Consider the following 116,529-nt stretch of genomic DNA (forward strand, 5'->3'; position numbering starts at 1 on the left):
TCTGGGTTTAATTGAAAACACCCTCATCGAAGCGTCGTAACGGTCGTTTATTAGCCCAACGTAATAGGGAAAAAAATCAAACACCCCAAAAATGGACGATGAAAAGAAACTGCTCACAAAAAAACGTTTCGGTGTGACCACAAAAATAGAAAGAGATAACAAAAAATAGCGCATTTTGAGATATGGAATGTGGAGAAAACATCGTCCATTTTCGCTGTTGTGATTTCCAGAAATAACATCACATGAGACGAAATAAATCTCCGTCCCTAAAATGAGACACACAGAGCTAAAGAAAAACTTGAAGAAACGCAGAGACCAAATAATAGAGAAGAACGAAAGAGAAAGTTCCAACCTTTACGTGAGGAGAGACTTCCTTTGAAAACAATACAGAGAACGATTTTACACAGCTAAAAACCGGGAATTATGAAGGAGAGAGTTTTAGTTTAGACACAAACAAGCCTTCATAACAGAGGATACACTGCTACTAGACTAGGAGGAGAACTTTTTTTTTTTTTTTAAAGCAGAGTACTTGACGAACTTGAAAGTTGAAATTAAACAGAGAGAGAGGCGCGTGGTTTAAGACACGTTAAAGGAGCACGTGACTAGTGTCAGTGTTTTTCTCTCTTCCCTGGAAAAAGTGTATGTGAGAAACTGAGAATTGGGTTTGCGTCAGATTTGAGACCAAAACTATGACCAACTTTACTTAATATGAAAGTTGCATTAAATTTTAAATGGGGTTTTTATTACCTGATTATTACTACTGTTATTATGGAAGTTTATCCGTATTTCTTAATAGTTAATACTTGATATTTAATCATACTAATAATTATGGTTTTGAAATATCACCGATTGACCTTTGGTTTATTTTCGCTCTTTGAGCAGTTTCTTGGTGTTGAAAAGACCGTAGACTTCTCCAATTTTGCAATCAGTTTCGCTACAATTTTAGCTAATTGTACATTTTCTAAGTGTGATTTTTATGTAATGTATGGTCTTGATTAAAGGCATATCGATCAAAGAAACAAATAGTACTATCATTGGCCTTAGACAAATTTTTGTGTTTTAAAATTAATGTATTATAATTTTATGGTCAAACTTATCAAACATATATTTGTCGAGCTCTTAAAAAGCTGCACCTATAACTTATGTTAATACCTTTCAACTTTTAGGAAAAACTGTTTGCCTTTAATTTGAACTTTTTGCAGCCTCACTTTATTTTGAAATTTGAACTTAAACTGACTTGGTTTATTTTGTTACTTTAATATTTTATATTAAACTAGGAGGTAAATCTAATTATTTTGTTTTTTAAATAATCAGTTAAGTTAATATAGTATTTTTTCGTTATACTTATGAGCACGTAATATTTCATTTAAAGCAATGTCAAGATGAATTAATAAAACAGTTACGCTATGACAAAACAAAATATCTAACACAAATTTAAACCTACACTTATATTATTTTTTAGGAAAAAAATACCCCTCCAAACAATATTCTTATGTTTTTTTGTCGCTCTAATTCTCTCAGTTCTCATTCTAGCGACGATCCCCGACGAACAGGCGCAAAATTAAATTTTTAAGCAACAACGAATTTTTTAGTCGATATTGCAAAAATTCCAATTTATTTGCAATTAAATTCAATATTTGAGATGGTTTGTGATGATTTGCTACTATTTGCAATGAAATTCAATATTTTCTTATATGAAAATTATTTATGGGGTATTTTTGTTTTAAAAATGTAACAAAAGTCCAATTTTAAATAGAATTCCCATGACGAGACTAATATCTTCTTATTTTGCCAGTAATTTGGTCTACAAAGTGAAAGAGAAATTTCATATTATAGATCTAATATTTAATAAAATATCAAGAATGGTCTATTAGTTGATAAAGACATATATATAAGGACTTATATGATAAAGAACCTTCTTAGGTCCTTGCTCTATATCATCATCTATTTATTTGTTATGAAAATAGGAAAAATGATATATATATATATATATATATGTATATAAAGGATAGTCTGACATCGACTGGGTATTACGATCATGGGCTCTTTATAAGGCTTGTGGGTTACTCATCTAATTATCAAGCTTGGTTTTAGATGGAACCCTACACCTTTAAGATGGTATCAGAGCGGGGTCCATTTTCGGTTGTGGGCTACCTGATCGGGCATATACTTCACGCTTCCAGTGCCTGTGCCGATGTGTGCCCGTGCCTGTGCGCGTGAATGGGTGTATCAAGGATAGTCTCACATCGACTGGGTATTACGATCCTGGGCTCTTTATAAGGCTTGTGTGTTACTCCTCTAATTACCAAACTTGGTTTTAGATGGAACCCCACACCATATATATATATATATATATATATATATATATATATATATATATATATATATATACACATATATATATTATGAATTTAAGTGGAATGTCACGTTCAGCCTTTGATTTTCATAAATAAAAATTATACTAAATAGTCGAATGACTACCATTGATTAAAATTATAAATAAATGATTATAATAATAATAAAATAGTTAACCTCACTTTATCTTAATTTGAGCTATTTTTAATTAATTAAATAATTAGACTCAAATTTTAACACACCGAGTCTAACGTGGTCATATATCCCCCTTTCAGAAACATTGCATTTGTACCATGCGTTTAGCAAATATAATGAATTTATACCATGGAATTCATAAATGTTCTTTATACATTCATTAAATTGAAAAATAACAAATATTTATCTCACTTCTCTCCTTGCTATCTTTTAGAACTTATCACCATTAAAAGAGAAGGTAGATGTTCCTAGGCCTTCACGCGCCGTGGGAGGCACGTTGTTGACAAGGGTGTCAGAACACGACGTGGTGGTGGGGGTGTTGGACACGGGGATATGACCTGAGAGAGCGAGCATCAGAGATGTTGGGATGAGAAATCAATCATAAAAACTTAAGTAGAATTAAAGATTGTAAAAAAAAACAACAGATTTATTTTCAAGTCATTGAATCACAACATGAATTACAACTACAATCAAGTAGAAAATACGTACGTCTTCATTAATAAAACGAAGAGTCCCTCCAGCACCGCCTACATGCCATAATCGATGGCGAACACCAGCAAGATCTTGGCCTCATTCATTCGTCAATGGCAAAGCCCTTTACGAACATGATTTCTACACTTTCTCCGAGAATGGCCTCATTGAGCTCGGCTCCACAGAAGTCCTCTTGACCATCCTTTATCCAACGAACAAGGTCCAATCCTTTTCAAATTGGATTCTTCAAATATAACGAGGTAAAGAGAGATTTGTCAACATCGACCTAGTGATGATCTTGATTTGACTTGTCAAATGTACACCTTAACAATTAGTGTTTTTTTTAGGCTTTTTGGTAAATTTGAATAGTGATAAATAAGATTTATAGGCACTTTTTCTCTACTAAGATTTATTCATTTGAGTTTGCTTATGGGAGGTTTTTTTATTTTTTTTTATTTTAGAAGTGTCACTATTGACCAAAATTACATAATATATTAGAAGTGCAAGCGCAAGTGACATTATTGACAAAGATTACATGATTTATGATAATTCTTAAAAGGGCATGAATTTCTACAGCCATGAGCCTGAACTCAGGACCTCTCAGACGAGCTATGTGTGAGATAACCGCTAAACTAGCTAGTTACCACTGCTTATGGGAGTTTTAACGATACATTTTTCAATAACTTCTTGTTCATTATCTAAGATTTTATTTTAGCCCCTAAACCATTTTTATTCCAGGCATCATTTGTTCCGGTGGATCAGAATTCCGGTTGAAGTACATTTTGTTTTGTACACAATCAAAATTATCATTCAGTCTAATTTATATTCCAACCGAACGTTCGTGTTTGATCATAATACTTTGAACGGCTTAGCCTTACTTTGCTTGTCTTTAATCTAAAAAAAAAAATTAAAGACTTGGAGCGGTAAGTAGCGTTAAAAGAAAAAAAAATCGTATTCAAACGAATCAATCTTTTTTTTTCATAGAAAATATCAAAAGGATCTGTCTGGCTTGCTTGCAATTACAGCTACATTAACCTTTTCAAGCCTTGTAAAATAAATAAATATAACCTTTTTCAAACCTTGTGAAGTATCCTAGAATACAAATAAAAGTGTCAAACAAAAGAAATTCTTGTTGAAGAAGTTAGGATCCAAAGAAAAAAAAAAGTGATTAGTTAAGCTTTGCTTTCAGATATTTATGACTCCTCATTTACAAAACACTGGCTCTCTTTTTCACTCTTTAAAAACTATGGCCTCTTCAAAAGCCTCAATGTGCAATGCTCAAAGGCAAATCGTATAATAGGAGGACCACAAAATCTTGAGAAATCTTTATGCTTATCTGTGACTGAGTTTAACGTGAAACACAAGATTAGGCTAATCCCCTTAATGTCTCAAATTGATGGTATTTTATACACTTGCCAAGTCTAATTGCCTTCATTGACGTTGAAGTTAGTCTCCCATTAATGTGGGTGGTCATAGTGACCTATCTTAAAGCTATCTTATTTACTTTGACCTGAGGTATACTTTTGCACATTTTGGTATATCTTCACGGCTATTTCTGCAATGTGCAAAATCGAATTATTTGAAGCAAAATATATTTCTATATATAATCATCTTGTGCACCTAACCCATAAAATATCACTCGCTGGTAGTAGTAGTACTACTAGCAATGTTTTTTCTACGTCATTTATCTATATTTTAATCCTTTGCTTTTAAAATGGTTTAAAAGTCACAAATGGGTTTCAGACTTTCAGTTCGAATGAGTTTTTTTTTTTTTTTTTTTTTACACATTCAGTTCAAATGATGAAAGGGCATATTGTGAACCCGATTTAACTTACTAAAAATGAAATTAGATTATTTGAATTATAGATAATAAATAAATAACTTAAAATGGAGAATGGATTTACAAAAGTGTTAGTGAATATTTAGTCCTAGTAACACTGAAAACTAGCAGTCCCCATTGGAAAAGTTAGATAATCAGTTGGTTTTAATGATTGCCAACTTGCTAAAACAATATCCAACGGAAAATTTTATTTTTACACTATTGCTTTAAACTGAACTCTATTCTAATTTCAATGGAAATATTTTGTGTATATATATTCACTTTTATCTCTTATTTATGCTCAAACTCTCAATATTTATTTTATTTTTCATTACATCACTTGTAGTTATTTCATAAGAGAAACTGTATGAAATAGAAACATAATTACTCTTAATTATAATTATAGCAAAATTCTTCACATATCAAAGAAATAACCTAGTTTATACATAATTCTCCATAATATGACTCATGCGTCTTACTTTTCTTACTTTTATTTGAGCTATTTATTTAAATTTTAGATAATTCGACTAAAACTTTATCGTACGTAATTTACATAAGCTATGTCTAACTCTATGCATAGACCATCGCAATGTTTTGTTTCAATTAAACGATCGGATTCCGCTTGTCCATACAGTTTTGAGCTTACTGTTCGATGCCCGGGAAGGCCCTCGAGCCGTTCTCAATTTCGCCCGCGAGTGGCACGCAGCTACCCTTTTTTTTATATATTTTAATATATTTTGTCTTATCAAGTATTTAAAATAATTAATGTTAATAAATCAAACCTATAAAATAAACTAACATCTAAAATTCAAACCAATAATTTATAAACAAGTTAAATATTTTTGAGCTCGTGAATTAGGAATGTCACGTTGAAAAGAGACGGGAACTAAATAAGAAGAATTTATAAAGGTCTCTTGATATTTGTGAAATATTAAATTTTGGATCCTTGAAAAATAACGCCTACCATCAATTAAGGAATTTATCTTGTTACAAATGCATGCACACAATAATACAGACACTGTAACTATATATATATATATATATGTATATATATATATATATATAGATAGAGAGAGAGAGAGATTGATTCCTCAATATATACCTTAAAGGAATTTTCATTATTGGGATAATATAATAAGTATCAAATGTAATATTGGTGAATGTGTTGACAAAATCAGTGCATTGATAAGAATGAGGGACTACATGTTAGCCATGTGGAATAATTCGGGATATAAGCGAGGATTCTCTTTGTATTTTGCGTTGAATCAAAAGTATTGATGGCTTGTAGTTTGAGTTATTAAAAAATAAAAATAAATAAATAATCAGATGAAATTTCTATATATGGATATATAAAAAACTTGATTGGTTGAAGTGTGGAACATTAAATAAATGTACAGTGGGGTAAGCAAATAGCTGATGCCTTTAAAACCTTGGACCCTCACTTGATAATGACTAAACAATAGGGACTAATCTGCCAAAAAAAAAAAAAAAAGGGAATGACAGAAGAACGAGAAGAAGAAAAAAAAAAACTTGGCATAATTTGATTTTGAAGGCCTTTCCAGGGTGGTACAGCGATTAGGAGAGGACTATGCATGATGAACTTGAAAAAGGACAAGAAGCAAAAACAAGTAATTTGTTGGAAAGTGTTTGCATTCATGAGTATCTACATTACTAGTTCAGGCTTGTCTATAAGACATATATTAAAGAGTAAGAGTGTAAGACTAACATTTTTAATGTTTCGTTTGAAACAATGCATCTTCTTGTCAACGAGTCTAATCACCAGTTGAAGCCGAACACAGTGAGTTCACAAGATGGAGATGATCAACTTTGCACTGTTGACAAATAATTAGACAACCTCAAAAGAAAACTATATTTTAAATTCAGTTTATTTCGCTGTGGAATAGATTCATAACAATGGTGGAGCCCCAAAAATAATTTTAGCAGGACTAATAATACACTATTAACCAGCTTCAATTCCCTTCCTGTGCTTTTACCCTTTTTATTTGCAAAGAAACAGTGAACTCTCAATTCGATTGGAGTAATGGTTAATAACGTTTCAAATATCAACTTCCTTGGTCTAGTGGTAATGGTGATTCTTGAGAACTTGTTACTCTACAATTTGATTCCCCTTAAACACTGATTAGGGACACTACTTAAACAATGATTAGGGACAATGAGGTAGACCGGTAGTTACATAAAAAAAATAAAAAATAAAAAAAACCCTCCCATTTCATGCGCCTGAGGCGCACTACAAATTATATTTACAGCCACCTCTCTATCGAATAATACTTTAGAAAGCGACAAAACATCAATATATGGATATTTGCATAACTCAATCCTACAGGGCCACAGAATAAAAGTACTAATAAATTGCATCTGCAAAATTCTCTAATGACCTGAGAAATTGGCTTATAATATGCTCATTATTATTACATTTCTCAACTCTTAATCGATTGATAATCATTATTTCCACTTCGTACAAAAGAATGAATAAGAGTGGATATATTCCTTGTACTCCTTTTGTTGGATTTTCTCCTAAGAAATTTGGAAAGTATCCTATTAGATCAATAAATACATAAAACAATATCGTAGTTAAATTTTAAAATTGGAAAACTCCTTTGTTTTAAAACATCAAAAGTAATTGCTAAATTGTAACGACTTAGTTTGAATTGTATTTTGTATATATTTACTTTTAAGGGTCCATATTAGGAAAATAGCCAGTTTAAACATTTGATATTACTAAATAGCTGACGTTTAGTAAATTTCAAGTAAATAACTATTTTCATGTATTTACAGACGTAAATCTTAGATAAATAGCCACTTTCATATATTAGGCCACGTCATTATTTACGGTTATTTACTTAAAATTTACCGAACTTTAGTTATTTAGCAATATCAAACGTTTAAATTGATTATTTTCTTAATTTTTTATACTTTTAAATTATAAGCAATTCACACGTAAAATGTTAACTAAACATGTAATTTTCTTATTTTGAAAAGAAAATTAAACTCAAGTAATTTTCTGAATACTTAATAAAATAGATAGTGAATCTAATCTATCATATTTTTTCATCAACTGGGAACCTGATTACCAGATTTTTAACCCCTTCAAAAGGAGGGAAATTTAAATTTTATAAATAAATTAAATTTGTTTAGTACAACATTATGATCAAAGAGCATTATGATGTGTTGGATTATAGGCATGCTTGATAGCATCCTTTTATTTATCAATATAAGTGAAATCTATTTGAGAAAATTACATAACTAATTTTTACTAGTAAGTCACTTCTCATATCTCACTCATGGTTTTAAAACATATTGGCAGTAATCGTATTTTTATTTTTTCTCGGACAAAAATATCATTATGTTCCAAATATGGTCAATTGTTATTGGAATCTACTTAACAGGTTATGAAATCTTATTAACAGCCATTGAAATCTAGTTGACAGATATTGACATCTAGTTCAAAATATTGGTATATTGTAATATTGTAATCTGATCAACAATTATTGAAACCTGGTTAACAGTTATTAAGTGCAAAATGGACACTTCAGAAATTAAAACAATTATTTATAAAAAATAAATGGTTCAACGGCTACTATTAAAAAACATTACGAAAAACGGTTATTGAAGGCTATTTTCACTTTAAAAAATAGTCAAATTTTTATTTTACTAAGGAAATAGCTCACCAAGTCGAAGTAAATTAAATTAACTGTTTTAGATAATTTAATTTACTTCGGCATGATAGGTTATTATATTAATAAAATGAAATTTTGGTTAGAATTTTAAAAGAAGTTAAGAGATTGGCTAGTTCTAACAAATTCTTTCTATAATATATTTAATCTAAAATAAAATAGGTAAGCTATTGGGCTACTGACATAGTGGATATTTGAATGAGAGTCACCAACTGAAACTGAAATTGCACCAAAATCCCCCGCCTATATTGTGTTGCAAAAGACGCACTTTTACCAAGATAATCACAAAGAACAAATTTGCAACACAAAATAGGCGGGTGACTTAGGTGCAATTTCAGTGTCAATAGTGATTCTCATGCAAATATCCCTTGTGTGTTTGAAGGTGATATTTTCAAATTTTAGTTTTAAAAAATAATAATAATAATAATAAATGAATAAGTAAACTAACTAACTGTCTTTTAATAAAATGTCTTATATAAAGAAAATAGAGAGAACCAGACCTAGATATTTTACCAAATTGCTTTACATAGAAACTTGGTAGTCAGATGATTTCCCACACAATTGGCATCACTTGATGCAATACTTGGAGCTCAAGTTATCTAGCGCCTCAGAGTACTCTATTGGAGTTGCCCCGTTGCAAAACGTCTCATTCCATATCTTGACAATATCTGCCAAAAGTTACGGTAAAAATCCGGAAAAGTCTCTTAAAAACGCAACTAAAGGGTTAATTTGCAATGCGAGGCAGATTTGAGAGTTGTCTACCATCGCATGTCTATCCTATTTCAGCCTTCTGTTTATTTGGTCCCATTAGGATTATTTTGTGTGTTGTGTGTGTTTTTCATGCCAATGTCGCATGGCTCTGAGCAAAACCAGCATGGTTATGCCCAATTATTTCGAGTGATCTAGGATTTCTGCCGTCGAATAATCTCTATATTTCCGTTAATTTTATTATAGGGAAAATAACATACTATGGGTTATATCAGAATTCATTTTTGTCCAAACGTGTTCAAAGACAAACGTATTGCCCTAAATTTATCAAATTGATTCATACATTTCCTGTTTTTCATATTTTATTAGCTACCTAAAGCCCAAAAACCTATAATGGAACAACTAGATTTAGTGAACAAGTGGTTCACCTGTCCACAACATCGACATGATCAGATTCACATGGTTTCATGGTTGAGTTATGAATTTCTCAATGCTAAGAATTTATAATATAAAAACATTGTTTGTAAGATGTATTTTTTTTTATCAATTTGATAAAGTCCTGCTATACGTTTAAGTTTTTTTAAAAAATGGAAGGAAAAACATGGATTTTGGCCTCAGTCCACGAAAAATGTTTGTCACTTTCCCATTATTTTATGGTTTCATAAATCTGTTTTCACTTCGATTATTAAAGAATTCCTCTTGTGGGATAGTCTTCCTGCCATCAAACTATATTGGTTTAAAGACATCAGGGGTTTATATTTGTTCGTTAAACGACCATTGCGCTCATCAATTAGCAATATTATCAAAATGGTGAGTTGGTATTCTCAGTGATATTTGTTCACAGATGAAGAATATCAATGCTAAGGAAAAAGCATTACCTTCTTTGTCTGAGGCTGTGATACACATGACAAGGATGTCAAACCTCGGGACCTTTGTTAAATTCTCCAGAAAGCTTACAGCTAAATCGATTTCTTCACTGCCAATCCAGATGGAACCATGAGTAACTAAACTATATCAGGCTTTGAGACAGAAAAGTATTTGCCCAATAATACACATAACAAACCTAGAAAAGGTACTGATGCACTTGACAATGTCAACCAGAATCGGCACCGTTAGAGCATTCTTGAATATCCGAGGTAAATCTCCAGGAGATATAGCCTAGCAACGAAATGACAGGAACTAGTGATGATCGTTACCACCACAATGAGCATATGTTTTTCTTTCCTTCCATTTGGTTTGGCGTTTTGGACAAAAAAAGGAAGGGCTTCTCGTGATTGTGATAGAACACAAGCTGAGTGCGTCTACGACTTAACACACACGAAACAGTCTAAAACAAATTTCGGCGATACCTTTAAGAGAGCAGCTTGTGAAGCGAGATCACCAGAGAGTCCGCGCCAAGAAGTCTCGAACTCATAAGCTGAATTTGGCGTCGAAACATTTTTTGTGGTCCCTTTCGTGGCTAAGGAAGCGGCTCGAGCGGAGAGCTCTTGTAGTGACACAATCGCATCTTGCTTTTTGGCAACGTGTGTTATCTGCCCATACACAAACAAGATATGAAATTATAATAAACCGGCCTTTGCAATGTGAAGAAGCACTCAACAGACAGCAATAGTTTATATACAGAAGCACGCAATACACGATAACAGTTTATATACTTACATACCTTGGTAATAGTTTGATTTGTAGGGGCTTTTGTCTCGCGAGTACCACTTTCGATGGGCTGGATTGAATGAGCATTCAATGAGGTGTTTGTCTTTTCTGTTTTCTTCTTCATTTTCTCTACGGTATTTTCCAGAGCTACCGAGGTCTTCTTAAGGACTAGCTGATGAAAAATGGATGGGCAAAATGACAATTCCATACATATAGATATATATAGACTACTATTATACAAAGTGAATTGTTTAAAAAAAAAAAAAACAAAGTGAAGAACAAGCATTATTGTTTTCTTATCATACATGTTAGTCGAACCGAATCAAATGGCAAAGAGTTAGGAACTCAAATCACATCTCAAATGCCCGTGAAATTTAATCAAAGATGAGCAACAACGCATCACGCAACAATCCCGAATTTTTTTATTTATTATTTTTTTCACACACTACACTCCAAGTTATAAAATCTACGTTAACTTACTTTCTCGCACAGAGATTTGGCCTCGGTGTATTGCTTCTTGATCTCTTCGTTCTGAGGCTCCAACCGCAAGGCAAACTCCGCATCTGCACTTCAACCACACTCCAAAAATCAATATCAAAGTAACATTTAAAGAATCAATTGAAAACCAAAAAAAAAAAAAAAAAGTCCAAGTAAACTCATATCATATCAAATCACAAACCCTCAACACATTCTCTGAGTTTCCCAAGCTCTTTCCTAGCTGTGGCTCGCCGCGAATACGCTTTGATGTACCGGTCGTCCATGTTCAACGCCTCCGTGCAATCCTCCTCAGCCTCTTGGTACCTAATCAACACAACACATACATCAATACATACATATTAATATGATTAAACTTGAACTTGAAACTTGCCTTCGAAGCTTGAGATACGCCATTGCTCGGTTGGCATAGGCGACGGAAGTGGGAGACAAAGCGATGCTTCTCGAGTAACAATCAATGGCTTCGTTGAACTTCTTTTGCTTAAAATACTCGTTGCCCTTAGAAAGTCAAAATCCCCAATAAAAAAATTATGAGCTCTACATCGACAATCAAACACTGAGCGGTTAAAAAAAATAAAATAAATGAAGAGGCTTACCGAGTCCTTCTCTGAAGCTGCGTCGGCGAAATAATTGGGAGTAGACATTTTGTCGAGCGAATTGTAACCGTAAGGCATTGAGCGAAGTGACGAGAAAAATCTCTGTTGGTCGTAAAACCTTCAGTCAGGCTTTATTTATTTATTTATTTTTTTAAGTAACTATGCGTTGTGAATGTAGTTTTCAGGTGTTCCATTTTACTCTGGTTCTAATCTATAAGCCCATTTAGGTTCGTCTTTGGACCCAGCTTGTCCGAAGAGAGCAGTATCTTCCGATTTACGACATCAAAGTTCGATCACATCGATACACGAAAACGACATTTTAAGTTTGAGGAAATGAAGGGAAACCATATGAAAATCTAACTTAATTATTCCATCTATAATTAGTTGAAATTAAGACAAAATGCATATATATTAAGAGAGAGAGAGCTAGAAATGAGTTTGACATAATTTTTATATTTGACAAGGGCTAAAATCTCGCGCGAGATGGGGGTATCTCGCGCGAGATCTCGCAAAAATGAAAGTTGCGAGAAGGATATGAGTTTATCTCGCGAGTTGTTGCATTTCTCGCGAAATCTCGCGCTATTTCTCGCATTTCTCTCAATCTCGCGAGATATCTTCATTTTTCGTCCGTCATATGTTCATTTTTGCTCAAATCTCGCCATTTTCCGCAATTTTCCGCGGGATAAGTGTTCGGGTGTTATTTTAATGTTTTTTAGTTGATTTTTGAATGGATTTTCCACCCGATTTAGACTTTAGATGTTGATTTTTGAATGGTTTTTAATGAAATTATGATGTACGAAGAAGAAGACATAGATTTGATATTTGAGTATTAGTTCACTTGATTTTATATGGATTTTTTTATAATCCGAATTTAGGTAGTTATTTGAATAATTACATGATATTGTTAATGTTGATGTTGTTTTAAAATGAGTTTTTTTATCCAAAATTTAATTATTTATTTTGTTGATTTAGATGTAATTTGTAATTAATTTGATCTAAATGTGTATTGATTTGTACTCTATTAAAATTGTATACGTGAAATGTTGAAAATTTTATTTTAAAATTTAATTTTTTGTGTGTCCTAAATATAAATAAAATTTAATTAAAAAGTTGTTTAAATACCCCGCGAGATACTCTTTTTTAGATGGTATATCCCGCGGAATGTAGTTTACCACACGGTACGAGATACCCCGAACGTTCATCAAATACCACGGAATACCACGGTACGAGACGAGATACCCCCAAAATTAAAAGTGCGGTACGACCGCGAGATGCGAGATTTTAATCCATGATTTGAATAATTAAACTATAATTTTAATATAGTGTAACGATTTTGGATATTAAGACCCACTTGTTTTTAGGAACTCGAAAAAATGTAGCTATATTATCTATGTATATTTTTTTTACACATTCATAACACGTTTTTTAGTTAAAAAAAATGTAAATTATCTTCTTTTATGTATTTTAAAATATGTTTCTGAATAGACATTCTTTTATGTATTAGTCAAACTTATAATATTTTTTTACAAATATTTAGCAATATAAGCCATAAAAATATAATCATTTGTATTTTAGTCAACGTTTTGTAAATTTTTTCGTAAATAGCCATAAATAGTTCGTAAATAACCAAAAATATGACATAACCAACGTTATTTACACATATTTACTATAAATTTACTCTGCGTAAATAGATTTACATGATTATTTACCAAAAATTAATAAAACGTTGGCTATTTAGAAATTTTTTACGTTTCATATGGCTGGATAGCCACTGGACCCTATTTTTTAATATAGCGTTAAAAAAATACTATACGTATCTCTTTTATTTTATAAAATATTGCCGAATTCTGTATTAAAATAAGCATGCGGCATTATGCCATATTTATAGTTTGCATAGTTCAATTATTGATCCCCAAAATTTCATATGCGCATGAGAGAGAGAGAGAGAGAGAGCTCATCTTGGGCACGCGAACCGTGGTTAAAGGTATCCATCACTTCCGAACACGCGTTTAATATCCGTTGGCTACCGCTAAGCCATTTTTTCGCTAGCGGAAATACAACTTCCGTGTGTCAGACGGGTGGGACATGGGGCACATGGGATAAGAGTACCGTTTGGTACCGTTGTGATGTTAAAATTTATGTTTTTTTATTCTTTACATTCAATCTCAGTCATTGGTTTTTTTACCGTTTGAGCAATAAATGGTTGAAAAAATGGCTTCTTTTTTTTTTACCGTTTTAGCTCGAAAATATATATTTTTTTACACTTTCATCCATCTTCAATCTAATACTATAAATACACACCATTTTAATTTAACTGTCAAAAACATTCTCAATCTATTCTCTCTACAATTTTCACTACAAAAAAAAATCTATTCTCTATATAAAATCTATATATTATATACTTAAGTTCTTATCAAATTTATATTATTTATTTTTTATTTATAAAAATATATTATATACTTAAGTTTTTATAAACTTTATATTATATAGTTTTAATTTACAAAAATATATTATATACTTCTGTTTTTAAAATTTATATTATATAGCATGTATGACTCATCATCGACTCGCGGAAGTTCTCGGTCAGGTTCATGTCAAAGTTTTAGTCGCACTCTCACACCATCACAATCACAAGAAGAAGATGAGCAACATCAAGAAGTTCAACAACCAAACTCCATCTCCCCCCGTCCAATATGCACAAAATTGATTAAATACTTTTCTCAATTACAAAAACACAGAATATCAACTCGTCCCAAATCCAACATCTTCATATCAACTTCCAAGTATCCCTCAAGAATTATCCCACCTTGCGCCGATCTCCTCTTATGTTCCACAACAACCACAATATCTTACACAACAACCTCCACCACCTCAACCTCAACCACAATATAGCTCACAACAACATTCATACGAAGATGCTTTCATGGTATATCAAGAACAACTTCGTAGAAGTCACCTCATCCACCACCTCCACCCCATCAACACGAGTCACCTCTTCCACCACCTCCACCTCATGATCCACCAAATCCACATGACTAAGAAAACCTACCTAATCCCCAAGACTAAGAAAACCCACCTAATCCCCAACCTCCACAGCCAAAGAAAAAAGAAAACCACGTTCCGAAATATGTGAAATTATTTCACGGCGATCAACGATGGCGATATCCGAAGAGGTCAATGCAACAAATATGGGAAGATCCTCAACGCCGAAAATAGAGTTTAAGGGACTTCCTCGTTACACTACCACTGCAAGATGTGCGTGACGGCCGGATCTTCTTCATCTTAAGTAAGTATATACGATCCGAAGAATTTAGAAAAGAACTTGTTAAATATATAGTTTCTACTGACCAATCGTTTTCACATGTAAAAAGTGTAGGCTTTGGTAGATTTATACATTATTTAGTTCCTGGCATTCAAATGATTTCTAGAGGAACGCTACATAGGGAAATTATCAAAAAAATTCACATAGACAAAGAGACACTTAAAGCCCCTTTCATGTCTGCTAGGTTTAATGTAGCGTTGACGTCTGATATTTGGTCTGGAAATGCAAAAATGGACTACATGAGTATTGTAGTTCATAACATAGATGAGTCTTGGAACTTAAACAAGCAGATCATAGCCTTTAAGATAATAGATGGTAGTCACACTGCATATGTTATTTTAGGAATCCTTCTAGAAATTGTAGATGAATGGAACATTCGTGAGAGAATGATTTCCATAACCCTTGACAATGCCACAAACAACTACTTCATGATTAGAGCTTTATGACTTAGGATACATCGTGTAGAATCCATTTTACACCAAAGATGTGCTTCACATATCATTAACCTTATAGTGAAAGTCGGGTTTGTACCATTTCTTTTCTCACCTGAGTACGAATGGTTCTCGAAGGCAAAATGGGCTTCTAAATTTGGACACCACGACGAAAAAAACGGCTTTAGGGTTTGGGATCCTCATCACAAATTAAAAAGAGAAAGTAAATCTCTTGTGAGGAAATGTGTATTTGTCTTCAAATAATAATAATAATAATAATAATAATAATAATAATAATAATAATAATAATAAATAATTATATATATGTATAATTAAGTCAATAAATAAGTACAAACATACGTGTATGACATATTTCTACATTTGTATTGATATATAAATGTATATACATAAGGATAGCAAATAAACAAACCAAATAGAATACATTCAACGGTAAAGCAAAGCTCAAGGCCTGCCACTCATGAAACGGCTGAAATTCCAAAGAGGATCGCCAAGGGTCAACCGAAAAGAAGCGCTAGAAATTTCCCGCACGATCAAATCGACGCAAAATTGGGGAGTTAATGTTACGACGTCATTTTTCCCAATACAAAATTGGCGGCCAATCGAAAAAATAATCTCGCAAGACATTAGACGGTCCATCCAATAACGAGGCTCATCGGTCTGTCCCGTCCAATTACGTTGACAAAATATGTTGAAATGAAATCTAAGTCAACGCCTCACCGGAAGCCCATTGCCTGAATCGAGTAGACGAGGACCGTGAGGTGAATTTCGGGTAAAATCTTGAGACCAAAGACTTGACAAAATCCCGAGATGCTTCAAACGAGTTAAAATGGATCATCAGAGAGGTGCACAAAGAAAGCTCATAAGCAAAACCCCTCAAGACGAATTATCAAATACAATATCTAGACCAAGTACTCGGTCGCCAAGGAAAATGACAAACCACTCGGCCGCCAAAGAAAGTGACCAACCACTCGACCCCCAGAGAAAGTGACCAACCACTCGGCCGCCAAAGAAAGTGATCAACCAATCGACTGCCAAGGAAAATGACCACCCATTCGGCCGCCAAGAAAAGTCACCACCCACTCGGCCGTCAAGGAAAGTGGCCAACCACTCGGCCGTCAAGTACTCGGCTACCAAAGAAAGTGACCAACCACTCGGCCGCCAAGGAATGTGACCAACCACTCGGTCGTCGAAGAAAGTGACCAACCACTCGGTTGGGAGAGAGAAATGGTCACTCGGCCACGGCATAAAGACCACCCAGTCGCGTGGGCGCTCCGACCACTCGGCCAAAAAAGAGAGCAGTCGGCCACCAACTCCAAATCACCTAGAGACTACTCCAACCAATCGATCAAGAGAGAAAGTGATCTCTCGGCATCGACCTCCACCACTCAGCCTCGTCAACGAAATTCCAACACCCCCAAGACCATTCAATCCTCCGCATCCTTGAAGGGTCTCCTATAAATACCCTACCTCCCAAGAACTCAAGGTAAGTGATTCTAACTTAGAAAAAGGCTGCCAATTCACTATTCATTTTTTCTCTCTAAAATCCTTAGAAACGGGTTTGATATCACTCATCTCAACACCACGATCAGACTAATGTTGAGTGCCGAAGCGCATGTCGAGGGAAAACCTTGCGCGTCCCTTTAAATTTACGTTTTTTTATTTCTCAAGTGAAGGGTTCGACGAACCTGAAGGAGCCAAAGTAACCGAAGAGCTTGAAAGAACCGAAGAACGCGAAGATCCCGAAGGATAAAGCGAATCCGAAAACCACTTCCAACGAAACAATATAAGAAGCGATCGACTTCACCATCTCACAATCCACATGCGATAATAAGATCTGATCCTAGATCGAGCCACGTGTGATTCTAAGTGTATATAATTTTGCTTCATTTACAAGCATATTATTTTTCCTCTTCCTCTATTGTCGCCAGAAACACATTTTTTTAAGAGAATTCAAAAGCTTATAATAAGAATATAATAGAAAACGTACAACAAAAACATGATATTGCTATAATAAGAATGAGAACTAAGATGTTATGAGAATTCTTTTTGAAAAAATAGATAATCTTGACAATTTTCACTTCATTGTATGAACCCATTTTATAAGGGAATACTACTAAAACAATTGTTTTGCAGTGCCACATTTCCAAAATAAAACGGTATTAGAGGAGGGAGAGTCCCCTATATAATTTCATCCAAACCATCTTCTTATCATCTCTCTACTTACCTGTCTATTTACCTCAAGTTATTTTAACTCTAGTGTCAAATATCGAAAACATAGGATAGCTTAGCTTTTTAGCAATAGTATAAGTATAACCAAGGTTTGAAATCCCGGGGTTTCCGTCCGAGAACCGGATTTCGGCGGGTCCCCGGCACGGTTCAATACAAAATCGTCGTTTTCCCTTAGAACCGGTGGGAACCGGATAGGACGCGACTCAAATCCCGATTCACAAAAACCGGCGTGGTTCAGTAGAATTTTTTATAAAAACCGGAGTGTAAAAACGAGATGCGTCCTCGATTTGCTCAGTTACGCCAAAAATAAAGGGAAAATTTCCCGTCGCCCAAGTGAAGGATCTTCACGCCGAACCGTCTTTTCTCGCGGAGTTCGTCCACTTTTTGACAGCTCGACGTTGAAATCTTCCTGCCTCCCGACGAATTAGCCTGAAATCGCAAAAAAAAAAAAAAAATTAAAGCTTCAATATCAATGGTGGTCTGGTTTAATGGCGGAATGAGGGAGAGAGAGAGAGAGAGTAAGTTTGTAATAGGAAAAAGACGAATAGAATGAATGAGAGAGTAAGTTTTGTAAATGACCCACTTCTGATCGGACTTACTTTTTATCAGTAGTCATAGTACAATATACTCATACAACTTACAAGTAATCCCTAATAATAATAACAATATTATATTAGATAGTAGACTCGATAGTCAGTAAATGCACGATGTCTATAGCTGACCTAATGTCTAATGTACTTTTATATTTTGTTATATATAAGTAATTATATATTTCCTACCTCTTGTGATTGGTATTTTCATATATATTATTTCCTATTAGTAATAATAATTAATAACTAGTATAATATATCATATATTAATAAATACTAACGTTAATTATATTATGAGTGATTATATTTTTTTAAATATATATAATTAATTTTTTATGAATATTTGTTCACTGGATATCTCCGAGTACGGTATTTGCCGGTAAACGACATCGGTAACGGTAAGTTTACCGGTACGGTTTATCATTACTTTCACTGTATATGCCGGTAAACCAAGGGTATCTTCCGGTAACCCAGCAAAATCCGAGTTCCGGTATGACATCGATAACGGTATTTCAATAATTGAGTATAATCACTTATATTTTAATGTTTTTTTAAGAAATAGAATAAAAGTTGTAGAAAACGACGATTAAAAAAAACACATCGACATCAAATGAAGGTTAAAGTGAACCGTAGATGGAAAATGAGAATCTGATTGACTTGTCGTAGACGTACCACTGTTGTGACGTAGTCGCTGACGTCATCCACAGACTTCGACACGACTTGTGACGTCTCTCCAAGTAAAGACCTGTCCCGTCATTCAAACGGCAATCAGTCGCCTGTCGTTTCTTTAACGATGACGTGGCTTTCTCTCCCGCGTATTTCCCGGGCTATAATATATTGACTGTGACTGTGACTGTGACTGTGACTGTGAGTTAGTAGTGGACCCCACAGCCTTGAATCTTAAAAGCCCCCTGAAATCTCTCTCTGTCTCTTCTAGCCTGGCTGTATATGCGTTGTGAAATCTCTATCAACGTCTACAGTTTTTTATTATTATTTTATTTTATTATTTTTACCCAATTGCTTTGGTCCTTTGTTTTATTCAATTTTTTTAGGAAGGCACACAACAAAGAAAAGAGAGAGCGGGTTAAAACTTGAAGAACAAAAATGGTAGATAATGTTAATGTATGGTAAATAAATTGGAAGACTCACACCAACGGTAAAAAGAACAGAGCAGAAGGAGATAAATTAAGATACTCAATAGTTGAGTTTTAACCTCTTTCATGTTCTTTTAGTTTCATTGAGAACTGTTGAATTTTCTTTTCTTCTAGTTCTAAATAGTAAGGTATTCAATAGTTGACGTGCTTTTTCATAAACCAATATTGATATGATATGACAATATAAGTTGTAATTTAACAAAAATAAAAATAAGAAGAGAAAGATTTTGGTCAAGTGAAAGTTAAAACCATTTATTATAGTGATGTGATTATATTGCCATATTGTACACGGCATAATTAAAGCAGTTGAGCCTTTTTCAAAAAAAAAAAAACAGTGGAGCCGTGTTTAATTGTAAGTGTGTATGCATATATTGATTTGTTTTCAGTGGGCATTATATTTGTATTTTTTTTTATTTCAGGGTGTAAGTTTAAATTAAATATTAACTACAAAAAATCTCTAAAGAAGTTGAACTAGAGTTGCACATTTTGTTAAACACGAACACAGTAAGCAAGTATTATTGATAAAATGTTTCACATTCTAGGAGAGCATTGGCATACCATTAATAGACAGGCAGACAGACAAATCGTTTATTGATGAAAATGTTTTTTTTATTCTAAGTCTAGATAATGATGATGATAATAGGTTCAGTCAAATAATAAGACAGGATAAATAAATCCTTAATTGATTCTATATGTAATATATCCAACAAGACAAATTTACACTCTACTTTTTAGATGTTCAATAATGATTACAAGGAATTTAAATTAATGTCATCAAATGATTAGGACTTCACATTCAATTCAACTATTTAATAGCTAACACACATTATATAATAACAGCAAAAAAAAAGTGCATGAAAGCTCATATTTATACTCTCTACAAGCCTGAAGTTGGATCATACCATTATCACACAAAATGAGTTTCTTCTCAAGGAAAAATGAGCACAAAGCACAAGAAGGAAAAAAAAAACATATAATATATTATACTAAAATCCCAAAATTTACAAAAATTAAACAAAGAGAAAAAGAGAGCAAAAAAAAAAAAAAATAGAAATCTCCATTAATGCTGGCTGCTTCCGGGGCCTCCTAGAGTTAAGACCACGCCTTGAAGATCGGTTCTGAGGCGAGGCGTAGGACTCGATCGAACGGCCGATAATGGCCGAGCCGACACAGCCGTGTGATGATGAGCTTGCGAGAAGCTATGAACCGGCCGTGGATCAACACTCTTCACTGGCTGATGGAAAAGCCTGACTCGTTGCTCGACGTGGCTCGGGAATGGCTGTGCCATCGCAGGGTTTTGAGCTAGAATCGGTCCTCTCGGGATGGGTCCGAGTCCCTGCTCGACAATAATTCAAGTTTGGTTATAAAGTTTAATGCTTTATTAAATTTTTTTTTTTTTTTTTTTAGTTTTTTTTTTATATTTTCTCACCGGAGAAAACAAGACACCTCTGAAGACCTTCCCGTTGACAGTCGCGGTCATGAGATATCCCGAGTCAAACGCTCCGTCGACTTTGCCTCGAACATCGGCGCCAATCTATTGGGAAATAAAAGAAATTTTTTTTTTCATAATTCACAGCTAGAAAATATTTTGAAAGTAGAGAGCACACAAATTTACACTTACCACGTTGTGGACGGGCCCGGCGTCCACGAGCTTCTGTTCCACGGCCGAGAATTGCATGCCGTTTCGGACCATGTGAACGCTCGGACTTCTTTGAGAGACATCCACGTTGTTCATGGAATCTTTCCGAGTAAACGGTGAATCGTCGCTTAGTTTCTTGAATAGGTTGAATCCTTGAGAGGCCGAGGGTGAATTGGAGGCTCTCCGAGTTGTGGTCGGTTCTTGATCAGACAGCGATGGAGATGAACTCTGAGAGAGCGAAAGAGAGTGCTCTTCTTGCTCTGATTCAACGTCCCATGCTTTCGCACTCGTGCTTGTTCTCCGTCTCTTCGGGTGCAAAGTATCTGAAAATAATAAAATCAAATGTCACAAACATGTGTTGGAGTGAAAAATAACCGATCCTATAGAAGCGGTCGAAATATATATATATATATCGAACAAACCCGAGCCAAGAGTCATCGACCGCCTTATTTCTGATTCCGGTTCCCCGGCTCTCTCGGCGTTGACCTGTTTTCAACAGACGAATCAACATGAATGAAAACAATTTTTTTTTTTAACCAATTTTGTTTTTTCTTACCATATTATCATTATTTCTTTCTTTAGAGGGCATTCTCTTATCTTTTTTATTCCAATGCTTCCCAAAAGTCTTGCACATGGAAATGTTGTATCGACCATTGCGGTGCTCGGCCCCGAGTTGCAGCACCAACAGCTCGTTCAGAGGCCGCTCATCCTCGCCGCACCTAAAGAAACATCATTCCAAAAAAAACCAACCCTTAAATGGTTGCTTGGAACGCAAGTTACTCGTTAAAACCACAAAAAAAATAAAAATCAAAGCTTACCCGCCGTAGATGGCAATGTCGAGGTCGGTGACAACGGCAGAGTGAGAGAAACGGCCTTGTGGGTGTTGACCGCCGACATCGAGGCGAGTCCACGAGCAAGTGGTCACATCTAGGACCCACACGTCGTTGTAGTATTGTTTATCTCCGACTCCTCCGATCACGTACACCTAAAATATATAATATATTAACTATGAGAGTGACATTTTTATCCCCTTAAAAAAAAAAACCAACATTTTTATCATAATTTTCCGAAGCAAAATGGTCTTCAATACTATCGATTGTGTAATATTTTAATTTAATTTTTTCTATAGCCTAGCTAAAACATAACGAAAAAAAGTTATTCTATCAAGTTATGCATATGTGAAATTTCATTTGAAAAACTACTACATTTTCGGACTAATTTGTTCATATTTAGAGACCAAAAAACATAACCCTATTAAACTATATAATCTCTCTCTCTCTCTCTCTCTCTCTCTATATATATATACACACACACACACACACACACATATATATATATATATATATATATATTATACATAGATATTTGTTTGAAACAAGACTTGCCTTAGTCCCAAAACTCACGGCGGCGTGGCCGGCACGTACCCCCGGCGACGATCCCTGAACACACAACTGCCGAACACAGCAATCAAACAGAAACGACATATAAGAAAAAGGGACAAATAAATAATGAATTAATCCCGAGTATATCTATATATATATATATATAGACCGTACCTTTGACCAAGTCAACGTATCCATATCAAGCACATCAACGTCCCCATTGTAGCGATCCCCGCAATCGCCGCCGTAAACGAAGACCCGGTTCCCGATGGAGACCGCGCTGTGGCTGTCCCTCGGGACCGGAACCTCGCCGGCGACCTCAGGGGAGGTCCACGTCATCGTGTCGAGGTCGAGGACGTGGAGGTCGTTCAGGTAATTTCCGTCCCCCTCGCCGCTGCCGCCGAACACGACGAGCCGCGAGCCGCCGCCGACGAGCGTGGCCGTGTGGCTCTCGCGCGGCAGCGGAGCCGAGCCCTTGCACTCGGGCCGAGTCCACGCCTTGGTCCGGAGGTCGAGGACGTGGAGGCCGTTGACTTTCTGGGAGCCGTTGGTGCCGCCGAAGACTATCATGGTGTTGTTGTGGGCCACCGTCACGGCGGCGTGGCTGTCTCTTGGCCCGGGCTTCTCGCCGCTCGTTGCGACGGCGGTCCAGCTCATCGTGTCCAGGTTTAGCCGGAGAACGTCGCCGAAGTTAGACCCTCCGCAACATCCCTGTCAATTAATCAAGTTTAATGTTTTATGATAGTTATATTATGGTAACTATTACAAAAACAAGAAGAAAAAAAAAACCGAAAATCTCACAAGAAGCAAAATTATTAAAGACAAAAGCTCATTCTCGTGCATGGGTTGAGCGGGAAAAAATAAAACGGAAACATGGCAGTGAAAGAAAAAAAATAAAAGTGAAAGAAGAGAGACAGAAAATGAGGAAGTAGCAGCAAAAAGCCAGTGAAGAAATTAGTGTGGTGTTGCATTTATCTAAAATCTAAATATAACTAATAACTCCATTAGGCCTTGATTTGTAGTTTTGTGCTATGGTTATATGTGTTTAAAAAATAAAAAAACATCTAAAGAGAAAGACGAACTACATATTTGTGCATGATAAAAACTTTTTTCATGTTTGTAAAGAAAGAGAAAAAAAAAATACCCCAAAAACATAGAGAAAGCCCTGAGAGTAACAAACACTGTGACCCCATCTCTCTGAAGGATTGAATCCCATGACCTTTGGGTAGAGCCACATTGCCTTCTTCTTCTCACTCCCTCCTTCAACACCATCGCCCAAAGAACCCATCTTTTGCTTTTGCTTTTGCTTTTCTTTCTTATTCCTCTCTCTCTCTCTCTCTCTCTCTCTCTCTCTCTGAAATGGAATCGAAGAAGCTATATATTGTTGCCTTGGCTTGGACAGAGTGTTTTGACAATTAAAGATGAGAATGATAGGAAGAAGAAGGACTAGCTAGGCCTAGTAGGAGTAGTAAAGGAGATATAGAGAGAAAATAGTGAAGGAAGGAGGGTCAAAAGAGGAGAGCAAGTGATGTATCAACTATCAGATCAGTGTCAATAGACATGAAAAGATGGGAGCTTTCAACTTCAACGCACTGTGGCAACCACAAACACAGAACCCCTTACTTACTTACTCGTGGAGTTAAAATATTAATACTTTAATTTTAATTTTAGTTTTGACCTATTATATTGTTGTTTTATGTTTAATATTCTACTTATTATTCTTTCACTTTCGTTATTCTTTCTATTATTTTTTAATATTCACTTATCACCTGTCAATAGTAGTGTAGTGTCACGCGTGTGTATGATTTAAAATTGAACATAGAAAAAGAGGTTTTGATGAATCATTTGGATATTTGGATGATAAGAATAAGCATATATAGTTGAGTTGAGTCATACTCTCATACTCAATAAATAGTACATGAAATAATTATAAGGATAACCATAAAGTTTGAAGAGGAGACTATCATCGCCAAGTGATGTAAAATCATGGGAAGTGACTGATATATATATATATATATATATATATATATATATATATATATATGTTAAAATCACAACTTTGCCTCTCGCTCTTTATATATATGTTAACTTTTTTGAAAAAATCCAATTAATTTCTTATTGTTAATTTGTACTCCTTTGTTCCCTTTTTCTCATATTTGTCCAACTGAAAATGATGGAGAAAGGAGGCAATGGGTTGTGGGAAATGATGGGGAAAGTGTTTTTGGATTTGAGAGGTTTTGTTGTTGGATAAATTGGTGTGGTGTTTTATATAGAATCCTCTTTTAATTTTCTTTGATATATATCCAACACTCACATGCTCTTTTAATTATTTCCCCCTACAATTATTGTGTGCATAGTATTGTTTATAAATTATATCAAATTGATTGGGATTGATGGGAGTGAAAGAGTTTATATCTTGCTTTCTTTCATTATTTATTTCTTTCCTTCACACCCAAATTTCAAGGTGGGTTATTGTTGTTGTGGATCTAGAAATGTCTCTTCTCAAGGGTCTTTGGGGCAAGTGTGGGACTTTGTGATGTGCAAATTCTTTTTTTAGTTTTGGGAAATGGAATTTTTGGGATAGTGTTGGTTTACCTCAAAAGCTAGGGTGTTTTCTTGGGAAAGCTGGTCTTACCTATTTTTAATTTCTCAATTTTGATTTTAATTTTGAATTTATTTCCTTCATGAAAAACCGGTTTGGGCACTAAATCGCCATTGATTTTACATAAATAAGTTCAACAAATGAACCAACTCCAGCTTGATTCTTGAAGTGCAATAGCAATCATAATTCTTCAAAAGCAAGATATATTTATATATGTCAACATCCAATGAGTAATTGTCACAATTAAAACGTAGGGGTGAAATATCGTTTATGAGATAAATAGAAAAATAGGACATCTATTTTGTGTTTAGAAATTATATAAAAATTTAGAAATATTTTATAAAAATTAGTGCAATGAAATCCCCTCAATCTCAAGCCACACAATAAATCGTTGATTTAGCATGCCAAAGCGACGTTGAGAGATGGCGTGGAACACACGCGACCAAGGCAAAATACGGAACTGTATTTGACTGTGGTGGCGGTAGTAAGAGAGAGAAGAGAAGTGACTGCCATTTTCTTTCACGTGACTCTCTCTCCCACATTGTAACTTGTAGTCTTTCCATTTTCATTAAATTTTGTTTTAATAAAATTTCACATCACAACCTAGCTAGTAGCTATGCTATACTTCGTATCTTTTCGTTTTAATTCTCCCGTTTTCTTAAATGAATAAATTGATAGAAGAAATAATTTGATATGAAAGACATCTGTCTTTTCCGAGGACTGGAGAACAGTTTTCATTTTTGAAAGAAAAATAAATGTTTTTAAGGTTTTATGAATTTCAAATTTCATATCCAATTCCAACTACTCTAGTCTCTCTGATACATATATTATATATGTTTACGTGTTTGATAATATATTAGTACAGATTTATTTTTAGTTGAGTTAAGGATGACCTTACCAAGAATAACTAAAAAGAAAAAAAAAATCTGAAAAAGCTTTATTGGGAACGGGTCTGCACCGTGACGGATACGTGCAGTTGATTGACTGGAAAACCCAACGTACGATGTGGAAGGACATTTGTTGAATACTTGAATTTATTAATGTTTATTTTATGTATATTTGTGTATTTTTAAAACATTATAAAAAAGTGCACGCATAATGTCGAAGTTGTTTTCATTACCAAAGGGAATAATAAGATTACAAAACCGAGTTAGATTTATAATAATGTCCCAGCATCAATTTCCCACAACAGTTTTGTCGGTAAAGTAAAAGATTGAGCGAACCTTTGAACCATTCTGAACTCTTATCTAAGAAATAATTTTCCTCAATATCGGATGAATTTTAGGTCTCTGTCTTCTTTTCCGTGAGCCATTTAAATGTAATAACAAGGGTTCGTGTTAATCAGAGATTTCAGACCATTTTCAACACAAAACTCAACAAATAAAAATATAATTTATATCAAACAGTATTTCATCTTATTCATTAATGTATTTTTCCACGCGTGATTTATAAATGCGTTTGCACTTGACTTAATAATGTATTATGCTTAGCAATTTATATTTTTAGGGTTTTAATTTGTATATCCACTATGTAATCGAATGACTACTTTTGATCGATGTTCATACAAAATTAAAATAACATAAAAAGATTTAAATATGATTAAAATCTCACTCCAAAATAGAGTGGAATATATAGTTAAAACTGTAGTTTTTGTATTCATCCGCTCCATAATAGATTTGGAAATGAGATTTGATTAGAACATATCCAAACTCAAATTGTCACTTCTCACTCCACTGTGCAGTGGGCTGGATATGGTCTTACAGATTTTAGTCTACATACACTCCATTAACAAAATATACATATAAATCGCTTTCGTCCTTTTCTAAAATAAATTATATGAAATAAAATTATAGAAACATTTTTCAAGCTACATTTACTAAGTTTATTAATTTATAAGCTTAATTTTATTAAATGTATCACCGAAATTTAAAATTATAATTTTTAGTTTTGAAAACGACATATCACTTCTAATATTTTGCCACACTTTTAGAAGCGACATGTCGCATCTAACGTCTCTTAAAATTTTGTAAAATCTTAAGCAGTTCAAATTTGCTCCATTTTTAAATGTAAGTGACGTTGGACACAACATGTGCTTCTAAGTCAGGTCAAAATCTCTCTCTCTCTCTCTCTCTCTCTCCAATAGCCACGGTCCACCACCACCACGATATTCACATTTTCTCTCTTTCTCCACTGCTCGCTCGCTCTCTCTCTCTCTCTCTCTCTCTCTCTGTCTGTCTGTCGCTCATTCTCTCACTTTCCGCTCGCTCGTTCTTTCACTCTCTGCCACCACTGAGGTAACTTTTACTGCCTCTCTTTTCCTCCATATCTCTCTTCACATTCACCCCTTGCACCACCACCTCTTCCCAATCACCGCCGCCACCATTCCTTCACCGACCATCCCTCTCTACTCGCACCACATCCCACCTAGAACCCACGTGACCAAGCTCCAATCCACCCCCAAACCGACATATGGTGAGAAAAGACATAGCAACGGACGTTCGATTCTAAAGTGTCGCTTCTAGTTTTTAGGGGCGTCATTTGTTCTTCCTAATGTGCTTCTAAAGAACTTTTAGAATAAACTTTGAAGTCTTTAGAAGCGATTTTTGATGATGCTAAATGCCCAATTTATGTTAATAAAGATCTTCGTATTTTAAAGTAGGTTTGATGAGAGTGTTGAAAGGGAAAAACGCAATTAAAAATAATAATGATAAAGCTCGAGGATGACCAAAGAAATGAAGACTTGTCGAGTTATCCGAAAACCGTGAAAAATGATGTAAGAGTACTGCTATAATTTAAAAATACGAGTCTTTTTCTGCTTTATTTCTCATACAAATAAATACTTTGATTATTATAATTGAGAGCTTTCTTTCATTTTGTACAACAAAATTGTAACAATTATTGAGAAAATATGTAGAACTAATATTGTTCTATTCACATAATATCTTATTCTCTTAAATAATTCAAAGATAATAAAAGAATATTGAGTAAGAGTACTATACAAAACTATCTATCAGTGCAATATAATAGAAGAAATATAAACATTACTTAAAGGAGAGGTTCATGATGGGAATTTTTGGGATTTCATATTTTTATGATATATGTGCCATTTTCCCTGATAAAAACTATGTACTTTTTTCATTAGTAATTTTTTTTTTTTTTTTTTTTGCTGGAATTTAAAAATTATCATTCACCACATCTTTTATATGGACGATATTAATAAATATATATATATATATATATATATATATATGTATATATATATGTATATATATTATAGACGTTAGTGGGAGCTGTTAATACTTGATTGGCATGTGATTAACCATGTTACTGTGACAGCACTCAAATCTCATAAATGTCATACGGCCATTCTGAGAGTAAATCATAATAAATGAAGTACATTGTTAAATTCCAAGTTGGACTTTGTTACGCGTTGAAAAGTTAAACCAAAATAAGAAAAAAAATGAGATTTATTTAGGTTTCTGTCATTATCCAAATTCCTAACCTATATCATTTATCAGGAGTTTAAATCTTGGTTTACTTGAATAGCATTCACACTGTTATGTTAACTTGTCATATCAACCATTTTTTTTCCACCATGATATTAACTCACAATCTGTAACGGGTACCAAATAATTTGAAGATCAACACATATTTTCAAGCGAGAACTCCGTGATCTTCACAAAGTCCAGCTGAATATTAAGTCCTTCGGACAAAATAAAACTAAACTTATCAAGAAACTGCTATTTTAATTCCTGTTTCCTTGCTGTCATGTCAGATGAGAGAACTCCAAAGAAAAAAGTCTTCATCACAAAAGTATTTTCGGTGTGTATCTAATGTAGAGTCCAAGGGTCCAACAACTTGGTTCTACTGATTAAAAATAAATGGTTCTCTGAGTTTTTAAAAAATATTTTTTTTCTTTGCTGAATTGATCTGAAGCTTTACAAATGGTTGAAATGTTTGTACAAGAAGGCCTATAATTAGATGCTTGGCATCTCTCTAACAAAGGCATGTTACTAAATGTATAAACAATTTACTCTATAGATATATCACCAAGGAATGTGGGTACCTTAATACCGAAGTATAAATATAGCGACCCATCTGCAATTAATCAGAGAAGATTAAATGTGGCTCCGAAGAACAATAATATAATCAATCTCGAATCACCAACAATTTTTGAAAGAGGGAAAGGAATGACTTACGAATGATGAGTAGAATTAGGACCAGGGATCAAAAGAGAAGAGACTCTTTTGTTCATCTGTTGGGTTGTAGAGCCATCTGCAATACATGAGCGCTGAGCCCACAACTGAGAGGAGTGAGAGAATGGCGAGATATCCGAAATGGGAAACATCATTGGCAATAATGGCAACTCCAAGCATTGCAGATTCTGCCAAACTAGCCACTGCGACCTCTGTGGTGCCTATAAGATTGGCTTTGGATGATGGTATTCCAGTTTGGAGAATCTGGGCAGCCACAACATCGTAGGACATGTGTCCCAGTCTTGATAGAACCTAAAGCAAAATAAAAACCATGTGATGATAAAGAATATCTGACAAAAGGCACAAAACAAATTATGTTAGGCTAGATAGATAGCAGAACATCAGTATTTTCATACACCAAAGAAAAAGGTTGTACGTAATAATTGAATGCATGACATTGGTAATGCTTTTTCATTACCAAATACCCTTTTGAAGTACATGTTTCTACAGAGAGAGCATGTGCTTTTTAAAATTACATCTCATGTACGGAAGTCATTTTATGACGTGGGAAATCCCACTTAGTGCACACACTACAGTGATAGCTATTCTAATCAAATTTTGTCATCTATTGCACCTATACGAGGTTCTTCTAAGCTACGAATTTTACTGTCTTTGGCCTAATGGGTTTGTTTTGTTATGTTATTATCATTTTGATGTAATGAAAAGTAAGACGAAAACAATACTCACAATCATACACAAGAAAAACAGAACAGGGTTTTGCTGGGAGAGCGATCCACTCCAATATACAGCCACGGCTATTGTGAGCAGCGAAGCTTGACATATCAATCCCGTTGCTCCAGCCTGGACATTTGTTTTAAGAGACTTTTTCAGAACTCAAACCATCAAACTAAGTACAGTAAACTGGAATACAAGAGAGATTAGAACCTTTAGTATGCCAAGTTTGCTGATCAGACTTGCAGACAAAAATGTTGCTGCAACGCCCATAAACGCACATAATCCACTGAAACCCCCAATGATTGTGGGATTTAGACCTGCCAACGAATGTTAATTAAATCAAATCAGAAAGCTTTTATACAAAAGGCATTACGGGAAATAAATTGATGGTTTATACAAGGAAGCATATTGGCAAAAGCACCCTTTCACAGTTCACACCGGCAACTAAGAATTCTCCAAATAAATCAAAGGGAAGAAAAACTCTTCTCCACTGATTCTTTTCTAGCCGAGCCTCCCTGCCTAGGAAAATTCAGTTATGCCTCGTAAAGTCAATCTTATATCCCCACTAACTAGAAACATGGTACGCATAGATAGATGCAGTATATGAGCACATCTTTTGTTGAGCAAAAACAATAATCTCTACACTGATTAGACCTCCTCCAACCGAACTCTAAAAGGCTTTTTAGAGTAAGGTACCCGAACCCTAAAATAGCATTTTGAGGGGTTGGTGAGATTTTTTTTTTCAAGAAAGGTGTTGATGAGCAGTGTCGTGCTAAATGTAGCGTGACACTGTTCATTATTGCATTTTTTTGTGTATTTACATTTTGGTCCTTTAAAACGTTTCCAAATTACATAATTAACCACAAAGTTATTTAATTTGCTTAAACTTTATTTCTGAAATTTTATATGCTAATTTATTTTATGTGTTAGATTTATTTACACTAATTCTTTTGAAAATTCAAAAGACAACAATATATTAAAAAGACAATTAAAAGAAAATAACTATGAGAGAGATAATTGAAAATAATATAAATACGAGTATTTGAGCATAAATAAGAAGAAAAAAAAAAATACACGCATAAGAGTTCGGTTGGAGATGAATTACTACTTGAATTGAAATTTACTCTAAAATGGTGTAAAAAAATAGGTTTTTCGATTGGCGATGCTAATATATTCTATCCTGACAATTAAATCACAAGTTCAACTATCAGTATTTGACAGATGGGAATGGGATTATCCGTCTTCTTCAGCTTGGTAGGACAAGTTATTCTAGCCACTGACTAGCTGATGGTTCAAATACTTCCACATATGACTAAACATTATAATCTAAGAGCGATCCCCAATAAGGTGTATTCAAAACATTGTTAACAGCAAGCAAGTTCAAGAGAAAACGATGCACATCTGCGAAAGAGTGTGACAATACCTCGCTGTGTCAAGAAAGCTGTCATCAGACTTCCCGGCGTTAGAACAATATTGAAATAAAGAAGCACATAGGCAAGACTTGCAGGAAGAACAGGCTGGTGCATGTATTCCTTCCACCCCAACTTGATAGTTTCCGCACTTTTAGACACTGGTATTCCAAGGATTGACTTGTGATATACAAACAAAGCACTCTCTTAACTTCATTAGAGGAAAAACTAGAAACAACATTGTACCTATACTTTGTGCTTCAGGCACTGTTCCATCAGTGGATGTTCTGCAACAAGCTTGTAAGCATTTGGGCCGGTCAAGAACTCCAGCAGAGAGCTTGTTGGTTAACCACGTAAGGATCATCTGAGAGTTGAAAAGACAGTTCAATACTTGCAATGAGGGAAGAATGGAAGGAAAGTGAAACAATAAAAGCTGGACAAAAGAACAATTACCGCAATTGGCAATGACCACATCATTAATTTACTAGCAAACTTCAAACACGTAACAGGATCATACTTGGAGAGAAGAATGCCAAATAGTGATGCTCCGGCTATCTGTTATGGTACAACGTCATAATATCAAGCTTCTGGACTTTGAGGTAAATAATCGATACATTGGTCCATAAAATCTCTCTACTTATTTCTAAATTGTACAACATTCTTAACATTATCTGGACCTACATACGTAAAAGAGTGAAACAACCATACCTCACACAAGAGATCAATTCGACTTAGAACTGCATTTGCGTGTGCAAGTGCAATAGGTCTATTCAATCCCGCCAACTGAAATGAAGAGAACGTTAGATAGGGCTGGTTCATTTTGATTTAGAAAAGTCTATAGCATTATATGTTCTAAACAACGTAGGAAAAGTAAATATTAAAAATAAAAAAAGGACAGGACAGTTCAGAGTGTCTTTACCATCACAACCCAATCACGTTCCATTGCAACCCCAAGGGCTACTCCAGAGAGCCTCTCAACAGCCCCAGCTACCACAAGTACAATGAACCAAGGACGGAAAAGAAGGGACGATGTAGTAGAAGAAACAGGGACAGAATGGGCGTGAATAATCATGGCTGCGGATATTAACTGTGTAGCTGTCTGAAATCGACAACAATAATTGATGGCCTTTTAGGAGACAAAAAAAAAAGATTGATAAAGTGCTGCTTTTAAATTTAATTTAACCAGGACAAGTTCTGGGAGAATGAAACTAGGTACCTGGACAACATTCAAACAATTGTATGCAGGGACTCTAGGAAAATGATCTAGGAGCTTGCCAACCAAAGGTCCTCCAACAATAATTATGATCTGTTAAACAGACGCTGAATGTTATAATATATTTTTCTCAGCTCTACGGATCTATACAATTACAATTCACTGTTACAAGATTGCAACCTTGGTAAAAAAACCCATGACTGCCACTGGTAGAAGACTCGGATGTATCATTGCAATGGAAGAAGGCCAAGCGAAATTCCAAAGCTGTTCCACTAAATTTCCAGCCATACAAGAAGCATACAAAGCTGAAAAAAAATACGTCGCTCTAGTCAGAAAATGCCCGCGAGAACGTACTTCGTGGTGTCTCAAGACGAAAGGAAAAGGCAAAGTTGACACGTAAAGAAAAAAAGATCGGTGAAAACTTATGCGGGTACTATTACAACAAAAACGGAATGCCCAGTTAAAACCCGTTTCATTCATGCTTCAGTTGAAATTGATTGTATAGAGTCTTACCATATAACCCTCGAGGGTGCGCCGGGGTCGCAGAAAGGGCATGTTGCTCCTCTTCTGATAAAACCTGAGTAAACAAGAAAAGCCAGTAGAACTATAAAAAAAAGAGCAACAGAAAAATAGCGAGGTCGAGAAAGAACAGAGAAGAAGAAACGTACGGGTAGCGTTGTCAGTAGAGAATCCACATAAGTGTCTTCCGTAAGTAAACTTAGAGGCTCGACATCAAGAATGTCGGAATTGAGATTAAGGATCGGGACTGAACAAGAACAATCCGGTTCAAGTTCAACGACTGCTAATTCGTCAGTGGTGTCTTCCTCAGTAGCCACGTGGGCACACTGTGTATCGGTGTTGGTAATTGAACACGTCGAGATAAAAGGATCAAATCTGAAATCCGGGAATATGAAATTCAAATTTGATTAGCTACACAAAGTGATAGACTTTTACTAATCCTCCAAGTTAGTCCATTATTAAGACTTTTACTTCAACACTTGAAGAACCGGGCTCAATACACCCAATGCCTCATGAAAGCAGTCATCATTACAATGAAAGTATACCAAACCTAGTTTATGTCGAATCCTAAAAGTTAATGAATAGACTCAGAATCGTAGTGTCTCCGATAAAAAATCATCATTTCCAAATCAGATTATTTTCTTCGTATCTAGCAAGTTTGTTATCACCCAAAAATAATCAGTTCAAGAGCTTGCAATTCACCATCCTGAAATATACGATTCAATTGAATACTATTAATTTTCTGTTAATCATCCAATCTCATCGCGGCATGTACAGATTCTTATATCTTTCTCTCAGTTTCTCAACAGCCAAACAAAGAAGAGAATATCCAAAAGAAAGCTGACCTATTACGAGAATAAGCGACAGACAAACTAGAGGGACTCAACCATCGGCGAGCAGCGAAGCGGCGGCGAATTCGACAAGAACTCCCCGCCGGCGAAAGAAGCGACGCTTTCGAGGCGGAGGAGCGGAAAGAAATGAAAGAGGATACCGTACATCCACAGCCCGTAGCCATTGTTTCTTCTTCTTCTTCTTCAAGCTTCCGGACTTGAAGGACTCGTGACGCTTCACCAACCTACTCATGCAGAGTTGCAGACTCGAAACGCTTCGACCTAGTCGTCTTTTCCGAGCTTCCGAGTCACCTCAATCGACTCGGCGCTCATTACAGATAACAGAATGACGACGAAGTTCAATGATCTTTCTTATTGATATGGATATGAATATATCTTGACGATCAAATAAATAAATGAATGAATAAAAAGAATTCAAGGAAAAAAAAATGAAGGTTATCTGTATGGTTGAAGGAAAAAAAAATGGTTAGTTGCGTGGGACTACAGAAATGGGATGACAATTTGCCATTTGGGCCAGTTCTTGTGGCTGTGATCTTCGGTGACGTGGATATTTAGGACCCAATTTGCTGGTTCATTATTTTTGTTCTTTTTTTTTTTTTGAAAATCAAATGGGCCGCCTAAAACCCCCACCGTCCCCTACATAGGTGCGGCGTTGGGGGAAAGCGCACCCCTTTCCTCATTAGAACCGGCCTCAGCCAACAATCTATCCCGCACAAGGGGCGGGATTTCCCTTTCGTTACAAAAACCAGAGAAATCTGCAACTCTAGCCCATTGACAAAGATCATGCGCCAAAAAATTTGCAGTTCTCGAAATCCAGGAAAACTTAATATCGTCAAAGGAACTAGCAGCGTTAATAATCAATTCGTAAAGAGGGGTAAGAGGCCAATAAGGACAGTGCTTCTCAGCGTTGAGAGCGTCCATTAGTGCCTTGTTATCTCCCTCTAAAATAATACGATGCTGATTCCTGAATTTCGCGAGTTGCAGCCCGAGGAGAAGAGAGATCATTTCAGCTTCAGTAGCCGACTCAGCAGTAGTGTTACTAGCCCACATCCATTTTTGTTCTCCTGTGTAGCCTCTAGCAATCACCCCGGCCGTCGTTCTACCATCTTTGAAGCCCGCGTCACAGTTAATCTTGCACCAGTCCACTTCCGATTTTTGCCACTCCGCCTCTCTATTATTGACTGGGGTCGTTGACATATTAGCTCCACTCTTCCAACTCTTCTCATACTTTGCAACTCTCTTGAGGATTTTTTCAACGACAGTAGAGACGTTACTGCTTCCGCCGTTGAAGAGCCTGTCGTTTCGCTGGAACCATAATTCTTCTAGGATCGTGGCAGCCAAACGAAGATACTGATCCTTTTCGCCAGCCGCGAGGTTGAGGTCACTATTAGTTTTCAGGATCTCCATCAGATACTTCTTAGTTAGGCGACCTAATTTGCTAATCCACATACATGAGGTGACCTCCTTTCAAGTTGAAAATCTTCCATGTTGAAATTGGAAAGTTATTCTATTAAGTTTACGTTTAAATCTCTTATGCAATGGAGTAAATATGTATAACAATAGGATATGATAATGAATAATAACTATATAACAAATTAATCAAAATATCAAACTACATAGAATGTCACTATTATTAACTGTATTTGGCGAGAGTTTGTTTTAGTGTCCTCAATTCGAAGATACGCAATTAATCATGTCTAACTGTTGCATCTATTTTCTTTTAAGCACAGACATTCAGACCCGATTTGTGCCGTGTCAGGAATCGCGTCTATTTGGAAAACAAATGCATTTAGAGGATTTAGATGCAACAAAATTCGCGTTTAAAGCTCTTTTTTGTCTTAGTGTATACATCTTTCAAATTTTGGAGGGTCCTTTGCTATTAATATATTATGATCGATCTGTTCCACATGAAAATAATATTTTGCCCAAATTTAGTTTATACACTATTTTTTAACGATTAGAAAATTTTAATAAATCAATCACAAATTAATATATACTAATTTAGCTAGTCTTAAACTAATTTAATAAATAATTAATTAATTTAAATTTAGATATAAAAATGAAACTAAAACAAGTATTCGATGCAAATGTGACGACAACTGGGACTATAGTGACGGTGGGACCACGTGTACAATGGTGGAACCTGAGAAACAAAGGGTTATGTCTTGGGGTATTAAGGGTGTAACAATGATATTAGATAAATAGATGGTCAAATATAAAATACAGAATATTAGAAAGTTAGTTAGCCCATAAATAAAAGAGATTAAGAGGAAAAAGGCCTACAAGGAATCTCTTCTATAAGGAAGAAACTCTTAGTTGGAGAGCACGGAGCTCTCGATTGTCTGATATAATCTTGTATTTCATTTTCAATCAATATAAATCATAGTGCGTATAGAAAAGACACAAGGGAAAATAACACATGTATACCATGTGTTTTAGTGAAATTTCGACTTTAACCTTTAGTTTTCTAAAATATCGAGATCATACCTTCTGTTTAACGAAAATGATGAAAATATTCCCTGAAATGGATAATAGTGTCACAAATCTCCATTTCATTGATATTAACTCTTATATAAGAAAAACATAATCAAATCCAAAACAGTATCCTAACTTTCATAATTCCAATTTTGAAATAAAAATAGCCTTAAATTGAAATTAGATAATACAATTCATATCTCCCAAGAGATTACTTCATTCTGTAATCGAATTGCAACTCTGAATCATGGGTTCTCTGTTCGAATCTGTAATTTTGATTACTATCAACTGTCGATTTTTACCATTTTGCCTCTTTTTGCGTTCTTCACGATTAAGAGATTGTTGTTTATTTTTTGATTTTTTAAATAAATTACATATATGACGCGAATGAATAAAGATAATTGGTGTTTACATATAAATATTAGTCAACGTCAATGAAAAGTCAATAAAAAAAAATTTGTGGCACTCTTGTCTATTTCAGGGTATAATTTTGTCATTTTAGTTAAACAGAGGGTATGATCTCGACATTTTTGAAAACCAAAGGTTAAACTCGATATTTCACTAAAACACAAGGTATATATGTGTCATTTTCCCAAGATACAATTAATTAGTTCGAGTTGAGTGGGGACAAAGGGTCACGATTGCAGTGCTAGAGAGGATTTTTGGAGGAGTGGTAGGTTACATATGCAAGAGAGACCTGAAAATGGCAGTATGACCAAACTCTTGCGAATTTCGACGGGTACATAGAAGAGTAAAAAGAGAGAAATTGATTCGCAATGCTATCATAAGGTTAGAAGAATTTTTTACAACGATTGAACTAGGTTAAATTGAATTTTCAACAATTGTTTTTTCCAAAACCATAAAAACATAGAGAATTATCGTCATATTTTTTAAAAAATCCTCAGCCAAACCATTGACATTGTTGTTGCAAAATTGGCGATTTAATTTTGGCAAAATAATATATATTGTGAAGACATAAATCGGATTTTATTGGATTTTATCTGATGCGATTTCATATCATTCTAGAAGCGTTACACACGCGGTCGCGACTTTCTTGGTGACAGTTTTGGTCAACTTATTATGTTGACTTTCCAAATCCGATTCTGCAAAGATTTTTAGCAAGATTTAAGCTGAAGTCGACTTTGAAGACCTTATTCTCAGCCTATATAAATAGGTCTTCTCTTCACAATTTTCTTTACGCGTTCACAAAGTTTAATCGGGAGTTTTTATTTTATATTTTTGAGCGCTTATTTTATTTTTGTTTGAGAGCTTTGAACGTGTTTGTTCAAGCTTTCTTGCTATGTACATTCTCTAGCTTGGGTGCTCTTATACGGGTGCCTTGTGCGTATAAGAAGCAGATAATTTGTTCGTACTTTGGTAAAACGGGAAACACGTGTTTAGAAATCTCAGGAGATATATTATGTGGGAGTCGAGGGGATCTCGAGCTGGGGGAGCCTAAGTTGCAATCAAAGAAGGTAGACGTAAGTTTGGTAGCTAGCGAGAGAATCGTTGAGTGAAATCTTTGTTATACCACGATATCGTAATAAATTTACTTTCCACTGGACAAAAACCCCCCAGACGTAGGCGTGACTTATCGAACTGGGTCACCAATATGCATGTTCTATTTACTTTCTACATATGTCGTATTAACTGTTGCAACAGTTCTTGAGACAGATGCACATATTTAGTAATTTCAGACGGAGACGGGATATGCCAAAACATGTAATCTATAATGGAATGAATAATCTTTGATGAGAATTCTCGTCGATTATTTGTGACGTGATTTCTCGTCGATTATTTTTTTCTACAATATTATGCCACTATTTAGTCGTAAAAGATGGACTTTTAATTCACTACTTTATTAGTGATCAACCTTGTCATCAATGAAATCAGATCATCAACGGCATTGTCGTTGAATGTATTTGCGTACCTACTTCTATGATTTATTGTAGTGATAAACTAATTTTTTTTTATTAATTAATTAGTTTCCGATGCGGCCAAGACAAATTTTGGCGTCTGGTTTTTTAGGGTTGGAATGTACAAATAAAAGCGTTGGCTAATTAGATTTGTCTTATCATTCGTAGTTAGTTCGAAGACTTGAAGTGAAAGAAAATTGTTCTTGAGAAAATACAAGTCCATCTCTCTGTCCATTGATATACAGCACCAATTTTTCCATGATGGAGACACTGTAACGATAATATCAATGATGATCTTTATCTATGAAATGTGTAACACATTATTGAAGTCTTTTTATGTGGTTCAAGTACATTACAGCTAGATATAATATATATATATATATATATATATATATATTTGTAATAGTTTAATAATATAGAATGAATAGAACAACAGGGCTACACTGATTTCTCCGGTGGTGTTCTTATTTGGAAATTTTGATAGGGAGTGTTGAAATCCAGTTATCTTGATCGATGAAAGCGGATCTCGAATACGTTCTTGAAATATCATTCAAATTCAATTTTGTTTCCCATGGAACGCGTCCTGCAGTGTTCGATCCTCGTCCGCTGCACTCCGCCTCACCGTAAATAAAGTTTTTCCTATAAAAAAAAAGTAACAAAATATTAATTATGTACAATATTGAATATCATATGTCATGAGATATGAATTTGGTTCATTGATACAAATTATTTATTGTGATAGGTCTATAATAAAATAAATTCAGAAAATGTAATAATTTGTTGTTTTTTCTTTAAATAATAAATTATGGATGCAACCGACACGTTTTTATATTTTATTTTATAACTAGAGTGGTTTTATCCAGCTTGAACATTATATAAATGTCTTATGATATATAAATAAAATAAACTCCCAAATAATAAACTAATTAATTTTAAACAAAAAGGTTAGACATTATATCCAAAGGATAACTAGTAGTGTTACAATGCGAGATTTAGCAATATCCCTAATGATTATGTTGCTTAATTTATTAAAAACAAAGGGTATAAGTAAAAAAGAAGTTATATTTATTTTTAGTGATAAATTTTTATAATAAAAAAATGGTCCAATGACTATATCTAGACATATGTAACGTTATAAATTTCTAAATAACCAAAGTTTCGGTAATTTTTTATAAATAGACACGTAAATCTATTAACGTATAGTAAATTTTTAGTAAATATGTGTAAATAAAGTTGGTTACGTCATATTTTTTTATTATTATTACGAAATATTACAAAATGTTGGCTAAAATACAAATGCTTATATTTTTGTGAATTATATCGATAAATATTTGAAAAAAAATTAGCAATACACACTGATATTAATTACTAAATACACATTAATAATTAGTTATAGGTTTTGAAACATGCAATTTTTAGTTGAAAATACAGGGGCTAAAAATCCGCAACTTAAAACGTCATTACAAAAAAAAAAAAATGATTACAAGCAAAAAGAAAAAAGAAACTTAATATATACTTACTCTGAGCCTTGATAATCCCAAGCATCCCATCCTTGAGGTGCGATGACATCCCCCAATTTGGTGGCATCAAATATGACTCTGGAATAGCCTCCGTAAGCTCTCCCCAAAAGCGTTTTTCCGGTCCCAAAAACAGCACCGCCGTTGAACACAAACCCGCTTGTGTCATCGACCGAGCTCCTTCCCTGAGCTGTGATGTATCCCAATGTGTTATCTTTTAGTGTCCCAATCGTCACGTTTATCAATGGGTTCTGCACATTTGAACACATTGGTAAGTTATTGGTTGTTGTGTGGTATTATTTTATTCTAAATATTTTGAAAATGTAGAAAACTAAATACAAAAGACTCTTCTTGTCATGGGAATTAGGGTTTGTCTTTTGGTTTTTTTTAGTTTTAATCTAAATAATTAGTACACGTCGGCTTGGGTTTTTTTTTTTTTTTTTTTTTAAGTTACTGCGAAAAATCACTTGTGTAATTATTTTACATAGAATATGGTTGGTGTGTTCGTTCATTCGTTGAAATGTCATTTTACCCACATTCAATAGTTTTGCATACTTGCTCATTGTTTTCAGTTTGATTTTTGTATATACAGTATTAAAAATGTACACGATCTCATAATCATGTGTTCATGCACATTTTACTAAAGCATTCTATGTAATATATATTTTGAGGAACGTACTTAATTATATATTGATTACATATATACTGAAAAACTATAATCTTAAATTTGAAAAACAACATTTTTCGATATGTTTTAAAGTTCAAAGCCTTTATAGATTAAAAATGCTTTATCATGGAAAAATATTCATGATACATTTTAAATAATAATATCAAGACCGTTTTATCTGACATATATACTATATTTCAAATTAACCACTTATTTAATTATTTTGCATGTTATGCATTTTATTTTCAAAAAATTAGGTAAATAGTCAATTAAAACGTTTGAAATTACTATATAACGTTTCGTAAATCTTAACTAAATAGTCATAAAGATGATATGTCATAATAAATGAAAGTTGCTATTTACCTAAGATTTAGTTCTGTAAATATATGAAAATGACTATTTATCTAAGATTTACGAAACGTTGACTATTTAACAATATTAAACTGTAAAAAAAACTGTAAATGTGGTTATTTACCTAATAGAACCTTTTATTTTTATCCATAAAATCATGATATATATCATATACCTCATAGAAAGATTGGCCGGAACCAAAAATGAAATCCACACCGCCTTCGATGTAGCAGTTCTTGAAATAATGACGACCGCTTGCATCCCAAAGCGTGTCTTGAAACCCTACGAAGCCACATCCGATAAACGCCGATTTATCACCATAAATTCTTGCCGAAAGGGCTTGTCTTATGTCCGAAGAAGAGGAAGAAAGGTGATAGTTCATCGCACGGTTATACGAATTCTGCACCATAATAATTTAAATGTGTAAAAAAAAAAAACAAAATCAGGACTCCTATGTTATATTATATCAAAGATTACCTTGAATGTAATGCCTTGGACAAGAACGTAATCTGGGTGGGACGAGAACGTAGCACTTGTATCAGTTTGTGCATGGTCGTCAAATGTTACAACTGTTTTCTGACGACCTTGTCCTTTCAGATAAACGTATGATTTCCCTTTAGGTATAGTCACCTTTTCACTGTTTATATATAAACGATTCAAAATCCAAATGATATATTATATAGGATATATATATATATATATATATATATATATATATATATATACATACGTGGAAACAATAGTCACAAAAGGCATAGAAAAAAAAATGATCGGGTGTTTTTTTTTTTTTTAAATATGCTAGTATAAAAAATCTTTGTGTAAAACACGTGGGGTAGGGTAATTTTTTCGCTACTGAATTTATTTGTAAAAAGACCGATCGAAAAAAATACCACACACACTTTGAACTTCTATCGCTGGGATTTAAATTCGTTATATATAAATTAAATTGCTAGTTGTTATCTTCTTCCCAGCCTATCTAGCTAGGCGTTAGGACATAACAAATCACTAGAACAATAATAAATAAATAAATGCATTAATTGGTGTAGCAGAATATAATGACTATATACATACGTATATATGCCTGGAGCAATTTGGATTTGAACCCAATTGATGTTGCCGAAGGGAATCGAATCTATGGCTGCCTGAATAGTATTGAAATTTCCTTGGCCGTTCGGGTTGACAATAATGGTGGACGCTATTTTTACCCATTTTTTATGATTTGGCTCACGACGAATTCCCGTCACAACCGTTGAGAAAACTAATATGAGGAAAAATAGACTACGTGGATGTATAAATTGCATATTGTGTCTATACGTGTCTGTGTGTGTTTTTTTATTATTTTCTGCGTTTGAGTATGATATAATATGTTACGTATTTGCGCTATATTAATTGAATGGTTAGTTAGTTTTGGTGGAGATATTTATAGTGGAGTTTTAGAACTGTAGTTTTTAAGTATGGACACTATAATCCTGGATTTTCAAGGAAAATGATAATTCAGATTTTTCTAGATTTTGTAGTTTTGTGCTACTAATTCAGAGTAAAAATCTAGTTTATTTTATTATTTTTAAGAGGAAATCATGTTCGGGTGGTTATTAGGTGAGGCATAACAAATTTTTTCACCGTGATCACGATTAATTTTTATTTATTTGATTTGGGCAGTTTTGTGTCTGCAAACAAGGCGATGATCGTGATACTTTTCTAGTTATGTAAATGTCCGTAAAAAATTCTTTATCCAAGAAAGAAAATCTTGAACTGCTTTACTATTGAAGTAAATAAAGAGTAATTATGATCGGAGATGTCTGCAAATAGGGCTGGTAATAATTTTATCCTCATTTAAAAGATATTCCTAACATTTCATCAATAACGTTAATGAATTATAATTTTTTTTAGAGAAAGAAACAAGATTATTATTGATTGTCCTTTCACTTTGCGAATTTGCGATAAAAAATAAATAAAAAATAAAAAATTATACATTTTCCTTGAAAAGGCAAGTTATCTGCCGTACTGTATGATCATTAGAGAAATATACTTTTTTGAAGCATAGGAACTTTACGGTATGATAATGTATTTGTATTGATTATGGTCTATATTTATCTATACATATGTATCATATGTACATACAAATTGTATTTTAGAATATAATACTCCAAGTAATTAAATTGTTAAATACACTCATTTGCAACACGTAGATGACAAAATATTTTTCTTCGGAGTCTTTCCTCTACTTAGATCAAACTTATAAAAACTCGTCGAATTTAGTTGGAAATTTTGATATTTTCAAATATTTTTGTGCTTTTCTCTATTAAGACCAATATTCTTAAATAATATATATATATATATATATATATATATATTTCATTTTTCATAAATTTTCTCTTCGGTTTGCCATGAACCACATAAAAACAACATTTAAATCTTGATTGGAAGTAGCTAAATAATACAAAGACTGCATACTTCCATTAATTGGTCAATAGACTTTATTTTATTTTATTTTATAAAAGATCTCTCAAAAAAATATTTAAATAAACGTCAAAGGCTTAGATTACAAAAAATAGTGTAAAAAAAATTTAAAAACTTAATTATACATGAAGAAGATGAAAATAGACCACAAACAATCATAATTACAACAAAATAATCTGTTGGTTATCCGTCTACTGCATATTGCGATGTTAGGAGTCTTACCCGATTGAGATCCATGCCCAAAGAAGACCATATCTTAGATCTGAGAATCAGATCTGAAAAAATACTAAAAAAAACCTCTGATTAAAGATCGGGCGGTACAAAAACCCGATCTAATAAGTTTGTATTATTGAAACATAACATAAAAAGCACAACGTGAAAAAGAATATAAATATAAAAAAGTATTGTTGATGTCGGATTCGGTCCCTCAATAATCACGAAACTATAGATTATATTTAGGGTGTCATTTTATTTGTATTTTGGTGGATCTTAAGAATTCGTCGTATAAAAATTGAATAAATCTGAAATATAACAAAAATAATAGAGAAGAAATGAATAGAAATAAATAATAATTAAGAGAGTATGCTTTTGTTGAATATTGATCGAACGAGTATAACTAGGGTCGAGCTCGAAGCATTGAAAGATGACGAGGTCAACTAAGATTTCACGTACAAATTCGACAATAACAATGATAATAGTAAAGTAGAAACTGATCTCATTTCTTGACTAGATCTAGTCTATTTATAGCCAAAGTCGCTCCATCTTGATCGTCTATCTGAAGGACAAGCGGTCGCACTGGAGGTCGTCGAGGAGGCATTATGCGCTTTGACCTGAGCTGGTGAGAACGAAATAATCGGATGGAGACCGTTTCTTCCGAGTTGACGATGTGAAAATCAGGTTCCAGTCTCGAACGAGCTGGGCTTGGGCCGCGCTGAAGTCATTATCCCCAGGTCCGCACTAGGGCTTAGGCCCAACTGATTATTATTGTGGGGAGGTCAAATCCTACATTCACAAGTACCTTCCTTTAAGTCAAGAGTTCTCTATTGGTCGAGATCATCGGAGTTTCTTTATCTCAGGAGTGGCGACGGCACCGAAGATTAAATGTGCAAGTCTTGATTTTTTTTTTGGAGAGAGAACATGATGGCTTAGAATTTGGGAGGTTTGTCTTCAACCTAATTTTTTAATTTCACTAAAACGTATTGGTTCCTTCGGTCAATAGACTTTCTTCTACCATAAATTAGTACCTTTTTTTTATAATTATAATTATTTCATTTTGACGAAACAATTATCTAGCTAGCGATGAAACGTTTTATTTTGTATATATGTTTTCTTATTGTCTTGATTTGTTTTCTTCTTAATTTCTGGAGTGATAATGTATAGACAAGTATATATTTACCTAAAAGGTGAAGGGAAAAATTATACAAGACTCTAAAACACTCATATATATGTGTGCGTACGTATTCTTTTGCACTACGAGTAAAAATGTGTAAAATCACTACTACAAAATACCCTTTTAGAGTCGCTCAAAAAGCGACGCGTTATATTTTGGGCGTCGCTTTTTTAGCGACGCATATGCTAGTGACACCCAAAGGTTTGGCGTCGCTTATGATCGAGCGACGCTCCACGTAAGCGCCACGTTAGATTGACGGGTTTTTTAATTGGGCGTCGCTCTTTTTATTAGTGTCGCTTAATAACCTGGAGTCGCTCAATTTTTGAGCGACGCCAGCTTGGAGTCGCTCAAAAATTGAGCAACGCCAGCCTGGAGTCGTTCAGAAATTGAGCGACGCCACCGCTCAAAAATTGAGCGACTCCAAAAATCTTTTTTTTTTTAATATTTAAAAAATACGTTTACCCACTATAATTTTCCCAATAATCATGAAAATAATCTCAGAATCTCTATATCATATTCAAAATTAAGAACCCCCAATTTCAAACATTCATAAACCCTAAATTTAAAATCTCGTCCAAAATTCATGAGAAACTCAAACAAATGCTTTCAATTCACAATTTCGAGCGCAAATCAATACTATTCAGTTACTAATCCATATCAAATCCACTTCAATTTTACAAATCCCAACCAGAAATCAAAATTCCCAATCTAAGAGCAAAACCCTAGATTTCCAAAAATCCAACTCGGGTTTGATTTTCTCACCAAATCTCTGTGAGATTCCGACTCCCCGGTGTGTGTTCTCTCTCTCCCGGTGATTCTTTCTCGAGCCGGCACCTTGATGGCTCGCGGCGTTCTTGCTTCTCGGAATAACATGATGAAGAAGATCAAAATGGACGGCGGTAAATAACAACAAATGTACATCCTTCACACCGAAATCAATAAAAAAAAACCTAAGAATCTTTACTCATAACATCATGAAATAAAAAAAATAGAAAAAAAAACCTAAAAAAACCCTAAAACTAATCTCTTACCCGTGCGTCACAACTGAAAACGTTCACCAAAACCACGACGCCGGCCGGAGTAAAGTGCTAAAGATGTGTAATGGTGGTGGAGGTGGTCGGTGGAGATGTGTAATGGTGGTGGAGATGGGTTTCAATGGAGGATTTTGGGGTTTTTGGAGAGAAAATGTCGAAGAAGAAGATGAAGTGATAACTGTTGTGCGAAATCTCGAGACTTATGCATTTTTAAAAAAAAAAAAAAAGGGGGGGGGGGGGGGGGGGGGGGGGGGACGACGCCACGTCACGTGTATCTGGCGTCGCTCAATTTTTGAGCGACTCCAGGTTGGCGTCGCTCAAAAATTGAGCGACTCCAGGCTGGCGTCGCTTTTTATTTGAGCGACGCCAGAAATCTTTTTTTTTTTAATATTTAAAAAATACGCCAGGCCACGTGGCATGGGGCGTCGCTCGCTTTTTGAGTGACGCCACGTCGCTCAGATACCTGGCGTCGCTCAAAAAGCGAGCGACGCCCCACGTCGCTTGCTTTTTGAGCGACGCCAGGCTACGCGGCCCAATCAAATTAAAATGCATTAATTTCAATCTTTTCCACGTCAAACGAGCTCCAAAAAATAAGGTTATGCGTCGCTCAAAAATGTACCCGACGCAAATATAGCGACTTCTAATAGGTATTTTGTAGTAGTGAATGTTTAGATTTGAGACGTTAAAAAGATTCAAATTGATATCTTATAATTACATATGTTCATTTTCAAGTTGGTGCGTATAGCGAAGAGAAATACATTAGGTAAATAACCATATTTACAGTTTGATATGGCTAAATAGTCAACGTTTTGTAAATCTTAGATAAATAGTCACTTTCATATATTTACAGATGTAAATCTTAGGTAAATAATCACTTTCATTTATTAGGCCCGTCATCGTAATGACTATTTTTCTAAGATCTATGAAACGTTGGCTATATAACAATTCCATACGTTTTAGTTAGCTATTTACCTAATTTTTTGTTTTTGCATATTATTCTTTAATTTTTTTACGAAGCTGTCCGTGAATTTTAAAATATTAAAATACGTGACCATTTTACATATATATTATAAATTTTAAGATGAAATTTAAAGCAAGAGACTCCCGTGGCTCTATTTATAAGGGTGACATTGTAGTTTGTGTTATTTTATATGCTCAAATCCGGCATTTTTCCAATAATATATGCTACTCAATGCTCTCTATAGTGTTCTGCCAACTTTTTTTTTTTTTTTGAAGAAACGGATTTTCCATTAAAATTGGGTAAAAAACCCATTCATACAGGGGAATAACACCTTAGTACAAGGAACACCAAGACCTAAGTCGAAGCGAATCTAACACTAAGATCCGGTAAAAGTACATAATGTGCATACTTCCGACAACGAGAAGGATTACAAGCACCAATAGAGCACACAAGAGGCTCGTTCAAAAACCCAAAGATTGGCGGTGGAAAAATCCACCCAACCTTGGTCCGATGACCACGAAGAAGATGACTCTTCCACCTGCATAGATCAAAACCTAACAAGAAATCCATTACGGATAAGGAGACTACGGCTAATCCGGCTCCTAAACAAGTCAAAAAAACCAAAGCACAACAATAAAAATAAAGATTCACTACAGTACCAGCATGAACTAATACTAAGAAATCAAAACACAAAACTAAAGTAATATTATCTTCGTCTTGCTCATGCTCAAAGGAAAAGAAAAAGCTCTCAAAGACCTCCCACCCCACAAGGACCGCGACGGAGGCACCCTCGCCGAGGAGGAACCGAACCACCGGGACGACGAGGCAGACGCCGAACTGAGCCATGGATCCCCGATGGACCGCTTATGCCTTCTCCGGTGGAGCACGATGAACACGGCTGCTGCAAGAACCTCCGGCGGAAGCGCTGCACCAGTCCCGGTCGGAGAAGAAGACAAAGCCAACCTTCACTACGGACCCAAAATCAGATCTGAGATTTCAGATATGAAAATGCCCACGTTCACCGCCTTGGAAGTCGTGCGAGGTCAAGAGAAGATCGATTCCGGAGAAGCCACCACTCGCGAAGACACGCGACCTTCGCCTTCCCCCCGGGTCGGAGTCGTACCACCGACGTCCGGTTCCCAGGGGGGCGGCGGCAAGAAAGCAGAGGGTTAGAACTTTAAACGAGGGTTTTGCAGAGAGAGAGTTTTGCGGAGAGAGAAAAGTCTTTGGTAAAAACTTTCAATAGTTTATAGTGTTCTGCCAACTTATAATGAGACAACATATTTTTATAACATGAATAGACTATTTCATCACAAAAAATACCATTACGCGAATTGCACTTGTAATTTTGTTTACATATTTAAAGCTGGGAAAAAGGTTAATAATCGCCAAATTTCAAAGTGAGAGTGCTAATGACATCGTTTAGAAGTTTGAGTGGTGCTCATAGTTAATTAGGATCATAAATGCAAATAAGCCTATAAAAAAAAACTAGGGTATGGACATATGACACACATTTTTAACGAATTTGGATACTCACTCCCTTCCATCTATGTCACTCGAATCAAATAATCCACCTCATCACCTTTAAGCCCATGTAATTAGTAAAAAAGACAATACAACAAATACTAATTACAGCCGTTGTTGTCGTGAAAACAAGTTGAATGTCATTTCATTTTTTTTTTTGGCTAATATATTGAACATTTAGAAATGTTGGCGAATTTGCAATTTTAATTATAGTGGGTTTTTTTTTTTGACATTCACACAGGAGGTGGTGTGAAATTACCACTAGGCTATTTTAGGTACCACTTAATTATAGTGGGTTAGTAGATATAATTTATCATTAAAAAGTTTGTTTAAAAAATAATTATAAAATTGAAGATGTGTCTTATTTTTATTAGGGGACAAGAATGAGACACACATATGATCCATTTTCAACAACTCTTCAAAGAAGAATCTTATACATTTTGAGCCTAAAATATTCTCACGCTGGATTATTAGAAAGATGTCAATTTTATGACATGCACTCTCTCAAATCTAAAAATAAAAATAAAAGGAAGAATGAAAGAAAGACAAAAAAGAGAGTCTAATCTCAACAGGAAAATGCAGGTTTTAGATGATCTTCTTATGCTTATTGGATTTGGCTCTGAAGCCATCCGTCTTGATTGATGAACTTGTTCACATTAATCAAAGTGTCCAATTCATTAAATTCCAAATGCTTCACCCAAGGCACTCGTTTAGACACATCTGATCCAGGTCCTTTACATCCCACTTCAGCAAATTTAATCAAATCCCTACAAAATAAAATAGAGAAATATGTATAAATAAAGAAGATAAGGGAAAAAAAACTATAAGAAGAAATATAGAAACGTGTTAACTCGAATTTATCCCCTCATTTGATACTCTGGATATATTGTGTAAAAAAAAATAGAAGACTATTAATTATCTATTTTTTGACATAAAAAAGTTGATTTGATAAATTAATTAATTTTTGACGATGATATATATATATATATATATATATATATATATTTATAAAAGGTAAAAAAAAAGTAGATTTGAATAAATTTTGTTTAATCTTACTCGTGACCGGTTCCCATCCATGCATCCCAACCTTGCGGGACGACAATATTGTCAATTAGACAATTGTAAAACAATACTCGAGAGAATTTCCTAAGCGCCCTCCCGAGGAACGCGGGCCCCGTCCCAAACACATGGCTCGAATGGAAAACAAAGCCAGTCTCTTGGTTTGGAGCCTCTCGTCCTTGGGCCGTGATATAAGAAGTGAACCCTATTCCCAATATCGACGTAGTCACATTTATGTTGCATCCCTGCATTTAATAATTATCGACTTTAATATATACTTTTTTGTAGTATAATGTTCGGATGGCCAAAAAGATATCGGAAAACATATTGCGAACACTTGTTTCCAAAGATAAGAAAAGAACTTCGTACCGTAAAATATGATTGTCCATTACCCCATATGAAATCTACGGCGCCTTCAATGTAGCACGATTCGTAATAGTGACGGCCTTGGAAGTCACTGAGTGTGTCTTGAACGCTAGCGAATCCGCATCGATAAAAACTCGCTTCGTCTCCCATAATTAGAGCCGCGGGTGCCCATAATATTTTATGCCCCGCATAGTCGTTTATTCTTGGCATATCCGTTCCGCGGTTATATGTATTCTACCATATTCAAGAACGAATAATTAAGAAAACTTCTAGGTTCAAACGTACACATATTTCATGTGATCATGCAGCATTCATTCACTTTGTAACGTTTTTTTGGGGGGTTTTTTTTTTAAGAAATAATTTGTTTTAAACGCGGATGAGTGTTTTGCAGCTTTGCTGCATTACGTTTTCTGTACTCAATTTTAGTATATAAATTATTTATTGCGTTTTAAATTGGGCAACTCGGCGATATAAACTTAACAATGATACTTTTTAATTTAGAAATCTTGATGTGCGGCCTTTTTTTTCCTTAGTTAGGTCTCATATGCCATGTCTTTGGATGAATATATTATTAAATATGACCCATTTTCATTTAAAACTGAGATATATATGTCATAAATTCCATAAAAAATAATAGGATATAAGTTTGTAAAAAAGTTTTGAAGCCAAAGTGAAAGAAATAAGAAGATATAAACCTAATAAAACGGTAAGATTGCTTAAAATATTATAATAAACTGATAAAGACTGATATAGCCAAATAGAACTTAATTTTTGCAAAATAGTCATAGTTTGCCAACTATAAACAAACTAGCCAAAGTAAGATTAATCTAGGCTGGATTAAATTTAATTCCAACGAACTATAAAGACAGAATGTAAGTTTTATGAAGGCTAGATTAAAATTAATCGAGGTAGGATTAAAAGTCGTAGTACTCTCAATTGGCTATTTTGCTATATCTAATGAAACTATGACTATTTTGCAAAAGTCATAGTTTGAATAAGCTATTTCATATCATTTTTTCAATTTTAAAAACATCGCCAGGTCCTAGTTTTCCTTTAAAAGTTATATATTTATATATTTTTTTTTAATTAGTCCCTCTGTTTTTTTTTTTTTTTTTGTATTAACCCTTAAATTTAAGTTTCTGGCTCCGTCTTTTAAGTTTTAACATGATTCTCCTGCGATTATATTATTCCGAAATATTTCTAAAATAAATATGACGTACCAAGAAGGAAATATCGCGCGCAACAAACTTATCTGCAAACATCTTAAACGTAGTGCTCTCAATCGAATTTCCACCTTCGCCGAAGGCTATAATAGTCTTTTCCATACCCTCTCCTTCCAGAGCGATGAATCGCTTCTCCCGAGCAATCGTCACCTTTTCGCTTCACAAATAAATATATATAATCATTAATTAACTCTAGTTTTTTTTTTTCTTAGTTACGATGCATATACGACACGTGTCTTACAAGTAGATTCCTGCTCTGACATGGATGAGAATCCATGACTGGTTTGTAGAAGGTACTACGGCATCGATGGCTTGTTGCACTGTCTTGAAATCTCCTCCGCCGTGTTGATCGACCGTGATGGTCCGAGAAACGACACCTCGTTTGATGTCGTTTATATTTGGTGTTGTGAGACTATATCGAGAGTAAGAAGAAATGGGCATAGTTCCCAGTAGAAGGATGAGAGCAGTGAACAGCTGTGGGAAACTCATTTTTAGAGTAAACAACTGAGTGAAACTCAAATTTTGTTTTTTCTTAAAAAAGAAGATGCAACAATGAGATTCAAAATGTATGACTGTTGCCTTGTATATTTATAAGCCCGTGTATTGTGATCGATTTAATGGTGATTTTCCAAAATTTTCATTTATTGTGTTTATTTTGAAAGGTAAATATATCCAAGGAATTTTCATGATTAATATGCAATTCCTAGTTTAATATGAGAACTTTATTAGAAATATTGCCTTCGAAATCAAGAGCTGATCTTCCTCTAGAAAACGTATGTAAGGCGATTAGTGGATTAGTAGTTTTGATTTGGAACTGTTATTTGTTGGCTGGTTATTCAATATCTATGATTTTATTTCATAATATTTAGTATTCACCATAAAAAAAAGGTCGAAATTGCATGTAGTAATGCGTTTTTAAAACTAATCGCAATAATTTCGTGTCTAAACTCGAAATAGTTGACAGTTTTTTTTCTTCAAGTGGTAAACAATTATATTTCTTTATATGTATACATAAATAAAAAATTGTTTATTTGTTTTTTTTTCTTCATTTAACATTTTTTTTTTACCGTTTACACCTTTATTTATAAGAAAAATCACAGTTTACAATTTGAAAATAAAATACTATTTTTATAAAGATTTAAAACACTTTTTATTTATTTATTTATAAATGCTATATTTCAAAAACATTATTTATGTAACTTTTCTAAAAAGACTAAACGCCGACCCCGTATTTTGAGCTCATGGGCTGATGGGAGTGGTCGGCCCGTCCTTTGGCTTTTTCTTTGGGCTCGCTCGCCAAGACCCAAAACTTCACGCTTGTGGTGTCGATCTTTCTCCAGATGCGCGACAGGCGAGTGACAGCCTTTCTTTATGTAGAGTGGTTGGCCTTTGCCTCGGCATGGTGTGCCGACGCTTGAGTGCTAGTTGGTCGACTTGAAGAGTGTGTCGGTTGATGTATGCACTAGTGGATAATTTTTGCGTTAAAGAAAACTCAGCACAACGCAAGCACACGTGTCGTAAAGCAGTAGAAGTGCATAAAGCATGAATCGATCTCACAAGGAATTTGGACAATTTTCGATGTAAACTCACTAGCTTTTCTTTTTGAGTTATGAAAATATAAAAAGTGGGTTTTTTTTAAAATATTTTTCAGAGTGATACTATCTTGAATGCCAGAATAAGTCAAGGCAATTAACAACGATAAAAAAAAAAAAAACCAAAAAAAAAAAAAAAAAACAAGGGGCGCAACTTCGTTAGTTCATCGACTCAATTGGCTAAGGTAATGATTCTAAGCTCGGGTTAGAGTGAGAAAACTTAGTCTAAATCCCCTAAAATATCCACTAAATTCTCTGAGTCTTTAGGGATCTAGCTATTTGGCGAACTTACACATCTCGACTTGGATTATATTAAAACAAATAACCGCATTTACCCCAAGATTTCAAACAGCTACATATACCCCTAGTCTTTTTATAGCTCTAGGTAGGTGAATGATGAGAGACGGATAGAGCTCCCTCGTTTATTACCTCTCGCTTTCTAAACTAGCTCATGGATTTACTAATTAGCTAGCTAGACTAATTAAAGATGACACACAATCCAATCCCATAGAATTCTCCTATCTATTCAACCATAAAGCACAATTCTAATCTAAAGCTTTTAACCAATCGAAATCAACTCACTTATTACATCGCACCACTTTAACAACTTAGCTACTCATGATTTTAAACAAACAAAGCATAATAGAAATGAGTAAAAGAAACAAAGCAAGAAACAAAGAAGACTCAAATGCAAACTTCAACAACCAACAAAATGCATTAACTCTAGACCAAAAGTGCCAATATCCAACTCAATAAAACAATAAATAAATAAAATCAAAAGCACTAAAGGAAATGGAGTTCAAACTAAGAAGAGAGAAGAGAAAAAAGTGACCTATAAGAGTGACGATGAAAATGGAGAGAGTTTTCAATTCACTCCGTCTTCTTCTTCAACAATCCAAAGCTCAAGGTCTTCAATGGCTTATCTCAAAACCTAGCTCTCAAACTAAAATATAAAAATATTGAGTGTTGTGTTACAATGACCTAACTAAGAGTATAAGACTCTCAACTGTGTGTTTTCGGAGCATTTGGGATCCTTGGAATAGATCCAAGGACTGCGTCATCCACGCGACGCGTCATGCAAGGGATATGTCGCGTCTTCCTGTGAACACGTCGCGTCACCAACGCGTCTAGCTCTCTGTTTGGATTTCTGGCTTACCGACGCGATGCGTCATGTCGTCCTTGTTGGTCGAGATATGTTGACTTTTTTCCATGACTTCAATTGGCCGTAACTTGCACCATTTTGTTGTGTTTTTGCCCGTTTTGATCAATAACCTTCTCTCACGCTCTTGTACCTGAAAATACACTAAAAACTACAAAATAACATCAAATTCCCTAATAAGAAGCTTCGCTTCTAGCTTAAAGGATAATGATAAGTGTGGATGAGTTTTAATTATCAAATACTCCCAAACTTGAACTGTTACTTATATCAAGTAACAAAACAAAACTATACAAAACTAAGCTATTTAAAACATAACTATACAAAATAACAAAAGAAGCTAAACTAAAAATGAGTGCTTAACATGAGCTTTGAACACGTTTAAACGTCTCCCCCTAGAGAAAATCAACTTCACAAGTAAGAACAGCCACAATTAAAGCTTAAGGAACACAAGTGATCGATCATTCTCAGTTGGCTTAATCTTGTTTGAAAATTCCCGTGTGTGCGAATTTGTTTCAAACCCAAGTCAAAATATATCAAAGACTTTCTCACCTATCCATAACATGCAAAACTCGATTAAGAATGTTCAAAGTTGAACTTGGAAAACCAAAAGACTTTTCCCCTTTTACTCTCCACTTAATTTAGACAAGGCTAATGAAAGTTCATACGTCTATGTTGGCTTATAACGCTAGACTCAGGTCAATGAGTAGGATATGAAAAAAAATGTGGCTTTAACGTTAACCTAGCGACTCAAACTTCACTAACTAACTCAATGACAATCTCACAAATCTTATCACACTTTTCTTATCTCTTCTTTCAACTTTCTTCACGAAAAACACCTTAACTTTCCCTAAACTTTGACTTTTTTGAGCGGGAATGTGGACGACGGCTAATCTGACTCCAAAACACAACATAAAACAAATCAACACAAGTTCAAAATACAGACGGAAAATGTGAGCAAGGTAAGAAAAAACCATAGAAAATAATAAAAATAAATACCAACACCACCGAGGTACCACCAACACGAAATAACCAAAGCCACGTTTCACCGGAGCTGTCGAACAAAATACATCGGACCCACAACGCAGTGGTCTTCCGGAAAGCACTTCGACGGACTCGCTGGAGTCGGAAAAGAAAACTTTGCGGGGGGTTGATGCAAAGGCTCTTGTGGGATGAGAGGTCGAGGAACGAGGCGGGGGCGAATCACGTGGCGGATCTGGTAGTTGTAGAGGTGCATGAGCTCGACGGCGACCGGCCTGAAAAGCAAAGCTCACCATATAGGGTGGAGGGAAGGAGGTGGTCGAGGACGACGCAGAACAGAGAAAAAGATCTTAGTGAAAAATTATGCCATATATAGACAAAGGTTCAAAATACCCACGATATCAAGGAAAAATGAGAAGTTCGGTATAAAAATGACTATAACAGCTTAAATATCGATTTTATTCCTCAAATATCGATTTTTATGGAAAAATGACTATAATAGCAAAAATTGAAAATTATTCTTCGAATAATGATTTTTATGGCCCTAAACAGGCCTAAAATTTAAACTTGAGTTCTGGGGCCAACAAAGACACATTGTTGTTTCTAAAAATTCATAGAACCCTACAAGTTTATATGGAGTGATTTCTTTCAATTTTTTAGTTTCACAATAAGGTTAACTCTATTTGTTAGGTAAATTTTATTTATTTTTCCACTCCCTTGCTTCAAGTTAAAATGAAGTGGTTCAAAATTCAAATAAATGTTATATATTCATTCATTAAGAATATTTATAGATATATATATATATATATATATATGTTATATAATATCTATTTAAAATATAATTGTTATATGTATCATTAAATGATATATACATAATATCTATTTGTTATAGAATTTTTGTCGATATATCCGGCGGTAGTCAATATATCATCGGTATCATCGTTAATCGGTATTAAAATTATTAAGATGCATGTCGATATATCCGTCGATACTCGATATATTTATATCCACCGGTACTCAATATATTAATAAAATCTAAGCTTCGATATCGATATTTTAATATTTAGACATCTCAATATGATATACTACGGAGTACATAAGTGGTTTGATTTTTATTATAAATTAAAATGATACTACGCTATATGCCTATGTCATCCTGGCTTCTAGGACGGGAGTCGCACGAAAGGAACGACTTACGCACGTGAAGTGGGCCTCGCGGAAGTGTCGTCTGCCGCGTGGCACGGAAATGGCAGTTTTCTTCCGCGTGGGACACGGAAATGGCAGAGGCTGCCGGAAGGTGTCGGAAGGCATATTGCCGTTGGATTGACCGAGGATGTGTGTGTGTGTAACGTGTATATATGGCTCTCTGTTGTGTGTGTACTGTGTACTATGTAACTTATATATGGGCCAAAAAGTTTTAAATGGTTAATAATTTAGTCCCTTTTCTTTTGTGTGTACTGCAGGTTTTGTGTGTATGTTTACTTCATATTAACGTATACATATAATATGGTTGGTTTTGTGTGTGATGTGAACTACTGCTACAAAAAGTTGTACACACATTAAAATGAAAAGAGGCAGTGGGTCCCGAACTGACTTGTTATACGAGTGAGGTGTTTTTTTTTAATTAAATTTCAGTCATTGGATCTACAACAATCTATTCATATAAATTATATATTTAAGTTTATAAATTTTTATTATATAATTAAATTTATATTCTATTTTTTGTTATATAGTTAGTTTTTAAATTTTTCATTACATAATTAAATTTTTCATCTAATTTTTGTTATATAGTTTAGTTTATGTAATTTTGATTATACATTTAAGTTTTTAAAATTTTCATTATATAATTCAGTTTACATATTAGTAATTTTTTTAAAAAATTTAACAGTTTAGTCCTTTTTCATTTATCATTTAAATTTGATTTTTATTTTTCTTAATTAATTGTTGGAATTTAACGGAAATCCATATTTTCATTAAGTTTAACGGAAATTCAATTTCCAATAAACAATAGAAAACACCAATTTATCAAATGAAAATAACATTTTCAATAAGCAACTGAAGGTCACTTGTTAGAAATGTTATTTTCGTTTCCTTCCGATATTTTACTTGATGTCTATGTGGTTTGATTTTTATACTAAATTAAAACACCAAACCCAAGAAACCCATTAACTAGACAAGCACGAGTCCTCAAAAGACTACATAAAAACCACTCCGATGACCGAGAGGTCCGACACCCACATTCGATCATCTCATCCCATCCAATGGATTAGAACGGTCCACGTGGATACCCTAAAAAAAGGAAGTGAATAATAATCAAAATTATCAGAGCAAAAAAAAAAAAAATATCAAAATCAAATGCATGTAATAGGTAATACCTATATAGACAGTAATGAGAAGCTTTGACGAAAGAGAAACAGGAAAAGAAGAAAAGAAGAAAAGAACAGCGTTTCTGTGAAAGACAGCCATGCAAATGAAGAGCGAGGAGGACCCACCGGAGAGCCCAATCATCAACGGCCTGAGATCCTCTGATTTTGGCGCCAACGGCGACAGCCTCACGGTCGCTCTCTCTGGGCCGTGCGATCAGCAGAAACAAATCTCTTTGGACGACTCTGAGAGCTTCTATAATAAGCTCCATGGTCTCTATGAGTCAAATGGGGTCAACCTTGTGTAAGCTGTGTTGACTATCTTAGACTAAATCCAAGTAAAACTGACTGTAAAGTTGTGTTTTTTATTCAGCCCCAAAAGATTGTCATTTTCGCTATTAACTCCTGTGCATTGCATATAAAGAAGTGATGAGTTTTACTTTAGTCCTCTTTGTTTATTTTAGTTTCCTTGCTTTTTTTTTGTGTCGAATTTTTTAATATCTAGTTTCGTTTTTTTTTTTTAATTTATATTTAGGGTAAATGTGAGAGAGACATTGCTGAGCTTGCATGACTTTTACAAAGAGGTCACTAAAAGAGGCGGGTATTATCAGGTGTTTTTTTTTTTTTTTTGGTGTTTATTCTTTATTATATCATTTTATCACAGAGAGACTGAGAGAGTGGAGACTCGTTATATTTTTTTTTATACTTTAAACAAAAAAGAAATAGTAAAGCAATATCTGCAATTCTGCATACAAAAAAAAAAAATATAAATAAATAATACAAATATGTGGGTCATTCATGACTCATTAGTACTAATTAATTTGAATATGAGCTATTGATTTCTATTACTAAAGAGCTATTGACAAAGCAAACTTTCTGATGATATTCTCAACATTTAATTGTTGTTCTTGATTAAGATGGTATAATTTTCAGGTGAGCAAGGACAAGCGATGGGAAGAAGTTTCGGCCGCCATGAATCTGAAAGGAACAAAAGCTAATGGTATGAGTCAACAGCTTCAGAGAGCCTATGCTCTTTTCCTCTACCAGTTTGAGCAACATTACTTCTACAGATCTTCGCGCGGAGGTACTGACTTTATCACCACAATTCCGCGCTTCATTATTTGTAATTTATGTTTCCGAGTCTCTTAATAGGAAACAAGCGCAAGAGTGCTTTGGACACCATAGATGAGGAGAAAGACTACTCGAATTTCGAACCCGAGGCACTGAAGAAGAAAGCAAAGGACGGGCCTAATATATTTTACACAAGTTCTGTCTCCGTTAGCCTTTTCGAACTCTTTAGATAACTAAGATCGCCGAATTGTCGAGTATTAATTTTTTTTTTTTTTTTTAATAAAGGGGTGAGTATGATGGAGCAAAAACAAGTCGGCCCTGGGACACCGGCGAAGGCGAGAGAGAAGAAGTCGGAAATCCAGAAGTACGGCCGGCCAAAGCGGATAAGGACGGCTTATCAGATATTCATAAAGAGAGAGTGTGAACGGCTCAGAGGAAGCCTCAGAGAGAGGCTTGTTGGCAAGAGCTTTCGGTTCATGGCCGATGATGCTTGGAAACACCTTTCCGAGCTCGACCGCCAAGTAAAGTTCGCATTTTTTTTTTCGTGTGGAATTTATTTGGCGGGAGTTTTATTTCGTGTCCTGAATTTCGAGGAATAGACTAGAAACAGGCGTGACAAGTATGAGTCTTTTATCTTTATTCGCGTCTAAAGCCCCGTTTTGTCCTAATGTTTATACTAGATTGACCCCGGTTTTTTGTTTGTTTGTTTGTTTTTTAAATTTGCAGCCGTACATCGACGAGAGTAACAAGGACAGGGAAATTGTCTGTGAAGAAATGAAAGCTCACAAGGAGGCCGAGAATAGGAAGCTTCCGGAAGGTGAGTACCGTGTCCGTGCCGAATTCGAGGAGCCGAGCGGAATGGACGGTCAAGCGAAAGTTGACTCGGCCGTTGAAGTCACAACACATGACTCGCCGGTCCCGCAAGAGGCGCAAAGTGTAACTGAGAAGAAGAATGTGTAAGCAATGAAAACAAAAACAGATTCAGTGGTGGGCAGCCCTTTTTTTTGTGTGTGTTTTTTTTTAGTTTTTTTTTTTTTTTTTTTTTTTTTTTTTTTTTTTTTTTTTTTTGTAAGGTTTGTTTGTAAAATATGTACTCTTGGTAGAAATAAGGTGATCGTAGGCAGGGTTTTGGTTTTTCTGCTTTTGAGGAAGCAGAAGAAGCAAAAACGGTACATTTTATTTTGGGGGCCTAGCTTAACTTAGCTAGAACCTGTGTATATAAGTATGTATATGCATGTATGTATTTATGTATTGCTTTTCTAGGTGGTGTTTAATCTGGACTATTTGTTATGTTTTTCCTATGTATGATATTGAGTGTGTTTGGGTTAGAATCGACGATTGTAAAGAAGAAAAAAAATGTGATTTGGTCGTTTAGATGATGAATCAGAATTCTTAAGGGATTTGATGGAGATAGATTTCTATTGTTTACCAACGTATTTGTATTATATTTAGCAAAAATAAAGTTGAAGTATGGATTAGACACGGTCACCTAGGCCATTGAAGTATGGATTTACTTTGTATCAAGGATTTAAATCTATCGTGGGATTCAAATCTCGCGCGAGATCTTGCGTTTTAAAAGGTCATGAGAGCGAGTTGACTAACACTTGCGAATTGGACCATGTCTCTCACGTTATCTCGCGTATCTTTTTTTTTTCTCCATTTCTCGCCAAAATCGTGTTGCGAAGCGAAGACAAATCCCTCATTTTCGCTCATTTCCCGCAAGAACCAGACGAGAAAAGAACTTTGGGTTTCTCACCACTTCCGTCGCTAAAACTGCTCCGATCTTGCTGATTCTCGTGCGAGACTTCCATTTCCCTTCGTGGCTGTTAAAACTTGTCCAAATCATGCAGAATTCCGCCGATCCCGCGAGGCAAGTGTTCAGATCTAGATTTTGATTTTTTATTTATTTGGTTTTCTTAATGGATTTGGAGTTTGATAATTTGATTTGGTAATTAAATTATGAATTTCATATATATTACGAAGATTGTTAATTATGAAATTAGTTGATCACTTGATTTTGTAATTTTTGTTGATTTGAAATGGGTTTTTTTTAATCAGAATTTAAATATGGGTTTATTTGAGTAATTGCATTATTGTTAATTATGAATTTAATTATGAAATTATTTGTTCACTTGATTGTTAATTTTGTTGATTTTAAATGGGTTTATTTGAGTAATTGCATGTTGTTGTTAATGTGATTTATATTTAATTTGTAATTAATTTGATATAAATTTAATTAAATCCTCGATTATTGATTGCTTGGTTGATGTTATTCGTTATTGTTAAATATGCAACTATTTTGAATGATTGTTAATTATGTAATGTTTTTCTGAATTAATAAAATAATTTATTTTTTAAATATGTTTTTAGATGGTTAGGTGTTAAATTTATGATAAAGATGATTTTTATAATAGATTATGGGCCAAAAGATCAAAAGTACTCAAAATAAAAAAAATTAGGACAGAAATTTCAAAATTATAAAACCTAAAAATTAGGGACTTTTGCACCTAAAAAATGAAATATTTAGAAAATACACTAAATCGACCTTATCTGCTTCCACAGTACTTCCAGTCCAATATTTATAGGAAAAAAAAAACAACCATAAAAACTTCCCTTCCGAGTCCCCACGAAAGCGAACCCTGAAATCACACAAAAACCCACGCCCAAAAGCATGACACTGCAGTCCGAAAGGGGTAAAACCGTCTATACACTTGCATTTATAACGATTAAAGTCCCTTCCCCTTCCCCGCCACTTAAAAGAATCAGCGGAGAGGAATTAAAACAATCTGATTTCAATGGCTTCCAAGCTCGTATCGCCTTCGTCTTCTCTATCGCACTCGACGAAGCTCTTCTCTTTCTCTTCCAAATCGGGTTCTCTAACGCCGATTTCTCTCCAATGGCGACCCAGACGCTCTTCGCTCGGGCGGAGAGGAACAGCCGTGAGGTGCTGCGTCAAGATGGGCGAGGAAGAAAAGAGCGTCGGAGGAGAGTCTAGGGAAAGGAATTGGGGAAAGGTCTCGGCGGTGCTTTTCGACATGGACGGAGTGCTCTGCGACAGCGAAGAGCCGTCCAGGAGGGCCGCGGTGGACGTCTTTGCCGAGCTCGGCGTCGAGGTCACAGTCGAGGACTTCGTTCCGTTCATGGGGACCGGTAGGTTTCGTTTCAGTGTTTTTTTTAGTGAATTGATTTTTAAGCCATTGGTGTTTGCGTGTTAGAGTTCGGTACCGATTGAATCCTTAAGTCATCTTTGTTCTTGAGTTCGATTTTAGTGAATTACGTTGTGAGATTGTGGAGTTATGTAGAAATGTATCTTTTATCTTGCGAGACAGTTTGAATTTGTAGGTTATTGGATAACTTCAGAAGAAATAAAACAGCGTATAAATATGTATTATTTAGGCATTTATATATGCTTGTGCTAGATTCTCAGTTTGGATCGTAAGAACGAGAATTGCAATAAGCAAGGTTTGAGAATGGTTCAGGTTATTGAGTGGCCAGGTTTGAGTATTAGTTTATGCATAGTGCACCGATTTTTTGAATTTTAAGGCAAACACTTCTGACTGAAACATTCAATTTATTAATGTTGTTTTTTCTCTCAATTTACCAGGTGAAGCCAATTTCTTGGGAGGAGTTGCTTCGGCCAAGGGCGTTCAAGGATTCAACACTGAGACGGCCAAGAAGAGATTCTTTGAAATATATTTGGAAAAGGTCATTCAAATTTATGTTCATAGTTGACAGATACTATCTGCAGAGTCAAATAAGTCCTGGCATTGATTTTTGGGTTTTATTGCTAACTCCCTGAATCGTACATTCTTCTAGTATGCCAAACCCAATTCAGGAATAGGATTTCCAGGTGCCCTTGAACTTATTACACAGGTACACACAACGAATACAAAATTATCAGAATAATATATTTGCATTGTGAAGTATTTTCTGATAAATTTCAGTCCATGAATATATTATTTTCCTACAGTGTAAAAGCAAAGGCCTTAAAGTTGCAGTTGCATCAAGTGCCGATCGAATCAAGGTCGACGCCAATCTAGCTGCCGCTGCTTTACCAGTGTCAATGTAAGCCAATCTGGATATTCTTTTACATTTCTCTCAACTTTGTGTCAGTAACGTAAGAAAGAGGTACATGCTGTGACTTGTTCCCTTATGCTCATTACTTGTTACAGTATGTTTGTGAGAATGTCAAAGAGATGGATTAAGTAATCAATTTTAACTTTTTTCTTAATGAAACATAGCTCTCAAAACTCTTTGAACTTTGGAAACTCTAAACCAAAATGTGACGGATACCTTTTTTTAAAAAAGAAACAGAAATTTTCATTTAAAACCTGAGCCCTCCGGAAAGAAAAGATAACAGAAACAGAACGACCCCACAGCCCAAAGCCCGGACCAAACGCCATAAAAGCACGCCAGCCCGTAAAAACTAAGGAAGGGGTGAACGAGAACATTACAGAAATAAAAAGGAAAAGGAAAAAGAAAATCACGCCTACTTGGGACAGACCCCCCAAAAAACCCACAAAAACCGCCAAAAAACCCCCATTGCCATTCACAGAGCCGCTGCCCAGTCTCGTAGGAGATTTCAGATAAAAAAAAACCCCTTAAACTCTTCCGAGGAGGAGAAAATCCACAATCCCACGCTGTGATGGGTGTCTCAAATGATCCCAAAAACGGTCGATTCCAAATCCTGAAAAATACTTATGTTCCGAGCTCCCCGAATAGACCAAAACACCGCCGTAACGCCTGCCCTTGCAGCAGAGACCCATTTCGAACAACGACCATTATCTTCGGATATCGAGAGCAGGTCGGCAACCCGAGACGGCCAAACAAAAGTTGTTACCAGCTTGTGACAAAAAGATTGAAATTACCTCAAAATAATGTTTTTTTTGGATATAATAGGAGTTCTGCCTAATACTGTGAAACTTGGAAAAGAGGCAAGATGTTCCCCTAGACTGCTATATTATAACATGACACTTGTAAGGATCAATGTAGAATATTATAAATTGTAATATTAGAAATATACTATAAAACTTTGATTGCTTTCTCATATGTCTGTATATGTCAAATATTCCTATTGGGATTGTGCGTCTGTGTCTGTATATTTTAACTCTGACTTTATAACAGACAATTTTATACTCATGCGCATGCTTTTTTTATTTATTACCTTTTTTCTGTCAGGTTTGATGCTATTGTGTCAGCAGATGCTTTTGAAAACCTGAAGCCAGCTCCTGATATTTTTCTAGCAGCGTCGAAGATCTTGAATGTGCCGATTAGTGAGGTGGGTTATTACGTTTCTTTAATTTCTGTCTTTCGAAGGATATTTTTTTGTTAATTAACTAGCTGGGTTACTGAGACTGTACCCTTTGTATGATCTGATAAATCAGGGTTTAGAACATTATGAGTAGCAATGGTTGCGTTGATTCTTTTTTGAGTTTCAGAGTAAACTGACCTTATGAGTTTTTGTATACTCGCATCCTTATTGATTTTTGTAAATAGCACGACCTTGATTATTTTATGAAGGAAAAATTCTGTTAAATGCACCTGCAGGTTCATTATAATTTTTCTAAAAAGTTTAGGTATGTTCGGCGTTAACTAAACTGTATATACTCTGCTGCAAAATCTCTTTTTAATTGTGTTTCTTATATAAAAAAATGTGTATATTGATTTTTTTTTTTCATGTGTAATTGTTCTTTAGTGTATTGTCATTGAAGATGCACTTGCTGGTGTCCAAGCTGCCAATGCTGCGGGAATGAGGTACAATCATCACATATATCCTCTTTACGTTTCCACGTAAAGTTTAGAGTGGAGTTCACTTGAACCTTCTCAATTCAACTTTTTAGTGGATAGGAATTCGTGATGGATCCTCAGCACATCAGCCGTTTAGGTGGCGCTAATTGTTGGCTCAAGTTTGTTGATCCAAGGAATTTGCTTTCTGGTAAATATTAATCATTTGGTGTTTCATCAGGTGCATAGCCGTCAAAACTACCTTATCAGAAGACAATTTGAAGACTGCTGAACCATCTCTTATTCGTAATGAGATTGGGGATATCTCACTCCATGATATTCTCAGTGGTGGCTCTGATGATTATCGTATGTAGCCATGAGAAAATGCTGCATATGTTCTTTTGTACCAATTATGTAGAACGGTGAAGCTACACTACTTTCATTTTTAAAGGCTATGATTGAGGCTTATTTTCTTGCGCGGATTTTTCATGTATTGGGAATTTCTGCCATTCACTGCAGAGAAAGCTTTTGGGCTACAATGAATTGATTTTTATGACATAATGAATTGATTTATTGTTCCTGCAAGATAAAGCTATAGCTTATATAATTCATAGTATTTCTCCTTGCAAATTTGTTTATGGGTTATAAATGATATTACATTTTCCGGCATGGGGTCTCACAAAGGCATGCCATTGCAGATGGGAAGATGCGATCAAGCCAAGTTTTACAAACATCATCCCAAAATTCCTCAGGCACGCTCATAGAAAATACAGATAAAGGGCCAGTCCAGAGTACAAGCTCTGACACAACTGGAGGGTAAGATACGGTGCAATATATTAACTCAATCTTGATCAATGGTTAACCTTTCCTCTTTGGTCCGTGTTGAGATAATAATGTCTGGAAAGATGGACAAGGAAACATTAAATATGGACCATTACAGTGTTATCTGTGTGAAAATAATCTTGTGCTATTCAGTTGGTAAAGCTTAAAAGATGAATTGATCAATGAAACCCTAGCTTGAGGCTGCAGAATAATTTATGTACAGGTTGCAGGGTTCTCGGCGAGATCTATTGAGATATGGAAGTTTGGGGATCTCCCTTTCTTGTCTTTTCTTTGCAGTCTCAAACTGGAAGGTAGAATTTATTTTAAAGACACGAGGAGCTTCATGGCAAACTCAGCTGAATTTCTTTCGACTTTATGTTATTTCTCCAAAGTTTTTATTAGAAGTAATATTGTTTCTTTTTAAGTATGTATTAAACTTCTATACCTGCACAGGCTATGCAATATGCATCACCAAAAGCAATTTGGAATGTACTGTTTGGAGTGACCCAGCCATCTTTTGGGCAGAATGAAGGCGATGGTAACGGACATTAACCTCTGTTTCCTGAGTTTTTCTCTTCTGCCTTGGGTGTAATTTATGTCAGATGTCAATTTGATTTCCTTAGTTTACTCTAACTGGTTGCAGACGGATCAAGGTCTAAAAGAATCCAACGGTTTGTGAAATTTATAAGTGACCTAGAAACCAGGTAATAAAGGATTTCTCAACCTTTTAAATTCCCCAATGCAATCTTTTTGTAGCTTTGTTTAATAGGTTATGTCATTCATATCCAAGTTTGTTTTACTCGCCTTATGATTTATGCATAACCTCTTTCTAACAAAAAAAACAAAAACCTTTCATTTTTGAAGTGGAGACGCCCCTGCGGTGCCAGAATTCCCGCCAAAACTTGACTGGTTGAATTCTGCCCCTCTCAAGTTACGTAAGGTGAATTGTAATTGACCTGAATTTATTTGGTTAAATCAGGAGGTATTATTATGATCTTGGAGTTTATTATTTTGATTAATTTAACAGGATTTAAAGGGAAAGGTGGTGGTACTCGACTTTTGGACGTATTGTTGTATAAATTGTATGCATGTGCTGCCTGATCTGGAATATATAGAGAAAAAGTACAAAGACATGCCGGTAATTTTGTTATTTTATTTGCTTATTTAATCTGATTTTTACCTGGTTTTCAACATTAAATTATCCAAGCCGTCAGCTATTGTGTCTGGTATCATTGGAATTTGTCGACTAATGTTAGTTCTCATGACATAGTTTTTTTACGAAAAAATAAACAAATTGAAGTTCAGTCAAAATACTTTTTTGTCTTGTTGTGTCCTCGCCCTTGCAGTTTGCAGTTGTGGGAGTACATTCCGCAAAATTTGATAACGAGAAAGATTTAGAAGCCATTCGCAATGCAGTGTTACGCTATGGCATCACTCATCCGGTTAGTTTCAATCGCAACTAGAGCTTGTTGACAAGGACTAGATTGATCCAACATACAGTTGGATGCGCTTTAAAATTATCTAACTGTACACACATTGTATAGTACTTCTAAACAGTTTGTATAAAAGTACACTCAACTGTATAAAAACAAAAACTACCCTGTGCACTTCCGTGATATAATACAGGTTGTGAATGATGGAGATATGCAACTATGGCGAGAGCTAGGAGTGAATTCATGGCCTACCTTTGCTGTTGTTGGACCTGAAGGCAAACTCATTGCACAACTAGCCGGTGAAGGTCGTCGAAAGGTATTTCCTTCGACTGCAAGAAATTTCCCCGACACATCATTTCTAGGAATGATATGTCTTTTAAACTTGGAATCGCCTGATCAACAGGACTCCTTTTTTTTTTCTCAAGGATCTTGATGATTTGGTTGAGGCTGCTCTTGAGTATTATGGTGGGAAGAAAGTGTTGGACAACACCCCTCTACCATTGAGATTGGAGAAGGATAATGATCCTCGATTGGTTACATCTCCACTGAAGTTTCCAGGGAAGCTAGAAATCGACGTCCTCAACAATAGGCTATTCATTTCTGACAGTAACCACAATCGCATAGTACTCTCTTTCTCTTCCTCTCACAATTGCATGGTACTGCAAGAGCAAGGAACGCTTGTAACTATTTACTCTCTGCTTGGTTGAATTTCAGGTCGTAACTGATCTTAATGGAAATTTTATTGTCCAAATCGGAAGCACGGGCGAGGAAGGTTTACGTGATGGCAATTTTGATGATGCCACCTTCAATAGGCCTCAGGTAAGAGCTTAATATTGGATGTTTACTGAGAATTGATTGAAAATATATTTGAATTTTTATTACTATAATACCCTAATCAATGAGGATCTCATATGAAGTGATCAAACATGAATTAACTAAATATTATCGTTAGCGGTTTGTAACTCCAACATTTATTTTTATAAATCAGTGAACTGTGACAGAAAATAAATATACTTTCCAAATTAAGCTGGTAAATGAGCAAGCACGTTTCCAACCTCATTGTTGGGCACAAAAGGTCAAAACCATATAACTGAAAACTACCCCTACTGTCATAATCTGCATTAAAACATACCACTTGTAGTTATATTTCAAGGCAACCCAGATAAATGGACAATTGCATCCATGTTTTTTCATCCATTGTTGAATTTTTACAGTAATTCTATGATTTTCTAGGGCCTTGCTTACAATGCAAAGAAAAATATACTTTACGTAGCAGACACTGAAAACCATGCTTTGAGGTACGCTTTTATTGCTTAACTTTTTTAAATACTAGTGTAAAAAGCTTTGGTTTTATGGACCCATCAAAATGTTTATAGCTTCAACTAATGTAGGGAGATTGATTTTGTCAACGAGGCCGTACGTACCCTTGCTGGAAATGGGACTAAAGGATCTGACTATGCTGGAGGAAGAAGAGGAAATACTCAGGCAAGGCTGAAATGACTGACTTCATAAGTCAGTTGATTTTCCATGTTTGTGGAATATTGATATTTTTGAATTTTTCTCTGGCTTATCGTGTACTCGAAGAAATTAACATGCTTGTTCTTCTCCCAGCTCCTTAACTCTCCATGGGATGTCTGCTTTGATCCGGTCTATGAGAAAGTTTACATTGCAATGGCTGGCCAACATCAAATTTGGGAGCACAATACATTAGACGGACAGACCAGAGCATTTAGTGGTGATGGCTACGAGAGAAATTTGAATGGCACTAGGTATCGTGTGAAGAAGCTCGCTGTAGTTTTAGAAAATTTAAAAGCTCTGATATAGACAAAGATTAGACAAACTACTTCCTTATTCTAGGGTGACAGTTCTACTCTGCCTAGTACGAGTAAGGAATACAAAAAGTCTCTGAGATGTCTATGCTATGTAGGAATATCATATAAGACCATACAGTTAGAATTTCCACACTCGTTATGAAAATGACACGTCTATCGATATATTTTTATAGCCATCGGTTTGAATAATACACATATAATACACACACACACACACTCGCCGTTTCTGTCTAGAAAGATCTGTGCATGAAGTGTGGACTTGAAGGATTCCAGCAATAAATGCAATGAGTCAGTGAATATTTGAACCCACATTGACACTTGCACATCTGTTTCTTAACCAAAATTTTTGGAAATGATAAATGCCAAATTTCGACACCATGATATCTGTATTTCTTCGTCAACAGCTCAACGACTACATCATTTGCACAGCCTTCTGGAATTTCATTATCTCGTGGTAATATTTTGTGTTTTTGTAGGCTGGTTGGACTTTTATTTTTCTTCCACAGCTGCGTTAATTTGTATCGTTTTTGTAGATCTCAAGGAGGCATATATTGCTGATAGTGAAAGTAGCTCTATTCGAGCACTTGATTTAAAAACTGGAGGATCTAGATTGCTAGCCGGTGGTGATCCAGTCTTTTCAGACAACTTGTTCAAGGTGATTTGAACTCGGAAGCCAATTCTGGTTCTGGTAAAATGTGTTTTTTTTTTTATATCACCATATCTACCCTTCCTTTTTTGTACAACCCATTGCAGTTCGGAGATCATGATGGAATTGGGGCAGAAGTACTCCTTCAACATCCGCTGGGTGTCCTGTGTGCAAAAGATGGTCAAGTTTATATTGCTGATAGCTATAACCACAAGGTATACTGATATTTTATCATTTTCAAATATAATAGACTGCTTCGTCTGAAGAATGCAATCAATTTTATTTCCCTGAGACAGAAGAGCCAACAGCTTTAGTTTGCTTCAGTAAGAATGTAGTTATCTCGACATCTGAAAAATGTGGAACAGGGTTACTAAATCAGTTTGTAATTGTACTCTACATTGATGCTTGAGAAATCTATTCCTTATGTCTCTGGTTTTAAATGTTTGTATACAGTTCGAACTACTGTAATATATTTTTTGTTTCCCTTCCACATTCCAGATCAAGAAACTAGATCCAGCTAGTAAAAGAGTTACGACCATAGCAGGTACCGGGAAAGCTGGTTTCAAGGACGGATCTGCCCTAACAGCTCAGGTTGGAAATTTAATTCCAATAGTCTTAACAATTCCTTTTTGGCCACAGTGGTTAAGAATCAATGCAATTCTCAAATAATAAACAATGAAGTAAATTACACGCTTGTGTGATAAACTAAGATGACTTGAGTTACTAGCTTATCTTAAGCACACTTCTATTGTTTTCACAGCTCTCCGAGCCAGCGGGAATCATTGAAGCGGAAAATGGTATCACTTCATAACATGAAAGAGTGCTCCGGAACGTAGATTTTCAGTTCTGAGTCATTAAAAATGGGCATTTCTTTTTGTCATTCTTCCACAGGAAGACTTTTCATTGCGGATACAAACAACAGCATAATCAGATACATCGACTCAAACAAGGAAGTCCCCGAGCTTCGAACCCTAGAGCTAAAAGGCGTACAGCCTCCTAAGAAATCCAAATCTCCGGTACGACTCAGACGACGAGCACCAACAGATGCAACGGCTATTAGAATTGACGGCGTTGCACCCAGAGAGGGAAACCTTTCCATCAAAATATCAGTACCTGAAGAGTACCATTTTTCCAAGGTGACAATGATCAATTTAGTCATCCAATCCAACAATGCAGCGAAATCATGTGTGTGACTCACGTTTCTTTTGAATACCATCACAGGAGGCTCGTAGCAAATTCAGTGTCGATATCGAGCCCGAGAATGCCGTGACCATCGATCCTTCAGAGGGATATCTTAGCCCAGAAGGGTCCGCAGTACTTCATTTTAAAAGGTCTTCGTCCACGGCTTCGATGGCGAAAATCTACTGCAAGGTATACTCAAGTCTATATTTTCGGCTAAATTTGACAAAATACTAGGTTTCATCTTCCGTTAATGTTCAACCAAGTGATCAAATATACCTTTTTTATGATATCGACTTGGGCCTTGTTTGGTCTTACAGGTTTACTATTGCAAGGAAGATGAAGTTTGCCTGTACCAGGCATTGTCGTTTGAAGTTCCTTTTCTTGAGGAAGTTTCGGAATCTAAACCCGCTGAAATAGTACTTCCGTTTCTAGTCAAGCCGAAAGCTACACCGACCAGCTTAGAGCTTCCAGTTTCTCCCTGAAGTAAAGGTAAGGCCTCTTTCTTATCATTTCTTGCAATCTTCTATATATATATATGATAATGTGTTATTGAATCGGAAAAAAAAGCAGTCAAGTTTCACGCATAACGTAAAAATACATGAATTTGAAAATGTTCAATATAAATTCCTAGAATAATGCGATTCAACGGGGTAAAAAATTTGTCATTTTAAAAAGCAAATGCCATTTTCCTTTGAATTTTCTTTTTTACTGCTCTTATAATGCACTTTTATGTTCGAAGTTACTGTAGTCTTGAAAATCAGACGTCATCTTAACTGTAAAGGTTTTTGAGATTTTGACAATTGTGACACCTCTATTAATTTTTTTTAACTTTTCTTCTTTTGCCATGTTTTGATTTACCGACCATCTTCCTTAATAATAATTATAATAATAATAATAGAGGACTAAAAATTGCGGCATTGTCATGTCATTTTCACCGAACTCTTCAACATTTAAGTCAACAAATAGGTATCTAGGTTTGTGATTTGGTCATTTCATTTGAAATCCAGTACATTACACAAAAGAAAAAGGAGATTGAATCAAGTACACTCTATAAAAGGATTTTGAGTTCACCATTTTTATTCCAAAACCATGCGACTTTGTTTTTTAATGTCGTCTGAAATCATTGAAAAAAAAAATGTGTCCTTTTATTTGCACAACAATGTGTTGCTGGCTGATAAATGATAGAGCATATATATTGCCAAAAAAAAAATGAATACATGCGGCCAATTATTTTTTTTCACTTTAAAAGACAGTATTTTGGGTATTTATACCAATAATGCTAGAATGCACCAAGGAATGCCCTTGATAAAGCCAGAATGCCAGGTTACATATCTCACGTGAAACGACGACTGGGTTTGCTTTAAAAAATTACAAAAACGACAGTTTTGTTTGATTTGACATTGTTCCCTAATTCGCAACCAAGTCATGTCTTTTTCGAAGGAAAAGCTTTACATTGTGACACCAAGTTTGATTTTATGTAAAAAACAAAAAAAAAAAAAAAACTTGAGCCTCACTTATTTAAAACAAGACCCGAGGATAATATTAATTAATCGTCATCCTTATCAGAAATACAAGTAGCCATTTTCCTGGAGATGATGTGTCGTTTGACGTTTTATGCCTACTAAACGACGTATAATATTTAATAAACAGATTCGTTCTCTAGGCAATGTGACATCAATTGAGTTTTTGTTATTTATTCTTTGTTTGAAGAACAGAGAGGGAAAGCTTCAATAAGACGAAAGTATTTTATTATATTATATACCTGATTGCAATTTGATTAATCTCAAGTGGAAATGCAGTTCGCCGTCATATGTTCTAGAATTATGAACAAAATAAAGTAATTCATAAGCTTCATAATCATTTTCAGTTATTTTAATTTTCTTCCTCACAATGCATTGATACTTCCCAATCACTCTCACTTCTCATCAAGTGTTGAATAATTCCAAATACTAGAACTAAGCTTGTAGAACAAGATAAATATTATGTTGGTGCCAATTTTTTTATTTTATTTTTATATATAATTATTATTACCAGGCGAGGTCTCATTCTTTGGAAGGTCAAAATTCTTCCCAGGTGCTCAAAGGCCAATGTTGATATGTATATCACTACATAAATACATGTATATTTATTCATTCATAGGAAAGAATAATGTCACTTTAAGTTTAACAATGGCCATGCATGTTCCGTCTACGGCCTCTTTTTAATTAGCCATTGTTTTTTTTTTTTGAGGGATAATTAGCCATTGTTTTGATCAAGCGTAATCATCACTGTTATCGGCATAATCATGGAGTGTGTTATCGTATAGATTGCTCACGAAGGCACGCACTCGTGCGCTCTTGTTTCTGTTAGATTAAATGATTACTTTGTTATAGTGTATCAATTATGCCTAATTATATTTAATTATTTCTTTCATTAAGCAGACAGCATATCAGCCACCTATATCCCTAGTAAGCATTTTATGGGCACAATCTCCAAAACAATCTCTCAGACCAAATCATGTTAGAGAGCACTATATAAATTTGTTTAGTCTTGACTATTAGCCCCTAAACACATTATTTAATTGCAAAACTTGCACTGTAAAGCGCGTTATTTGTTCCACCAAATCCCATGTTTATCCTCAACATTTAAATAATGTTTATAAAGTTTTTAAATGTTCAACTTATGAACTTGGTTTTGAACACTGACTTCTTCCTTATCCGTTGATTACTGTTCTAAATTGACCTTAGAGCTCTTGATATTTTAACTGCTTGGGTTAACACACATATATACGTACAAAATAAATAAATTTTTTAATTAAATAAGCCAGCCGTCTTGTTCCTAGTGCGACTGAGAGATGCACGTTCTACAGTAATGCTTTTTAATTTTTTCTATTTTTTCAATACAAACTGAAGCCTCTAATTGGAAGAAGATAATAAATAAATAAAACTGTGTGATTTCTCAGGTGAAATGAAAACACATGCTTCTAGAAACTTGTAGCCACGTTGAGATTCATGTTTCTCTGACCAGTAATTTGGTTCGGACTTTAATACATTGGAGAGGTCAATAACCTAACAATTTAGAAAAGCCAAACCTAATCCGTGACAGATGAACTAAATGGACGTTTTACTTGTCAAGTTCAAGCATCCACGCATAAAACTATAATTAATGATCATATCTAGACAAAAAATAAATTAATTAATTATAACCAATAAAAAAATACTAAGGCGAACGGATGGCTTATTTTAATCCTAAAGTTCATGTTAGGGAACATTGCATGTCACAAGTAATCAAGGTTATTTGTCTTGTCTTGTACAAGATATAACTATATCTCCATTTAATTAATCATTTCTAAGCAGAAGCAGTCCTTTGGCGATCGGTTTTTATTTTTATATATAATTAGTATCGATTTGCTGTGAAGCACCAAATAAAGCTCATGGTTTCTCTCGAAGAGTTGTTGAGAAAAATAAAAGCGTGGATGATGTACATGGAATTGTCTGATTCAAGAGAAACCGAAAATTTTCTCTTATTGGGTTAAAGTGAATTATATTTAATATTATTTCTCTTTTCAAGATGATAAAAATTATCACTCGTCACCAGAGATAAAAAAAAAAAAAAAAAAAAAGTACAAGTGCTATAAATGAAAGCAGTTAAATTCAATATGTTGACTTTGGAAATCTTCTAAAATCTTTGTTCGACTATCTAGAGCTAAATTATGAATACTATTAAAAAAAAAAGCGATAATTTAGGAGAAAACCCATACTCTATGAAGTATGAAGTTTGGTTAATGTAGCAGATATTGAGCACTGGAAAATTTAATTGAGTCTCTTTGCGACATTAAAGCTTGTCTCACTCAAGGAGGCAAGGCATTCTGGGATGTCACTAATAGATCAGATTCTTCAATTATTCTCTCTATTTTATAAAATACAATACAAGTTCCTTATTTATATAATTTGTTGGGGTGGAAGATAATAATACAACCAAATTCTTCAGCGTAGCTGTATATATATATATATATATATATATATATATATATATATATATATATATATATATATCCAGGAAGCAAGCAAAAGCCCTTATGTTCCATCATTTTTTAGAACTGCAAAAAGAAAAAAGAAGAAGAGAAGAAAAATAAAAGGTTTTCCTTATTTTTGTTTTTCTTATTAGTTTAAAATTAATTTCTCAGTGTCATTTTCTACTTTTATCATCATTCTTATAAGAGCTCATAAGCTTTTGCACAAAATAGTTTATAATGCTGTATGAGAATAAAGATATTGGTTCAAATTCATGTACTTATACACACAATGGACGGAAAAGGTAAGAGAGAGATAATAGTTTGCACCAAAAGCACAATAACTAAATGAAATAGGAATAGTTTCTCTACCATTGTTGTCATAAATGTATATAAAAAATAAAAACTAACATGATCCTAAATACATTCCTGGTCCAATGTGAGAATAAAGTGAAATGCGGAGGGAAAATGCTAGAGATAGTTAAGTCATTTATCAAATTAAGAAATATAAATTATGAGCTGTAATTATTTTATTAATAAATTAGAGTAGCATTATACTGTTATCACGTTATTTGATATGGAAAATACCAATGACATCCTTTTAACTTTTTCAACAGAGGATTAGGGCGGTTTCATTGGGATGTAGGCAATGTGGATGAAACCTGGCCACATTTAAAAAGAAGAGCGTCAGTCCAAAAGCCTTGTGATAAAGAAAACAAATTAAAAAGGTTCATATGATAGAAAGTGCTATGAAAACAACCACATGCTTTCTCTCTCATACTTCTATTTGGTGCATTACCCACTAATCATTGCTTCGCTAAAATACAAAACTCATTTGACCCCACAGCCTAACCAATCACCCAATGGCATGATATGCTTGTTCTCCAATAATCTTTTTATTTTGCCTCACTATCATGCCATTAAAAGTTGACAACCTAAAGCAATATATACACACACAGACAATGAGGTCATTGAATAAAATATTGGTGATAAATTGATAATGAATATTTTGCTTCCTTGCTTACTTCCTCAATCATGAATCAACCACAAAACCCTTTGGATTAGATTAATATGATATAACTAAAGGTGCCGCTAGTTATATTATATAAATAATGGAACATACTGTCCTTGCAAGCCAAATAAAATGAGACCTGTATTCATCTACTTTATTTCATTTTCTTTTCTTTTTTTCATTTTTTACCCCATGTAGATGCTTATTTTTATGTACTCCTTTATTTTACATGACGATAACTTTTGTATCCTCCGTGGTTTTATATTCAAATATTTCATACTTACGTTATATATTAGATGTTTTTAAATATAACCTTTATACTTCAATATAGAACATTTGTTTTCACTTCATAAACACAAAGTTACCTCATCCATACTCACACTAGAGATATACTTTCCTTGAGGATAAAAAAGGGTCTCTTAAATATTCCGTGTTTGCTTATAAAAGCCCTTCTAAATGTTAAGTTTAGAGGCGATCCACCACCGAATGCCTCTAAATGGTTTCCGTTTGATCATACCACTCATGAGTCTACCAAAACTTCTTTTGCAGCGGCGCTTCAAACTTGTTTGCAAACTCACCAAATACATGTCGAATAATTTGGTCGTCTTTTCCTCTTAGAAACTACATTCGAGTTGAAAGATTAACAAATAAAATCGGTGGTCAGAGAGCTATTCCGACAGGAAACAAAACCGAGAGAATTATGACAATGGAAACAATCGAAAGAAAAACAAAAAAAGAAAAGATTACAAATAAATCAATACACAAAATTTGAAAGAAAAAACTTAATGGAAAATAAACCAATTGATAACCTTAACCGTAGATGACGACGAAAAAAATACGGCGTATGAAGCAACAATTAGAACGTTGATGTGTAGTCAAACCAAAAAAGAAGACGAATGAAGCGATGTTCGTTTGTGTTCACAGAGAAGAAAAACATCGAAAAAATTAAAAGAGAATGAAGTGAAGTATCACTTATATGATGAGATTTAGTGGAACTCATACTTATGTGACAACCTATTATTAGTTTATGATTTAGCGCGCGGTGGTCTCTTACTGAGCATAGCTAAATCTCCTTTTGCCACGACACCACATGGTAGAAGATAAGTGGCGCTCCGTGTTGGAGCGCCTCTAAATGTTAGTTTTAGAGGAGCTTTGTGTTTGATCGTCTCTAAATGTTTGTCACGTTTATGTATAGCATACCATGATTTGCTTACAATTCAGATCTTTCGCAATGAACAACACTAAATATCTTTCAGCTACACCACCATGTAGCAGAGTGTGTTCTTATAAATTTTGCGGCGCTTATTGGTGCGCGTGCACCGCCGCGTAAAGAGTTCTATGGTACTATCCAATGTTCAAAATATCGCCGATATATAGCTATATATATATATATCGTTTTTGAAGAGTCTCGGTAAAAAATGTATATAAACGTTACTGTTTTATATTATATCTTTTTTAATCGCGATATATCGCCGATTTTTCATTTTATCACGATAAATTGACAAGTTATTTAAGGCAAAATATCGCCAAAATCGAGAGAAGATCTTTCATTTCTTACCCACACAGACCGACTTCCAAAGAGCAAAGCTTATACGATTCGGCGATATCAAGGGCAAAACTTTCTTCTCTGTGTGAAATCGCCAGTCATAGGAGAGATTTTATACGCCATAGATGATATTGGTTAATATCTCAGTGTTGAACGAACGGTAAGCTCCAAAGTTAGGGTTTTGATTCTTTTGAATTTGTTTTTACTTATCAGATTGATTTAACTCGAGTTTTGTTGAAAATTTTGATAGGACTTGGTTATCTTTCATATCCCCAACTTTTTGTGAAGTTCCGACAAGGTTTTAATTTTTCAGCGACCCACCACCGGTGGCCGTTCGTTTTTCCGGCAGGGTAATTTTTTTTTTCAGAATCATTATTTATGATTGTGGATTGAAATTGTGATATTGAAATTGAGATTGTTAAATTGAGATTTAGAATATATGATTGTGGATTTGAAATTGTGATTATTGAAATTGGGATTGTTTTGTAGCATTTGAGAACTATTTTATGTTTTGTATTGTCTACTTTAAGTTTATTTCTTCTCATGAACTTTGTAGTATTTGGTTTTGTATTTTTATAATTTGGATTTGATGACATATATATATATATATATATATATATATATATATTGTGTTGCTTAAAAATATCTATATAGGTTATTATCCGTCGCTAGTCGATATATTATAGATATCATCGGTAGTAGTTATTGAAATTGTTATAAAATATATGTCGATATATCCGTAAAACCAAAAATTCGGTATGAGTATCGGTATCGATATTTGAAATATTAGTACCATCACGCATGGCTAATTATAATTCGACCAAGACTTTTTAGGGACGGTTTTTAAATGGACGTCGTAAAAACTCTATATATGTGTTATTTTTCCGTTAACATGGCGTAATTCTAATGGTCCACTTCAATATAGTCGATTATTATTTTAAAATTTAAGCTTTGACATATCTTTATTATTTTATGTAAGCGCCGCCAAACAATATTTTTATACTAGAGTAAGCCAGGTTATACAAAATGTATTTACTACCGTTTATCTATGTCAAATTCTTAATCAAGGGAGCACAATCACAATTTTGTTCAACATTAATTGTTATTACATGACTGACATTTTAATCATTCAATCAATTTTTAAACAACATAATTTTTTATACTTAAAGTCGGGATCACGGGAGAATCGACCACGTATCTGCTTTATGTCTCTATAGATTTATCTTTTCAACTTTCAAAGTCGGGATCCTTTGCCAACGGGTAAGCTATGCTTGTTTTTTTCCTTTCTTAAACTGATCTCTGAATTTTGCATAATTTTCTCCTCTAAGTTAATTTTGTCAAAAAATCTTTTTTACTTAAATAATCAAATATAAATTTTGATATAAATCTTCTTGACTTTTTCGGTTCAATTCTATAACCGCTTTCATCTCACTGTGTGGTAGTTTTGGTTCCTTGTAACCGCCTCAAATAAAACATAATTCATATGTCACTTAAAATTTCTCTCACTTTCTTAAGAAACTTCTACAGTTATTATGAATAAAATTAATAACGGCTCTATTTAAAAAAAAATCAAATAAAAATAAAAAAAAATAAAAAACAAAATAAAATATTTTGCAGTTACACAATCTTATCTGACTACAGTTATTTTTCAAGCTCGTGGTTAGTTATTTTTGCAACCACACAATTTACTCTTTACATATAAATAAATGTACCTGCTCTAGTTAAAATCCCAAAAAAAATTTAGACATAACCTGCCACTACTGCTGATTGAAGTTGAACTACAATATTAAATATCAGTTTTATCACTCTCAAAATATATACACTTACAAGACTACCAAAACAGTGAATATATGTAAATATATTCTTCATCTGTGACTATAGAGATGTGCTACGCTAAGTGAAGGTGTGGTAGAGTGTACATATTTTCTCCGGCGAACTCGCTGCCAACGTTCTCGATATTACTAGATGGCAAAATGTTTAATAAACAAGACTTCTCCTTGTTCCTTTGTATCTGATGGTCTATTTGGAATAGGCCTGTGCACGGTCCGGTCCGGTCCAAAACCGGCCAAAAAACCGGACCGGACCGTTCAAAACGGTTCAAAAAAATCCAAACCGGACCGGACCAAAAAACTGTAAAAACCGGACCGTTTTAAATCATCTAGACCGGACCGGACCGTTTTGAACCGTTTGGACCGTTTTGAACCATTTAGACTGGACCGGACCGGACCGTTTTGGACCGTTGGACCGTTTTGAACCGTTTTACATAATTAAAAAAAATAAAAACCATTAATTTTCCACCAAAACACAAACATATAGTCATATATGAGAGTTAAATACATGCACAAATGTCTAATTTGGCTAATTGGACATTAATTTATTATTTTTATTTTTTTTTATAAATAAACCGGTCCGGTTTAATGGTTTTTTTTATAAAAAAAACCGGACCGGACCGGTTGCATTGAGTAAACCGGACCGGGAAAATAAAAAACCGTTTTAAATCGGACCGGCGGTCTAAAAATCACCGGTCCGGTCCGGTTTACGGTTTTTACAGTTTTTTTGCGCCGCCCTAATTTGGAATGCTAGGAATAAAAGGCTCTACGAAAAAATTAAAAAGGACCCTTACCAGATTACCTCATGGACGTCAAATTTTCTTCTTGAATTTCGGTCTATCCAATCCAGACGGTCATCTACATATAGCTTACCGAGTGGTCCTGAACCTAGACAGGACCGCTCCCAAGCAAGATGGATACCCCCGAGTTGCGACCACTACAAGCTCAACGTCGATGCTTCAATTCCTAAATCTTCAAACTTCTTTGGAGTTGTAGCCGTGATTCGCAACTCTTCTGGACTGGTTATGGATGCATTGGCTCAAAATCTTCCAGGCAAATTCACGATCAAAGAAGCTGAAACTCTTGCTCTCCGTAGGGCTTATCTTGGGCTTTGGAAGTGTTTCTGCCTATCCACTTTGTGGAGTCAGATGCTAAGATGGTGGTACAAGCTCTCGAGAAGAACGCTATCTTCAAGAATGAGTTTGGTTCCATTTAGTCGGATATATCTAGTTTATTGTCTAACTTTCCAGGAGTAAAGTTCTCTCACATCTATAGGGAAGTCAACATGGCAGCCTATGGTTTAACAATTTACGCTCTTTCCATAGATGATAAACTCATTTGGTTGGAGGATTACCCTCATTCGATAAAGTCTGTAATTAATCAAGAACGTTGCGATTAATATTAGATTTCTATTTTCCAAAAAAAAAAACTATTGATTCTCTAGTATTTTAGATATTTTCTAAGAAAAATATTACTCTTCTAATAAAATATATCCCTAAGAAATTCAAAACAGATTTCCAATTTTGACAAATTTTATTAGTTCAAAAACATAAAATAATTATATATATAGCAGTAAAATACTATGAAAAATTATTTAGATCGTTAGTTTAAATTGTGTTTTTAATTTTTCTGAAATTCTAAATAATTATAATTTTTTTGTACAGTAGTTAGTTTCAGCGTTAAATTTTATTAAAATATATTGTTTTTATACCGAAAATGAGTAATATATAATAAAAATAATATTATACGTACGGACATAAATATTACACGTACAACTAGATTTTATGTTTCCCTGAAAATTATGATCACGTTTGAAATATGTTTGCATTTATTTATTTATTATTATTATTTTTTTTTACTTTTGGAGATGAAAGTGAGATGTACTTTTCACCTTCCGCCCGGTTGACGTACAAACTCTAATAACACTTCATGACATTTGGTCTACAAGCAGTGAAATTCTCATGCCTAACCTAATATATATCCCACGTGATTTTCTAGGGCGTATCACATGGTTGATATAAATGCATACATATATATATATATATATATATATATATATATATATATCATATACTTATCTTTGATTACAAGGTAATATATATGATTAGATCAACATGCCTTAGGTACATGGTTAGTAAAGTTGCTCTTTCATTTTAATTACTTTATCAAATTGTGCTTTGTTTTGTGTTCATGGTTTTTCTTCTAACACGCATTTTAATATATATGTTCGAAACTAATTATATAGTTGAGTGACCAGGATATAACGTCTTAATTTTGATTTTGTTTGCATTGGGATTCGGGGAGGACAAGGAGATGTCAAGTCTCAAGTTAAACCAAGATTAGTACTAGTTAAAACAATGATTTAAGAATCGTGTTTAGTTTAGCTAAACATGACAAGTTGTCCACTATATACAAAGATTTGTCCAACGAATCAAATATTTAGATTTCTCGTGGATGACATAAATGCAATTGCCCCCTTCCCTACCATGTTCAATGTTTGTCTTTCTTTCCTCTTTTGTTTTTATTCATGTTTAATTTAATTTTCATTTCAAACTCATTATATGTAGCACAAATTCAGAATGAGACCTATATACTTCCACGTTTAAAGTTTAACTAAAGAAGACGAAATAAATAAAGTATCGTTGATGATATGAGATTCCAATTGAATCTTAATGATATCTAACCCGTCATATGAATAATAACACCTTTAGCAAATAAATATTATCAAAAATATAATATCAAGAAGATAATTGCACACATTAAACACAAATATTTATTTCATAAGTTAGAGTTGATTACTTCTAAAAATGCTCTCTCTTATGGCAACCTTATTTTTCTCTCTCTCAAAACAAAAAAACGCCGCCTCTTCCCTCCTAAGAATTGGATGTCGCGCTTGGTTTTACTTGTTGCGTGTCTCCGATCTAGAGGGAAGCAATGAAATCCTTCCTCGCGATTTAAGTACGTAAAAATCGTGTCGTTGTATGTCTTTTAGGAACAATTTTATCTAATTAACGTACGATAAACATACATCGTTCAAATTAAAAATTAAAATATTATATAAATTATTTGAAGCTTAGGTTTTTAGAAAGTAGTAAAGAAGTTAAATGAAACTTAGGATATTGAAATTTGATACATAATGAAATTGATTTATTTTTCCCAAAAAACTTGAACAAACCCAACATGCATTAAATATATTTTTCCTAACTTGCTATTCCTCTAGTATATTACCATATTATTTCTCTAATATGACAGTGTATCTATATAGTTCACTGTTTATTTGTGTAAAAGTCATTCATGTTAGCTTGAGCATTCTTTCCGCATAATGAAGGATATGTTCTTATACTAGTACAAAAAAACATCATTGGGTATGACTTTTTTCGCACCTAAAAGTCAAAAGTCACACCCAATGATACCTTTAGGTGCGACTTTAGGTGCGACTTTCTTGCACCCAATGACTCTTTTGGGTGCGACTGAGTCGCACCCAATAACCCGTGCCAGTATTTTTACCAAAAGCGGGGGAATTTGACCGCTAAAATTATTTTCAGCCTATGGGTGCGACATAGTCGCACCCAATAGTTCTGAGAGACTTTTGGGTGCGAAAAGCCGCACCTAAAGTAAAAAAAAACAGCGAAAATTTTCGGCGAGTTGTTTGAGTTATGGGTGCGACAAGTCGCACCTGAAGGCTTATTTGGTGCGACTTTTGGGTGCGAAAAGTCGCACCCGAATGTCTGCCGCACCTGAAAACAGTATTTGTAGTAGTGTTATGAGGTTTAGGTGTCGCATGCTTCGTCGATTTTGTGTGCTATCCACAGAGCTCGTGTTTCATCGAAAAAGGGCCTCCAACAACTAATGTGAGCGTGGTCCTATGTGAAAGACCTTACCCGTTCTGAGTTTTAGCGATGTGTGTGAGCATTGTAAAGATTGCATGGTGTATCTCACGGTGGTTTATTATTTTCATATATCCTTCAGACTTTTGTTTACTTTTTTTTATCGGTCAAGGTTGATTATCGAGTGTAGTTTTCATTCGTTGAGATTTGTTTTTGATGATTTTTTTTTGTGATATTTTATTTTCAAGATATTTATTTCTTGTATTTCTTAAGATCAAGTCTAGATGTTCTTATCAATGATAATGATTTTCTTCGTGGATCATGTTGTTACAGATCAACTCTGACCAAACCTGATTTTTAAGTTCAATCCTTATAGGAGTTCCGAACTCAAAACTTTACGTGGGTAGCCCATGACCAACCCGTGTTCGCATGATTCATTTGAAACTAAGGGTACTACGCAATTTGGAGCGATCTATCTTAGAGTTTCTTCTAAGCATAGTTGATTTCAGTTTCTTTGGTATTAGTATCGGTCGCTTGGGGATATCCATTACTTGTAGATGTGATTTCAATAGAGATGCTTGTTTGCTCAATTATTCATAAGCCTATTTGGTTCCAACTTCCAACTCATTGACCGTAGATTTGATTTTTAAAAAATGCGTGTGGTCGATTGGGCATGACCCTATATGGTTTTGACTCATCACAACCAAACAATTATCAACACTCCGTATACTTTCGAAAAAATGTCTCATGTTTTCTTTCATGCGTCCCTATTAATGCGGTGACGGCTTTGGATATATGACCTATACTTATTAGTTTTAAAATATAGCTTTTTTTTTTATCAATTTATATTTTTTAAATAATTTAGTCTATAGTTTTTATCCTTATATTATTTTCCAACATAAGTTGACTAAAATAACATATATAAATGTTGCATAAAAATTAAAGCATTTAATTTTATTTTACACTAAGCTAGATAATAGCTTATTTATAATTTAATTAGTTAGAAGATCAATACTTCATAATTTTTTTTATCTCCTTCATTTGTACTTGTACTCTCTTTAGATTCTCATTTTATCTTCTTTTTTTTTTTTTTTTTTTTTTTTTTAACTTTTAAAATTCCACTTAGAGCACAGTACTGGTAATCATAAAAAACCATCAAATTTTTTCAAAAATGATCACTTGTTTTTAGAATACATTGTGTTCATATATAATTCTCTCTATCCGTCCATAGGACTCTACTTTGTAAGGCCATTTTTGCCCATATGACTCTCTTAGCATTGACGATGGTTCAAAGAAAGCTTTCGTCTCGGGGGTGGGTGGCTTTGGAAGAAAGATCCTCATTGAGGAGCGTACCTGGAACATACGAGAATATATAAGAGAAGTTCTTGGGTGGTGCTTGTTAGCTAGTCCATTTTCTCTTATTCTTTTTTTAAACCTCTTCCGAAGAGCATCTTCTTCGGTTGGTGGCTATTGTGTCTACCGCATTGGTTTGATTTTCTCGTGTGCGTCCATCTCTATACAGCTGATCCTGTTTTGTTATACACTTGGAAAGACTTTCATTTTTAGGTTTGGGTTTACTATTTGTTAATCATCGCGATTTTATTGAAACTTTTTTAAATATCGGTTCCATATTAAATTTTTATATTCTATTAATCATTTATCTTTTTTTTTGTTACAATAGTTGAGACTTTTCTATTAGAAAATGGTATTACACCAAAAAAATACAAACATCAAACATCTCGAAACGAAGAAGAATAAAACCTCAAGGCAATAAAGATTCACAACTCGATTGGAATAAATGAAAATTATGTGTAGACTCCCGACGAACGAACAATTGACCATAGAAAAATTCGAACACACTAGGACAAAAGACGTTATCCGGTGCGACGAATGTCGCACCTAATGCCTGAAATGTCGCACCTAATGGTTTATTAGGTGCGACAATAGGTGCGACACTGTCGCACCTGATAACCCGTCGCAGAAGGTATTGGGTGCGACATGTCGCACCTAATAGGTACCCAATTAGGTGCGACATTTTCAGGTGCGACTAATCGCACCTAATGCCCAAGTTATTTTCCTGCCAAATTTTATAGAATTGGCGGGTAATGGCATATCGGGTGCGACATGTCGCACCCGAAAGTTTTCGCGCCATGGTATTCGGTGCGACAATGTCGCACCCAATACGTTTGTTTAATTAAAAAAAAATACAAAATTAAAAAAAGTAAATTAACAAAATAATATTAATTAAACAAAATTCTAAATGAATTAGAAATAATATTATAAAAATAGAATTCTTAATTAAAAATACAAATTCTTTACAAAAAACGAAAAAAATGAATTCCTATTTTTTTTTCTTATAAAACTTATCGATAGTAGAATTTCCTCTGCCGAATAAGTTGCCAGAACTTCGAGAACCGCTTCCTCGTCCTCGTCCACCACTGCCTGACGCGCTGCCGCTCGTTCCGCCGCTTCCGTAAGGACGGTCTCGCAAGTAATCCATAGAACCTGGCGTGGAACCTGGCGTGGAACCTGGCGTCTGCTGATCCGTCCCACCTGGTTGCGATGCAGGCGGAGGTTGAGGAGTCGTGGGAGGCTGGTTGTGCTGCTGGCTGAGGAAGGCGATCTGTTGCCGCATCAGTTGCAGCTCGGCTTGTTGGGCATCCATCTGAGCTCGCATCTCGGCAACCAATGGATCAGTCTGAGATGACGAACTTGACGAGCCTCCATCTAGCGTTTGGGCAACACCCAACGATGACCTTGGGATCGAAGGCCCTAAACCGACTTCCCAGTCTCTGCGCACTCCCAAAACATCGCGCATCGCGTACATCTCCGCATCTTCTTGGGAGATCACGATGTTTTGCTCCTCCGCTTGCCGCAAAATATCTATCGTCTGGGCGGTGACTTGATCCTTCAAAATGAAACGACAAAAAACTTATCAGATAAGAAGAAATAAAGTAATTAAATATAGTAAATAAAAAAAATTAACTTACGTATTGCGTCTTCGCGAAGTCCGTCGTCCACGATCCCTTAGCGTCCTGGTGTTTTTCTAACCATATCGCTAAAGCCGAGCCTATACTCCCATCTTCTCTTCGCTGTAATTTTTCAACATTAAAATATGAATCACATATATATTACATATTAATTTTAAGAGACTTACGTTCCTCGAGCGATGACCAAAAAAACTAAGCGAGCCTTGCCTGGAGGACGGCGCCGGGAATGGAGGCGGGGCTGGTCCGCCGGAGACGAGCGTCGGGCTGGAGGCGGGGCTGGTGGCGCCGGGGACGAGCGTCGTGCGCTGGAGGCGGGGCTGGTGGCGCCGGGGACGAGCGTCGGGCTGTAGGACGGTCGACGGTCGTCGGGCTGGGGGACGAGCGTCGGGGCTGGTCGCCGGAGGATGTTCGGGTGGGTCGGGAGGGGTCGGAGAGAGACAGAGTGAGATTGACGGAGAGAGAGTGAGACAGAGAGAGAGAGAGAGAGTGTGAGGCTTACCTGGAGGACGGCGCCGGGAATGGAGGCGGGGCTGGTCCGCCGGAGACGAGCGTCGGGCTGGAGGCGGGGCTGGTGGCGCCGGGGACGAGCGTCGGGCGCTGGAGGCGGGGCTGGTGGCGCCGGGGACGAGCGTCGGGCTGGAGGCGGGGCTGGTGGCGCCGGGGACGAGCGTCGGAGAGAGAGAGAGAGAAGAGAGAGTTAGAGAGTGAGAGAGTGAGGTTGGGCGAAGAAGAAGACGCTCGGGTATATAAATACCCTAAAACTATTAGGTGCGACATTGTCGCACCTAATAGTCATAAGTGTCGCACCTAATATGACTTTTAGGTGCGACACTGTCGCACCCAATGTGAAATTCCAGAACCCAAAACATTCGGGGGGAACTTCTGACCGTTTTAAATTTTTAAACCCATTAGGTGCGACACCTGTCGCACCCAATACCATTAGGTGCGACATCTGTCGCACCTAATAGTATCCGGTGCGACAATTTCATATCAGGTGCGACAAAGTCGCACCGGATAGCCATAATCATCAGCGAAATTTTTAGGCGCATGGAAGACTATCAGGTGCGACATGTCGCACCTAATATGTTCTTAGGTGCGACATTTAGGTGCGACATGTCGCACCTAATACCCTTCCGCACCCAATATGTTAATTTGTAGTAGTGACAACTCATTGATTTTTTCACAAAAACCTTCGAGGTTGATTGACATGAACCAATGCGCTCGAAGAACACCAACCATAAAAAAAAGAGTGTCGAGTGTCTGCACTGCGAAAATACTTGCAAAAATTTAAATTAGAAACCCGACAAATGATTAATTCATCCCGTGGATAGCAAACCAGCAAAGGACTGTGAACAAGCTTCAAGGCAACAAAGATTCAGTACTAGATTGGAATGAACACACATTATGTGTAGACTCTTGACAAACATAAAATTGACCACTAAATTTTGAGCAGCTCGTTGGCCCTTTTACAAAATCGTCCGAAGTACGTGTATGAACCAACGAACTCAAAGACCACAAATTATGGAAAAAAAAATAATATTGTTGAGTGTATCCACCACCAAAAAACTCAAACTAGAAACTTGATAGATGATTAACTCATATCTTGGATAATACATGCCTCAAACCCAAAACACACTTGAAGCAATAGGTAATCTTGGCCAACGAATATACCAAATAACAAAAGAAACCGAATAAACCAAATAAGATATGAATCACTAACGAAGAACAACCCCACTCTAATCACCCAGAAAAAACAAACTATCGTTGAGAAACCGATGCTACAAAGAGAAATAAGGTTGAGATCATCGAGTATGGCTCTTAGCACTAGGTGACAATTATAGAGTGCGGCATTTACCTCCGAGTGTGTCAGAGTCAACAACATGGGTAGTCTACAAAAATCATCGTCGGAGTAGTGAAGGTGTCAGAAGGCGTCGAACAGAGATGTTGTGTTGCAGCGTAGGACACAACCATATGCAAATGGGGCTGACGTCGTGGACCGCAATCGAGGCAAAGCGCCAAACGGTGTCTAACTAGTCGGGGGGAAGATTGAGGCTTAGTTGATATCCAGCGCTTCATGGCTTATTCATGCGAGGGCGGTTCGAACCAGTGGAATCCTTGAGATAGCGTCCACCATCCAACGCAGTAAAATAACTCCACCTTGCCAACCTGAAACAAAATTCACAACAAATGAGACCTCTTCTCGGGCTCAATTACGAGGAAGAACTACGAGAAGATACAAAGCACCAGAGAAACATAGAGAGAAATAGATCCGGTTACCAGAGAAGATCTGGTGTTCACTAGAGATCTCTACAGTCTCAACAAATATGAAAATGCTAAAATGGGTCGGCGTTCTAGCTTTCACTAGCAACGTCAGCGATAGTGCGACCATATTACTACAATGGAGGGATTAAGATAATGGGAGAAAGACTTAGAAATAAAAAGATCTAATGATAGGAAAATATGAGGTTATGCTCCCCCAAGTCGGCACCTAGCTGCATGTGGTGTCCAGCGATCGGAGGGGCGATGTTGAGCCAAGCAATACAAAGTTTCTTCTTATTATTCATTTTTGAAATACTAACTTTTAGATAACGTTGAATATTCCTTTTTGAGAAAATGGCAGAAAAAATACCTAATATTTTCGAGTTGTTGCACTTAAATTCTCAAGCTTTAAAAGTTGTGGGAAAAGAAACCAAGCATAGCCATTTGTTCCGCGTTACAATCTCAGACGTTAAAATTTGAATGGGAAGACTCGTGTCGAAATCTGATGAATTTTTTTAAATTTTTTTAACCTATCTCTCGTTGTATCACCAACACTTATCAGAAAAGAAATAGATTGTTTGCAACACAACAAAACCCATTTCTTTCTCTTCTCTCATATACAACAATGGATCAGAATATGATAAATAGTATTTGTACATCAACGATTTCACGATGATGATCAGCGGCGCACACATCTTCAGCCGCCTGCTCGAGCTTCTATTATGCTCACACACACACACACACACACACACACACACAGTTGTTGCTCGAGCTTCAGTCACTCACTCAAGAACACCGATTGCAACGCCAAAACGTAACCCCAACATTCTCTAAGCCCATGTATCGATGAATCTCTCAATTTTTGTAAGAAAATAAAAAAGTTAATTTTGGATAGTCAAATTCCAACTACGATTCTAAATCTCAAGCTTTGCACAGTATTTTCCTTCTCCGACATGCATCAATTCTATTCCAGAGAATCTCCCATGACAAGTTTTAGTCTCTAAAGTCTCTAATGAGAGACTTAAATGACCAAAAAATCAATCCAGTTAAATGAAGCTCGCGAGTTTCTTTTCCCTGTTTCACTCATCTCCGTCAATGAGAAAGTGAAATGACTATTGATAGACCTTTTTTTTCTTGTTTTTTCAATGATTGGGGAGAAATCATATTTGGGGATTTTGTTTATCGGGCTTGAAGAGAGAGAGAGATAGAGTAAAAAAAATTTAAAAATCAAATAAATTTATTAAACTCACCAGATTTCGACACGTGTCTTGTCATCCAAATTTTAACGTCTGAGGTTGTAATGTTGAACAAATTGTTAAGTTTCGATATTTTTTCCACAACTTTTAAAGTTTGAAAATTTAAGTGCAACGATTAGAAAATATTAGATGTTTTAATTTTTTTTTAAATAGGTGAGTTTTATTTTTATGATTTATTTTTAATTTCAATGATTTTCACACTTTAAAGTTCAAACGACGCGTGGTTCCCGTGACAAGCTTTTCATTTTTATTTTTCTCATTTATTTTCTTCCTATATTTCATTATAATTTACATTCTTTTTACATTTATATTACATCATGGTCATCATATATAATCTCTCTTCCCCCTTCAAACGCCTTCTATCAATCTCTCAAACCATTTCAATCTCTCCCTCTCTCTCCTCGAGGTCTTTAAAGGTAAACTCTTCGCCTCTCTGTATCTATCGACACATATAAATTCTTTCGGTCGCCTATACCCTAACCATACTTGATTTCATTTGCAGGCTTATTGTTGACCGACGAAACTCAGAAAGCTTGCGATTCAATTCGAGTCAGGATATCGTAAACCTTGCGATTTCTTCGTCCATGGCGCCATCAGTCTCGAACGTCGAATATGAATCACGCTCCGTCGATTCCAACCGGAAAAAGCGCCGGAAACTCACGAGCGATGACGCTCCGCCGATTCAGAGCTCTAAATCCACGAGGATCCGATGGAAGTCGGAGTCAGAGCACCGGATCTATTCCTCTAAGCTCGCCGAGGCTCTCCGACAGTCTCGCCGCATCTCTCCGTCCACCTCCGCCTCCGCCGCCGCCGGAGTGGTCCGCGAAACCGCCGACCGAGTCCTCGCCACCGCCGCAAAAGGAACGACTCGGTGGAGCCGAGCGATCCTCGCGAACCGGCATAGATCGCTCAGGAATCGACTGAGGCTAAGGAAGGTGAAAAGATCGGCGGCGGCCGGGGACGGGAAGAGCCGGTTGCCGAGGCCGGAGGCGGAGAAGAAGAGGCTACCGGCTGTGCATAGGAAGGTCAAGGCTCTGAGCCGGTTGGTTCCAGGCTGCCGGAAAGTTCCGCTCCCGAACCTTCTAGATGAAACCACCGATTACATCGCGGCTTTGCAGATGCAAATTCGCGCTATGACCGCTATAGCCGAGCTTCTGGCCGGTGAACCGCTGAACCGGACCGGTCCGAGTCAGACCGTCGATGAGTCAAGCTCAAGCTAACAGGTGGTTTTTTTTTTTTTTTTTTTTTTTGAATATATAATTTTTTATTTCTTCTCTCCTTCTGTGGATTTTAGATTCATGTATTCTATTGTATACATGTCATTTTTCTTATTTTTTTTTGTTTGTTTTGTTTTTAGCGCTCCACTATCAAATTCCTTTATTTATTTATTAGTTTTATTAAATGAACGAAGATGCCAATTTGCAATGGTAATGCCACCTAATACTAAACCTTGGGTCATCAATGAGAATCTTCAACGGAGTTTTGTGGTTTGTTCAATTCATTTAATAATGATACAACAATAATATCAGTTGTAAACGAAGTGTCACATGGCAAATTGTTTGTGACTGGACAACGAAAACGAAGTGTTGCGTGAGATATTAATTCACTTCGTCGTTTCTTCTATTTCCATTAAAACCAACAAATTAAGTATTGTTTTCTTTATTCTTAATTTTTTTTTAAATAAATAGAAAATTATGACGACAACAACATACAAAGACAGATCCTTCGAAAACATTCGTAACAACATTATTATTATTGTGTACTCTACTTTATCTGTCTAGTGGGTTGAGCAGCGATAAGTTTGATTCATTTACAAGTAATGGACATATCTATGTTTGTTGACTTATCAATTGTGAATGTTATTTCCCCAGCAAATGTGGGATAATTTCTAATTTTCTTACTGTAAACGTCGTAACAAAGAGTCCAGATAAGTGGTATATTTACGACTTCTATAGACACATTTATAGAGACAAATTATAATGTCCAAGGGTGTTTATCAAATTTGAAATAGAATGTTTAGCCAAAAAAAAAAAAAAAGAGGAAATAAATCAAAGGTTAATTAATCATGTTAGTTTGGACTTTGGAGTCTATGGACTAGGCTAAAATAAATAACCTTACGTGTCAGCATCGAGAGAAAAAGAAAAAGAAAAAGAAAACATATTTATTCAATGTCGAGAGGAAGAGAAAATATGATGTCACAACAGAAATCAGACATCACACACTTATGCTAGAAATCCGGGTTGTGGAGGTATCGTCTCCAGTGCGGGACTGTTTGCTAGCGGAGCTAGTCTTTGAAGAAATTTAACTAATATCGGCTTGTAAATTGTAATCAAGTTTAAATATCATAAATATATCGCAATATCTCGGTGAGATCTTTGCTTTTTTCGGATTCTTGGTAAGATATCATGAATATGTTGTCTACGTTTATATTATATCACTTTGTATCTCGACCTAGATCTTGATTTTTAGTCAAAACCAAGGCAACAATGTTCAAATATCGGTTATTTATCGCATAATCAAATTTCCAACGGAAGAGAGGATTGTTCAATCAAAACCGGCGATTTCTCAACCCGATAACGCATCTCACCAGTTAAGGAATATGACACAACTAAAATTTGTGAGCTTAGTTCGGACTTGGGATTATGATGTGCCAAATGAAGCGCGACATACTCAAGTCTTTTGTTGTCTATGATTTGAGCTATTTTAACTCTCGGTCACTTTGTTATGATCAGAATTTCACAACACCGAATAGTCACAGAACACCGAACAAGATATGGTTCGAGTTGTAATAACGTGAGGAACGATTAAATGTATAAGTTGAGTTTCTAATACCGACCAGCATAATAAAAAAAAAACGAAGAAGCTCTTGGTATAGAAAATACTAGTCAAACAATATAGCTTTCAATGATCACGTAAGAGAACAATATGGTTCGAGTTGTAATAACGTGAGGAACGATCAAAAACATAAGTTGAGCTTCGAATACCGACCAGCATAAGAAAAAAAAAACGAAGAAGCTCTCAGTATAAAAAAGACTAGTCAAACAATATAGCTTACAATGATCACGTAAGAGAACAATAACCACCCAGATAACTCACATACAATTATCTGTTGGACGGTTACCTAATACAATCAAAACTATTTCCAAAATAACCGTTCAGAGCATGGGTCTGATCAACCCATGTTCACACGTGACCCTCACCTATAAAAAACACAAGACTCCATGGAAATAGATGAGAGATTACACCTACGTTGCACAACTTCCATTGTTACTTTTATATTGAATCCTTTGCGAAGTTGCTTCTTGTATTGAAATTCGTCTCATATAAGAACAATCCGATTTTTATACTTTACATAATATAAAGTCTAATCGGTATTTGTTGTATAATCATCGAGACAACTGTTATATCTATTTTCTGACATCAACACACTTAAAGTAAAATACTGTTGAATTCTTGAAAAAGTTTAACAAGATTTTGTTTGTCCAGTTGGTGGTCAAAACTTCAATATTTTTGTAAATTTTTCGACAAAAAATTGATATTTCAAAATTTTGTAATATCAGTAACTTATATTAACCACCGAAATGTGGACAAAGTTTTTTTAAACCTTACAGTTACAAACATGGCTTTTTTTTTTTAAAATTTTTTTTTTTTTAAATCAGTTACAAACATGGCTAAATGTGAATAGTTGTGAATATATGTTTTATTTGCAGATATACACATTGAAATTTAAGTACTGTATTAAACAGTTATGCAAGATCTGGTAGAAAATTGAAAATAGTTTTTTTTTTAAATAATAAAATTGAAAATAGTGTTGAAAGGAAAAAACAAATTATCACCTATCGCTGCCTATGGTCATTGAAAGAGGTTATTTGATTGTTCTTTTGGGGTATTTGTAAGAGACGAATGAATATAAAGGAGGGAGATAGTCGGAGAAAAAGACTAAGCCTAGAAATTAAAATAATAATAATGTAAATAAGTGCCGCCCAAGTTGAATTCGGTCTTGTGTGAAATAGTCTCACATCATGTGCTTTGGTGACCCTACAAAAATTCAAGTGCACACTGACCCTCTTAAAGCCCCACTTTCTTCACAAAGCCCTTGCAATTGCATGTGACTCCTTAAGAAAATCCATCGCTCACGCCAATTCATGGTTTTAAAGGCATACAAATTTGGAGCCATTTGGGATGTGCATTTTGGTCATTATTGTTTGTTATACAACTCCATTCTCTCTCTCGCTCTCTTTTTCTTTTATAGGCACAATCACAAACAACATTATGTGTTTCTTCTTAATCAAGACACAAACCCCACCACTCTATTTCATTACATGGGTTTTTAAAGAATGTGTTAGTAAAAAACAAGATTCATTACTTCTACTAATTGCGTTCATACACGTGTAGTGACAATGATCACCAATGTCACTTGTATGGATGGAGACACACAGATGCTATGTGGCATCCCTATCAGGAGGAGTTTTCATAATATATATTATAATTATTTAGGACTAAATATGGCAAGGACCACAAATATAGGGTTTTGTTGTATTGTTTGTTTATTTTTATTTATTTATTATTAATATACTTTTGGGCTTCCTTTATTTCTGTCTAACAAAGTCACATTATTTTTGTGCTTCTTCTACTGATTTCTATGCACACCATATTCCCACATGCAACCATGTGCCTTTCTTTAAGAAGGCTATCATTTTCTCTCTTTTGTTTTTCTCTTTCTTTTTCCTCTGAATTAATAACCATATGTACTATCAAACTTTTCTTTTTCCTTCCTTTTTTTTATTCATCTTTGAATTTTTGAATATTTCTTTACCCAACAACAATCAATTAGGAAGGATAGTACTATACCACGTTATGATTCTTCTTCATTTGGAGGGAGAGACATATATATCCGGAATATTCATTCATTAGCATACTTGAAATACATTATTTTTACTATGTTTGCACTCAAAATATAATTGGCTTCTATGTAATTAGATCATGTCACATGACATGATGATAGATATGGTTGTTAATGAGCACACCCAATCGTATACATATATATGCATAATGCATATATATGTACTATGGATGGATGGATGGATGGAAATATATAGAAGGGAATTAACGAAAGAGACCTAACGGATTATTAGAATCCAACTTCTTGGATTATCCTTACTTTTGACAGACAAAAACTAATCGTCAAAACAAATACACATGGTCCAAGTTTTAAAGCCTAGCTATTCCACATTGTCTACAATTTGTTTTTGTCTTTGCAATATACCGTAGTGTCTAAGCGAATCTTTTTTTGGGTCCAAATTATTTAGAAAAATGACATGAATGAATGAGCTAAATGGAGTCAAGCATTTCTTTTTGGTTAGTCTTAATAATTTAAATCAGGTTTTACACTACCGTGATTACTTCAATATATTGTACTTTAATTTTTTGTTGGATATTGTGTTTTAGTTACTATTTATTTCCCTCTTTAACAAATGATGGCGACCTCTACAATCTTGGGGAATATATATATATATGTTGTCTTTTTTTTTTTTGAAAGAGTGATATAATGGGTTGTCTTGTATACAATATCAATATCCTCTATAATTTCATTTCCCACCATTTCATTACTCTTACAAATTTTACATCATCGTCAAACCTTGTATACACATAATACACACACACACACACACACATATATATATATATATATATATATATATATATATATATATGTCTGACGTATTTCATCGTATATGGTTTTGAACATTGAATTATCACAAACTTTTTAGAGGGTTCACAGTCACACTCCCTTTGCCAACAACAAAATAAATGGTTCGGTTGGAGAAGTTATAACTAATTTATGACCGTTTTCCAAACGTGGCTATAATATCATAGCACTACAAATGAGAGTCTACATTTATTTTGGGAAGGTTGCATTACGTTTCTGTTCATGTCTTTTCGTTTCTTTCAACTTTTATGCATATATGTTTTAATTTACCCAACTCTTTTTTGTTACAAATATTTTACCTAACTCTTATTGTAAATATAAAACACAAAAGACAAAAACTTGCTGCTGATCAAATTCATTTTCTAAATCACATGTGTATAAATCAAACCCTTTTCTTATGCTTGAATTTTCCAAATTGTGGGAATTAGACCATAGAATTATATCCTGATAATTTTGATGTAAATGAACAATTTTTTTATTATATAATATTTTATTTCAATTTTGTATGTAAGTAAACTTTATTTAAAAATAACAGAAAATTGATGAAAAACTTGTGATCTTTTTTAGGTAATGAAATAAATACGAGTTGACAAAAGTTAAATTTTTTATAAATTTAAAACGAAAAAAAATTGAATGACTAGAATCTCAAAATAAAAGTTTAATGGAAAAATTCTCACAGCTATAATTCAGATATCATTAGAGATAAAAACCCTTATTTCATTGTAAACACCTTACACCTTACACCTTATGTAGAGAAAAAAAAAACAGTTTTTTTTCTTCTTTCCTTTCTTAGTAATTCATTATTTATACCCTATAGCATACATACAATTAAATACCATAGACATTGGCGTACAAATTAACAAGACAGTCTTTCAACTTAGAAGAGATTTATTTATTTAAAACAAACAAAAAACTTAGAAGAGTTTTATATTGAAGAGAACTCATAAACTTGTTCAAATGTTTTATTTTACTTTCTGAACCCTTACTATTTTCACCATTTAATTTATTTTCATTATAAAAAAGAAAGACTGAATTCTATTTATGCAGTTGCTTAAGAAATATATGCGTCTTACTTAGGCTAGGATGTGCTTTTACTATTTTCACCATTTAATTTATTTTCATTATAAAAAAGACTGAATTCTATTTATGTAGTTGCTTAAGAAATATATGCGTCTTACTTAGGCTAGGTTGTGCTTGAAATTCATATTAGTTTGGAAAATAAAAATAAGAGAAAATTTTGAGGGGGAAGTTTTTGTTGTTTGGAACTTGAGAAAAGTAATGAAGATCCTCAAACATCTAGTTTGAGTGACATTAACTTTTGCTTGTGAAGTCTTTTTTTTAGTGAGAACATGAGTTCAATTCTCACGAGATAACGATTTATCTCTATTATTTGAAGTTTAAAAAATTTCATTATACTCTGAGTTTAAATGTTTCAAGTAATCAATATATAATAAAAAAATAAACTAATGGAGATATCAAGAGAAGAATTTTTTTTTTATGAGAATGCTAAAATGTCTCAAATGGATTTTGTTTTTCACACATGTTTCCGAGGAAAAATATCTTGATTATATTTATTTTTCTTAAATATTTCATTTTCCTCAAATTTTTCTCAATTCAAGCCATGAAAAAAAAAAATTTAGTGCTTTACTTTTCACGGAGTCGAGGATCGAAATCGGGACATGGATGAACAGTGAAAGTGCTCCTTTCGCTCAGTCAACGCTCACATTGAAACCATGGTTTGAAATTCCCCCATTTTTGAAGTCCCCGGCACCGGAACGTTCAAAACCGAAATATTCCGGTGATTCTAGGAGAACCGGACCGGGAACCCGGTTCCCACTTCCCGGTCCGGTTCAGTGTAAAAAAATAAAAAACCGGGTATAAATCTCGGGTTTCCTAAAAAAACATAATTGAGACGGGAAAACGGATCTTAAATTCCGACGCGAGCAAGACCAAAGTCCCAGAAATTCCGCTCGGATCCCGCCATCCCCAAAGCTTCCCGACGCGGCGAAGGCCAAAAGTCACCAGATCCCGCCGGTTTGCCCATATCCCGGTGAGTTTCCCGACTTTTTTTTTTTTTGATGATTTTGAGTTTAATTTTTGAAATTTGTTGATAATTCTTGAAGATTAAGTATAAATTGGTAGTTGTGAACATGAATGTAGTGTTTATTTAGAGTTTGTGTTCATGTTTCTAATTTTTTGTAATTAATCCAAATTTTGTTGCAATTTTTTGATTAGTTAGTGATGATTAAGGTTATTTTGAACTTGTTTATTGATCTGGAGCGAGTGCTGAAGAGAACATCCAACCTCAACGCGGATCTGGAGACAGTTCGGATTCAGATGGCGGAGGTTCAAGTCGTAGATCAAGCGGATGAGCGGTAGAGGTGACGGTGGATCAGGGGGAGGTGGTGGAGGTTCATATCGGGTTGGAGGTTCCTTTAGTGCTGGAGGTTTATATGGTGATGTCGACGGTGCTCAAGTTGGATACGCACCATCGGAAGAAGATTATGATCGTCTTCATCACCCTGCGTTTTTTGATTCAGGATACGGGCGCGGAGGTCAGGGCGTAGGTATGAATGATGCCATGTCATTTACGTCTAGCAATGACGTTGATGACTTGTCCTACAACGTCGAATCGGTATCAATTGGTCCTCAAGGCACGAAGTCCTCGTATGATGACGGGTCTTCCAGTTACAACTAGGACTACTATCCATCAAGTCAAGCTCACGAGACGGTGCAACCAGTTCCAGGTTATCCCCTCCACTTCATGTCTGTTGCTGCATCTCAATATGAGTACGACTATCACTTGAACATGTACTTTCGTGTATGTGCTCATTACATGAGTTGATATGATTACTGTATGACCTATGAGTAGTTATTTATATTCCTTTTATGTTGAATTTGTTGAACTATAATATTTGGTGGATTGTGTTGAACTTTATCATTTTGGTTTGTACTTTGTACTATTGAACTTAGTTTTTGTTGTGTTTGTAATTTGGTAATGTGTTGAAACATTGTACACTATTTTTAATTTTATAAATTTTATCCTACGTAGTTTGTATGTTTTTGTATATTTCTCTTCTGGATTCCTCTCAGTAAATACGGTATTTGATGGTATTCCTCAACGGTAACGGTAAGTTCAACGGTACCGATTTCATTTTTTTTTCATGCTTTCCCCGATATTCCTTTACGGTACCATGAGTTACCAGTAAATTCTGAAGTTCGGAACGGTAACGGTAACAGTATTTCGATCCTTGATTGAAACAAGATTGATTATGCATAATATATCATATATTTCGCTGATACCAATTTAATACTGATTAACCAAAATTTGAATTTAGTTTAAATTAGACCGGTTTTGATTTTAAATTTTAAAAAATATATAAACTTAATTTCTCCCGATTTATTTTAATTTTTTAATTTATGAAAATCAAATTAAATGGTTCAAGTTTCAGACTAGATCCAAAATCTAAAATACTATCTACCCTGGCCTGAGCGACGTCTATGTAGTATGTACGCAATACCAACACAGTCGCTTTCTTGCATATTAAATGCAACACGTTTGCAAGTTGGCAAACTTTGGTTTCACTATCTGAGTGGCCACCTGATTCTGACGTACACATGACATGTGGCTGTTTTTAAGGCACTACCCGCCAAAACTACAAGTCATCACTGCTCAAAAATAGCACCCAGTAAGGATATCCTTCTTCACTATTCATTTATTCTTTTTATCATTCTTGTTTTTTCTGTTGGCCTATGCTTTTTTTTTTCTTCCTAATTTCCCTACATAATGGGTTATTTTTTAAGGTCATGTTCTCATACTATACAGAGTCCAGAATAGAAGTGTATGTGTTGTTTAATCCACACCGAACAGCACAGCACACACTTCTAATCTCGCGATGGACCATATTGCTTTTGATGCACATGAGTTTGTGATGGGTTATTATCAGCCGACATCTTTTATACGAGTTGTGTGTTTTAGGTTTTTTTTTTCCCTCCTCTCGAGAGCAATTATTATTGTAAATATTGTAAATTTACCTCGACTATTCTAGTTAACTAATCATTTTTTTTAAGAAAGATGTCTCTTGGGACTTTAGTTTAAAAACATGGCCTATTATTGCGAAAGCCACGACCATTCTCTCCATAGATTTTACCTCTTTTGAGATACCTTTTTACCTTTAAATCTTGTAATATGGTTAATATGGTTGCTCACAAGCTTACAAAAAATGGTTATAAGAGAATCACTTTGTTCGTTGGAGTTTTTGTATCTCCTGACTTGTGGAGGACACATTGGTTGATATGTCTTTAATTTAAAATTGACGAACTAAACCGAAGTTTGAGTTTTGCTTCTTGGTTTGGTAAGTATTTTAAGGAATCATTAACCAAAATAAGCATGAGAGATTTGGTAAAATTACCCTTATTAAGTACCACTTAAAACTAAAAAAAAAAGGAAAAAGAATAAAAGATAATTAAAAACGCTTATTTAACTGTCAAAATTTCAAAATATATCATAGATACTGAAGAAAATCACTCTTGCATATAAACAGATTAAATCAATCCATTCAAAACCCTTGAATTCGATAGTTACTACTAGTTAATAACAACTTATGTATATAAATTAATATCGATTGCGAAAATAAAATAAAAATGTATATATACATATGTTAGTGTAATGTATTTTTCTTGAATTATTATGTTATGGTTATAGAGGAACTACTAAAAAAAAAGGTTTACATCCCTATGTATGCTATGCCTACCTTCTTGCTGCCTAAGACCTTCTGTCTCTCTATGGATAAACTTTCTCGGTCCTTTTGGTGGCGGGGGAGCAACAGGGTAGGCAAGTATTTGGCCCTCATCGCGTGGGATAAAATCTGCCAACCCATTAAGCATGAGGGGCTGGGGATTCGCAGATTCTACGACAGTAACACGGCTCTTATAGCGAAAATGGGATGGCATTTAGCGGCCAAGACTAACCTCCTTTGGGTGGACTTGTTGAATAAGAAGTATTGTAAGCATCATAACTTCTTCGACACCCCGGAGAAACGGAGTAACTCTTCGGCATGGAAGGATATCTTGGCGACCCGAGCTCTTATCCTCGATCATTCTAGATATGCCGTGGGAGGCGGGGAGGAGGTTAGGGTCTTCAGCGACCGGTGGTGTGCGAGAGATCTGGCCGGTATTGCCTGTGTCGGGGCTGGTTGGTTCATCTTCATTGATAGTTCGCGATCTCTTCATTCCTGGTAGCCGTGAGTGGGACCCCGACATGATTCTTGAGGTATGTGACGCTGCTACCTTGGGCAATATTCTTCAGACGAGATCGATTCGCTATCCCCAGGCCGACACACTTTTATGGACTGGGACAGAGAATGGCGTTTTCTCAGTCAAGTCAGCCGTGAGGATCCTGGGAAGCAGTGGCTTCGACCCCGAGGACGGTATCTGGAACAGAATTTGGAAATGCAAAGTGCATTACAGGTCCAAATTTTTCATGTGGCGACTTGCGAGAAATGGTTTTCCTCTGGCGACGGTTCTAACTGGGAGAGGTCTAGGTTGATTCCTTGTGCCGTCTTTGCGGTCTCGACGAAGAAACGGCGGGACACTTGTTCCTGCACTGTCAATTTGCTGCTAGATTATGGTTCCGAGTGGCGCACGGGAGACGTTGGAGTGATAATCCTCCTCATCATGGGCATTCGGTGGTGGAGGCCATTCTTGACGCCAACGACGACTGGAACAAGAACTCCAGCTCCACCGACGAGTTCCTTATCAGGGCTATTTCCATCGTGGAAGAACTCTGGTTCTCTAGGAATCAGAAATGGGCTAATGGTATGGAGTTCGCTTTCGACGACGCGGTTATCAGAATTTTGGTGAAGTGTAACGAGCTTCTCACCTGTGAAGAGGGGACGCCGGGGAGTACTGACGGAGTCAAAGAGAAGCCTCGAGATGGGTGGTTCCCTTCGAATCTTGGCGTTATCAAGCTAAATTCAGACGCCGCCTTCAAGAACGACCTCGCCGTGGTGAACGTGGTTGCCCGGGACAACAGCGGCGCGGTTCTTTGGGCGGAGACTGACAGCTGCCACACCTCCTCGGCGGCTGAGGCGGAACTGTTCGGCATCCTGACGGCTAGTACCATGGCTAGAGCTCGGCATCACGCGAAAGTTATCTTCGAAGACGACAATCAAGGCGTGATGAGAAGCTTGAAGACGGCCAGCAGCTCCCTTCATTGGAGTACGTTTAGTTTATTTTACATTGTTTTAGATTCCATGTTGTGTTTTGATTCTGTTGATTTCATTTGGATTCCGAGGAAATCGAATGTCGCTGCCCATACTCTTTGTCAATGGGCGGTTCAATCCCGAGTTTCCGGAGTCTTGGATTTTGGGGAACCCCCACCCCTTGTGCGGGAGAAGTGTGGTGGGTACCACAGTTTTAATGAGATGTTGTAGGGTTTTTTTCCTTGCCGTCGCACCTATCGGGGGTGATAAGGTTTTTTTAGAACCCTTTTCCCCTTCAAAAAAAAAAAAAAAAAAAAAAAAAAAAAAAAAAAAGGTTTTGGGACTTTTTTGGATTAGAGTCAGCCAGGTAAAAATAATAACGCACAAATTCTGATCCACTCGAAGTGTATCCTCTTTAACATAGCAAGAAAGCAGAGTTATCACTCAAAACGACATAAATGAGGCACTACGCGACAAAACAGATGAAGGGCACTTTTTCGAGCTGTCAAATTCCAATGAAAAACCCTCTCCAAAACGCCCCCAACAACATTGGTCATATTTGGACTGGGCCCAAAATAGTGGTCTAGCAACACGACAAAATACGTGTCAAAGCTAGCTCTGTCTGCTTTTAAATATTAAAATGATAATATATATATATATATATATATATATATATATTTTACCATAAAACATATAATTTGTGTGCAATATAGAAGTGAAGGAAATGGGAACTCGTGGCACAATATATGAGCACAAATGACATATCTTTCTCTCAAGCTAATAATGACAAGTTGACCCGAAACCCCAAAAACAATTGTTTCGGATTATTTTGGGCCCATTTTGTTGTTTACCACACGTGGTTCCTTGGTGGCTGAGAACGACCACTACCTTCCACTGCTGCCCTAACTATGAATTTTAACGGGAAAATTTCACGAATATCTTTTTTTTTTTAAATGGTAATTTCTTTGAATACCTAAATCTTAAAACTTTTTAAAAATCAACTAAAAAAACTGTAAAAAGTACCAAAACGAAAATTTAAATAAAACTGTAAAATATGTTAAAATAAGATACTTTAATATTCTAAAAAAAGAAAGATATTTACAAAATAATTTTACAAAACACCTAGCTCGTGTTATTTATACCACTTTAATTTATTTAGTCTATAGTCCAAACTAATAAAACATGATTATTCCCAAATAAAGAGGAGAATTCATGTCCCAGATTTTAATATATATATATGTATAAGCTAATGGGTGATATACTTCTATAATATACTCAGTTATCGTCCAAATCCAAAATCTTTTGTGCGAAAAAACTTTCTTTGTTATTAATTTGTGAAATCCTTTGTGCAAAAGATTTCCGGCCGTCCCCTTTGTAAAATCTTGGGTTCGCTTCTGATTGAGATTGAAATTTCTGATGCCATAGTTTTCAGGAGCTAGAGTTTATCATCAGAAAAGTATTTTATTTAATTTTATCTTTTTACAATTTAGAAAGAATGTAGATAAATTAGAAAGAAAATTGTGATGTATGAAAATTATTAAAGAAAACAATTATCTTAAAATTATTGTGGAAAATATTTGAGGGAGAAGATTTAATATTTATATTTTTGTTACCATTGATTTCTAACGGATACATTGAAAATCTATATGTTTTTTTTTTTTAATATAGTAATATACAATTATTGCAATATATGAATTCCCATTCGTCATCATGACGAAGAAATCAATTCTTCAAAGTGAAATGTAGTCTTGAACTAACGATCACATGAGGTCAAGTTATATGGAAATAATTCAGATCGGTGATACGAATATTGTAGGGAGTGTGAGCTTTCTTGGTTTGCAAAGTGAATTAAAGCCCATGTGAGATTACCACAAAACCGGTCCAACATCATTCACTTTAGACCTTTGTAGCCAATAGCAACAAAGCCCACATCATTCCAAGAGTCTTCTGACGAAAAGCTTTCTTTACCCAACACCAACCAATGTCGTTGTTCGCATTTAGGCGATTGCACTTCCCGATTCACTGTGCCATTAACATCGTCATTTATTTAAAAATTAATATTACATCACTGCGAAAACACACACAGCATATTATTCTAACCAATTAATTAATAAGCGTCTGTATTAAACAATATTATGTCGAGAATCGAAACGACGTAACGTGCCTGCATGCATATATAAAAGTTTAGAACTCATGATATAAGAAAAACTATTTATTAGTCTTCCTTCTTCAACTATATATATATATTTGTAACCATTGCTCACTTACTCACACACAAATAGTTAACCAAGCAATCGTATAGGAGAGTAATATCAGTACGTGATTGCTTCAATGATTCCAGTCGCTTTCGCATCGAAGATCGGGATCTACAATGTCCAGATCGGTTACGCCAATGTAACAGTTCACGCGATTTCAATGAGCGCTGAGCTTCTGGATCAGAAGCTGGAAGAGATCCGAACAACCCTCAAGACTCGAGTCGTCGCTCTGGAGCCTCTGATATTCGAGCACTACTCAGAAACCCTAGAGGAGAACCACACTTTCCGGTGGCTCCTCATCTCCGCTGGGACTCAGTGTCTCATGGTCGATCTCCGGCTTCTGAGTCCTTTCCCGGAGTGTCTCAGGAGGTTCTTGGATGACGAGACGATCTGCTTCGTGGGGCTCAAGACCAGCCAGAGCTTGTTTCGGAGGGTGATGAAAGAGAAGGGTTTGACGTGCAAAGGCCTGGTCTCTCTCGGCGACTTGGCTGCGAGGGTCAAGAAAAACTGTGATTTGGAGTTCGTGACGGATCTGAATCGCTTGGGTCGTGGAGTTGGGCTGGAATATGTGAAATGGCCGAGCTGTGATCGTGGGAAGGGTTGTTATCTTTTCTATTATGCGGTTGTGACGGAGAGTCAAATGCCTTGTGTTGTCAACGAGGTTTACCATGTCAACCTCGTTGTATCCAGGCTTTTGGCAATCCTTTGAGTGTTTTTTTTTTTTTTTTTTTTTTTTTTTTTTTTTTTTTTTCTTGTTACTTTGTTTGGAACGTTATGTTATGTCCAATATGTTTCGGTCTTAAGTGTGTTTTTCTTCATTTCTGTAACTAGTTACTTTAAAATCTTGTTTTTAAATAGAATGAACGATGTATATACCCTGCCTTTAATTTTAAAACTCAAATCAACATCTTTGTCTTATTATATATATATATATATATATATATATATAAAAAAAATTAATAGAAAAGAAGAATAAAAATACAAATTTTCCTATTAAAAGAAATAAAGTTGAAATATATAGAGTTATATACTGATACCTATCTTTTCATTTTTCCTATTAAAAAGAATAATAAAACACGGATATTTGAAAAGGCTTTGTATGTTTTGAAATGATTGAGGGTTATTCCTTAACTAGGAGTGTTTGAGCGTAAGAATAATAAATGAAATGGATTTTTGTCAATATTTCAGACACAAATTTATGTCCTTTTAAACAAATAAGCTAATCTTTTCAATCTCACTTGGTCTCTCACGCTCGATTTCAACGAGATATTAACTAAATTCTACGAGATACGAGGGAATCCAACGAGCTATGAAGGTCTAGAATGGTAAAGTTTCACGTGAATTTGACATTCACCGCTTAAAATGTCCAAAAATATGAATTTTATCGTATAAAATCGTACATTATCGTAAACTATCGTATATTATCGTACATTATTACGCAATTTCATTTTATGAATTTTATCGTACATTATAATTATAATGTATAGAACATTATAATTATAATTTAGTTATATCTCATCATATTGTACATTATAATTATATTATCGTACATTATAATTATATCTCATCGTATGGTATCGTACATTATCGTAAATTATAATCACAATGTGCATTAGAGTATCTCATCATATTGTATCGTACGTTATAATTATAATGTACAATATAATACCGCATCGTGTTATAATGTACGATAAGAGACGATTACATTATAATTATAATGTATGATAAAATTCTTACAAATGAAATTGTGTTATAATGTACGATAATATACGATAGTGCACGATAATATACGATACCGTATGATAATGTACGATGAGATACGATATATTATAATTATAATGTTCGATAAAATTCATACAAATGAAATTGCGTTATAATGTACGATAATATACGATAGTGTACGACAATGTATAATGCTATAAGATAAGATACGATAAAATTCAAACTTTTTGGGCATTTTAAGCGGTGAAAGTCAAATTCACGTGAAACTTTGCCATTGTATGTCATTATAGCTCGTCGGATTCCCTCATATCTTGTCGAATTTAGTTGTATCTCGATCGAGCGTGAAAGACCGGATGAGAGATTGAGAAGATAGAGAGTAAAAGTGAAACGAGTTTATTTTTTTAGAAGGGCGATTGTGTCCGAAATAAGGACAAAAGTCCATTTTTAAATATTTTTAACAAAAATTTAATGATATAAGCCACATAAACATAAGTATTTGCGTTTTAGCCAACGTTTTGTAAATTTTTTGTAAATAGCCAAAATCTGTTGAAAGTATTTCGTAAATAACCATATTTACTAGAAATTTACTATGCATTTTTTGTTATTTTTATAGCGTAATAAATAGATTTATGTGGCTATTTACAAAAAATTAACGAAACGTTGTCTATTTCAAAATTCTAACATTTCATATGGCTAGATAGCCACTGACCCTATTTTTAAAATATGAGGTTTAGTCTCGATATTTTTTTTGTTAACATTTAGGTGCACAAAATGAAATTTCTCCTCTAATAGCCCACACACTCTCCCACCTTCTCTCTCTACATTCTCACCTTCTCTCTCGTTATTCAGTCGCCCAGACCAAATTCCCACCCGTCTATCTCTCCTCTGAATCCTATCTTAGATCGGACGGAAAACTCTATTATCCCCCTGTCGCCGGCATCTTCTTTTCATCTAGATCCGCACGCGTTTTCATTTGAGGTAAGTTTCATTTTTAGGTTTATAGGTTTGTTGAGTTATGGGTTCTTGAATTTGTTGTCAATGGTGCCCACAAGAAGAGTAGTAGTGTCTATTTATGTACATTTGATGTCATATAGTCTTACAAAGACTCTTGCTTGTAATTGCCTATTCATTCATTAATAAAGTTGAAACGTTCATTCAATCTTCCTTGTCTGAAGCTTTATGATAAAACCATAGTCTTTTAGTCCGTAAACAAACTTAACAACTTACGAAGAGACAAATGTAGATTTGCATGAACAAACTCTTCGTAGTTTGCTTAAAACGATATATTCGCAATCTTAGGGTCAAAGGACTATTGACCTCAGTATGATTGTTAGAAGAATCTATGATGTCTGGTTATGAGGCATTGAGAGTTAGGAACTCTATAGTTCTTCTAGGTATCTTCCGAAGGTACTGAATTGACCAGTGCACTTCTAGAGACAAGATAAGAACAAACCATTTAACCTCTTATGTCTCGAAGTCACTATGTATGAATTGCATCATGCTTACCTTAATCCTGAAATGAGACATGCCATTTCACACCTTAGTATTCTCATTTGAGAAAGTCAAAGTTCGGACTCACTATGTGATTCCGAACAAGGCCTATTGGTGAAGTACTAAGTTGTGAGTCTGTCATGAGTAACTTTGTGAAGTTCTCATAGATATGGAATTCATGTACAAGATTGCTGAAATGCAATGTATGTCACCTCATGCTTTGTTCCTTGGAGTGTGAATAAATGAACTGGCCAGTGTCCAAATTGAGTCCTGACTCTTTTGGATGAAACAATGTGACTTGTTAGCTCCTCGTCAATACATTGTTTCTAACTTATTCACAAGCGACAAAGGAGTTGAGGAAATAACAGCTAGAAGGGTAAAATGGTAATTTAGTAAATCCCGACTAGCTGATGACATTCATGAAGGGTAAACATAGATAATATTCAGTGGATCCGCTCATCATAATTAAGTCGAATTCTTGAGTAGAAAATAAATTCATTTGAACCGAGAGATTTTCAGTGTCAGCTCTTTAGTGGAGTCAGCTGGCATTAAGCTAAACTTGGAAAAGGTTTGTGAACTTTTGAGTCCAAGTGTTTAGCTAAAGCTTTGTTCATTTGGGTCCATGAGGTCACTGTCACGAATCACATCGATAGGAATAGTTAAACTGGAAGCTAAGTCAAAACAAGAACGAAAATAGTCAAAAGGGTATTTTTGTCTTTTGAGACAAAGGATGAAATGAATGTCAATAAATTTTTTGACAAGTTCATTTGATGACTTAATGTCACTCGGCCATAATATGATTAATTGGGCCTTGTGGATTAATTTCATTTCATAAGAATTTTATTGAAAATTCTTAATGGGCCTTTTTCATGTTGTCATGAACAAAATGGAAAAGCTTCTAGAAGCCCTTTCTAGATGGTGTAGGCGCCCATATTACCCAAGAGGAAAGAGAGTTTATTTTGTGCATAAATGTATTAAGATACTTGCCAAAAGAAAAAGAGGAAACAAATTTCCCCTAAAGGGAGAGCATGGTAGGCGCCCAAAAGGATCAAGAGAGAAGCAAATAAAAGAGGAAACAAATCCAAGGACTTACTTGCTTAGTCTTGGCCGTGTGACTCTTTGAAGGAAAAGGGAAATTGGCTCATGAATATGTGATATTCTATAGAAGAGGAAACTACCTTATTGAAGGTGAGACCTCTCCTATAAATAGGAGCCTCATTCCACACTTTTCATTCATGCAAAGTTTTAGAGATTGAGAGCTTCTCTCTCTAGACTTGGCCGCCCCTTCCTCTCTCTCTCTCTAGTTTATATTTTCGATTATTTCTTGTCTTGGCACCTAGGTCCTCACTCGACCTAGTGTTTAGCTCTGCGACTTCGAGACTCGTTCTTAAGTCGTAGTGTTTAAAAGTGCCCACTCACTGATTCCTTCTTTTCGAGTGATTTAGTGATAGAAACTTTCGTGGTTGCTCGAGTTGCCGAGGAAAGAAAGAGAGACGTGCTGCGAGGGGAGACGAGCGTTGCAACTTTCCAAAAGCTTCTACAAGGTTCAAGCTTCAAGAAAGGTTAGTAACTTTTATAGCTCATATTAGTTTTTATTTACATGCATATGCTCTTGTCTAGGTTAGTAAAAACTAGTTTTACTTAAAAAGAAAATTTTTAAAATTCCGCCGCTTTGCGAAGCGTTTAATCTTTTTCTTAAACCCTAGATCGATTCCAACAAATGGTATCAGAGCTATGGTCAAAGGAATGCATGTGCATGTTTTTAAATTATGAGCTTGAAAATCGTTTTCGAAAGTTTACTAATTTTGTGACAAGTTAGAATTGTAATCTTAGATTTTTTTTTAATTTAATGCTCTTGTCTTTAAATTAAAAACCATGTTGTTTTTCTATGAGTTTGGGATGATGTTAAAACACATTAGAATCAGTTCTAAAAGTTTTTAATTTTTTTATATTGAAAAACGTGTTTTAAAGGTTTGAGAATTTTCGAGTAAATTTTGTGACTAGTTTTATTTTCTTGCTAGTTTCGTTTATTTACTTGAATCGTTTTATGCATGTTGTTATTTCTTTTATTCTATGTTATTACCCTGCTAATAAAACACAAATAAAAGCTTTAAACAACATCTTAAAACGTTCCGTTACACTCGATTCTTTTTCGCACCTAAAAGGACGAATCTTTAATTTATTTCTTTTTCTTCGAGCTGGAATGTAAACCCGCATTAAAAGCGGCATAACTCTCTGCTCAGAAATCTAAATTTAATGATTCTTGAATCAAATTAAAGCTCTGTCTGTCCTCTGTCCAATGCCACCGGTTTCGGCTCAAAAGGACATCGGAGCCGCCAGATATGGCGATTTTACTCCGAGGTGCGCGGCTGTCTGAAACTCCAGTTTTTTTAGAAATCCGGATTTTCAAACCCCACTACCATGAGTTATAGAACTCTAATGAGAAAATTTTCTTGAGCAAAAATGTTTTTCATATGATTATAAACATGATGTGTAAAGATTAAAAGTTTTGATTTTTGAAAGATTAATTGAAATTGAATTTTTACAAAACTAGTTTGAATTTTGAAAAACCGTTTTCACTTTCAAACTTGAAAATATTTTGTCATCCAAATCAAATAAGTTTTCAAAATGTTTTCAAAACTATATCTATATCACATATGTTCAAAATCTATATGCTCTTGGAATTTTGAGTGGGAGGTCTCTTTGTAGGCAAAGCCGAAAAATAAAAAGATGTGTAATCTCAAACTTTCAAGTGTTCGAGTGAGTTGAAGTTCACACTTCCCTCACGCACTTTCCCGAAATAGAAAATAGGAAAAGATCGAGTATGTCCCTTGTGCCTTTATGCACTAATACTGCTCTGAACATGTCGATCTAGGATTCTCTTCTAGTTGTCCGCTCTGTCGCTCTCTAACTAGGAAATTTGTTTCCGAACTTATAAGAGTCGATGAACCAACTCCAAAAACTAAGTGGGAGGGTTATACTTGTTGTTTGTAACCCACGATCCCCAACACTAATGAAAAGTGCAAGTGTCGCCGGACTAAGAGTCACCCTCGTGGCCCTCTCTTAAATGAGAGTACTCAAGGGCGCTTTGCTCTGATCATTGCTCAATGAGCTACGTTCGAGAGTGAGACGATGATGACAAGACCTCCCCTCGGCGGATTGTTTTTCAAAGTCAATCTTTTGGACTAAGTGGTTGGTTACACACTTAGACTCAATCCCTAGTAATCCTCCCTCGAGGCCCTGCGAAAGGATGTGAGTGATCAAACCAATTTACAAGGTGGCTAGTCAAAATTGATGTATTGACATCTTGGCTATGCATTAATGATGAGTCATTTACTTATGAAAGGAGACTCGTTGCGGCCTTCCCTCGAAGGAGTAAAGTGTCATTTCGTTCATAACACCTTTGGATTTTACAAAAGTCTTAATGAAACTTAAATCCTAAACCAAAGACTAATCATAAACTTGTTTCAACTTATATAGGCAATATGTCTCTCAACCCTCTCTCTATCTTTCTTTCCTCGAACCAACTCGAAAACGAAAACTACATAGATTCGAAACATAACCTCGACATAATACCTACCGTTAACAAGCACAAATGGGTACTCACCACCCCGTGTCCTCCTCTGACGAATGATGATTCAACTCAAGAGGACAATGACGCCTTAGCGGCCTGGCTTCGATCCGATGAGATTGTGAGGTGCTATATCTTAGCATCTATGAACAATATGCTGAACAAGCAACATCGTGACATCGAGACTGCCGCTGACATGCTCTACAATCTCCTTGAGAGTTTTGGAGGGCAAAGGCGTCAAGCAAGGCAAAAAGCAGTCCGACAGTTTATGAACTGTCATATGAAGGCTAGGACTCCTGTTAGAGACTTTATGATACTGATCATTAGTTTTCTAAATAAAATGGAAATCCTAGGATCTGAGACTGATGGGAAGAATCTCATAGATATGATCTTAGAAACTCTCCCCGCGTCTCTTGATACCTCCAAGATGAACTACTCCATAAACAAGCTAGAGTACACTGCTACCAAGCTTATGGAGGAACTTCACACTGCTGTAGGTTTCACTAAGAGAAAGAGGAATCAAGGAGAGGCACATGCTACTGAGCAAAAAGCCTCCGCCTCTGAAACTGTGAAGAGACCTTACAAGGCCGATAAAAAGAACTGTCCCGCCTATCTCAAAGCAAAGGAACATAGTATTGTACTAGTTACCGAAGCATGCTTAGTAGCTGATAATGTATCAACGTGGATTCTTGACTCCGCTGCTACTAACCATATTTGCTGTTCCTTGAATGGTTTCAAGAAAACCAAAAGCTTAGAGGAAGGCGAGTTCTGTTTCAAATGGGGTGATGGGAGCCTGGTGTCTGCAAAGGCTGTGGGATCCGTGACGCTGTCTTTTGAAGACCGCACTTTAAACTTGAATAATGTTTATTTTGTTCCTACCTTTGGGAAGAACTTAATATCCGTTGCTCGTCTTCGTGAGCAAGATTATTGTTTAAAGTTCATTAAGAATGGAATTCGTATTTCGTTTCCTGATAATTCTTTTGTCACTGACGCATGTATGAAGAATGCTCTTTTCTACATCTATCCCACTCAACCTTCTCTTTTAGACACCGAAATAGATAATGATCTTATTAGGGAGCCAAAGAGGATCAAACTTTCTGAATCCTCCGATCTAACAAAATCAACACACCTATGGCACTTAAGACTTGGTCATATCAGTCTAGAAAGGATTAAGAGACTTGTGAGGGATGGTCCACTCCAAGCCTCTGCAATAGGTTCACTACCTACTTGTGAATCCTGCATAGAAGGAAAAATGACTAAGCGACCTTTCTCTGATAAAGGTCGAAGAGCCACTGAGTTGCTGGAACTAATACATTCTGATGTATGTGGTCCGCTCAGCCAACAGGCACGTGGAGGATACGAATACTTCGTTACCTTCACTGATGATTACTCACGATATGGGTTTGTCTATTTGCTCAAACACAAATCCGAGACCTTTAACGTATTTAAGGTCTTTAGGGCTTTAGTGGAAAAGCAAACTGGCAAAGTGATCAAAACCCTTCGATCTGATCGAGGTGGTGAGTATATGTCTGGAGAGTTCGACGACTTTCTTAAAGAAGAAGGTATTGCTTCTCAGCTTACCGCACCTGGCACACCTCAACAAAACGGAGTGTCAGAGAGAAGAAACCGAACTCTTATGGAGATGGTTAGATCGATGATGAGTTACTCATCACTCCCGCTTTCCTTTTGGGGATATGCCCTCGAAACAGCCGCTTACATTCTGAACCAAGTTCCGTCTAAAACGGTTCCTGGTACTCCTTATGAAAGATGGACTGGCCGTAAAGTAAGTTTGGGCCACATCCGAATTTGGGGTTGCCCTGCACATGTGCTAAGGCAAAAGACTAGCAAGTTGGCTAGTAGGTCAGAATTGTGTCTGTTTGTAGGATATCCAAAGGAAACCAAAGGTTTCATTTTCTATAGTCCCGAGGACGATAAGACTTTCGTTAGCACGAATGCTCGTTTCCTTGAGGAGGACTTTATGAATGATGCGAAACCTAGAAGCAAAATTGTGCTTAAAGAAAAGTTGGGTGAGGAAGCTTCTACCTCATCTGTAAGAACTGTTCTTACCCCAACTGAAACACAACCTAACTCATCAGAATCTCGTCAAGTAGTACTTCGACGTAGTGGGAGGGCTACTCAAAAGCCTGACAGGTACATGTCTTATGGAGACTCTCTTGTAGCCGTCTCCGACATGGATGACCCTGTTTCCTATAGCCAAGCGATGGCTTGTTCTGAATCAAACCTTTGGCTTGACGCCATGAAAGTTGAAATGCACTCGATGTATGTCAACAAAGTCTGGAAACTTGTAGACCTTCCTGAAGGGATTAAACCCGTAGGGTGTAAGTGGATATACAAGAAGAAAAGGGGTCCTGATGGGAACGTCGAGACGTTCAAAGCACGACTTGTGGCGAAGGGTTATACCCAACAAGAAGGGATTGACTATGAAGAAACCTTCTCGCCAGTCGCGATGCTTAAATCCATCCGCATACTCCTATCCATAGCTGCAGCTCTCGACTATGAGATCTGGCAAATGGATGTCAAGACAGCCTTTCTGAATGGCAATCTTGACGAGCGCATTTACATGGCTCAACCAGACGGTTTCGTGGATAAAGGTCAAGAGGCCAAGGTTTGTGAGTTGCTTAAATCCATTTATGGACTAAAGCAAGCATCTAGGTCATGGAATATTAGATTCGATGAAACTGTAAAAAGCTTTGGCTTTGAACAGTCGATAGATGAGCCTTGTGTTTACAAGTTAATACACGAAGGTAAAGTTGTGTTTCTGGTACTATATGTCGATGATATACTACTCATTGGTAATGACGTGGGTAAGTTATCTGAGGTTAAGGTCTGGCTAGCAAAGCAATTCGATATGAAGGATCTAGGAGAAGCCGCGTACATTCTGGGAATCCAAATCTTTCGAGATAGGAAAAACCGGACCCTGTCGCTCTCTCAAGCATCTTATATTGATAAGGTGATGGATCGCTTCTCGATGCAAGACTGCAAGAGGGGTCAAACACCCTTTAGGCATGGAGTTTCACTCTCTAAGGACCAGTCTCCCAAGACTGCACAAGAGATTGAAGACATGAGGAAAATTCCTTACGCCTCTGCCGTAGGAAGCCTCATGTATGCTATGCTTTGCACCCGACCTGATATATGTTTCGCCGTTGGCGTAGTTAGTCGTTTCCAATCCAACCCTGGACCCGAGCACTGGATTGCTATTAAGCATGTTCTTAAGTATCTTCGAAGAACTAGGAACTTGATGCTTACATACTCAGGTACTGACCTGACTATGACGGGATATACCGACTCCGATTTTCAAGCGGATAAGGATTCCAGGAAATCCACTTCGGGATCTGTGTTCATCCTTAATGGTGGAGCTGTTGTGTGGAGAAGTATTAAGCAATCTTGCATTGCTGACTCCACAATGGAAGCAGAATATGTGGCTGCTTGTGAAGCATCCAAAGAGGTTGTATGGCTTAGAAAATTCCTTAAGTATTTGGAAGTTGTTCCAAACGTCGACGAGCCCATGACCCTTTATTGTGATAATAGTGGGGCTGTCGCTAACTCAAAGGAACCTAGAAGCCATAAGCGCTCTAAACATATTGAGAGGAAATACCATTTGATTCGAGAGATCGCGCAACGCGGAGACGTGGAGTGAAGTAGATCTCTGGAAGATCCATTCACCAAGGCCCTAGCGAACATGGTCTTCGACCAACTGCGAAAGGGATTAGGCATGTAGGACTACTCACATCTTCTTTGAGTCAAGTGGGAGTTTGTTGTCAATGGTGCCCACAAGAAGAGTAGTAGTGTCTATTTATGTACATTTGATGTCATATAGTCTTACGAAGACTCTTGCTTGTAATTGCCTATTCATTCATTAATAAAGTTGAAACGTTCATTCAATCTTCCTTGTCTGAAGCTTTATGATAAAACCATAGTCTTTTAGTCCGTAAACAAACTTAACAACTTACGAAGAGACAAATGTAGATTTGCATGAACAAACTCTTCGTAGTTTGCTTAAAACGATATATTCGCAATCTTAGGGTCAAAGGACTATTGACCTCAGTATGATTGTTAGAAGAATCTATGATGTCTGGTTATGAGGCATTGAGAGTTAGGAACTCTATAGTTCTTCTAGGTATCTTCCGAAGGTACTGAATTGACCAGTGCACTTCTAGAGACAAGATAAGAACAAACCATTTAACCTCTTATGTCTCGAAGTCACTATGTATGAATTGCATCATGCTTACCTTAATCCTGAAATGAGACATGCCATTTCACACCTTAGTATTCTCATTTGAGAAAGTCAAAGTTCGGACTCACTATGTGATTCCGAACAAGGCCTATTGGTGAAGTACTAAGTTGTGAGTCTGTCATGAGTAACTTTGTGAAGTTCTCATAGATATGGAATTCATGTACAAGATTGCTGAAATGCAATGTATGTCACCTCATGCTTTGTTCCTTGGAGTGTGAATAAATGAACTGGCCAGTGTCCAAATTGAGTCCTGACTCTTTTGGATGAAACAATGTGACTTGTTAGCTCCTCGTCAATACATTGTTTCTAACTTATTCACAAGCGACAAAGGAGTTGAGGAAATAACAGCTAGAAGGGTAAAATGGTAATTTAGTAAATCCCGACTAGCTGATGACATTCATGAAGGGTAAACATAGATAATATTCAGTGGATCCGCTCATCATAATTAAGTCGAATTCTTGAGTAGAAAATAAATTCATTTGAACCGAGAGATTTTCAGTGTCAGCTCTTTAGTGGAGTCAGCTGGCATTAAGCTAAACTTGGAAAAGGTTTGTGAACTTTTGAGTCCAAGTGTTTAGCTAAAGCTTTGTTCATTTGGGTCCATGAGGTCACTGTCACGAATCACATCGATAGGAATAGTTAAACTGGAAGCTAAGTCAAAACAAGAACGAAAATAGTCAAAAGGGTATTTTTGTCTTTTGAGACAAAGGATGAAATGAATGTCAATAAATTTTTTGACAAGTTCATTTGATGACTTAATGTCACTCGGCCATAATATGATTAATTGGGCCTTGTGGATTAATTTCATTTCATAAGAATTTTATTGAAAATTCTTAATGGGCCTTTTTCATGTTGTCATGAACAAAATGGAAAAGCTTCTAGAAGCCCTTTCTAGATGGTGTAGGCGCCCATATTACCCAAGAGGAAAGAGAGTTTATTTTGTGCATAAATGTATTAAGATACTTGCCAAAAGAAAAAGAGGAAACAAATTTCCCCTAAAGGGAGAGCATGGTAGGCGCCCAAAAGGATCAAGAGAGAAGCAAATAAAAGAGGAAACAAATCCAAGGACTTACTTGCTTAGTCTTGGCCGTGTGACTCTTTGAAGGAAAAGGGAAATTGGCTCATGAATATGTGATATTCTATAGAAGAGGAAACTACCTTATTGAAGGTGAGACCTCTCCTATAAATAGGAGCCTCATTCCACACTTTTCATTCATGCAAAGTTTTAGAGATTGAGAGCTTCTCTCTCTAGACTTGGCCGCCCCTTCCTCTCTCTCTCTCTAGTTTATATTTTCGATTATTTCTTGTCTTGGCACCTAGGTCCTCACTCGACCTAGTGTTTAGCTCTGCGACTTCGAGACTCGTTCTTAAGTCGTAGTGTTTAAAAGTGCCCACTCACTGATTCCTTCTTTTCGAGTGATTTAGTGATAGAAACTTTCGTGGTTGCTCGAGTTGCCGAGGAAAGAAAGAGAGACGTGCTGCGAGGGGAGACGAGCGTTGCAACTTTCCAAAAGCTTCTACAAGGTTCAAGCTTCAAGAAAGGTTAGTAACTTTTATAGCTCATATTAGTTTTTATTTACATGCATATGCTCTTGTCTAGGTTAGTAAAAACTAGTTTTACTTAAAAAGAAAATTTTTAAAATTCCGCCGCTTTGCGAAGCGTTTAATCTTTTTCTTAAACCCTAGATCGATTCCAACAGAATTAGGTTAGGAAAAAATCAATTCCGGTTAAAACTAGTGTTATTAAGCTTGAATTAAAAAAGACGGAGTAAAAAAGGTGACTCTGAAATTTGGGTTTTGTTTGAATAATTAGCGACAAACATGTAACTAAAATCTTAATTGAGAGATACAGTGACAAAAATGTCACTAAATTTTCAAACGGAATATGGGTTTCGTTTGAAGATTTAGTGACAAGTTTGTCACTAAATTGTCTGTGTGTTCAATTTAGTGTCACCTTTGTCACTAAAATATGTTGATACACCATGTTGTAGTGACCAATTTGTCACTAACATTAACTGTGATTGTGATTCTTAATGTGCAGTGATGAAATGAGATATTTTTACATTCGTCAAGCATAACGGTGTGTGGCTCAGACATGAGTATTAACAGGCTAGTAGTTCTTATGCCATCTTTATACTACCGACGATCATCTATGAGGATTTTACGGAATTATTATTTCCGGGTTTGGAGAGGTAATTGAATCTAGAAACTCAAAGGCTCAAGGTTAAATACGAGACTGAAGGGGCGGTAAAACTAGTATCAATCGACTCCGACATGAGTTTGGCATGTTATTTGCATATTCGGAAACAGAAACCGAATAACAGAAAATTCTCCCTGGTTTTGGAGATTTTGCCATTGACCGCAGACCCCCTTGCGTGCGTTGGTTCAACTTCAAAAACATATGATAGTGGTTGTGCTTGAACTCAACCTGCACAAGTCCCACTTCCACAAGTCCTATTTGCCGAAGATCTTCCCACACAAGTCTCACTTGCACAAGTCCCACTTGCAGAAGTCCCTCCCGCCCAAGTCCCGGTTGTCGAAGACCCACTTGCAGAAGTACCGGACATGCCATGTACATGAGATGGATGAT

The 116,529-nt window shown here is 35.5% G+C and overlaps 10 protein-coding genes across 11 annotated transcripts in view; 3 read left to right on the forward strand and 7 right to left on the reverse strand.

Annotated features, from left to right (window-relative positions):
* LOC149381368 (protein SEMI-ROLLED LEAF 2) overlaps window positions 1-537 on the reverse strand; it is a 6,712-nt gene extending 6,175 nt beyond the window's left edge. Inside the window, exon 1 of the mRNA XM_089630827.1 lies at window positions 353-537. The gene's annotated coding sequence lies outside the window, so the exon portion shown is untranslated. The remainder of the gene's footprint in view (window positions 1-352) is intronic.
* Window positions 538-7,086: 6,549 nt separating this feature from the next.
* On the reverse strand, window positions 7,087-12,156 carry TPR5 (Tetratricopeptide repeat (TPR)-like superfamily protein). 2 transcript variants are annotated; one of them, XR_016301968.1, is made up of 10 exons: window positions 11,985-12,156; window positions 11,762-11,886; window positions 11,573-11,694; window positions 11,374-11,456; window positions 10,907-11,065; window positions 10,593-10,775; window positions 10,307-10,401; window positions 10,122-10,219; window positions 9,036-9,203; window positions 7,087-7,375 (listed from the first exon to the last, which is right to left on the reverse strand). XR_016301968.1 is itself a non-coding variant. In XM_089629797.1 (9 exons), the coding sequence occupies exons 1-9, from the start codon at window positions 12,060-12,062 to the stop codon at window positions 9,103-9,105; spliced, it is 1,044 nt and encodes a 347-aa protein (XP_089485923.1). In that variant the 5' UTR covers window positions 12,063-12,156; the 3' UTR covers window positions 8,963-9,102. The 2 variants fall into 2 exon arrangements, 1 of the variants encoding a protein (XP_089485923.1); XM_089629797.1 differs by lacking the exon at window positions 7,087-7,375 and having other exon boundaries at window positions 8,963-9,203.
* An 8,535-nt stretch (window positions 12,157-20,691) lies between these two features.
* LOC149381370 (uncharacterized) lies at window positions 20,692-24,263 on the reverse strand. The gene is made up of 9 exons (XM_089602086.1): window positions 23,897-24,263; window positions 22,927-23,463; window positions 22,756-22,821; window positions 22,189-22,355; window positions 21,927-22,089; window positions 21,793-21,856; window positions 21,353-21,693; window positions 21,161-21,265; window positions 20,692-21,067 (listed from the first exon to the last, which is right to left on the reverse strand). The coding sequence occupies exons 1-9, from the start codon at window positions 24,038-24,040 to the stop codon at window positions 20,792-20,794; spliced, it is 1,863 nt and encodes a 620-aa protein (XP_089458212.1). The 5' UTR covers window positions 24,041-24,263; the 3' UTR covers window positions 20,692-20,791.
* A 4,892-nt stretch (window positions 24,264-29,155) lies between these two features.
* On the reverse strand, window positions 29,156-34,742 carry IREG3 (iron-regulated protein 3). Its single transcript, XM_089601649.1, has 14 exons — window positions 34,272-34,742; window positions 33,576-33,801; window positions 33,421-33,484; window positions 33,088-33,212; window positions 32,911-33,000; window positions 32,614-32,793; window positions 32,403-32,477; window positions 32,148-32,249; window positions 31,941-32,058; window positions 31,709-31,855; window positions 30,496-30,602; window positions 30,298-30,411; window positions 29,554-29,862; window positions 29,156-29,452 (listed from the first exon to the last, which is right to left on the reverse strand). Exons 1-13 carry the CDS (start codon window positions 34,439-34,441, stop codon window positions 29,569-29,571), a joined length of 1,812 nt encoding a protein of 603 aa, XP_089457775.1. The 5' UTR covers window positions 34,442-34,742; the 3' UTR covers window positions 29,156-29,452; window positions 29,554-29,568.
* Window positions 34,743-34,913: 171 nt separating this feature from the next.
* LOC149381372 (uncharacterized) lies at window positions 34,914-35,684 on the reverse strand. The gene has a single exon (XM_089601338.1). The coding sequence runs from the start codon at window positions 35,682-35,684 to the stop codon at window positions 34,914-34,916; it is 771 nt and encodes a 256-aa protein (XP_089457464.1).
* A 4,500-nt stretch (window positions 35,685-40,184) lies between these two features.
* On the reverse strand, window positions 40,185-47,592 carry LOC149381373 (putative pectinesterase 10). The gene is made up of 5 exons (XM_089601339.1): window positions 47,550-47,592; window positions 42,275-42,398; window positions 41,681-41,840; window positions 41,379-41,603; window positions 40,185-40,436 (listed from the first exon to the last, which is right to left on the reverse strand). Exons 1-5 carry the CDS (start codon window positions 47,590-47,592, stop codon window positions 40,185-40,187), a joined length of 804 nt encoding a protein of 267 aa, XP_089457465.1.
* A 1,584-nt stretch (window positions 47,593-49,176) lies between these two features.
* On the reverse strand, window positions 49,177-51,709 carry LOC149381374 (putative pectinesterase 29). The gene is made up of 5 exons (XM_089601341.1): window positions 51,462-51,709; window positions 51,218-51,377; window positions 50,001-50,231; window positions 49,629-49,876; window positions 49,177-49,339 (listed from the first exon to the last, which is right to left on the reverse strand). The coding sequence occupies exons 1-5, from the start codon at window positions 51,707-51,709 to the stop codon at window positions 49,177-49,179; spliced, it is 1,050 nt and encodes a 349-aa protein (XP_089457467.1).
* A 5,656-nt stretch (window positions 51,710-57,365) lies between these two features.
* LOC149381375 (putative high mobility group B protein 11) lies at window positions 57,366-59,380 on the forward strand. The gene is made up of 6 exons (XM_089601164.1): window positions 57,366-57,616; window positions 57,848-57,923; window positions 58,246-58,396; window positions 58,465-58,578; window positions 58,669-58,904; window positions 59,110-59,380. The coding sequence occupies exons 1-6, from the start codon at window positions 57,414-57,416 to the stop codon at window positions 59,341-59,343; spliced, it is 1,014 nt and encodes a 337-aa protein (XP_089457290.1). The 5' UTR covers window positions 57,366-57,413; the 3' UTR covers window positions 59,344-59,380.
* Window positions 59,381-61,153: 1,773 nt separating this feature from the next.
* Window positions 61,154-72,441, forward strand: LOC149381376 (haloacid dehalogenase-like hydrolase family protein). Its single transcript, XM_089630764.1, has 29 exons — window positions 61,154-61,533; window positions 61,988-62,088; window positions 62,200-62,256; window positions 62,354-62,448; window positions 63,562-63,661; window positions 64,079-64,137; window positions 64,349-64,473; window positions 64,806-64,923; window positions 65,153-65,240; window positions 65,383-65,467; window positions 65,573-65,633; window positions 65,794-65,869; window positions 65,957-66,067; window positions 66,276-66,371; window positions 66,556-66,678; window positions 66,788-66,985; window positions 67,077-67,181; window positions 67,596-67,660; window positions 67,754-67,847; window positions 67,974-68,131; window positions 68,599-68,648; window positions 68,728-68,849; window positions 68,948-69,055; window positions 69,339-69,431; window positions 69,601-69,637; window positions 69,732-69,976; window positions 70,062-70,211; window positions 70,340-70,511; window positions 72,057-72,441. Exons 1-28 carry the CDS (start codon window positions 61,179-61,181, stop codon window positions 70,502-70,504), a joined length of 3,240 nt encoding a protein of 1,079 aa, XP_089486890.1. The 5' UTR covers window positions 61,154-61,178; the 3' UTR covers window positions 70,505-70,511; window positions 72,057-72,441.
* Window positions 72,442-89,032: 16,591 nt separating this feature from the next.
* LOC149381377 (transcription factor bHLH149-like) lies at window positions 89,033-90,229 on the forward strand. The gene is made up of 2 exons (XM_089629858.1): window positions 89,033-89,148; window positions 89,235-90,229. The coding sequence occupies exon 2, from the start codon at window positions 89,317-89,319 to the stop codon at window positions 89,950-89,952; it is 636 nt and encodes a 211-aa protein (XP_089485984.1). The 5' UTR covers window positions 89,033-89,148; window positions 89,235-89,316; the 3' UTR covers window positions 89,953-90,229.
* Window positions 90,230-116,529: the final 26,300 nt, after the last annotated feature.

This window comes from Urtica dioica, chromosome 11 (assembly GCF_054948205.1).
Source record: "Urtica dioica subsp. dioica isolate 48M chromosome 11, U.dioica_male_clone48M_v1_H2, whole genome shotgun sequence".
In the NCBI taxonomy this organism is placed as follows: domain Eukaryota; kingdom Viridiplantae; phylum Streptophyta; class Magnoliopsida; order Rosales; family Urticaceae; genus Urtica; species Urtica dioica.

Excerpts from the sequence above, each read along its gene's own strand:
- TPR5 (XM_089629797.1), bottom strand. The coding sequence starts at position 12,062 with ATGCCTTACGGTTACAATTCGCTCGACAAAATGTCTACTCCCAATTAT. Across the intron at positions 11,066-11,373 it reads CCAAATCTCTGTGCGAGAAA|CTAGTCCTTAAGAAGACCTC; the intron begins GTAAGTTAACGT and ends ATTTTTCATCAG. Across the intron at positions 10,776-10,906 it reads CAAATCAAACTATTACCAAG|ATAACACACGTTGCCAAAAA; the intron begins GTATGTAAGTAT and ends GTGTATGGGCAG.
- LOC149381370 (XM_089602086.1), bottom strand. The coding sequence starts at position 24,040 with ATGGGTTCTTTGGGCGATGGTGTTGAAGGAGGGAGTGAGAAGAAGAAG. Across the intron at positions 22,356-22,755 it reads CCGTGAGTTTTGGGACTAAG|GTGTACGTGATCGGAGGAGT; the intron begins GCAAGTCTTGTT and ends TATATATTTTAG. Across the intron at positions 21,857-21,926 it reads AAAGAAATAATGATAATATG|GTCAACGCCGAGAGAGCCGG; the intron begins GTAAGAAAAAAC and ends TGTTGAAAACAG.
- IREG3 (XM_089601649.1), bottom strand. The coding sequence starts at position 34,441 with ATGGCTACGGGCTGTGGATGTACGGTATCCTCTTTCATTTCTTTCCGC. Across the intron at positions 33,001-33,087 it reads TCATGGGTTTTTTTACCAAG|ATCATAATTATTGTTGGAGG; the intron begins GTTGCAATCTTG and ends TCTGTTTAACAG. Across the intron at positions 29,863-30,297 it reads TGTTTTTCTTGTGTATGATT|GTTCTATCAAGACTGGGACA; the intron begins GTGAGTATTGTT and ends ATTTTGCTTTAG.
- LOC149381372 (XM_089601338.1), bottom strand. The coding sequence starts at position 35,684 with ATGGAGATCCTGAAAACTAATAGTGACCTCAACCTCGCGGCTGGCGAA.
- LOC149381373 (XM_089601339.1), bottom strand. The coding sequence starts at position 47,592 with ATGCAGGTGGAAGAGTCATCTTCTTCGTGGTCATCGGACCAAG. Across the intron at positions 41,841-42,274 it reads ATTGCTCCAGGCATATATAC|TGAAAAGGTGACTATACCTA; the intron begins GTATGTATATAG and ends ATATATAAACAG. Across the intron at positions 41,604-41,680 it reads TCCAAGGCATTACATTCAAG|AATTCGTATAACCGTGCGAT; the intron begins GTAATCTTTGAT and ends ATTATGGTGCAG.
- LOC149381374 (XM_089601341.1), bottom strand. The coding sequence starts at position 51,709 with ATGAGTTTCCCACAGCTGTTCACTGCTCTCATCCTTCTACTGGGAACT. Across the intron at positions 51,378-51,461 it reads GTCAGAGCAGGAATCTACTT|CGAAAAGGTGACGATTGCTC; the intron begins GTAAGACACGTG and ends TTATTTGTGAAG. Across the intron at positions 49,340-49,628 it reads TGGATGGGAACCGGTCACGA|GGATTTGATTAAATTTGCTG; the intron begins GTAAGATTAAAC and ends TTTATTTTGTAG.
- LOC149381375 (XM_089601164.1), top strand. The coding sequence starts at position 57,414 with ATGCAAATGAAGAGCGAGGAGGACCCACCGGAGAGCCCAATCATCAAC. Across the intron at positions 58,397-58,464 it reads CTACAGATCTTCGCGCGGAG|GAAACAAGCGCAAGAGTGCT; the intron begins GTACTGACTTTA and ends GTCTCTTAATAG. Across the intron at positions 58,579-58,668 it reads GCCTAATATATTTTACACAA|GGGTGAGTATGATGGAGCAA; the intron begins GTTCTGTCTCCG and ends TTTTTAATAAAG.
- LOC149381376 (XM_089630764.1), top strand. The coding sequence starts at position 61,179 with ATGGCTTCCAAGCTCGTATCGCCTTCGTCTTCTCTATCGCACTCGACG. Across the intron at positions 65,468-65,572 it reads TGGGCAGAATGAAGGCGATG|ACGGATCAAGGTCTAAAAGA; the intron begins GTAACGGACATT and ends AACTGGTTGCAG. Across the intron at positions 68,850-68,947 it reads TTTCAGACAACTTGTTCAAG|TTCGGAGATCATGATGGAAT; the intron begins GTGATTTGAACT and ends AACCCATTGCAG.
- LOC149381377 (XM_089629858.1), top strand. The coding sequence starts at position 89,317 with ATGGCGCCATCAGTCTCGAACGTCGAATATGAATCACGCTCCGTCGAT.